The 138387-nt window shown below is 53.7% G+C and overlaps 5 protein-coding genes across 7 annotated transcripts; 2 read left to right on the forward strand and 3 right to left on the reverse strand.

Annotated features, from left to right (window-relative positions):
* Nucleotides 1-2963: 2963 nt before the first annotated feature.
* On the reverse strand, nt 2964-34035 carry C3 (complement C3). Its single transcript, XM_081285335.1, has 41 exons — nt 33887-34035; nt 32882-33074; nt 30809-30971; nt 30650-30720; nt 29150-29244; nt 28974-29056; nt 28807-28897; nt 27767-27869; nt 27549-27675; nt 27220-27335; nt 26946-27092; nt 25746-25955; nt 25423-25629; nt 25141-25299; nt 24305-24434; nt 24027-24098; nt 23632-23832; nt 22018-22126; nt 21658-21743; nt 20518-20660; nt 20220-20432; nt 16860-16926; nt 16674-16760; nt 15789-15992; nt 15235-15310; nt 14751-14910; nt 12917-13015; nt 12052-12208; nt 11571-11734; nt 9798-9956; nt 9602-9661; nt 9313-9403; nt 9107-9158; nt 7231-7318; nt 7050-7139; nt 5233-5338; nt 4678-4767; nt 4426-4506; nt 3457-3540; nt 3233-3368; nt 2964-3146 (listed from the first exon to the last, which is right to left on the reverse strand). Exons 1-41 carry the CDS (start codon nt 33958-33960, stop codon nt 3005-3007), a joined length of 4986 nt encoding a protein of 1661 aa, XP_081141461.1. The 5' UTR covers nt 33961-34035; the 3' UTR covers nt 2964-3004.
* Nucleotides 34036-37934: 3899 nt separating this feature from the next.
* On the reverse strand, nt 37935-45071 carry GPR108 (G protein-coupled receptor 108). Of its 2 annotated transcripts, XM_081285569.1 has the most exons (18): nt 44914-45071; nt 44054-44173; nt 43004-43054; nt 42728-42810; nt 41917-42041; nt 41759-41805; nt 41581-41649; nt 41397-41501; nt 40725-40858; nt 40551-40626; nt 40075-40148; nt 39876-39993; nt 39599-39729; nt 39469-39512; nt 39102-39151; nt 38883-38966; nt 38669-38793; nt 37935-38343 (listed from the first exon to the last, which is right to left on the reverse strand). In XM_081285569.1, the coding sequence occupies exons 1-18, from the start codon at nt 45031-45033 to the stop codon at nt 38271-38273; spliced, it is 1629 nt and encodes a 542-aa protein (XP_081141695.1). In that variant the 5' UTR covers nt 45034-45071; the 3' UTR covers nt 37935-38270. The 2 variants fall into 2 exon arrangements, with proteins under 2 accessions (XP_081141695.1, XP_081141696.1); XM_081285570.1 differs by lacking the exon at nt 43004-43054.
* A 1983-nt stretch (nt 45072-47054) lies between these two features.
* On the forward strand, nt 47055-55372 carry TRIP10 (thyroid hormone receptor interactor 10). 2 transcript variants are annotated; one of them, XM_081285567.1, is made up of 15 exons: nt 47055-47219; nt 48405-48520; nt 48605-48661; nt 49407-49554; nt 49633-49695; nt 49918-50022; nt 50109-50237; nt 50785-50931; nt 51033-51227; nt 52161-52328; nt 52567-52676; nt 54220-54352; nt 54544-54680; nt 54761-54879; nt 54989-55372. In XM_081285567.1, the coding sequence occupies exons 1-15, from the start codon at nt 47196-47198 to the stop codon at nt 55135-55137; spliced, it is 1800 nt and encodes a 599-aa protein (XP_081141693.1). In that variant the 5' UTR covers nt 47055-47195; the 3' UTR covers nt 55138-55372. The 2 variants fall into 2 exon arrangements, with proteins under 2 accessions (XP_081141693.1, XP_081141694.1); XM_081285568.1 differs by lacking the exon at nt 52161-52328.
* Nucleotides 55373-55633: 261 nt separating this feature from the next.
* On the reverse strand, nt 55634-66811 carry SH2D3A (SH2 domain containing 3A). Its single transcript, XM_081288291.1, has 10 exons — nt 66754-66811; nt 62697-62833; nt 61043-61392; nt 60635-60711; nt 58576-59054; nt 58349-58464; nt 57957-58131; nt 57762-57873; nt 57053-57238; nt 55634-56311 (listed from the first exon to the last, which is right to left on the reverse strand). Exons 2-10 carry the CDS (start codon nt 62769-62771, stop codon nt 56151-56153), a joined length of 1731 nt encoding a protein of 576 aa, XP_081144417.1. The 5' UTR covers nt 62772-62833; nt 66754-66811; the 3' UTR covers nt 55634-56150.
* Nucleotides 66812-69104: 2293 nt separating this feature from the next.
* On the forward strand, nt 69105-118162 carry VAV1 (vav guanine nucleotide exchange factor 1). Its single transcript, XM_081283115.1, has 27 exons — nt 69105-69372; nt 95242-95358; nt 95479-95537; nt 95623-95691; nt 95932-96040; nt 96126-96221; nt 96961-97029; nt 97159-97262; nt 97720-97819; nt 98454-98549; nt 98784-98852; nt 99009-99095; nt 99195-99280; nt 99760-99892; nt 100707-100816; nt 101450-101551; nt 101731-101828; nt 101911-101933; nt 102107-102152; nt 103720-103856; nt 104172-104237; nt 107178-107209; nt 109863-109979; nt 111611-111698; nt 113444-113558; nt 115569-115720; nt 117856-118162. Exons 1-27 carry the CDS (start codon nt 69169-69171, stop codon nt 117907-117909), a joined length of 2538 nt encoding a protein of 845 aa, XP_081139241.1. The 5' UTR covers nt 69105-69168; the 3' UTR covers nt 117910-118162.
* The last annotated feature ends 20225 nt before the right edge of the window (nt 118163-138387 follow it).

Consider the following 138387-nt stretch of genomic DNA (forward strand, 5'->3'; position numbering starts at 1 on the left):
ATGTTTCTACATAATTTAATATATGTGTTTAAATCTTCATGTTTCCATGGTCTAATGACCTCTCTGCACCAACAATTTGCTTGCTCATACGCCAGTTGTTTTATTAATGGCATTGCTTGTTCTGTATTCCCAAAAACTCTGGTAGCTGTTTTAATGAGCCTATCTACAAATTCAGTGTAAGGTTCATTAGCTCCTTGTATTACCTTAGATAATTGACCTTGTAAACCTCCATGTCCTTGTAAAGTCTTCCATGCCCTAAACGCATCTGCAGCAATTTGTGAGTATATGGCAGGATCATATGCAATTTGTTGCTGCTGACCCTCATAAGGTCCCTTTCCTAACAACATATCTAGATTTCTCTGAGGATAACCAGCTGCTGCATTTCGCCTAGCCGTCTCCTTGCAAAATTCCTCATTGGCAACCTTCCATAACAGGTATTGTCCTCCATTTAGCACAGCTTTACACATACTAGTCCAATCTGCTGGTGTCATGTTCAAGTTGGTAATGGATTCCACCGTGCTTACAGTGAAGGGTGCTTGAGGACCATAGGTTGTTACAGCCTCTTTTAGCTGCTTTACTGTTTTGAAATCTAAAGCATGGTGAATTCGCTGCCCTCCGGCCTGCTCAAATACAGGGCATGCTAATATTTGAGGTCCTGTCTCAGGATCCCATCTATCAACTACAGGGGTTGGAGGCCTCCCAGCATACACTTACGCCCTCTGGTAATAGAAAGGTGTTAGTAGCAGTCTCCTATTGTAACTTTTCCCCTGATGGCTTTTTCTGCTCTAAACTTTCTTCCTCTGTCTGACTAGCTCAAGAGAGACCTTCTCTTTTACTTGAATCTTTTCCTCTTTCTGACTAACTTGAGAGACCTTCTCTTTTACTTGAATCAGTATGTCTTCTCCTTCCTCTACCTTTGTCTGAACTGAAGCCTTTGGACTAAGCAACCAAGATACCAATGCCCACAATGGCAATGTGCCAACTGGCAGAGTCCCTGGGTTGTTCTTTTCCTTTTCCCTTAAGTCTTCACCATGATGGTCCCACTGTGATATATTTAACAACTCCTCCTTAAAAAGCCATGGGCTACATTGTTGTATTGTATCAACATATGCCCTGACTGATCTTGATTTTACTGAGATGCTTCCTTCCTCTAACAATTTACTTAACAGTCTTTCGGTTTGTTTTTTTAATAATTTCTGATTCCATATTTCTACTATAATACAACCCAACAAGCTGATGCCAAATAAAACCAAAACAGAATGAAACAAAAATGGAACAACAAAAAATCATTATGACAGCCTTTCTATCCTCCTGAATTGTCCATCCATCCTTTCTCCCTATCTGTTCCTCAGAAGCAAATAGTTTTTCCTCAGATGTGAGTGGTTTTTCTTCTGTCTCACTCATCTCCAGGGACAGGCAACTTAAAACAAAAATGAAGCAAAAGGAAAGAAGAATCTTAAAATGGCTACCCATCCTCTCACCCTGCCCTCAGGGGCGAGCAGTTTACCTTCTCACTTACCCTCAGTCCTTCCAGTGCGGGCCACCAAATGACTCATTCTGGCTGGGTACAATTCAGAGCCACTTATCAAACAGAAGCGAACTTTATTTTTAGAACATACCGGCACCACTCGAGCTCTATACCTCAGAGCCCAACTGCCACCACAGGCTTCCCACCAGCCTCTCAACCTCCCGCTCCTTCTGCTCTTGAGGCCGATTGGCTGGGTCGTGTGGGCAGAGCCAAAAGAGTCCGCCAATGAGCAGCTCTGTGGACTGAAAGGGCGGGGAAACAGCCCAATGAGCATCAGGGCAGAAGAGCCAATCAACTGGCATCTGGAAGTTTTCTGGGGCCACTGAGAGCCAATCAGCTGGAAGTTTGCTGGGGCCCCTTCAGCTGTGGCTCTCACCAGCTGTACACCCTTCTTCCCAGAGCAAAGGGACTTCCCCAGATGACCTCAACCCTGGCTGGATGCCAGGATCCCACCCATGCACAGGCCCTTCCCAGAATTCAGATTTCAAGGGACTAGATGTGCACTTTGAAGAGGCACTTGCCATAGAAACACCCCCGCCCCCACCCCTACCCTGCCCCACTGTGGCTGCTGCTCCCAACAGCACTGGTGAGGCTGTGACCTCAGCGGGCCCAAGGTCCCTCCCCCTTGCTGACTCATGTCTTCCCCTCTCCAGTCAGTAATACCTCCAAGTCCACCCACCAGCCAGCAGCCCCTGACCGCCCCCTCTGGGCACAACCGCCTGCGCATCTACACTTGGAGCAGTCACTAGTCAGTTCTGGCCCTTGACTAAGTGGGGACCAAGGGGGGGGGGGTGAGCCTGGAGCAGGGCCAATGGCAGGCCTGTGAGACCTGCAGATGAAGGGCAGACACAAAGGAGACAGGTGAGCACGAGGGCAAGGTGCAGGTGGGGATGAGGGGACAGGCAAAGCAGGCCTGTGGTGCTGGGAAGAACAGGTGAAGCTCAGGGGAAAGGGCTCCTAAAAGGTAAATGTGACCGAGAATGTGGGTGAGGACGTTGGAAAGAGCCCAGAGAAGAGATCCAGAGACGCTGAGGGTGAGGACCCAGAGGGCCATGCACAGCACAGACACCTGCAAAGGTGATGCAGGTGAAGATGTTCAGGCCTGGCCAGGTGAGGACAAGCAAAGTGCAGGTAGATGTGGCTGAGGGTGCAGAGGAGAGCACAGGTGGGGGTTCAGCAGGGAGCACTGGTCAGATTCAGTGAGGACACAGGTAAGCAAGCAGGTGAGAACTGGGTGCAGAGGCGGGGACTGCTGGCGGGAAGGGGGTGAGCATTCAGGTGAGGACGCAGCTGGAGGGCAGGTGAGTTAGGGCGCACTTCAGACGAGGTGCAGGGCAGGCTGCGGGGTGGCAGGTGAAGGAGGGAAGGAGGTGGGGACAGGGGAGACGGCAGGTGCCCCTTTCCTCTAACAAAAGACTCCAGATTTGGGGAGACGTGGAGTACAACCGAAGCTTTATTGGAGGGGTGCGGTGGTGGTCAGTTGGGGCAGCCAAAGACCACCATGCTCTCGGCGAAGGCGCCCAGGTCCTGGCACTGTTTCTGGTTCTCCTCGTCCTGGCATTCTTCTGCCTCTGGCCAAATCTCCACCCAGGTGTCCTTGCCAATGATGTAACGGATGCTGGGGGTGGGGGCAGCAGGTCAGGCGGGGGCGGGGCCGGGGCGGGCCTGGGGCGGGGCGGGCACGCACAGGCGCAGGATACCCACTTGGGTTTTTCTCCCCAGAGGTCAGAGGAGAGACCCCACACGAGGTAGTGCTTGCCGTCCTGCAGCTTCAGCGCCTCTCTGCACTTGACGTGGCTGATGAACCTGCGCTCCTGCCCAGCCTGCACCTCATCGGAGCCTGGAGGGGAGCAGGCGCCAAGCTGAGCCCTGGGAAGGGGAGGGAGGAAGGAGGGGTGCAGGCAGAGAGATGGGGAGCTGTGTCTGACCTGACTTGATGGTCTGCTCCACGACCATGACGTACTCGTCGAAGTCCTCCGATAGCTCCGACCTGACCAGCCGGGTCTTGTACACTGTGGAGGAGGCGGGAAAGCCTGGGTCCTGGGCACGTTGCCCGTGGGGTGGGGGACACCCTCACCTGCATGGGCACCTGGACGTATGTGGCTCCCTCCCCACCCCACGCAGAGCCCGAGGGGTCTCAGCCAGGCAAGCTGCAGTGCACCCTCCTAGGAACACACACAACCACACGTGGTCACTTGGTCACCATCCCACAGTCATGCTCAGAGGCATGTAGGCAATTCCAGCCGCCCACAAGTAGAGTCACACCCAGAAGTTCGGCTGCGCTGATGCACGGCTGTCCACAGCACTGTCCTGTCCAACCATGGCTATGTGCGACTCCCTCTCACAACCCCCCCACACAAACACGCACGCAGCTGTAGCCACCCAAGACCCCAGCCACGCACAGAACTCCAGCTTCTCCAGTTACTGTCATTCACAACCAAAGCCTCATACAACACAAACTTAAGTCACCCACAACTAGTCACATACACAATGACCAATGACTCCCTTCCAAGTCATCCATGGACACTGTCCCAGGCAGCCACACAGAGTGCAGCCACCTGCAACTACAGGTACATGTGCCCCTAAAGCTGCTCCCATCCACAGCCCTCTCCAACCACAGCCTCACACACCACCTGATGCAGGGCAGCCCCGCAGACACGCCCCGCAGACACGCCCCCCACAGCAGTATCCACTCAGGCTCAGCTTCCTCCCAACTCCACCATGGTAACCATGGTTCCCCTCAAGGCTTGCCCTTCGCAACACATACTCACACACTAGTCACCACAGTCTACTGGCACAGGGCCTGACATGCACACCACCATCCTCGTGCACCCTCACGTGCACCCTCACGTGTGTACACACACACACACACACACACACACCCCACCCCCACTCACCATAGTCCACCCCGGGCTCGCAGGCCTTGTCCAGCCGGTCATCCAGCGTGACCTCCTCCTCCTGCTGCATGAAGCACTTCTCTGCAGGGTAGGGGTGGAGACCCTGTGTGAGCCCCACTCCTCACCCAGGGCTCACTGCCCATGGGTGTGGCTGGCCCAGGGCCTATCCTTCTTGGTGTCCCCAGGGCATGGCTTCAGGGCTCCCAGGGTCCCCCTACGGGGTGGGTGTCTCAGGGTAGCTCAGGTGCCCACCCTCAGCACAGCGGCACAGGTCCTTGTGGCACAGCTTGCTCAGCATTCCGTCCTCCTTGTCTGGGTGGTAGAACTGGGTGCATGTCTCCTCTGTGGGCAGAGTGATGGGGAGGGCTCAGAGGCCTGGCCCTACCCCCCAGAGACCAAGCCTGGCAGACTCAGATTCCCAGTGCCCAAGTGCCCGGGGCCTGCACATGCCAGGTCCCCAACCCTCTGTTCCTGAGACGCTTCTGATCCTTGGGACCCTTGGCCCTGGGAACTTCAAATCTCCAAACCCCAAATCCTTGGGATCCTCATTTTTCCAACCCTCAGATCCCTAAGTCTCAGATTCTTGGGACTCTCAGAATCTTGACTCCTGGGTTGTTGGGACCCTCCTCTCCCCGACAGCTCATGCATCTATGGGAACCTCAGACCTACATCTTTCTGTTGGAGGACTTTGAGCCTCTTAGAACCCCAACTCACAGGTCCCGAGGACCCTAAGACCCCTGGAGCCCTCAGTCTCCAGACCCTCAGGTCCCTGGAACCTGAGAGCCCAGGCCCAGCTTGGCTGCTCACCCAGGTTGTAATAGGAGTAGACCTTGACAGAGCCCGGCTGGATGAGCCCCACATTGAAGTACTGGTGAATTTTGAAGGACAGACATTCTTCCTCGCTGTGTGAGATCTGAGGGGAAGGAGGTGAGGATGGTCAGTGTGAGGGGAAGGAGTTATGTGATGGGTCACTGATCCCCCAGGGATGGGGGCCTCCGATTCCCACCCAGCATCATGGGAACTTGTTGAATTGTAGGAAACACTTCCCCAAGAGCAAGAAAGGAACTGTGTGATGGTCAAGGTCATGAAGATCTCAGATTCTGCATGGGTTCATGCAGAGTGCCCTGGAGGGGGTGCAGGCAGAGCCGAGGTGGAGTAATGGAGGCATCATAAGGAGTATGGGCAGTGGGGAGGAGGAGGAGGAGGCTGGGCCGAGCAGCAGGCCCATTCTCTTTTCTCTCACTGCCCACTTGCAGTCAGGTCTGGACAGGTGTCAGAGCTCTGCTGATTGGTTGCTGACAGGCCTGCTGTGATTGGGAAGTGGCTTTCCCCCTCCCAAACTCATGTGGGGACACAGTTCCCCAGTGTAAGGGCATTGAGGAGCGAGGGCCTTTAAGGGAGATAATTAGGTCACAGGGCAGGACCTTTGGACGGGATCAGTGCTCATCTTGCAGGAGTGGGCCAGGTCTCCTGGGCTTGGATTGGTCACCAGGACAGTGGGGTGTGATCCAGGGAGTGTGGTTTTCGGGACTTGCTCTCTAGGCTCCATTCCCACCATGTAACCTTTCTCCTGTACCTGCTCCCAGCATGACAGCTGAGGGCCCTTATCCGGCGCTGAACAGTTGAGGCCACCCAATCCTGGATTTTCAGCCTCTGACACTGTGAGCTCAGTAAGTTCTTTTCTTCATAAATCACCAGGTATTTTGTTACATCATGAAATGAATTAAGAAAGAACCCACAAAAGCATCCCATATATCATTGTCTTTTCTAGAAAAAAAAATGGATTCTGCAAAGGATTCCAATACCCTAGGAATTAATGGCCAAAAGGTAGATCGTGCTTGGATCCCTGAGTGACTGTGTGGAGCAGAGGACCCCTTCCTTGCCGCCCATACCAATTGGGCTTTATTATTTATTTATGTATTTATTTAGAAATGCTATGTTGCCTATGTTGGACTTCAACTGCTGGGCTCAAGGGACTCTTCTGCCTCCATCTACTGAATATATGGGACTACAGGTACACACCACCATGCCTGGTGCCAAATGGACTTAATAAGAGTGAGAAATACAACTCTCTTGTGTACTCTTAAGGGTTTTGTTGTAGCTACTAATTTTCCTTAAGAAGCTGAATGTGGGGTTGGGGAGCTCTGGGGATACTGGGAGTTAGCAGGTAGGATATGGAGACAGGAGAATGGGAATACACAGGAAGGGGAGAGGGAAAAGCCAAAAACATGGCAGTGATGATGAGAGCAAAAGAATTTTAGCTGCAAGGAACATAAAAGACAGATGCAGAGGAACAAACATGGGCATCTCTCAACCAAGCTCTTAAAACAACAATAACAAGTTCTTCTTTGGTGGCTGTTAACACTGTCATCAGAGGTGGCAGGATGCAGTGGAAAATGAGATATCACATCTGGGGTCATAGGGCGAGAGGGCGCAGAAGGCCATCCTGGGTTGGCCACCTTGTTTTATAAGCTCTCTCTCCTGCCTTCCAACAGCAATGGGCCCTGTCTCCCCCAGCCTGGTGCCAGCCTGACCTGAGCACAAGGGTCAAGACACAAGAAAAGGGCAGCCAGATAGGGGTCCAGGTGCCTGTGGAAGCCTCCCAGGGGAGCTAGCAGGCTGACCTTGTCCAGGTAGATGATGAGCGTGTTCTTGTTGGAGAAGGCTTTGCTCAGCTCGTACTTGGAGATGTATCTGTCCACTCCGGTGCTCAGCTGGGGAAGGGCGGGGCTTATGAAGACTCCCTCCTGGACCCCTGCTCTCCCTGCAGCCTCTTCCCCATCCCCATCCCCGAGCCCTTCATACCAGCTCAAGGTCATTTGTGTCAGGAACGAAGCCTGTCATCATGGCTATATCCAGGATGGACATTGTGGCATCCTCTTTTCCCAGGTACCTGGACAGGGCAGAGGGAAATTTGTTGGAGCCCAGGGCTCTGCTCCTGGATGAGAAGGGTCTGTCTGACCACGGATCGAGGCCTCCGATTCCCACCCAGCATCATGGGAACTTGTTCAATTTTAGGAAACACTTCCCCAAGAGCAAAACTGAACTGTGATGGTCAAGGTCATGAAGATCTCAGGTTCTGCATGGGTTCAGATCTTGGTGCTGTGTGAATTTGATCAGTTCTTTGACCCTTTTGTGCCTCAGTTCTTCTAGAAAATGACAGGAATATGGGCAGCCCTGACTTTGCATGACTCAGCTACCCTGGTTCAGTGAACAAGCATCCAATGACATGGTTCAAACCACAGCACCTCGGGATAGTAGTCATCCTTGCCTACAGTACAGACCTTTTGCTAGCTCATCAACCCACAGAGTGCTCTGTAAAGCAAGATGAGCTCTGAGATCAATGACCAATCACATGACCCCTCTGAAAGCCTGCCCGCAAAGGTCCCGGAGCATGCATTTATTCACGTAACACACAGACAGCAAAGCACGAAGCTGTGTCGCCTCTGTCCTCCTGATGGACCCACATGACGCTTTACCCAGGAGGGTCCTGAAGAGAGGAAACTGGACAACAAAATGACCTTGCAGCAGAGAAGTGAAGAGATGATGCTGGAAGTGAGTGTCCCCTAGGGGTGCCAGGCGCTGAGGACACTGCCCCTGCCGCCATGTGAGTCAGCCTGAGTGACGAGGGGTAGTGACAAAAAGGAGGACAATGTCCCAGAGGAGGACAGGATTGGGGGATCCGCTCCTCGGGAAAGGGACTCCTGAGAAACCTCATGACTTGGAAAGCTCTAAGGATAAAATGGAGCGGATCTGAACTCAGACAGGAGCCCGGCAAGGCAGGATGGGAAAGGAGAGCTTACTGCAGAAACCAGCCCAGAGAACAGGGTTCACAGGGGAGAGCTGAGCAGGTGTGTGGGAAACGCACAAGCCCAGCTTCCCCGGAGGCTGAGGCAGGAGGATCACAAGGCTGAGGCCAGCCTTGGCCACTTAGCCAGTCTCTGTCTCAAAATAAACATTTTTTAAAAAAGGGATGGGGGTGTAGTTCAGTAGTACAGCATCCGGGGTCCAACCATGAGTACCCCAAAGTAAGCAAAAAATCATAAGGGAAAACACCTTTATTTTCAATGTTCTAATGTTTTAAATTACAGAACAATAAAAACAAACAAACAAAAACCTTGCCTGACTATATTTTTCATTTCTTACACCATTTTGGGGAGTGCTGGGGATGAAATCCATGGCCTCCTGCGTGTGGGGCAAGGGCTCTCCTGGCAAGCTCCACCCCAACCCTCCCTATGTCATTTCTTTTGTCTTTGTGGTGCTTAGGATTGAACCCAGGGAGGGCTTTGTGCATGCCAGGCATGCACTCTACCCACTGAGCTCTGTCCCCAGCCCCCTCCCTACCTCATTTTAACTGAGAGTAGAACAGTTTTTAGGATTCTGATAGAAAATTTAAAAGTCATGCAACAATTGTGACATCCCCATTGCTGCGGTTGACCATCAGACTCTCCCACATGGCAGATACTTAAGATGGTACCAGATGCACGGGACACTCAGAACTCTTGGGTCCCATGGATCCTGTTGGCTGGGGCTTAGCCCAGTGGTGGAGCTGTGGCCTCGCATGTGTGAGGCCCTGGGGTCACCGCAGCCCACCAAAAATAGCAATAAAAAATAAGTAGGAGGAAATCTTGCTAAAGACAGAGGGTTGACCAAGAGGAAACCCAAGGACCCAGCTTGTTACCTGGTACAGATGGCAAGGACCATGCTGCTCTTGGCATCCTGGGGCTTTTTGGCTAGAAACACAGAAGGGGGTGAGATGGGGAGGGCGTTCCTGGGTTCTGATGCAGGAGCCCAGAAGAAGAGGGAGCTGCCCAGCCACGCCCTCCGCCCTCTCCTCTTTGAACAGAAACTGGGAAAGGGAATGCCAAGGGCCTTCATTCCCTGTACCTGTTTCAGGGGCTGGCTTTATGGTGACCCTGAGGTCAAAATTCTTGCATTTGACCTTGCCTTTGACTTTGGCATGGTACATTGTCACCACCTGTGAGATGGGAGGAGACAATGTCTCAAGGGACTTGAGATGGCTGAGGACAGCAGGAGAGGGTCACTGTGGGGCAGAGGTAAAGGGCATGGCATATGGAGGGCTCTGGGCAGGTGGAGGGCCATGGGCGGTGAAGGGCCCTGGATAGGTGGAGGGCCTGGGTTGGTGGCTCAGCAGCTGTGGGGCCTCAGTCCTCACCGACAGTGTGCCTTGGCCTTTGCCCTTAGCTGTTAAACTGAAACCCTCGTTTTGCTTGGTCTGCAGGGGAGAGAGAAGAGAGGGTGTTAGGAACCAAGCCTTCCCTGGCTCTGAGGACTCCCATAGCCATGTGCCTCCCTCCTGCTTCCCAGAAACCGTGGTGGGAAGGCCCAGAGTAAAGAGGGCTTGGCTGTACCTCCTCTGATCGCAGGAGGCTACCGGATTCCCAGAGGAGGCGATGCTTGATCTGGGAGCTGCGGCTGGGCAGGTGGAGGGCCACCTCCATGTTCAAGTCCTTGTGGTCAGGTACATCTGTCTGATATTGCGCCAAGGCTTGGAACACCATGAAGGTGGCCTGGAACCCATGACAGAAGGGAGGTGAACTGAGAGCCCAGGGAAGTGCTCAGCACCCACTGGGGATAAAGAGGTTTGGGTCAGAGTTAGGGCATTAAAGCTAGGCCCAGAGACCACCAGAGAGCAGGGTGAGACTGCGGAGTGCTGGGCACCGAACACACGGCTCACGGCCCTCTCACTGACACAGGCTCCGACCTAGAGCCCACCAGCGTGTGTCGTTAAGATTGGAAGCCAGACATGGAGGTATCCGCCTGTTATCCCAGTGACCTGGGAGACTGAGGCAGGAGGATCACAAGTCAAGGCCGGCCTCAGCAACTTCGTGAGACTCTAAGCAACTAGTGAGACCCTGTCGCTACATAAAATGTAAGAAAGGGCTGGGGGTATTGCTCAGTGGTTAGGCACCCTTAGTTGAATCCCCAGTACCAAAAAATATAAAGACTGGAGTTCATCAGATATTGAGGACATGTCCCATTTTCCGGAACTCCCCAGGATGCAGAGGCTTAGACCAGGACTTGAAGACCCTGCAGACGTGTCTAAGAGCCAACAGAAAGCCCAGCTGTGCTCTGACTGGATGTGAAGGGTTGAAGGTTGGTCCCCATGCAGCCTGGTGAGTCTTGGGGCGTGTGAGGAGCACCTGAGGGCTCTGAGCTCATCAGCACATGGACCCTTGGAGGGACTCACAGCTGGGCGGGCTGTTGACAGCTGGTGGAAACTGCAGGGGGGCACCGAGGTGGAGGCAGTGGGTCCTTGGGGAGTGATCTGGTCCCTTCCTCTGTCTGCCTTCCAGCCAGTGAGGTGAGCGGCTCTACTCTGCCCCATGCTCACCACCATGGTGTGGGCCTCACCAGGCCCAAAGTGATGGTCCCAAACAACTATGGATTGACACCAAGAGCCAAATAAATCCTTCTCCTCTAAGTTGATCTTCGCAGGCATTTTGTCACAGCAATGAAGAGCTAAACACCACATAAGACACAAGGTCTAGAAACCCTGAGAATGGGGCCTCGGCCTATCCAGAGGAGACAGCCTCATTTCAGGACTTAGGGACCCTGAAATGTGTCTAGAACCCAGTCGTGGAAGAAAAGGACCTCCTCGGAGCCTGAGGACGCTGAATCCGAGTGTGACACTGTGAAGCAACACTGGGATTTTAATGGAGAGCCCACCAGAAAGAAAGAGGCTCAAGCTGGAGCCTGGGCTGCTGGACCCTGCAGACACTGAAACCGTGGTGTAGAAGGCTCTGGACGTGGTGTAGGAGGGAGAGGGCCTGGACGGTGCCCTGGAGTAAGGGAGAGCCCGCTTTAGAACGGGAGCCTGGTGGAAGTGGCAACGTGGACCAGGAGCCACCAAGGGAAGTGGGGGCTCACTCCTGAGCTGGAGCCCCGAGGACACGGAATGGACAGCAGAGAGAGCAGAGGCTCAGATCAAAGCCTGGAGCTTCTGGAATGAAGTCTGGACCCCAGGTGGGGGTGTAACCAAGAGAAGTGGGGTTCTCTGCTCCTCTCCAGCCCCCTTGCTCGTGGGACAGAAGAGCCTCCCGCCTGGGTCTCAGAGACCTGTCTGGGAGCGGGTGGCAGGCTACAGGAGGTAGGGTGCAGGAGCCCAGGGGTGGGGTGCTTGCCTGGGTGGAGCCATAGCCACCTCCATAGTATCTCTGCTCATTGAGCCAGCGCACCACGGGGGGCACGGTGTCGAAGTCCCTCAGCAGGAGCAGGGCCAACAGGGCATAGGACGTGGCCTCCACGTTGTAGAGATGCTTGTCTGGCTCCTCCCAGCGGTTCTTATCTGCAAAGTGGACACCCTGAGCCCCCAGGCTCACTGTCCTTGCAGCCTGGGGATGGTCCAGGGAAAGCTCAGAAAGAGATCCTCCCTGCGATGCACTGAGGTCTTATATGCAGGCCAACATTCAAGCCCTGCTCTGCTCTGTGGGCTCTGACTCCACCCTTCAACCCAGTGCTCCCTACCCCTCCCTGAGTGAGCCAGGCAAGGGCCTTCTTCTGTGATCTGCAGTGACGATGGATGTATAGCCACACATCACAGCTCAAGGTATTCTCCCTTCAACCCAGTCTTGCATCCCTCCCCCGCCTTATGGCTACCCTCACCTGTAGATGAGTTGAGGAATTTTTCAAAGAGGGGTCCTTTCAGCCTGCCCATCTGGGCCAGGGCATAGCCAGCAATGGCCACGGTGTAGGGCCTCTGCAGGTTCAGGTATCTGGATTCCAGGAAGTCTCCTGCCTTGGAGATGCTGTCTCCCAGGAGCTATGGGACAGAGGGGCGGGCACTCTGGTAGGTGGTCGCCACCACAGCCATGGTCAGCATCCTGCATGTGCCACTCCCGGGGCGTCAGGATGGTGTCTGTCCTGGGACCTTTGTCTTGGATCTGTGCTTTCAGTGTTTCCCAGACCTCCTGGCCACCTGTGAGCGCCTTGTGACTGAACAGCTGCCATGTACCTGAGCGTCTCATGTCAGTGGTGTGCTGGGAGGTTATCAAGGAGCCCTCTCCTGCAAAGGCTGGGGGAGCCCTGGTTTGTACGGATTGGCGGTGCAAATCTGCCCCCCAGGGTCGATGTCAAGCTGCCAATGTAACGTCACTGAATCAAGTGCTGGGAAAAGATGCTCTGAACAGGCAGGAGACATGAGGAGGAGTCCGACTCAGCAGGCAGCCTGGACGAGCCCCCCCGCCCCGCTGTCCTCCCCCCTTCCTCCTTCTCCTTGCCATCACCCTCACTTCCTGCGTGCCTGCTGTGTATCCACTTGCTGACCTCCCGAAACCCTGAGAGATGACAACAGGGATGCCCAAGGGTCGTGGCAATCTGGCCAAGACCTCCACGGAGTAAGTACAGGGTGATTTACTAGGTAGCAGGTGCAGGGCTCTGGCGACCCCCCCCCCCCCCGCCCAAGGCAGTGCCTCCCCTCCCAGGTGGACATTCCCCAGCTGGGACAGGCGGTGCTGAGGAGGGCACTTACGTTGACCTGCCCCTCGCAAATGTCCTTAGCCTCCTGCAGGGCGATGAGAACAAAGGCTGTGAGGGCCACATCACCTTCCACGCTGTTCTGGTAGCCTCCCTGGGACGGGAGCAGAGCAGAGACAAGGTCACCATGTGTCTCTGGACAGGGTTGGGGCTCCTCCTAGGGCTCCCTTCCCTCAGGGTCAGCCAGACTCTCTCATATGAATCAGTGCAATCATTTGTTCATTCTGCAATGTCACCAGAGGACCCCTGACCTGGCGCTGTGCCTACACAGGGGTAAATGAACACCAGGCCCAGCTCCAGCCTCCTGAGCCTCTTGTCTAACAGGGACAGGAGGCTGGATCCAGAGGCTCCTCCGTGGGTACAGAGGTTCCTCGGCTTCCGAGGGACTCACTTGCCAACAAACCATGGCAAAAGGAAAATATCGTGTAAAATTCATTCGGTGCCCTGACTTTCCACGCATCCTAGCTTAGCCTGATCTGTGCTCAGGACACTCACATTAACACCCCTCCCAGGAGGCTATTATACCAAGTGCTGAATTTCTCCTTCTTGTATTCAACCTGTGCTGAAAGTGAAGAATGGAACGTGGTGTGGGATATGGTTTCCCAGCATTGTGAAGTGTAAGATCCTAAGTGGCACCATGGTAAGTCGGGGAGCACCTGTATTAATTTCTGACTTATGAAGGCTCTGCAGAATAGGACACAGCAGTGAATGAACTATGGGGCAGTGACCCTGTGAGGTCAGGACAGCTATCCTGGAGAGAGCGCAGCTGGCACCCTGATCTTTAGAGGTGTCAGCTCTGAGTGCAGGGTTAGCATGCTGGGCAGCAGTGGGAGCTTGTGCAAAGCCCCTGTGGCAGGACTGAACAAGCTTCCCCCAGTGTGGGTAGGGTGTAGAAGGAGAGGGCAGGCTGTGAGGCTGGGAGCCTGGAGGTCAGACTAGGGCATTGATTCTCTCTCTTGGGCATACCTCAGCATCACCTGGGGAGATGGGATTATTAGAACTCATATTCCAGGGCCCCATCCCTAGAATTTCTGGTTCAACAGATGTGGGATGCTATCCCAGAATGTTCATTTCCAACAACTTTGTGGGTGGATGCTCTTGCAGGTCGGAATATCACACTTTGAGAACCACTCCCCTGTGGAATTTAAGAGTCAGAGGAAGGGCTGGGGCTGGGGCTGGGGCTGGGGCTGGGGCTCAGCGGTAAAGTGCTCACCTAGCATGTGCCAGGCACTGGACTGATCCTGAGCATCACATAAAAATAAATAAATAAAATAAAGATATTGTGTCCAACTACAACTAAAAATTAAAAAAAAAAAAAAAAACGATGAGCCTCAGGACTTTCTTTGGAGACATCCAATCAGATTTGAAAAGCATCGGTGGTGAACACCTGAGAGCTAACAAGAGTGAAGCCTGCAGGGCAATGACCAGGAGCAGCATTTCCAAGGTCTCAGGGTGAAGGAGGGAGATGTGTGGACGAGCTCTGAGCCTGGGGATGGAAGGGGCCAGTTTTGAGCATCATCCGGGTAGTGGAATGGGCAGGAGTGGAGCTGGGTTGAACGGGATGTGATAGGAGATTCCCAGGTTCTCCAGTAGGCCCTCTGCCTTTGCTTTAATGAAGTTCTTATTTATTTCGCCACAAGATGTCATGCACTTTCATTTTGCACTTCTGGATTTTACAGCGATGGAGTGACAATTATTTCCCTGTCCCTCACTTTGACCCACGCAAAGTGAATTGGGCGCCAATGGAATGAGGGAGCCTTTCTCCTGTGCCTCCCGCGCCTCCCAGGCGCCTCTCTCCCCCACTCTTGCCGTGAATCCCAATCGCTTACTGTCATTTGTTGTGCTATCACGGGCCCATCCTCCTGGAAGAGTCCATCTGGCTTCTGCTTCTCCAAGATCAGCCATTTAACAGCTCCACAGAGGACCTGGGAGTCGATGGCAATGAGGTTGACAGCCAGAGAGAAGACCTTCACCACGTAAGCTGTCAGCCTGGGGGAGGACACAGAGTGAACCAATCGGCTCTGGGCTTGCAGACTGCCATCCCAGTTACCCAATGAGAAGAGAGGGGTGGGGCCTGGCTCGGTTGCTGGGTTACCCCCAGGACTCCAGAGTTTCAGGAAGTCAGTGTTTAATGAAGCTCTACCTGCGCAGGTCACTTGGTTGACTAAAGGCTGCTGCGTCCATGGAAGCGCCCTGGAAGCGCTGCACAGGGCTGTTTGTGTCCTGCTGGCCTAGACCACCCCTGGCTGAAACCCAGGCCCTACTCAGCCAGGTGCAGTGCGGAGGCTGGGGAAGCGGACCACCCTGACTCACCAGGTGCTGGGCGCCCGGTTAGTGAAGGCGGCATAGGCGGAGTTGGGCTGTCTGTAGGCCAACTGCTGGGTGTACCCTGAGGGAAGAGAGTGGTCACCACAGGAACGGGGTTTGCTGCTTGTGGTTACCCCAAAAAGGTGTGTGGCGAGGATGTCATTCGGGATGTGGCAAGGGTTCCTTGAGAGCAGGAGGACTCAGGGTGGGATAGGGGGATGTCGGGGAGGGAGGAGAGGGAAGCTTAAGGAGGATGGGGTTCTGAGGGAGTAAGAGAATAAGAGACAGGTGTGTCCAGGGAGCTGAGGAGGTCTGGTGGAAGTGGGGACTCACTGGAGAGGGACTCTGAAAGGGCAGGGTGCCCTCTGGGCTGGGACAGGCATTCAGGGGAAGGGCGCAGGTGGGGCAGGATGCTGGTGCCAAGGGCTCTGAAGGGTTGGGGGATCTGAGAGAGGAGGGGAGGGGCTCTGGGGAGAGGCGTAGCAGGGAGAGCGGAGTCTCAAGGGAGGGGCGCGGTCAGGAGGGGAGGGTCCTCCCAGGAGCCTGCGCCTTGGGCGCACCCTTCTTAATGAGCTCCAAGGCATTCTGCCGCTTCTCCAGGCCGAACTTCTCCCACTGTTCAGTCTGGTCCAGGTAGTGCACGGTGATGACCGTGGGCGTCATGCCGATCATGTTCTGTTCCCCGCAGCCAGAGGGGGTCACGATGAGGTGCTTCAGCCGCTCGGCGTCCACGGCGTCCTCTGCCATCTGGGCCACTGGGGTCCCTGCAGCAGGGCATTAGGGGGATCTAGTACAGGGGCCCACTGTGCAGCGGGTGTGGGAGGTCCAGGCTGTCCCCAGCGTTCCCAGCCTCCCACCAGACAGGGCCAAGGGCTCAGGACAGGGAGGGGTAGGAGGGCGTGACGGGAGTGAGGAGGCTGCCTGGCTGAGGGGCTGGTCGGGGCTTCTTCATGGGAGTCAGGGGAGCTCCTACTTCACAGGGGACCCTGGTTCCCAGATCTCTCCTTTCGCCCACAGTAAAGTATTCTAGGCATGAATGCTTGTATGGTGCGTCATGCCCTTTGCCAGGCTCAGTTCTGAGAGAACAGCGCACAGCATCCCTTTTAATAGTCACAAGAACCTGGGAGGCCAATCTGCTCTTTCACTCCCCATCACAGATGAGGGAGCCAAGGCTCCTGGCCCCCAGCCCTTCAGCTCCCAGGTTGGGAGGCCCCTTCCTGCCCTTCCTCGCCCTGGTCTTCCATCCCAGCAATTCTTGGCAGAATTTCTGCTCTCCTCCAAATGTACTTAGCAGCAAAAGCTCTCTGTGAAGTCAGTAGTGCCAGAGGGCTCCTCTAAACAGATCCAAGGGGCGCTGCCCCAGCTGATGTGGAGGCAGGTGTGTGGCTAACAGAGCCTGGCGCCCAGACACCTTCCTGGTTCCTACAGGGTTGGGAATGGCTCACCTTGCAGGAGGATCCTGGTCTCCGAATCAGTGTCTGGGACTTGGTCACTGAGGTCTGCGGCTGGCACCTCCTCTCTCTGCACGCCAGCTACAGGGGAGAGATGTGACGGCACCAGCCCCTCTCTCCCCTGCCCGGCACCACCATGCCCAGGCTGTAGCCCCACACCCTCTCCGGCTGATGGCTCACCTTGCCCAAGGCGTTCTGGGTCCAGTGTGCGAATGGCCACGGTTTTGTTGACTCTAATTCCTTCGGGCTATGGGGTGTTGGAAGAGGGAGGAAGTCCAGTGAAGAAAAGGACAGACACAGATGGTCAGCAAGCCACTGTCATGAGGATGACCCTAGCAGAGGGGTCATACCTTACATAGTTCTTGTGCAAATTCATCAAACAATTCTACATCAATGATGAAAACGTTTGAAATCTTCACATGTGCTGAGAAACTACTTGGGCTAGCTCACTGGATCCTCACAATCCAATGGGGTGGGTGCTGCTTTCACTATGGTTTGGATATTGAATGTCCCCTAAAGGGCCGTGCAATGCAGGCTGAGTCTCAGGGTGGTGCTATTGGGAGGAGATGCAGCCTGTTAGAGGTGGGGTCTTCGAGAGCTCTTGAGGTCACCGGGTTGTGCCTGTGAAGGGGATAATGGGATTGCAGACCCTCCTTGCTCTGTGTGCTTCCTGACCAGGGGGTGAAGGATTTTGCCTCACTGCAACTCCACAGCAATGAGCCACCCCACCCCCACCGAGGCCTGAAAGCACTGGATCTGCCTGATCATGGACTGGAACCTCCAACATCCTGAGTCTGAATCAACCTCTTCTCTTCAAAAGTTAGTTTCCACAGGTATTCCATTATAGTGACAGAAAGCTGACCAGCACAGCTATCATCACTCACGTTCTCTTTAGTTTAAAAAACTTGTAGACTTAAGTAGAGATACTTAAGGTGGTCATGGTTGGGCACAGTGGTGTGTCTATAGGCCCAACTACTCAGGAGGCTGAGGTGGGAGGATTCCATGAGGCCAGAAGTTTGAGGACACAGAGGGAGTGGAGGAGGGAGGTGCTTTGGCTAAGCACCCCCAGAATTAGGGACAACACAAGAGAGGATTTCTCAAAAATGTTTTTTAAATGTTCATTTGGGCAACTTTTATTCACTAAGGTATTATCACAAGAGAAGCATTTTAGAATGTGAAGCCTCAACTAGATCAAAAACTGCTGTAGGGCCGGGGTGCAGCTCAGTGATGGAGAGCTTGCCTGGCAGGCACCAAGCCCCGGGCTCCATCTTTCAATGAAAAAGAAAACAAACAAACAAAACAACAACAACAACAACAAAAACCTGCCTAAGCTTAGCTGCGAAGTCCCTCTGTTCAGCAGCAAGGAATAGCATGTTTATCCTACAGCAGCTTCCCATGAAGCCGCATCCTGAACACGCTGGTCCTCGGGATTCCTGCTGGGACTAGATGACTCCTATTTACAAAATGAGGAAACTGGGATGCCAGAGGGGTGAAGTGACTGGCTCAAGGTCACACAGCTAGGAGGACAGAACTGAGGTTTAAATCTGGTCACCTGGCCACAGAGTCTGGGTGTTAAACCCATTGCCATCTAAGCATCTCTTAAATAAAAGAATATGCACCAAGTAAGCAGCACAGGGCCTGAAACACAGCGAGGGCTCATGAAACAGGGCCTATTTTAGCTAGTACTAAAAGTCCAACCCAGGCCCCCATCTGTGTGTCCACAAAAGGCTTCCATGTGGACAGCAGTTTCTCTCCCAGGACCCCGTCTCCCCTCACTGGTAATAAAAGCAGATTTTGTCTGGAGATTGACTTTCCCCAGGGAGCTGCTGACACATGTGCAAGGAAGGCAAAGCCCCTATTGGTAGGCTGTGAGTTCCCGTGGGGTAAGTATCCTGCCATGATCCATTTCAGGCCGCCAACATGAGGGCATATGGAACGGGGGAGACTGGTGCGCTTTGCTCTCAGGAGCTGGACAGAAGGGCTCCCGCCAGGCCTGGCGTTTCTCCCCACTCACAGCCATCCAGTGTGGGGGCAGAAGGAACGCGAGACCCTCACTATGAGTTTATGTACTTTTAAAAGATGATTCTATTGCAGAGCCTTAAAACAATTGGTAAAATTGTAAGTCTGCTTCCAGAAAATCTTGAAAATATGAATGATACTTGAGTCTGGCTGGGGCAGAAATCCATTTCATGTAAAATTACTTTGTCTGCTTGAATGCAGCAGCTTTTCAATATTTTAATAGTTTTCCAAACTTCTTTGACATTTTGGAAGAAATTAACCACTAGAGGGAAAATACAAACGTAAAGAGGGCACTAATTTTTCCTTTTGTGTCAGTGTGTGTCACGTGCCTAGGCTTGACAATGTGGGATCTGGTCTGCTTTAAATTAAATTTTGATATTTCATTTACTGTCCCTTTTTTTGTCATTGATTTGGATTTCTTTCTTTCTCTCTTTTTTAGTAATGAGGATTGAACCTAGGCACACTTAAGCACTGAGCATATTTGCATCACCCCAACTTTTAAAAACTTTTTGAGACCTTGTATTGCTAAGTTGCAGAGGCTAGCCTTGAACTTGTGATCCTCCTGCCTCAGCCTCCTGAGTTGCTGGGGTGAGAGGTGTCACGCCTGGCTGGGATTTCTTTTTCTCCCCCAGTTCTGGGAACAGAACCCGGGCTTTGTGCATACACTCTCCACCTTCAGCCTGCACCTCCAGCCCTCATTTTGATTTCTTCCATAAAATATCACATGGAAAACAATATAGAGTTCTGGTTTTATAATCGGAAAGGATTCAGCAGGTGGATATGGTGTTGGTTGCACCACAATATAAATGCTCTTAATGTCACAGAACTGTACACTTAAACATGCTTCAAGTGGCAACTGTTATGCCTACTTTACCACCATAAAATTGAAATTAAAAATGAATAAGAGGAGGGCTAGTGTTGTGGCTCAGTGCTCAGCGGTACAGTGCAAACTAGTACAAGCAACACCCTGGGTTCAATCCCCAGCACCACAGAAGAATAAATAAAAAAATAAAGGTATTATGACCAACTAAAAAAATAATGAATAAGAGGAAACATCATTTAACATAATAACAGTCATCATAGTAAAATTATTGCATGAAGATACTATTAATCTTAATGACTGACATTTTGGCATCCTTAAGAATTCTGTGCCTGATTTATCTCAGTCACATTATACTAATCTTGGATCTGCCTCCAAATATCTGAGACTTCTAAATTTCTAAGCTGGATACTGCCATGATTCCTTTTTTTGGCGGGGATGGGGGGTATACTGGGTACTCCACCCCTAGCACCCCCCCTTTTTTTGATACAGGTTCTCACTAAGTTACTAAGGCAGGCCTTGGACTTGGGTTCCTCCTGCCTCAGCCTCCTGAGTCGCTGAGATCTCGGGAGCAGCCACTAAGCCTGGCTTGTGATGATTCTTAGGGTCTCAGAGCCTGAGTCACCCAGCGGGGGTCAGCAGTATGGAGCCCAGGCACCTTCCCTGAAGGACAAGGGACAGCGGATGCGCGAAGGACTCACCACGACCTTCAGGGTCTTCTTGACACCGTCGCTGATGAAGTGGTTGTACACAGCAGCCTTGACCTCCACCTCCTGCAGCCCTATGGTCAAGGGCACGATGACATAGGGCACTGGCACCGAGGACTTGGGCGGGATCGTTACAGTCTGGTAGTAGCGCTTCTTGGCGGTGGCCAGGCTGCAGAACGCTGGGTTGTGGATCAGTTCCACCCTCACCTGCCAGGGAAGGAGGTGTCCGCGCAGGTGCGCAACAGGGCGTCCCCTCACACCCCCAGGCCTCCGCCCCCTCCCCAGGGCGCACCTTGAGACTCTCCTTCTCGCGGTAGTTGAAGAGGACAGCTCGGATCTCCACCTGCTCATTGCGCACCACAGAGTAGGGCAACCGCAGGTCGATGAAGAAGTCCTGCATCACCGTGACCTCGTAGGGGTCTGCCACGCAGATCCCTGTCCGCACAGAGACAGCACCAATGTCAAGGGCACGGGAAGGGCAGGGCGGGCTAACCCAAAGGGAACTGTAGCTTGAACTCAAGTTGCTGCCTCTTCCATAGTCCTGGCTCTCACCCTCAACCAGGGGAGCTGGCCCAAGCTGCACCTGACTCTGCAGAAGCCCACAGACTAAACACTGGCCAAGGCATGGGTTCCAGATGGTGGAGGGGCAGGAAGTGGCCTTATCATTGATGATTTCCTTTCTCTTTGCAGTTTGACTTTTAGATGCATGTGTAGGAAGACAGCCAGCCTAACTAACTGGCGGGTCTCCAAAATATATCTGTTCTCCAACCAGGTACCCTAAAGCCGCCTGGGATCACCCAGAGCTGCGGATGTGGCTGGCTGGAGTGGGGCTGTTTCTTACTTTCATTTAATTAACTTTTATTTACACTTATTCCATCTCAACCAGATTTAAACTAAAAAGCTAATAGTTGAGGATAGATGTTGTGAATAGAGAAAAGCTTATAAGCTGCACAGTTTATAAGGGGGATTTTTATGAGTGAGTTAAATCTCAATTCACAAAAAAAGCAATACTAGATTCAGTGACTGGGAAATGTTTAAGTATGTTTGCAACAACTTGGGCTTGAAAATTTGCCTATTCAACTGTGAACATCATGAAACCCAGATACAGATCGAAATATTCCCAGTGAAAATCTAGTTCTGAGCTGCTCAAGGGAAATGCACAATGGATTGTGAAGACTAGTGCAAGAAAATGTAAACTGTAGCCGGGGGTGGGTAGGGAAATTCTCAGTTCTTTCTGCTGAGTTTTTCTGTGAACTTAAAATTCCCATTAAAAATTGAAATTTATTTTTTAACGCAATTTTTGGAGACTCAGTGTCCAGGTCTGGCCTTTGAAGACATGCAGTAGCCAGGACAGAGGGAAGCGGGGCCGCTCAGCCCACCGGGGGAGCCAGGTTGGGACAGGAAGGGGCCCAGGGCCCCGACTCTCCCTCACCTTTCTTGTCGGAGAGGCTCACAGCCAGGATCTCCCAAGTGGTGATGGTGTCTTTCAGAAAGATGTTCAGGACCTTCGTGGAGATTCTGGGTTGGGAGAAGTGGGGGCATTAGAAGATGTCCAGCAGGGAGGAGGGCGAGGCCTGGGGGCAGGGCACAGGCTGGAGGGGCGGGCACGTGGGGGTGACCCAGGTCTTGATTTTCCTAGGTTGGGATGTGGGTTCCACAGTGGCTCTAGAAGAGATGCGAGGTTGCAGGTGTATGCAGATGGAAGGTCACCCTGGCGAAGTGTGCCGAGCTTTGGCAGTGGGCAGGGGGTGGCAGGGGGTGGCAGGGATGGGCAGGGGCACCCTGGCCATACCCGTTTTTCTCTGGCTCTTTTAACTCTTCTATGGCCCACAACCAGCTCTCTGGAAACTGGCTTCTGGAAATGATGTCTTCTTCTGGAATTATGTCCTCATCCATGTCACCTGACGGGTGAGAGCTGGCTGAGGGCAGCCCAGCTCCCACACTGTTCCCTCTGCACTGTGGGGGCTCTTAGCCGGGAAACGCACCCAGAGGCCTGCTGTGGCTCTTCATGGGCCCAGGCACAGTTACCTTTCTGGAGTCCTTACTCCATTAAAAAAAATTAAAATTCTATTTGCAAATGTGTTGCTATCAAGATGAATATAACCTTGCCTTCCTCTTGATTTTCAACGAAAGGAAAACATTTGCATGGACCTCCGTAAGGATCAGGGCCCTGCATCCATGGATGTTAGTTCCTAATGCCACCAGCCCTTTGGAGAGCTCCCCAGACCTTGTGGGGACCACTGAAGAAGTGGTGGCCTTGAACAACCAGCTTGACCCTCAGCAAGCAAATACAGCTGGACAGGACTAGGTTCCACCCTGGCTGGGCTTTCCTCAAACGTGATGGACAGATCTTAGTTTGGCTCTGCACTCCATCACAGTATGCAGATGGAATCCCATAGATGCCTGGGCCCACCTGCATTCTGAACTACTCCTTCCAAGGGCACAAAAAAAAAAAAAAAAAAAAAACAAAAACAAACAAAAAAAAAAAACGAAAGAAAGAACCTAAACCTAAACCCAACCCCAAACCAAATGATTTGCATGTGTGTAACCTGTGGACACAGAGCTGACTACACATTTTGTCTCATTAAAAACTAAATGAATGCCAGGGGCGGTGGAGCACGCCTGTAATTCCAGAGGATGGCAGACTGAGTCCAACCTCAGCAAAAGCAAGGTGCTAAGCATCTCAGTGAGACTCTTTTTGTAAATAAAATAAAAAATAAGGCTGGGGATGCGGCTAAGTGATCGATGCCCCTGTCTTCAATCCCTCCTCCCCCCAAAGAAAACTGACTGAAGGTCAGATGAATGGATCAAAGTTGCTTGTTAATCCATCAGGTGGCCTGACTTGGCGCCAGGCTTTGGGTCACAGCACAGACCAGTTTCCCTGCGTGAAGGAAACTTCGCACCCCTCTGAGCCTTCCCACTGGCACCCGGTGCGGACAGCCCCACCACCTGGGACCTTCTCTCCTACCACTGAGGTCCTGGGCACAGTGTGTGACTTCAGACTGACTCCGCAGGACTGGGACAGTCTTCCTAGGCCAGAACCTCTTCCCTCACCCCAGGTGGCTCCACCACTAGATGAGGTGCTGCTTCTCCCTCACACCTGAGAGCCTGGCCCTCGTGGAAGGGCCTCCTTCCTCTCCCCTCACAAGGGACCCCTCTGCCCTTAGGTGGGGAGCTGGTCCTTTTCAGACTCCAGAATAGGGATTTTCTGCACCTCATGGGGAGGTGTATCTCCCTCCTTAAAGACCTCCCCCTCCCCCTCAGGCAGGCCCTCCCCTTCCCCCTCAGACTGGCCCTCCCACTCCCCCAGACAGAACCTCCCCTCCCCCAGACAGGCCCTCCCCCTCCCCCTCAGACTGGCCCTCCCCCTCCCTCAGGCAGGCAGGCTCCTGTCCCAGGGACTCACTCCTGGCCAGGCCCAGGAGGCCCTCGCGGCGGTGCTGCTGCCGCAGCTGGGTGATGTAGCTGCAGCAGTCCAGGAAGGCCTGCACGCAGGAGGCGCCCAGGGAGATGAAGCGGGCCCTGCGCTGGCAGGGGAAGCCCATGGGGTTCTCCCGCATCCCGTCCTCGCAGCACCTGCGCAGCTCCTTGGTCTTGTACTGACCCGCTGTGGGAGCACACACCTGCTCAGGCAGAGCCCTGGCCAGGTGCCCCCACCCAGGAGAGCCCAGGGCAGACCCAGGAAGAAGTGCCCGGGGCCAGCCCTCCCCTCTTCCTTCTTTGGCTCCTGGGAGGTCACCTTGGGGCCCAGATGGCCAGGCCCAGGGCGGGTGGTGGGGAAGGGCAGGCAGAGGGCCCCACCTTTGTCCATCCTCTTTTCCATGAGCTGCACGGAGCGACGCCGGCGGGCAGCGGGTTTGGAGCACTCCAATTCTGAGGGGCAGGTGGACCAAGAACAGGTTGGGTAAAGCACCTACTGTGCGCCCTGGGATCACCCCTCACAACAGCCTCAAGTTGGCGTGTGGCTGTTTCCATTGGACGGATGAAGAAACTGAGGCCCAGGAGAAGCCTGCTGGTGGGGCCGGTGGAGGCGGGACTTGAACCAGGTGCCCCATTCCAGAGCCCCTCGCTGCCCCTACCTGTCCTCTGGGCTGTCTGCAGGTCTTTGTTGGTCTTAAAGGCCAGCCCTGCGTCCATGAAGACTCCAGCATAGTCCTGCCCACTGCCCGGGGTGCAGCCAATGTCTGCCTTCTCCACCACGTCCCAGATCTGCAGGGGGTGGGTGGCCAGGTAGGGACAGGCAGGACAGCATCCCCTGTTCCAGCTCCCTATGGTCCACGCAGCCCCTCCCACCCACTCCACCCCACTCCAGCCCACCCGCAGCTCCATCCCCACCTATTCCTAGCCCCACTCCTCACCCCACCCCTTCACCTCCAACCCCACTTGCATTTACCTCTTCATGCCAAGCCCTGAGCAGCTCACTCCTTCCTCACTCTCTAGCCTCACCCCATGCCCCAGGCTTCCACATCAGATGGCCCCAGAGTACACAGGGCCATGCCAAACTGGATCTTACTGTGACCTTCCCCAAGCTGGACCTTGACCATGACCTTCCCCAAGGTGGACCTTGACCATGACCTTCCCCAAGCTGGACCTTGACCATGACCTTCCCCAAGCTGGACCTTGACCATGACCTTCCCCAAGGTGGACCTTGACCATGACCTTCCCCAAGCTGGACCTTGACCATGACCTTCCCCAAGCTGGACCTTGACCATGACCTTCCCCAAGCTGGACCTTGACCATGACCCTCTCAAGCTGGACTTCATCTCCATCTCACCACCCCATCCTGTGTGTCCACTCTGACGTCTGTTCCACCACCCCGCCCCGTCTTTCATGCTCTCTGATCCCAGTCCTGCTCCACACCACGCCATCCCTGTGCCTCCGTGGTCTTCGGTCAGCCTCAGCCACAGCCGCCCACCTTACTCTGAGTCAGCTTGTTCTTCTTGTTGAGCACAAACACGCCCTTGTCCACAGCCACCAGCCCCACTCGGGCCCCACGGTCACCCTCTATCTTGAGGGTCATCTGCTGCCCAGGTAAAGGCTGCCGGTCGTCCTTCCCACCACCTTTGACCACCAGCTGCAGGGAGGTGGGAGAGGCAGGAAGGAGCAGTGAGCCCTGGGAGGGCTCTGCGGACGGGGAAGTCCAGGCCTGACCCAGAGGAGAAAAGGCGGAGGGTGGGGGAGGCGCGGGGATGCTCACCGTGCCCACGCACGAGTCCTTGACGTCCACCCACACAGAGTCCGCCACCACCTCCCTGTTGCCACTGGCACCCATCAGCGTGTAATAGGCCACCAGGCGGAAGGAAGGGATGAAATCCGCAGTGATGGTCAGGGGCAGCACCACCAGGTCCTGGCCGGGCTCTCGGGCCTGGCGACCTGCCTTCAACAGCTTGCCCTTGTTCAGGATCTGGGGGACAGAAGGACAGAAGGTCAGGGCGGGAGAGGAAGGAGATCTGGGCTTGGGGAGGGATGCTGGGTGCTGGAGAAGCCGTGAGCAGGGCGTGGGGGCCCAGGGCCACGGACCAGGTAGGTGTAGTAGCGGATCTTGGCATCCTGGCCAGGGTCCACTCGCAGGTGGAAGTTGACGTTGAGGGTCTCGCCTGGCTTGAGCTCCATGCGAGACACAGAGAGGTGCAGGTAGTTGTTGGAGTTGAACAGCGTGCTGTAGGGTTGGGCCTGCATGGTCCTGACGGCCTGCCGCGCCTGGGGGATGCCCTGCTTGCTGGTGCGCACCTGGGGGAGGGGGAGAGGGATGGAGGCCAGGACCAAGGATACCCTCAGCCTGATCTCAAGGCACAGGGTGTGTGACCTCTGATGGCGAGGAAGGCTTTGCAGATGGGGTGAAGCTAGGGATCCTGTGCGGAAGTTGTCCTGGACTATCTGGGTGGACCCAGGGGTGGGGTGGGGTGAGAGGGAGAGAGAGAGCCAGAGAGGGAGAGAGGGAGGGAGGGGGAGGGAGAGAGAGAGGGAGGGAGGGGGAGGGAGGGGGAGGGATAGAGAGGGAGCGAGGGAGGGAGAGGGAGGAGGAGAAGGAGGAAGAAGGAAAAGGAAGGAGGCTGAGGCAGAGGGGGGAGAGGTGATTTCTTGGACACATGCTGCTGGCTCTGAGGTGGAGGACAGGTCAGGAACAGGGCCTGGAGGTGGGCTCTAGACGCTGGCAGAGACAGGACACAGATGCTCCCTGGACCCTCAGGAGGAACCACCTGCCACACCTGGATTTGGGGACTTTGAGGTCCAGAACTGCAAATGAATAATTCTGTGTTTGGTCACTAGGCTGGGGCCTGACCACCTGCTTCAACAGCTTGCCCTCGTTCAGGATCTGGGGGACAGAAGCCACAGGCCTGACTCACATGCCGGCCCCCGAGGTCTAGAAGGCAGAGGGATGGGCACAGGAGCCCTGGAGGATGCACGTCCCTCTGCGGCCTGCGTGTGAGCCAGTGCGGGGCAGATATCAGGAGAGCAGTGACCCCGTGCCAGTAGTGGACCCCTCCAGGGACTCCACAGAGCACTCCTGGTAGGATGTGGGCTCCTCAGTGCCAGGAGGCCATGTGTTCCTCTGTGGCCCCCTAGCACAGCTGACCTCTCTGCCCCAGGAGGATCGCCCCACGCCTGCGACAGCACCCCACGTGCAAATCTTGCAAATGGCAGGGTCCTTCTGTACAAGTGCCAAGCCCTGGGGCACCCTCTCCCTGGTGGCGGGCGCCCCAGGATGGCGGGACTCACTGTGATAGTCAGTGGCTGCCGGTTGTTGGGCGTGTTGACGGTCAGCTTGGCCACGCCATCATCTTGTGTCAGAGACTGCACATCACTGTCCTGGGCCACCACGGGCACACGGCGGGCTGGAGAGCCATCAGGGTTTGTCACATACACCTGTGGACATGGGGGTGGGGTATCTGGTGACTCTGAGGTGTGCTCAGTGCTCCACGAGTGGGGCGTGGGCCCTGCCCGGGGTCTCACCATGAGGTCGAAGGGCATGGGCCCTGCCCCGGGGTCTCACCATGAGGTCGAAGGGCATGGCTGGTTTGAAGTACTTGGGCGTCTTGGTGAAGTGGATCTGGTAGGGGGAGGTCACGATCTGGATCCCACTGTGCTCTGCCTCCACCATGTCGCTGCCTGAGGAGAGGGACCATGAGGGTGGCCACTGGCTGCCCCCGGGACCAGGCCTCCTCCCCCAGACTGGGTCCCACCTCCGTACGGGGCCTCCTCCCTCAGACCAGAGCTCCCTCTCAGATGCCCCCGTCTTCTCCCTGGACCTTGCTCTCGGGCTGGGCTCCTCCCCCAGGGGCTCTCCTCTCAGCCAGACTGCCTGGTGGTCCTGGGCCTCACCTGAGTGCAGGATGACAGTGACAGACACGTACAAGGACTTCCCCACCAGGGCGTCGGCTCGGGAGGGCTGCACACCATCCAGCAGCACCTGGCGGCTCAGGGTGGCCTCCCCGGTGCCATCCTCGATCTGGGGAGGGGACAAGGCTCAGCAGAGTGCCCTGGGGAGCTGCCTAAGAGGGGGCGCTGGAGGGAGGGGCGTCCAGGGGCCTCTCAGGTACCACAACGCGCTGGAGGGACTGGGGCAGTGAGATCCTCTGGTCGCCATCCTGGACCCCGAAGATGACGAAGGCGGTGCCGTCCACGTTCTTCCCATACAGGAACCTGCAGGGCCACGGCGTCAGCCGCCCACCCTCGGAAGGCCACGTTGCCCTAACTTCTCACTGTGGCCAAACACCCAGAGTCCCTGCCCTCACCTGGCCTTCACCTGGCCTCACCTGGCTCCTCACCTGGCCTCACCTGGCCCTTCACCTGGCCTCACCTGGCCCTCACCTGAACCTTTCTTCTGGCCTCACTTGTCCCCCACCTGGCCTTCACCTAGCTCCTACCTGGACCTCACCTAGCCTCATTGGCCCTTACCTGGCCTCACCTGGTCTTCACCTGGCTCCCCACATGGATCTCTCCTGGCCTCATCTGGCCCTCACCTGAACCCCTCTCCCTTCCTCACCTGGTTTTCATCTGGCCTCACCTGGACCTTACCTGGCCTCTTTCCTGGCTCCTCTTCTGGGTCCTCATCTTGTATTCACCTGGTCCCATCCCAGGCCCTCTCACCTGGCCCTCACTTTGACACTCACATGGCCACTCACCTGGCACTTGATCTGGGTCCTCACCTGGCCTCACCTGGCTCCCCACCTGGACCTCTCCTGGCCTCTTCTGACCCTCACCTGAATCCTTCTCCTGGCCTCACCTGGTTTTCAATTGCCCTCATCTGGACACTCACATGGCCTCTCACCTGGCTCCTCATCTGGGTCCTCACCTGGCCATCACCCATCCCCATCCTAGGCCACCTCACCTGGTCTTCACCTGGCTCCTCACCTGGACCTCATCTGGCCTCACCTGACCCTCACTTGGCCCCTTCAACAGGCCTCACCTGAACCTACCCTGGCCTAATCTGGCCCTCACCTGGCCTCACCTCTCCTTCACCTGAACCCTCATCTGGCTCCTCACCTGGGTCCTCATCTGGCATTCACTGATCCCATCCCAGGCCCTGGCACCTGGTTCCTCACCTAGCCCTCTCCTGGTCTCACCTCTTGGGCCTCACCTGGCTGTGATGGTGACCTCCAGGCCATTCGGGTCATCGATGTAGTAGAATTTCTCTTCAGGCTCCACCAGGACCTCGAAGCTGGGCAGCACTAGGGTGAGAGCTGGTGTTGGCGCGGCTGGCGCAGGGCCCAGCGCTCCAGGACCCCCAGGTCCTCCCCCACTCACCGTACTCCTTCACCTCGAACTCAGCTGAGAACACCTGCTGCGGCGAATTCTCATACTGGGCCCGGATCTTCCACTGCCCCATGCTGCAGAGAGGGTGGGTGAGGGCAGCCCGGCCTCAAGCCCTGCTCCCCCTCAGGGGACTGGGGACCCCAGAACCCCCACAGAGCCCGACGTACTTGACCAGCTCTGGGATGTTCCAAGACAAGGGCACGATGCCAAACTGGTTTTGAGAAGACAAAGTGTCCCTCTTGATGGGGATGCCATCTGGGGTCTGTAAGCAGACAGGAAGGGCTGTGGCTCAAAGTGGCTCTTCTGAGGCCAGGCTCTGCCCCCAGCCTCTTTGCAGCTCATCTACAGGTGCAGGGGTTAAGGATGTGGACCCGGGTCCATCAGCCTAGGTTCAAACCCTACCATGCCATTTACAAATTGTGTGACCTCGGGCAAGTTACTTAACCTCTCTGTGCTCCATGAGTACATGTAACAAAGGGAGATCATAAAGGCTCCCAGCTCGCTGGCTTGGGTTGTCCTTCACATAAGCAGGGCATTGATAAGGATCAGTGCCTCTCTGAATGCAGCTAACACTAGCATCTTCTGCCCACTCGTATGCCAGACCGGCACTGAGCCTTGTCTGTGAACACATAAGAACAGCAAGTTCAATGGGTTCCGCTGCCAGCAGCTAACCTTCAGGAGACAGACCTCGAAGCCTGCTTTTCTGGGTTTGGAATGCGGGCGATTCTGTGGATGAGGTTCTCTGTTGGATGGGAGCTGAGGCACCAGCACTTAGAGGAGGAGACGCGTGGACTCTGCCCCTGGCTGACCGTCTTGATCCTCTACCCAGTCACGGGGCCTTTGTACTTGCCACCACCTTGCATGATTTATGTCCCTCCTCATGACAATCGCTGAGGGCAAGACCCCCTTCCTCACCCTGCTCTCCTTCCTGACTCCCTCTTTCTTCCGGTATGTTTTTATTCCACCCAGGTAGATGCCAAGGACTGAGCTGAGTTCAGGTGTTGAGACCCTGAACACTCAGAGAAAAGTCCCTTCCCCTGTGAACTTGGATTCAATGGAGGGTGGAGGGGCTTAAGAAAGGAACAGACCATACCACGCATGGGATCTGAGTGTGTGTATGTGTGTGTGTGTGTGTGTGTGTGTGTGTGTGTGTGTGTTGGTGCCTGCAGTGGGGACTTGCAACTCTATGGGGTGCCCAGGGAAGCCTCAGTATAAAATCGGGGCAAGGGTGACAATTGAGCAGAAAATTTAAACAGGCAAGGGAGTGAGCTCCATGTGTTTTCAAAGAAAAGGTCTGTATATACTTATGTTTTAAAGCAGGAACTGTCTGTGCAAAGACCCTGGAGCAGGACTGAGCACAGCAAGGATGGCAGGGGAGAGGGGAGGAGGGGAGGCACGGAGGGAATGGAGAAAGCTGTGTGGGCTGCAGGGAGGACCTAGACTTTTATCCCAAGGGAGGTGGGAGCCACGGAAGGCTGTGGGCAGAGGAGGAAGAGACCCTCACTGGGGTCTCAGAATGTTTGGGAGCATGTGCTGCCTTGTGGGTGCCCCTGGACCTCTGCCATCTCAAGACGTCTCTCTGCATTGATGTCTCTGCATGTCTCTTTGTCTCTGGGACCCCCGTCCATGGTCTCTGTCCTGTGTGACTGGCGCCTGGCTTTCTGTACCTCAATGCTGACGACGATGGTCCGGCCCACTGGCAGCAGCTTGTGGTCCACAGTGAAGATCCGGTAGAGGACTGGAAGGCCGTGGGAGAGACAGAGGAGCCCATGAGCCCTGGCCCCACACCCTGGGGCCTGGCCCTCCCCAGCCAGCCCAGCCCGTACCCGTGGAGCCGGGAGTGTAGATGGTCTTGTCTGTCTGGATGAAGAGGTACCCGCTCTGAAGGCTGACCAGCACCACCTTCTCCACCATCGTGGCCCCGAAGTTCGCCAGGACAGTCACAAACTTGTGGCCCTTTTCCGACCTGAACTCCTTGCTGGCTGGGATCTAGGCATGTGCCAGGGGATTGTTAGGGGTCTGCTCCAGGGTCCCAGGCCCTGTGTCCAGATTCGAGGCCCTTGGCGGGGCTGTCACCTGCTCCTCTTCCCCAGGGAACCTGCCCATCATCTTACTTTGCCTGTGTTGTCCGGGTTGGGAGAGGGCAGAGGCACCAGGAGCAGGAGCCAAGGGGGATCAGAGAGTGGACTGAGGGTGGGCTCAGAAGAATGACAGGGCGGGACTCAAAGGGAAAGGGACTCAGAAAATGGGCTTCGACTCAGGAGAGGAAATTAAAAGGGACTGAAACCTAGGAAAAGGACTTAGAATAGGGAGGAGACTCTCAGGAGGAGACTCAGAGAAGTTCCAAAGGGGAGGAGACTCAGAGATGGGCGGGGCTCAGAAAGGGAGGAGACTCAGAGAGGGGGGGCCCAGGGGGAAGGAGACTCAGACATTGGCGGGGCTCAGAAAGGGAGGAGACTCAGAGAGGGGAGGGGCTCAGAGGGGAGGAGACTCAAAGAAGGGTGGGGACCAGAGGGGAGGAGACTCAGAGAAGGTTGGGGCTCAGGGGGGAGGAGACTCAGAGAGGGGAGGGGCTCAGAGGGGAGGAGACTCAGAGAGGGGAGGGGCTCAGAGGGGAGGAGACTCCGAGATGGGAGGGGCTCAGAGGGAGGAGACTCAGAGATGGGTGGGGCTCAGAGGGGAGGAGACTCAGAGATGGGAGGGGCTCAGAGGGAGGAGACTCAGAGATGGGAGTGGCTCAGGGGGAGGGGCTCAGAGTGGAGGAGACTCAGAGAGGGGAGGGGCTCAGAGGGGAGGAGACTCAGAGAAGGGGGGCTCAGAGGGAGGAGACTCAGAGATGGGTGGGGCTCAGAGGGGAGGAGACTCAGAGATGAGAGCGGCTCAGAGGGAGGAGACTCAGAGAAGGTTGGGGCTCAGGGGGGAGGAGACTCAGAGAGGGTCGGGGCTCAGGGGGGAGGAGACTCAGAAAAGGGAGGGGCTCAGAGGGGAGGAGACTCAGAGATGGGAGGGGCTCAGGGGGGAGGAGACTCAGAGAAGGGAGGGGCTCAGGGGGGAGGAGACTCAGAGAAGGTTGGGGCTCAGGGGGGAGGAGACTCAGAAAAGGGAGGGGCTCAGAGGGGAGGAGACTCCGAGAGGGGAGGGGCTCAGAGGGGAGGAGACTCAGAGAGGGGCGGGACTCAGGGGGGAGGAGACTCAGAGAAGGGAGGGGTTCAGAGGGGAGGAGACTCAGAGAGGGGAGGGGCTCAGAGGGGAGGAGACTCAGAGAGGGGCGGGACTCAGGGGGGAGGAGACTCAGAGAAGGGAGGGGTTCAGAGGGGAGGAGACTCAGAGAAGGGAGGGGCTCAGAGGGGAGGAGACTCAGAGAGGGGCGGGACTCAGGGGGGAGGAGACTCAGAGAAGGGAAGGGTTCAGAGGGGAGGAGACTCAGAGAAGTGTGGGGTTCAGGGGGGAGGAGACTCCGAGAAGTGTGGGGCTCAGGGGGGAGGAGACTCAGAAAAGGGAGGGGCTCAGAGGGGAGGAGACTCAGAGAGGGGAGGGGCTCAGAGGGGAGGAGACTCAGAGAGGGGAGGGGCTCAGAGGGAGGAGACTCAGAGATGGGAGGGGCTCACAGGGGAGGAGACTCAGATGGTGGAGGCTGGAAGGGGAGTAGATTCAAGAGGGTAGGGGCTCTCAAGTGGAGGGGATAGAGAGGGAGGGGCTCAGTAGGGGAGCAGCAGACTCACATGGTGGAGTTTAGAGGGGGAGTACACCCAAAGGAGGGGCGGCACTCAGAAGGGGGCAAACTCAGAAGAGGCAGGGCCTGAGAAGGAAGACACCCAAGGACATGGTTCAGAGGGACAGACCACAAAGAGTGGGAGGGGCTGTGGAGGTCTGCAGGGCTGGTTCCAGTCTGCGCCCACCTTGATGGTGACGTTGCCCAGGTGTCCGGTGGCGCCACTCAGCACCGTCTTCTCACTGGACAGCACTTGCTTCTTGGCTGGAAAGTCGTGGACCGTGACTGTGACAGGAACGTCCCCTTGAACCTCGTGGGCCTCCAGCACTATGTTTTCCTCATTCTCCAGCCGCAGGATGTTGGGGGTGATCATGGAGTACCTGTCCAGTGGCGCACAGAGCTGTATTCCCAGGGACAGGAGACTCTAGCCCTAACCTGGTCAGTGCCTGGATGCTCCTCTCTTCCCTAGCACTTTGCCTCAGACCCTGAAGGGGATCCAATGACAGCCTGGGACACCTGCCAGCCTCAGGTCCTGGCTATGCCTTCCTCTCTGGCACCGTCACCTCCCTATCCCCATGGGCAGGACGGCAGTCACCATGACCTCCCACCCCCTCAGCCAGGTGTACCTGGATTTGAAAGCTTGAACATCTAGGGCTGCAGTTTCCCACCAACCCCTGATCCTCAGAAACAAACCCAGCAACCCTCTTAAGTCTCTAGACTTCCAAACCACAATTGCCTAAACCCATATACCCCCAACCTCTAAACCTCAAGTCCTAGAATACTCCAAACCCAAACTTAAGCCTCTGACACCGCGGACTTATTAATACAACCAGATCCACACACTCCCAACCCTGCATAAACCCAAAGTACCAAATCACTAAGCCTCCAAATGCTGAAACTCATGATTTCTGAACTGTTTGGACTTGTTAGCCTCCAGTTTACTCCAACTCACAATCGCTAAACACACAGCCCCTCCATCCTAAACCTCCAGACACTCAGTTCCATAAATGTGCAAACTCCAATTCCCCTGTGCCTGGATTCCACGGGAACCCAGCCCACAAACACCCCAGCCAGGCAGCCCAAATTCTCATGTCCTACCACCAACCTGAAATCCACAGACACCCATGTGCATCTGGATTCTACAAGGACCTGAAGCCCAAATGCCTGCTCCCACCTGGGCCTGGCTACTCACATGGGGTCCCCCAGGGCCAGGGGGAGGCTGGTCAGCAGCAGCAACAGCAGACTGGGACCAGAGGCAGGTCCCATGGTGCAGGGAGAGTGGAGGCAGAGGGACAGAGGAGAGGGAGAGGACGGGGAGGAGTGAGCAGAGCCGCTGGGGGCTCCTTTTATCCACTGGGCCTCTCCCCCACTCAGCCCTTCCTTCCCCTGTGGATTGTCCCTCCCAGGGGCTTCCCCAGATTGCTCAATACATTTCCTGAGGGTTTCAAGCCCTGTTGCCAGCAAGTCCAGGGGTTAGTAACTTGAGGACATGGCCCCCAACCCCCCTTAACAGAAAGTCCCTGTCCGTTGACATGGCAAATCTCAGGGTCAAGGTCAGCTGGCATGCAGGATTGTTCCCCACTCGCAGTCTGTGATGGAGAGCACTGGGGTCTGGGGGCTATGGACACATTCTGCATACCATTCTTCTCTCCTCCCGGGTCGCCTTGCTTTTTCATGAACACTATACCCTAGAGATCATTTCACACTGGTACTCAGAGAGCTTCCTCATTCTTACAGGGAACTACTTCCTATCACACTGTGTGGAAGAATCCAGGGTCCTCTTGAGGGGCACACAGACTTCTGTGGTTGCAGATCACACTCTTGCAGTGAACGGTCTTGACCTGCTCCCTTTCCTAGCTTTGAGCTTCCTAGCTGTGGTCTTTGGGCCAGCTCCTGATAAGCATTCTGAGCCTCAGCCTCCTCCTGCAGAATGAGTTGTTTTGCAACTACAGGAGAAGGTGCTGGGTCCACATGTACATGCCCCGCTGACATTGCTAGATACCGCCAAGTTCCCCTTCCTGGGAGCTGTAGAGATTTACCCACTCCTCAGCTTGCATGAAATGCATTGCCAGTTTCCCCAGGGCCTGGTCCCCAGAGCATGTGGGCAGGCTTTTGGATTCTTGCAACCTGGGTACAAACTGGAAGCTCAGTGTCATTGACATTTGCATACCTCTGATGCTCAGAGGTGTTGTCCCCTGATCACAGGAGGTAAAGGGTTAATGGGAATGGTGTGAGGGTGGGGGGTCTTGGTCCCTGGAAAGGTGGTTTCCAAACCCCACTGAAAAGGTTAAAGGGGAGTTTGCTCTGATTTCCTGTAAACTACACCCTGTCCCTGGCTGTGCCAGGGTGGGGGAGGCCTGGAGAATTAGAGCAAACCTGGCTTCTGTCCCTTTGATTGCAAAACCCTCTCGGGGGAGACAGAAGATGAAAACACTTGCTCAAACTGACCCCCAGTGGCCCCCATGACTTCCCCACTCCTTCCCCCCATCAGCCACCCTATTTCCTGGTTTCGTGATGGCCCTAAACACGGGGACTGGGGCACTGGCAATGCTGACGAGGGACTCCTGTCCTGCTGCAAGGATTGGTTCCTTCTTCTGGAGCCTCAGTTAAGCCATCTGAACAGTGGCCCACAGGACAGTGCTGCTATGTGCCCTTGGGAGGGGCCCAATGCCTAGAAGTCTCCTGGCTGGGAGGGGAGGATCAATACAGGGTCTCCACCCTTCAGGCTCATGGTGCTGGGGATCTGGACGGGCTCCAGACCTGGTGACCACAGGCAAGGGGGCTGGAAAGGGAGCCAGAGGCCTGGAGAGGACCAGGCCCACTGGGAGGAAGGGGAATTCCTGGGCCTCGGGGCCTTTCTCGGGATGTGTACACAGTGTGTCCAGAGGCTTGGGAGGGGAATGGTGGACAAGATGAGCCAGCAAGGGAGGGGCGGGGGTTCCCAGTGGAGGCCCAGGCAGCCCAGCATTCTGTATCTGGGCGGGGCCAGGCTGCTGGCTGACAGGTGATGGGGCATCTGAATGGCCTTACTCTGAGCAGGTGCGCCAGGCCCGTACCTTTATGTCCCACATGCAGGCATTCAAGCAACCTGCAAGTATTTGGGGAAGAAATGGCATCTTTTCTGAACATGCACAGAATTTTTTTCTGGACATTGTTCCGACTTGGTCCAGTGTAGTGCTGTGGCCACCAAGTTGCACTATGTTGGTGTCACCCGTCTGTGAAGTCTACAGGAGGCTGTGAATACTGCAGCATTTGACGTAGGGGACTTGGCCATACTCTGATTTGGCACCCCTGGGTGTCCCATAGGAACCAGGCCCCTGAGACTGCTTATTATTTTCCTGATGTTGAGATTTAACTGGAAGTCCTGTGTTTGATCTAGCACCCCCGGATGGGGTGCAAGGAGGGGGAGTAAGGATTTAAGGGTGGGTCCCAGGTGCCCCACTGCAAACCTGCCTGGATTGGCTGCTGCCTTTTACACCCTGCCCCCATTCTTTCCTCCCTGAGGACTGGCCTGCTAGTCCTCCAGTTAATGTTTTTCTAGAAACATTCACACACCTTTTATTATAGTACAGTTATTATTTTTCTCAGCTATTGTTAATCTCTTCCTGTGCCTGATTTATCAATTAAATCTTATTGTATGTATGTATAGGAAAAAATCATGGCAGGCACAGCAGCAGCTAAGAACTGGGATTAGAACTCCGGCTCCAGTTCGTGTTCCAAAGACGTCTGAGTGTCTGATTCTTGCTGTCACAAATGACTGTGAACTTACTGGGTTAAAACAACACACTTTCGGTACCCTACAGTGCTGGAGGTCAGAGGTCTGAAATTGAGATGTGGACGGGCTGGTGCCTTCTGGGGAGCTTCCATTTCTTGGCCTTTCCCAGTTTCCGGAAGCTGCCTGTGTGCTTGGCTCAGGGGCCCTTCCCATCCTGCAGCCTCTGCCTCCCTCCTCACGCCTCCTGCTCTGACCCTCCTGCCTCCCCTTAGAAGAACCCCAGTAATGATGCTGGGTCCACAGGTGACCCAGGGTGACCTCTCCATCTCAGGTTCTTCACTGAATCCCATCCCAAGCCCCTTCTGCATGTCAGGAAGGTCATGCCAGGCCTTAGGGTTGGGGACTGCACACTCTGGGGTTGGGGAGATGGAGAGTCTGCAGCCTGCACACGGAGGGAAACGGCTCCACATGGCCCCGTGCCTTCTTGCTTTAGATCCTCCCTGGCTCCTCCTGCTGCCCCAGATGGCCCTCAGGCTCACCCGGGTGTCACTGCAGTGCCAGTGGAAACTCCCGGGCCTGCACGGCTCCGACTTCCTCATCTGGCAGCTCTGCCGATCTGTCTGGGCTGCAGCTGGGGCTGCTTCCCTTTACAGGAAGTCCTCCCCAGCCTGCCCCATGCCTGTGGCCTCCTCCAAGGAATGTTTCTCAGAGATCCTAGGGGTTCCCAGGAACCCATGGGAGGGGAGAGAGGACAGGGTCCTGAGAACCTGCCCTGAGTGGGTGCACAGGTGTCTCCAACCTGCAGTTACTCAGGGTTCCGTGAAGGCGCTGAGATCAGGGTTGCTGTCCCTGGGCACAGCCACTCATACCCACTGTTGCATAGGAAACTCAATCAACTCCAAGGTCCCATTTGATGGGACAGAGAGGTTAAGACAGTGGTCCAGGATCACACAGCAAATGGCACATTAGAGAGGTTGGTCCCAGAGTCCAGCTGTTGGTGGGCAGTGTGTGCAGTGGTGAAAGACAGCTCCTCAGAGGAGCCAATGGTCTGGCTTTCAGCCTTTAGTCTCCACTCACTCACTCGTGGTGTGACCTTGAGTGAGTTACTTAGCCTCTCTATGCCTCAGTCTTCCTGATGAGTTAAGGTCCACTTATGTGGGGCGGAGCACAGGCAGCCACCACTATGCCAGCTACTCATCATTTTGCCCTTGGTGGGGGCCACCTCTGGGCCCTCCCATCCCTATCCCCCTCTCCCCAAGTTCTGCACATGCCATCCCTCACCTGGGCATCTCTTCACTTTCCCTGGCCTTCCTGGCTGAGTCAGGGCCTGTGTGCATAGGAAACTATGCACTTAGTGGCTCATCCCAGGTCTGATGGCCCAGTGATGGAACTGCCTGGTGACATGTCCCTCTCATGGACCCCCCACCCACCCTGAGGAAACATGAGCCCTTGAGGGCTGGGGAGGGGTGGGGGCCTTGGCCACTGCTTTGTCCTTAGCACTGACATGGGGCCCAGAACACGGTAGTTGCTCAATTAATATTTATTGACCATGTAAAGCAAATACAGGTTGAAAACACAACTTCCACCGAGACCTCAACCCCCAGAAAGGCAAGAAACCAGGGTAGCAGAAACGGAGTGGTCCTTATTGTACAGCTGGAAGTGGGTGGTGGTCCCCTGGTGAGGACAGGGCTGCCCACCAGTTGCTGGGAGGAAGGGGCAGTCGAACTTGTAGATGGGCTCCTCTGGGGACAGTATCCCGGGAGCAGGGTGCCTTATCTGCAGGTCCCCCAGCTCCCACAGGCTTTGAGTGTCAGACTGAGAAGCGGGCGGGAGGAGGCCGCTGGCTGGGGGTGCAGAGACTTCACAAGAGCTCTCGCCTGCTGGCTGTTTTGTTGACTTTGGACAGGCCTTCCCGGAACCCAGAATCCGTCATTCTGGGGGCAGACAGCAGAAAAGGCCGTCGGGAGCTGAAGGGCGGCAGGCCTGCTCAGAGCTGCCCCAGGCCTGACCACTCTGCTTCGGCCACTCAGGCCCTGCTCCAAGAGCAGTCCTGGCCCGCTACTCCACGCCCAGGCCCACCCTGGCTGACCCTCCAGTGGGCGTAACGCAGCCCGGGTCAGCCGTGGCCCCCCACCCCATCCCAAATGATCTTCACCCTTTCAGCTGCCGGAGAGCTGGAAGCCGAGAGCTGAGCGGAGCCCCACCCCTCGCCTGGCCCCGCCCCCAGACGCCCTGGCCACACCCACTCAGCCAGCCTACACTTGCTCCATCTGAACATCCTCCTCATCCTCCTGGGGCAGCTGCAGGTACGGGTTGTCCCCAGCTGGCTGGAATTTGTAGCCCGTGAGCACAAAGAAGGCAAGGGTGGAGCCCTCCACCAAGAGCTGGGGACAAGGGGCAGAGCGGAGGAGTCAGGCATCCCCCCCCACTGTAGGGCCCACCCTCCCTCGAACGAAGCTTCCCCAGGGCTCACCTGGTACAGCCACTGCCACTGGAAGGGCACTGCCACCCGCAGGAGAATGGCAATGATGCGAGTGAAGTAGACGTAACAGATGACCTACGGGGGCGTGGCAGGCATGGGACAGAACAGACTAAGGCCAGTGGGGTGGACAGAGGGTGGGGTGGGTGCCCAGAGGCTGGTGGTTCCTGGCCCCTCCCCAGGGCCTCCCCATGATGAGGGCAGACCTCTTACCATGACATAGTAATGTCGGAACAGCTTCAGCTTGGCCAGGTTCACTGCCACTGGGAGGTGCGCACAGACAGGGGGGTCAGGGGCCACGGAGGGCAGGACCAGGGGGAGAGGGGAGGGGGCAAGAAGGACACCTGGGGGAGTGTCCCAGGGCCAGAAAGTCTGGAGAGGAGGCTGGGGGTCAGGAGGTGGGAGGTGGCAAGCAGAGAGAAAGGAGGCGCCAGGCGAGGGGAAGAGAGGCCCACGGGGTGTCCAGGGTGCAGAGGCCAGGAGTGGGCAGAGTCAGGAGGGGCGTCCAGGGGCAGAAAGAAGGGCTTGCAGCAGGAAGATGGCTGGGGGCCGGGGGCTCAGTCCCGGGAGCAGGCCTCACCCTTCCCGTCGGTGTCAGACGCGTCCTGGAGATGCCGGATGGACCTGGGACGGGGCAGGGGACAGAGGGCAGTCAGCTCTGACAAGCCCACTCCTGTAGGGAGCAGGATCTCGGCAGTCGGGGTCCTCACCAGACAACTGGGAAGAGGATGGCGCCACAGCAGATGAGGTCCACTAGAAACAGGATCTCCTTCCAGAGCCCGTAGTCGCTGGCGCCCTCCTCGCGGGACTCGATGACAATGTACGCCACGTTGGCCAGGACCTGCATGGCCAGGCCGGTAGGTAGTCACCTCTTGACATACCCTTGACTCCTGTGGGATGGGAGCTCCCACCTCACCACCAGGATATGCCCCCTGCCCTCCTCTGATGGCCACGGCACCCCACCCGCCGGGAGCCGTCCCTACGCACCTGCAGGGGGATCACAACCCCAAACACCTTCTTCTCCTTGTCAGACAGGATGTACTTAATGAAGGCCCAGCCCGAGCCGATCAGAGCGATGGTGATGAACAGGAGCGCTCCCTTCAGCCTGGGGCACGGGCATTTGATGAGGGGGGCCTCCCCTGCCTACTTCCCCCTGCCTGCCCCGCCCGGCAGAGGGGGCACTCACAGGTGTGTGATGTAGTGCACGACAGCGAGGCCTTCGATGGGGTGGCCCTGGCTGTTGATGAAGTAGTAGTTGATCTGGAGGTGGACGGACAGGTGGACAGTCAGACCGGGGGATGCCTGGGTGGGTGGCTGGTGGGGGTGTTGGGGAAATGGGCGATCCCATGGGATGGGTGTAAAAACTTGAACGGTTATAATCAGGATGGGGGGGGACTCAAAATGGACAGCCATCACCCACAAAAGCAAAGGGACAGGCAGAGTTGGGTGGGTAGATGGCCAGGCAATCGGTGATGTGGACAATCATAGTTGGACCAGGGGACATTCAGACTGCAGAGTGGACAGTGGGAGCTGGACAGGACAGGCAGACAAATGAGATGGGGAGACAGCTGCAGAGTTGGACACCCAGGCCTGCAGAGCTGGGGGGAGCCTGGAGCGTCCCACCTTCCCGGCCCCCCCTCGCTGCCTGGCCTGGGCGCTCACACTGTGGAAGAGGAGGGAGATGCTCTTGGTGAACGCCAAGGCCGCCATGAGCCAGTGGATCTTGAAGACATTGTACCTGGCAGAGGGTTGGGGAGAAAGGGCCGGGAGAGTGTCAGTAGAGGGTAGGGATGGGCTGTGGCGGGAAGTGGTGGTGGGTGTGGACAAGGGCATTACGTGTTCCTGCAGAGCACGGACACCCAGAAGACGCCAGCCGCCAGGAAGCAGGCAGACATGATCAGGTACAGCTTGAAGAGGGGAATTTCAGCAGCAGACAGGAAGCCGTCGGGGTTCTTCTCCCGGATCATCACCTAGGGAGGGGGCAGGTGGTCGCAGGGCCTAGCTCTGGACTTGAGGAGCCAGTACGGCAAGTCTCCAGCTCTCCTACTTCTGGCTGGGAAACTGGCCTCTGAGCCTCAGTCTTCCCCCATCTCTCCAGGGGGTACATAGCCATCCCTTGGTATTCCTTGAGGGTTTGGTTCCAGGACCCTGATGGACACCAAAGACTGAGATGCTCCAGTCCCTTATGTAAAATGGTGTAGCATCTGCATAGAGCCTCCCACAGACTCTCGGTCATCTCTAGATGACGCAGTACCTGGAGCAACATGCGGCTGTGCCGTATTGCTTAGGGGTTAAGAACAGGGAAAGTCTATATACTTGGCACAGATGCAACGTTTTCCCCTAACGCTTTCAATCTGCGGTTGGTGAATCCTCTGACAGGACATGGAGGGCCGACCATACGGGTGCTATTTCCTACCACTGCCACCAGGAGGATTTTAAGAAGTGACACTGGGGTGGTGCTCCTGGCCTGTGGCAACCACAGCAGCCAGCTGCTACCCCTCTGCTCACAGTCATGTCAAATGGACGCTCCCGGCCGGGCATGGAGTTGTAGCAGTTGTGGAAATTGAGGTTGTACTGGCCTTCCTCTGCCCTGGAGCCGATCACCACGTGGAACTGGGCAGGGGAGAGACGAGCTCAGCCTGGGTCCCCAGCTGTCGGGGGAGGCCAGGCTGCAGGCACCACACACACTTACGCTGAAGTTGTAGGAGTTGTTGAGGTGGCTCAGGCCCAACACCAGCTCCTTGTCCTTCCCATTGGGGTCCTGAAGGGACAGAGTCCCTTCATCAGCTGGCCTTTCCAGATGGCCCAGGCTCGGGTCCCCATGCACCCCTGGGCTAGGCCTCTCTCCCTCCCACCCTGGCTCACCGAACCTGAGACACTGAGAGTTTTGCCTTGGCTTTGTTGACCGTGGAGGTTCCTGTAGGAGACAGGTGAGTGATTTCAAGAGCAGTCAGAGGGACAGCAGAAAGTAGAGGGATCCACAGTGTGACCCTGCCCATCTTCCTCCCTGGCAGGCAGCCTAACTCACCACTGTCTGCTTCGGGGGTGACTGTGGGCTCTGGCTTCGGAAGCGCTGGTTTGGAAGTCTTTTCAGGGAGAAGCCCAGGAGAAATGAACAATTTCTTCTGCTCCCCATATTTTCGTACCTGGACCCTGGGGTGAGAAGCAGGGGCCTGAAGCCTGGGGTCAGGCACACACCTGCACTGAAGGACGAGAGCCCCTCAGGCGCTCTGCATCTCCTCCCCGGGGACAGCACCTGGCTGAGCCTGGGGTCACCAGGTTGACCCCAGCATGAACCATCACCCATCAGGGCAAACCCCTCACTGCTCTGCTGGCTGCACTAGCCACTACCCGTCCCTCCACACCGACTCCTGCATTCCACGTTAGCACCTTATTATGTACCCACAGTGAGGCAACATGGTGTTGAGAGTCCCTGGCACCAGGCTGCCTAGGTCTGAATCCCAGTTCTTGAGACTCAAGTTTTCTCCTCTGAAGAATGGGCATAAGCACAATGGAAGGATCAATGAATTCACACATGTTAAAGCCCCCGGGGCACCTCTTAGAGCGCAGGAGGCATTCAGCAAGGACGATGGCCTGTAATGCTGCCAGTCTCCCAAGCTGCACCTGGTCTTCTGCTGAGCCCCCAACATTCCCTGAGCACCTCCCTCTCCTTCCTCCCAATCATCAGAGGCTTGAAGCAGACACTGGACAGTAGCGGCTTCTCCCAGGAGACTCCAGGGTCTTTTGAGCTCCGGTTCCTCCTGATCAGCTCGGCACATGTGGGTATCACACTCAGGAAACCCCGACTTGGATCTTTAGCCAGTCGTGCCCCAACTCACTGCAGACCCTTGGTGTCGATGAGGAACAGGACCAGGAAGCTGCTACTGTTTCTTTGTAGAGGACAGTCATGGTAATCCCGGGTCTGGTGAGCAGGCAAGAGGGAGCAGGGGTTACCCCTTCCTAGGGGTTGGTGCAGCCCCACCCTGTTTACCTCCCCCGGGTCTCTTCTTGTCCCCACCTCTGGGGAACAACCAGGGACTATGGGTTCTAGAGGCAGGAGACAAACATCCTCCAGTCCCCAGAGTCCCTCCTTCCCTCCCCACCCCTCCACTCACTGAGTAGGAGCGAATGCCACCAGATCGAACCCGGCTCAGGCTGAACCCCACCTGGTGGGTGTAAGCAAAACGGGAAGATGTGAGGGACTCCAGGAGGGACCCCTCAAGCCACCTCTTTCCCAGCAACAGAAATGTGGCTTCACATTTACTGAACACCTGCAGTGTGCCCAGATCCCACACTCTTTCTCGGAGTTTCCCAACAACCCATCTCTCCCCCGTCCTCTTCCTTCATCTCCAGCCATCCCATTTCTCTCAATCTGCATGGCACTTCCTCAAGGAGAACTTAAAAGCTCACCCTGTTTCCCACAAATTAAAATGTTGATGGGTTTCTGCTCTGGGCCCTGGAGTTCACACCAGGACCTGACATGAAGCTCTGTCTTTTTCAGGGTGTGTGATTCTGAGCAAGTCCTGTACCTCCCAGCTGGGGCCATCCCCTGAAACCTGGATTCAGTGAATTTCCACAGCATTCCTGAGAGATAGTTAAGAGGAAAGGAGTCCAAAGAGACTGCTGTGCAGAGGACCTGGTCCTGGTGGAATCAGTAGATGCTAGTCATTCACTCTGACTCCCGGGACCGGGGCTGTCCTCCCCTCCCATTAAGAACAGTGTCTAAATCAGGTGTGATGCCTGTAATCCCAGCTACTCGGGAAGCTGAGATAGGAGGATTAAAATTTGAGGCCAGCCTGGACAATTTAGAGAGATCCTGTTTCAAAATAAAAAATTAAAAAGGGGCTGGGGTGTGGTTCAGTGGTAGAGGGCTTGCCTAGCATGCACAAGGCCCAGGGTTCCATCCCAAGTACTGCAATCAAAAAAAAAAAAAAAAAAAAAAAAGAGAGAGAGAGAGAGAGAGAGAGAGAGATAGAGATAGATACTGCTTAGCACATATCACATGAGATATTATTATTCCCAGGTGACAAGTGAAAAACCTGAAGCTCAGAGGCCAAGGGACTTGCCCATGATCACATGAGTGAGGGGCAGAACTAGAATGGGAATCCAGAACTGGAGGGGGAGGGGTGAACCTTGTGCACCCAGCCCCCTTCCAAGCCCCTCACCAAGGGGGCCTTCTCGTCTGTCTCTTGGAGGTCCAGCCGTAGGAGCCTCAAATCCACTTCCAGGGAGCCATTGGCGTAGAACCCGAAGCTGTTGAGCTGGATATCTGCTCGCTTCTCCCCCTGCCGGACACCAAGGAGGTAGAAACAGCTCAGACTTCTTTGTACCAGCCCAGCCCCAAGGCTCTGGCTGGACGTCTCCGTGCCTCCCAGTCCTCTTTACTTAGGACAGGCCTAGAGGGTGACAAGAGAGGATGTGAAGACCTCTCCGCAGGGTGTGTCCCCGAACCACTCCAGGACAGGGACAGGGTGGTCCTGGATTTTTCAACTACAGTTCTGGTAGTCCAGGAGGAGAAACGCTGGGGCAACTGGCCCTCACTGGCTGAGAACCACTCTGAAAGTCATGATTCATCTCAGTGAGCCTGGCCTTCACCTCCTAAAAACTTTCAGATTCCAACTGGAACCCCAGAGGGCTGAGATTTCGGCTAAGCCCCCAAGATCCCAGCGAATGTCCCGAAGATCCCACTCGAGAATCCTCAGGACTTCCTCTGAATGGCACCAAGGGACCCTAATGTCCCCAAAGTGAGCCCAAGGACTTAAAGGGCTTAGAGCGAAGGGTCCCGAGAGATAGAGCCCCAGCCCTGATGCGCAGGCACGACTCTAGCGTGACTGGCCAGGTGACGCGTCACCAATACGGAGAGAGATTCTGGGACGAAACCACTCCGGGCCTACAAGCGGGGGGCGTCAGACTGCTCCATCCCGCCTCAGGAGGGGGGAGGATGGACGAGACCACTCCAAGCCAGGGGCTTCTCAGGGGCAAAGTTGCGCCCCGCCACCCCAGTCCGCCGAGCGGCGGGCCTCACCGTCAGCGCCAGCCGGTGGATACGCCCGGAGCAGCCGCCCAACAGCAACAGCAGAAGGAGCCGCTGTCCCCACTCTGCGGGGCTCCACCGGCCGAGCCCCCTCCTCTCGCTCACTGCCATCTCTGGAGCTGCCGCCTCCCCTGACACCGCCTCTGACGCCCACAAGCCCGCCTACCAGCCAACCAATCGCCGCACCAGGGGGCCGAACTCTTAGGAGTTTCCAGCCCGCCCAACCAATCAGCTATCACCTCCTCGGTGGACCGCGCCTATGCGACACTAGATGGACAGCACTAGCTCCGAATAGGAGTACTAATATCCCTTAACCCCACCTCCACTTTCACCAATCACTAGAAAGATTGTCCCGGATATAATTTGATAAACAGTCCGTCTAACCAATTAACCTGGACCTGATATCCGGCCCTTAAAGCGGAATTCCTTGACCTAACTCTTAACGGTCCAGGACTACATTACCCAGAATTCAGCGGACGCAGACGCACTGGGCAAAGCGTAAAAGAACTACGTTTCCCAATATCCCCAAGGACAGACTTCCGCTTCTTACTCTGGGGATGTGGCTCCCAGCCAGAGCTTAGGCTTTGGGTAAACACACGCATCTGTTGAGGCTGTTCTGTTCTCCTAATCTTCCTGGTCCATAGAGAGGCCAAAGCCTCGCCCCAGGTTAAGTCTTGACCCTTGGATGACCCGTGACCCCAGGCTGAGTCTCCAATCTTAGACTAAGCTACGGTCCCAGAGTGAAGTAATTGGAGGTCCACCTGCAGAATTCAGGCTTAACCCCTTGTTGCTGCTGAAACTCAGCTTTAGCCTGAAACCTTGACCCTCTCTCACACCCTACCAAACCCGAACGTCCCGCTCCCCGTGCACATTGAGCCTTAATCTCCGGCTGAGCCCCTGGTCTGTATAAACCAGCCCTGACTCCAGATTATTCCTTCTCCTGGACCGTAGTTTCAGTTCCTGATCCCTAACTGCATTGCTGACACCTCTGGTAAGCTTCCTACTCCAGTCTGAGATCCCATCCCAACCATGGGGCTAATCTGGGCTGAATCCCAAATCCAGTTTAAGTCTCTGACCAGATTTGAGCCCAGAATTTTGCTGGGCTGGGCCCCAGTCCCTGACTGAGCCACTGAATCCCACCTTGCAATCAAAGGGTTTCTAGCCCAGAAGCCACCAGAAGCTGGGGCCCAGTCCCAGCGGAGCCAACAACTCCAGTGTAGGTTGGGAGCCTTGACAAGGGAGGAGATGGGGGGGGGGCAGATTCCTCCTGCAGCCCCATCTGGGCGTCTGTTATCTGTGTGGCCAAAGGGAGAGTGCCAAATGGGTGGCACCACTGGCACTTCTTCCCTTTCATCCCAGCGCCTCAAGGGGATTTACAAGGTGTGAACCGACTTTTATGGGAGTAGGATACAGACTTCCAAGCCCCAGGGCTCCAGTATCTAGGGGAGGGGCCGCGTTAGGATCCTAGGATCAGTAATGTTAATGAAACCTGATTGGGCTCATGGATGAGACCAGAAAATGGGGTGGTGCAAGCATGAACTGCACTGGAGCGGGGGAGAGGCCTGGGACAGGCGCCCCAAGGACAGTTCGTCCTCAGTTTCCCAGTGGAGACTCTGGAGGAGAGAATGCAGGATGCGGTGGGGGCGCTAATGGACCCGGCCTTGGCGGAGGCACGTCCTGGGTAGGATCGAAGTCCTCCCATCCGTCCTGTGGCCGGAGGAACCAGACCATTAGTGGGACAAACGTAGACGCCTGGAGCCGGGTCGTCCCGCAAGAGCCGAGTGACCTCAGGTTCTCCCTTCAACTCAATGGGGGAGGGACTTGGCTTTGGGGGTTTTAGTGCCTTGGCCCTTTAAGGAACGATTGAGGAAAAAGGGGGAAGGGAAGAACCATCTGCGGCGGGGGAGGAGGTGGGAGGAGGAGAGGGGCCCCAGAGATTTAGAAAATGGGTGGGGGTCCTTTAAGGGGTCGGTCCAGTGGCTGCGGGCCGCAACGTTTCTTTTAGTGGGGCGGAGCGTCCGTTGGACCCGCCTTCTCGTAGCCCCGCCCCTGGGGCTCCGAGCGGGGATCCGCGCGGGGCAGGAGGCGTGGCAAATCGTGAAGGGGCGTGGCATGACATAGAGTGGGCGTGGCAGAGCGAATCGGGGCGGGGCCGGGCGCACCGCCTGGGGCAGAGTCTCCCCGCGGAGGGCGGCGGGAGGCGGGAGGCGGGAGGCGGGCGGCGGGCAGTGGGGACCGGGCGCGGCGGCGGCGGCTTCGGCGGCGGGAGCAGCATGGATTGGGGCACCGAGTTGTGGGTGAGTCCGGTCGATCCGACTCCAAGTTCTCCCTTGTTGGAGTGCAGACTTTCCCCCTTTGTCCCCACTGTACCTTAGCACTTTCACTTCCACTGACCCCTGGGTCCCCACCCTCTTACCCCGCGTCCCCTCTCAGAGTTTTCATCGAGTCTCTGGACGCCCAGAGACTAAGGGAGAGTTTGCAGGACTGGCGTAGGGAAACTGAGGCACGGGTTGGTTGAGAGTGAGGCGGAAAGAAGTTCTAGGACCAGGCCGGGGCAGCCCGGCGAGGTCACCTATTTTGAGCGCCCTGGTCAGGCCGGCGGCTTATCTTACGGCCCCTGGGTCCCTGCCCGCCGCCCGCCTGTCCGACTGGGAGGGGGAGGGGACCCTCTGGCCATCCTCTTCCCCACGTGGGACCTACTAGTACTGAGCGCCTTTCAGTCGCCTTTAACCTACACCTAGGGGCTTGGAACGCTTCTGGAGGGGGAGGGGGCTGCGAGGCTCGGCCCCTGACCCCTCTCGGCCCTTCCCCAGATCATACTCGAGGGCGGGGCTGCCCCTCGACTGCCACTTATCTCACCCAGGAAGCCCCAGAAATTTCCCCCTCTCCAAGCTGGACCTCAGAGCCCTCCCTTTTCTGGGGGCGGCGGAATCCCTAGGTTCCTGGGTGCAGCAGGGTAGCTAGATCGCCACCTCCTCTCCCACTGTGGGATTATTTTTGGAGGCGTAGTGGAGTTCATGGGGAAACTGAGTCACTCATCCGAGGACTCCGAATCAGAGAACTTGGTGTCTGCCTGCCCCCTGGCTATTCCGAAGTTCCCCCCCCTCCATTAGCTGCTGCAAACCCTGCCCCTCTGGCCCTGACTCACGCCAGGCCGGCCGGATTTTCCGGTATCTGGGGGGATTAGGGGAGTCCGGGCAGTGGGAGGAGCCTTTCCAAATTTTACACCCCTCTAGGCTGTCGGGAGACCAAGACCCTGTTGTCCTGCAGGGGCCCCAGCCCTGTTCTCTGGCCCTTCCCGGGAAGGGGAGGGGGTTCCCGCCAGCTTCCTGCCTCCTCCTGCGCCACGCCGGGGCGGCGCTGGGAAGCCACTCCTCCTTGGAGCGCAGGGCTTTGAGGCTGCCAGTGCATCTGGTCGGTGGGCCCGACGTGGGGTCCCGAGGTCGTGACCCTGGCCCTCCCCATTCCATGCTCGCCATCAGGATCAGTTTGAGGTGCTCGAGCGCCACACGCAGTGGGGGCTGGACCTGTTGGACAGATACGTGAAGTTCGTGAAAGAACGCACAGAGGTGGAGCAAGCTTATGCTAAGCAGCTGCGGTGAGACCCTGGGCCGGTTTGGCGCGGAACTAGGGGTGGCCTGAGGCTGGGTGGCTCAGCCTTCCTGCCTCTGTCTTCCTTTAGGAACCTCGTGAAGAAATATCTGCCCAAGAGACCTGCCAAAGATGACCCTGAATCCAAGTAAGGATGGAGAGGGGGATGACCCCCGCTGTCCCAAATCTGCTCCTCCTAGCCAGCCACCTTGGGTGTGGGGTTCAAGTTCTCTGCTTCTCCTTCTCTCATCTGCTAAGTAGGATGCTCTGGTTCTTGCAAAATGAGTGCCTTTGGGAAAATGACTTCTCTATGCCTCTGTTTTCCTCATCTGGGAAATGGGACCAGTGACCATGGCCTTGTGTGAAGACAGCTGGGTTAAAGTGTTAAAAGGGTCCAGCCCACAGTGACTGTCAGAACGTGTCTCTTCATTCTGAGTCTCCCATTCCAAAATCTAAAAAACTCTAGAAATCAAACAAGTGTTTTTTTTGTTGTTGTTCTGTGGTAACTTGACAGCAATCTCCAACAAAACTGACTTGATGTTGATTCTAGTCTTTTTATCCTACTTAGTGTGAATATTGTTGTTCTTTATATCCAAGGATTGAAAATGTTCTAGTAGTAAAAATTGTCCTTGTACTGAACTTACACAGACAGTACAGTGAACAACTGTGCCATGGCATCTACATTGAATAAGAGTTATACCCCTTTACCCAAGTCCCCAGGATTCTGAGTTCTAAATCACATCTGAATCAAGGGCTGAGGATAAGGACTATGGATCAGAACTTATCATTGCTTTGGGGATGAATGTTCGGGGCGTGTCCCTTCTCACCTGGAGACAGGTCCTAGGGCATCCTGCTCCTGGAGAACCTGAATCCCAGCCTCTCCCCGGTCCCAGGTTTAGCCAGCAGCAGTCCTTTGTGCAGATTCTCCAGGAGGTGAATGACTTCGCAGGCCAGCGGGAACTGGTGGCTGAGAACCTCAGCGTGCGTGTGTGTCTTGAGTTGGTCAAGTACTCGCAGGAGATGAAGCAGGAGAGGAAGATGGTGAGGGCCCCACTCCCTGGGTCTTGCCGAGGGCACCTGCCGGAACCCTGGTGAGCCTTCTCGCCCTCCTTTCCACAGCACTTCCAGGAAGGACGGCGGGCTCAGCAGCAGCTGGAGAGTGGCTTCAAACAGCTTGAAAATGTGAGTTCCCTGGGTCGTGGGTAGCTCTGGCCTGGGGAGCAGGGCGAGGGTGGCCCATCCCCAGAGCTGCCCCCTCTTCTGGCCAGGACGCCCCTCTCCCAAGAGTTCCCAGCATACCCGTGGCCCCCCATCTGCTGGGTGACTTCCCACCAGTCCCTAATGACCTTGGTTTCCCACCTCCCCTACTGGGGATGGCTTCACGCGCTTCTGTCTCCTCTGCAGAGTAAACGTAAGTTTGAGCGAGATTGCCGGGAAGCAGAGAAAGCAGCCCAGACCGCTGAGCGCCTAGACCAGGATATCAATGCCACCAAGGCTGATGTGGAGAAGGTGCATGTGGGGCCTGTGACAGGCTGGACGGGTCAGAGTGGGACATGGCCAGAACCTGGCAGTAACCTCTGCCTTGTATCCCTCAGGCCAAACAGCAAGCCCACCTCCGGAGTCATATGGCAGAAGAAAGCAAGAATGAATATGCGGCCCAGTTACAGCGCTTTAACCGAGACCAGGCCCACTTCTATTTTTCACAGATGCCCCAGATATTTGATGTGAGCACTCCTCAGCTTTCAGCCTAACTCTTACACATGTGGCAACACCCCAGTTGCCACGTCCCCGTCCTGGGCTGAAATAGAATTAGAATCCTGTAGTGACAAGGAGCTGTGCATTTACTCAAGCTTTCTTCCCGGGATGCCTTTCTCTCCTTCTGGAACTCTTACTCGCTCTTCTAAGGCCCCAGCTCTAACAACCTCTAGGTCTCATCTGTCTTCTCTTTCAGCCTCCTTTTCCAGTCTCTGTTCCATCCTGGGTGCTGGGATCATCTGTGCTGCTTCTATTTTTTTTTTTCAAAGCCCTGTTCCATTGTCTCCTCTTTTGAGAAGGCTTTTCTGAGTCCCTAGGCAAGGGTCACCTTTGAGACCTGCGGCCCTGTGTTTCAGCCCCAGCCCCACTGGGCTGGAGTCTCCATATTGGACTGTCTTCCCCACCACACTGGGCAGGGGCTGGTGCTGATGGCCTGAGCGCCATCATGTTTGCAGAGCCCGTCGCATCTGAGCTGCCCCCACCCATGCTTCTCATGCCTTTGCCCCGGCCCCACAGAAGCTGCAGGACATGGATGAGCGCAGAGCCACCCGCCTAGGGGCTGGGTATGGGCTGCTATCGGAGGCGGAACTGCAGGTGGTACCCATCATCGCCAAGTGCTTGGAGGGCATGAAGGTGGCTGCCGACGCCGTGGATGCCAAGAATGTGGGTGTCTGTTTGGGCTGAGGAGTGGGCCTGGGGAGGGTCCCCCCCAACTAGGCACTTGGCCTTGCCCCTGACTGTTCATCCACTGCCCCTTCCCCCAGGACTCCCAGGTCCTCATAGAGCTGCATAAGTCAGGTTTCGCCCGCCCTGGCGACGTGGAATTCGAAGACTTCAGCCAGCCCATGAACCGTGTACCCTCTGACAGCAGCCTGGGCACCCCCTCAGATGGACGGCCTGAGCTCCGGGGCCCTGGCCGCAGTCGTGCCAAGCGCTGGCCCTTCGGCAAAAAGAACAAGGTGGGGGCCCGGAATCTTGTGGGAGAGGGCAGTGATGGGGACAGTCGAGGCCCCACTGAGTTGGGCCCAGCCACTGGAACGCTGAGTCCGGGGCAGGAATTTTCCTCTTGGCTGCAGGCCCGGGCTGGAGGGAAGGAAGGCGGGCGGGCGGCCCATTGGCTTGGGAGTCCCCCGAGGCTGAGGGGGGCAGGGTGGGGTCCTGTGGAGTCTGTCTGCTGCTTCTTGGGATGCTGAGAAAAGACCTGCTAATGCAATTCGTGTGGCCTGATGGCTTGTGAGCCTGTCCTTCAGGAGTGCCCCCACCTTAGTCCCTCCGTCTGGCTCATGGGTCCCTGGTCCACCACTCCTTATGCCACTTTCTTTGGGGACTTTTTGGTTTTCAGTGTCAGACGAATACCTTAACACCCGTTTCCACCTCGGACAGCCCCGGCTCCCCAGTGTGCCTTAGACCCCTCCCACTGACACCTGCCATCTTGGCCTTCGGCCCTCTCCTCCCCTGACCTTTCCTGCCTTCCACACCCCTCTCTGAGTGGCGTGCCCCTTTGGCCTGTGTCTGAGCCCTTGATTCCTGCATGTGCCTCCCACACCTTCTAGACTGTGAGTCCAGAAAGCCCCTGGACAGCCACGGGTCTGCGCTAGCCCCTGGTCCTAAGGGCCAACAGATGCGGGAGATGGGGTGGGGGGGCATGACCTCCAGGCCGCAGTCTGACGTCCTCCCTGCCACCTCCTGGATTTTGTGTTGCCCTTGCACGTGTGTTCTGTGTGGTTTTACATCTCAAGTTGTGATTTTCTTACCGTTATGATTTTTTTTTTCTTTCTTTCTCCCTTTTGTTTTTCCTTCTCTGCGTCCATCTTTACGTTCATCCGTCCATCCATCCTCGTTCTCTACTCCCACCTCCTCTTGGCTCATCCCCTCCTGGCCCCTGCTGGTAGCCACGCCCCTCACCCCTCTCCCCCCTGGGGGGCCCCCTGCCCTCGGCCTTGCCTAATGGACCCCCGTCCCCCCGGTCCGGCCGCGACCCCTTGGCCATACTGAGTGAGATCAGTAAGTCGGTCAAACCGCGGCTAGCATCCTTCCGCAGCCTTCGAGGTGGCCGTGGGGTAAGTGAAGGCTGGGGGAGGAGGGACGGCCCTGGCCTGGCCCACCCAGCGGCAGGGTGGCAGACCCCGGGCTCGCTTCCCGCGGCCAGCTGGGCCCCTCTCCTGCTTCGCTCTGTGCATGGCCTTGCTCCCAAGAACCTTGGAAGGGGAGGAAGGCAGACTTGAATCCTCAGGAGTGTGCAGCGCCTGGAGGCTTCGACTTCAGAATCCCAGACTCAGGCCTTTCTCCGTCTTGCAGACTGTGGCGTCGGAGGATTTCAGCCACCTGCCCCCAGAGCAGCAGAGAAAGCGGCTCCAGCAGCAGTTGGAAGAACGCAACAGGGAGCTGCAGAAGGAGGTGGATCAGAGGTACAGCCTGGCAGAGCCCGCAGGCAGGGGACAGAACCGTGCCAGGGGGTTACATTTAAAGGAATGGTAGAGTGCTTGCCTAGTACAGGGGAAAAACAACCAGAAAATAATTACACTCAGATGCACCCAAAAATCTCCCAGAGACACCAGCCAGTGGGGTGGTTTTACAGGTCATTCTTCACGCACTGGGAGGAAACTGCTTTCCTTCTCCTGCAAGCCTTTCTAGCAAACAGAAAGAGTGAGAGCTGCCAGCTTATTTAGGAGGCCGAGGAAACCTGGGTCCCTAAATCAGTGAGCAAGAACTCAAGCCAATAAAATGACGGGCTCCTTTTACCTCACTTCTGATTTTAGACACAAAATCCTAGCCAAGCAAATCTAATGACATATCACAAAATAATACACCATGTGTGGTGATACTTGGGTATAGGTACCTAATGCCACAGAACTGTACGCCTCAAGGGGTCCACAGGAGGAAATTTTATGTTGTCTCCTTTACTATGTAACCAGGAAAAAAAAAAATTTTAAAGAAAAAAAAAATACACAAAATCAGTTGGGCATTATCTCAATAATGCAAAGATGGTTCAATATCAAGAAATCTAGCAGTCTAATCACCACAAAAGGGGAGAAAAGGATATGGCTGTCTACTTAATAATTGAAACCCTTTAAATATTAACAATAAAAATTTGCCAGATGAAAAAGAAAATCTTTACTCACTCTTTCCAAGCAGCAAAATCCTCTTCCCAGTCCTGTTACATAACAGGAATAACGTTTGCCACTTGCCAGGAGGCGGCCAAATTCTAGTTTGCTGTCTGCGAGTAACCTCTCTGACAGATGGCTTTTCCGGAGGTGAAGTTTCATCTGGCACTAGGTGGTTTCAGGGTTTCTATGGTGGAGGGGCAGGTAAAGGGTGCGTGCCTAGAGTCAAGGGAGGCTGCTCGTGAATTCTAGCTGTCCCAGAGGGCTCAGGCAGCTTGCTTCACCTTCTTGCCTCAGTTTCCTCATCTGTGACATGGGTCAGGTAATGACTAGAAGGAAGTTGAGCTGAGACTGCCATATTCCATGAGTGCTCCCACTACCCGGATGTACCCGGAGGTGGGAATGGGAGACTATGATAGTTTCACAGCTAGCAATCACGAACACCTACTGGGCTCCAGGCACTATTCTGCAACCTCCACATGAACTCCCTGATCTTGACTCTATGTTTCTTTTCTTTCCTGTCCCATCCCGGTGCTGGCAACAAAACCCAGGGCCTCCCACTGGCCAGGGAAGTGCTCTGACATTGAGCTACAGCCCAGTCCCCTAGAGCTAGGATAATGCCTAATATATACCAGGTACCCAATGTACATAGGAGTAATTGAATTACTGTGGGGAACTTACTGTGTACCAAGTACTGCTCCAGTCCTCACACCAGCCCACACATGCTGTTATTCCCATTTTCAAGGTTAAGATCTGCAGGCAAGGCTCTGTTCTAACCAATCTCGCCTTGCTCCTGGCTTCGAGCCCCGGTTCACCTGCAACTCTTTCCTCCTCTGTCTTGCCCCAGGGAGGCTCTGAAGAAAATGAAGGATGTGTATGAGAAGACACCTCAAATGGGTGACCCTTCCAGCTTGGAGCCCCGGATCACAGAAACCCTGAGCAACATTGAGCGGCTGAAATTGGAAGTGCAAAAGTACGAGGTAAGGGGAAGGCCCTGGGGAGGGGTGGAGTGGCGGCCAGCCTGGCTGAGTCATGGCCGGGTGGGGGACAGGGATCCAGCTGTTTCTCATCATGGCCTTGGGTGTGCATGGGTGATCTCAGGAAATCTCCGGGTGCAGGATGGGCCGACCTCGGAGCCCTGCCCCGAGCTGATGTGATCTTGTCCTCCCAGGCTTGGCTGGCAGAAGCTGAGAGCCGGGTCCTAAGCAATCGAGGGGACAGCCTGGGCCGGCACACCCGGCCCCCCGACCCCCCATCCAGTGCCCCCCCAGACAGCAGCAGCAATGGGTCACAGGACAACAAGGAGAGGTGAGCTGGGAGGCCAGACAGGTGTGGCCCAAGAGCCCACCCGGAGGGCCTGCTTCCATCTGCCTTCTTCTCCCACCCAGCTCTGAAGAGCCCCCCTCAGAAGAGGGCCAGGACACCCCCATCTACACAGAGTTCGATGAGGATTTTGAGGAGCCCACATCTCCCATAGGCCAGTGTGTGGCCATTTACCACTTTGAAGGTGAGAATGGCAGGGGGGCGGGGGTGGGGGCACATCAGTTGCTCTGGGCATCTCTGGCTAGGATGTTGAAGTTCGCCTAAAGCAGAGACCCGGGCCCACCCCACGACAGGGTCCAGCGAGGGCACCATTTCCATGACCGAGGGTGAGGACCTTAGTCTGATGGAAGAGGACAAAGGCGACGGCTGGACACGGGTCAGGCGGAAACAGGGAGGTGAGGGCTATGTGCCCACCTCCTACCTCCGAGTCTCGCTCAACTGAACTTGCCAGAGGCGGGAAGAGGGGGCCTGTCGGCTGCTGCTTCTGGGCCACGGGGAGCCCTAGGACCTATGCACTTTATTTCTGCCCCCGTGGCTTTGGCTGAGACCTGTGTAACCTGCTGCCCCCCATCCCACCTGTCATCCCAACAGATCCGCTGTGCCTTCCAGCGTCGATGTACATACTCATGTTCAAGTCTTCCCGCCACTCGGCTTGGGCCATTTCGTTTTATATAAAAAAAAAATTATGTAACGTTTCTGGAGTCTGTGCCTTGTTAGAGGATTAGATATGGGGCCCAGATCCTCCAGTGCCACCCTCCTGGCCACACAAGGAATGAGGAAGGGGAGGTAAACTTGAGCACACCTTTGACAAACCCTGCCCCTTAATGGGAGTTGGTTTTAAGTCAGTGGGTGCTTGTCACTCCAGTAGAGGAAGAAAGATACCAAACTTCATTCCTTCCTGTGCATTGTAGCTTACTGAGAATGGGTAGGGTTTATTGAGTACCTGCTGTGTGCCAGGCATTCTCCACCATGATCTGACTTGAACATTAAGCTTTCATCTCAGCCACAAACCCTAGAAAGCACACAGTTTCACTTTTGAATTGAAGGTCAGCACAGAGAAGTGAAATGATCTGCTGAAAGTCACACAGCTTTTCAGAAGTACAGTCGAATTTGAACTCCTGATACTAGATCTGCAAGTACTCTTACCAAGAAAAGCCAAATGTTCACCACCGGGCACTGCTTTCTGGGTGTTCCCAGCTGTGGGGTGTGTATGTGTGTGGCAGGAGCGTGGCCTCCAGTTTACCTAGGTCAGTCTTCTAGGGTGAGGCAGGAGGCTGCTGCACCCCCACCCCAGGATCCTTGTGCATTTTTGCAAACTTTGATTGCCGCCTTTTTGTGAGGCCTGGAGCCAGTTTCCACTGCTCAAGGCTGTGAGGCGCCTGAGGCAACTTCCTTGGTCTCCTTGGAGGTCCCTGGAAGTTTGGGGTCCTGGTGTAAAGAAGGGTGTCCCTTGTCTTAGTGGTCAGGCTCTAGACGCTGCGACAGGATGCTAAGCACATGTTGGAACTTCTCCAGGCGTTCTGATAGGGGCGCACTGGCGCCCCGGCTCCCCCAGAGCAGCCTCCGCATGAAACCAGTGGTCAGGGCCTCCCTCAGTTCCGGGTTAGGCTGGAATCCTGGAAAGTGGGTCAGGTGGGCTGGGGGTGGGGCCCGGAAGGCCGCCTTGCCTCGCCCTTCCCGCACCCCGCATCGGTATTTTTTTCAACTTGAGACTTCGACCAAGCAAAAGGACTCTGCTCCAGTATGTAGAGCAACTGGGCAGGGTTAGTACTTTGCCGGACCGAGGGGTGGCTTTTCAGAGGCTCTTTCAGCCAGGGCGCCTGGGGATGGCCTATTTCAAATACAAGATTCAGGGAGCCCTACCTTGGGGCCAACCCTGAGGCAATTTGAGGTCAGAGCCATCTTGCATTGCAAGCTTGAGGGTAGGTTGGCCACCTTAAGAGAGGGAAGGGCGAAGATCACCCTTGAAGGCGGGAATGGTCCGGATGAGGAACGCAGGATAGCAGGGAGTGGTGGCTCTGAGCGCCGTGAGAGTGTTCTACCAGGTGGAAGAACTGAGTCCTTTGGAAGGAAGCTGGGCGTTCTTGGGGGTCGAGAGTCCCCGGAGGCCTGGTAGTCCCAGGTGGGAGACTGGGAATAGGACCCCGTGGGTGTGGCTCGGAGAGGCGGGGCCGCCCCTTTCGGAGCCGAGGCCATACTTGGCGTTCCTGTCAATACTGTTAATTGGTGTGCGAGCTTGGGGTGCAAACTCCCGCTCCTGTCCTGGGACAGGTGAGATTGGAGGCATCCAACTGAGACTCTGAGGGGTGTCCCTGATGTCGGGACCCCTGGCGGCCAGGCGCGGAGCGAGCACTCACCTCGCAGGCGCTGGGCAGCCGCCTTGCGGAACTTGGGCGCGTCGCCGGCCATCTGACGCGCACCGTGCAGGGTCCGCAGCAGCCGCTCGCAGCCCTCCTCCAGCGGCCCCGCAAGCTCCTCGCCCTCCAGCAGGCGCACCGCGGGCGTCCAGTGCGGCAGCGCCACCTCGCCTGGGTCGCAGGGTCCTATGGAGGGGTAGGGTCTGATCTGGGTTTGGGCGGTGTGTGGGTTTAGGGTTGGGTGGAGCCTAGGACCGAAGCAAGAGCGAGGCTTTACGGGGCTTTACCGAGAGGACTGGGTCAAGGGCGTGGTCGAGGGCAAGGCGGGGCTTAGGACAGGGCCGAGGCTAAGGGCCCTGGACCGAGCCTAGTCTAGTGTGGAAGGCGGGGCCGATGGTGAGGGGGACCGGGTCTAGGACCGAAATAGAATGCCACACGGACCAAGATGGGACCTAATGCAGGACAAGGCTTGGGGACAGACACATAGAATTGAGCCTAGCACTCCACGCTTAGGGCAGGGGCGGGGCTTAGGGCTGAAGCCCCAATGAGGCGGGGCCTAAGATAAGGCTAGGACCCAGTCTCGCCCAGGGGGCGGGGCTAGAGCAGGGGGAGGAGTCTAGGGTAGGGGCGGGGCCTAGGGCTCAGCTGAGATTCCAGTTAAAGTTGGTCTCCAGCTCCGCGCGATGTCTAATCCTAGACAGTCACTTACCTGCTCCCTCATCCAGCGCCCGCATCAGCGGCTTCAGCTCCTGCTCGAAGGCCAGCGCAACCTCTGTGTGGCTCCGTCGGAGGTGGCGCCACGTGTGTTCCAGCCGGGACACCTAAGCAAAGAGACCCGAGCCTGCCTCCTCTCCCGTTTCCATTACCTGCGCTACAGCTACCTCCCCATCCGTTTCCCACACACCTGTGGCATGAGAAGGGCTCCCATGACCGCAGCCAGCCCGGGCAGGTCCCCTGCTGCCCCTGGCCGCAACGCCAAAGCCAGCTCCACCAGGCCTCTCAGTGCGGCTGCGCGCTCCTCCAGTGGTCCAGAGCAGCCCAGCACCGCCAGCGCCCCGGCCAGTGCCAGTGTGTCTAGCCTACGGAGGCAGAGAACAAGGGTCTGGGGGCAGTAGGGAGGTTTGTAATGCGTGGGTGAGTGGGATTGGAGGTGGCACTGCCCATCTCTTCCCCCCTGGGAGGCCATGAATAGGGAAATGTTTGGAGAGCCTGGGAATCGCTCCCCTCAGCAAGTGCAGGGCACCTCCCCCGTACCCACTTCCCCTCCAGGACCAAGGTTCCAGGTCGATGAATCACCTCTCCAGCAGTTCCAGCCTCAAGCGATGCCCATGGGGAAGCGTGAGCAGTTCCAGGCCCGAAGCGACGCCCATGGCAGTTCGCTGAATTTTGGTCACTCCTAGGAGGCCTGCAGCCTTTGGGAGGGAATTGGGAGGTCAGTTCCATGAAGCTAGTATAGGTTCCATTGGGCCCTGCCTGGCTTCAGCCCGCCCCGGCGGTGGGGGGCGGGGGTGCAGGTGATTCACCTGGCAGTCCACCAATAGCAAGTGGAGGGCGGTGCTCCCAGGATGGTGGTCCAGGAACAAACCACGGAGAATACACAAGACTTTGGGGTCCAGGGGCCGATTCTGGGGACCCAGCAGGCAAGATCGGGTATGAGGGGGGCAAAAGGAGACCTCGTCCTGTGGCCTTGCAAAACATCTGTCCTCCTTCACCATTTCCTCCTCCTCCTCCTCCCACCATGGTGACTCTGGCTCCAAACAGCTTTGGCCAGGAGGTATTCTCTGGGCACTGGGCACGTGGGGCACCAGCTCACAGTAGGTCGGGGGTCTTCCAGTAAGCGCCAGTGAGGGTGTCCGGAGGGGCTTGGTTGGTGCCTTAGCATGAAGTTGGCCATCGGAGGCTCTGAGATTGTCAGCAATAGTCCCCAGGGGAGCGGGGGCCTTGGGCAACACGGGGTCACTGCCTGTCCGGGGCAGGGCAGATATCGGCATAGTAGAGGTTCCTGGGGATCATACAAGAGGGGATGATGGGAGTACACTGAGAAGATAGCTGGTAAGGTGGGGGCAGGTGGGAGATTCATGATTTCCTTCTGATTCATCTGCTCATTCAGTGGATAACACAGTATCCCAGCCTGTCTTGGGGTGCAGTTTTGTACCTTAACAACTTCTCCAGTATAAAGGCCACCCACACTTACCAATAGTTTGAAAACTACATTTAACTTTTTCATTTCTTTTTTTTTTTTTTGGGGGGGGGCCTGGGAATGGAACCCAGAGCCTCATGCGTACTGGGCAAATGTCTACCACTGAACCACACCCAAGCCCCCACATTTTAAATCTGAGTTTTTCATTTTTGCCCTTGTGATTGAAGATGGTAAGCATGGACTGAACAAAATGAAAAATAAAAATACATTATATAAAATTCAAAAAACTACACAAGTGTCAAAAACTGAACTTATTAAACTTCCAAATGATGCCTTGTGAGTTTGTGGCATGTTGACCTCTGGGGTTATTAGTACTTAAAATGATACCAAGAATTTTAGGAGACTGCATTTTCGAAGCATTTTAAAATGCTTTGTTCTAGGGGCTCCAAGCCTCCCCAAGGGTCCCAGCTCACTCCAGGAGTCAAAGTTCTGACACAGTGGCTGAGGAAGTCTTCATTCATCTCAACCCCAGGATCTCTCTGACCTTTCCCTATTCCTACTGTTCAGGTCACTCATCTCCTTTGTTTGAAGGAACAGTTCAAGCTCTTGTTCTGACCTCAGGGCCTTTGCATTGCCTATTTCTCTGTCTGGGTCACTTTCAACCCCAGTCATCCACACTTTTCTTTCCTTCCTGTCCCTAAAATCTTTCTCAGTGGAGCCTTTCCTGACAACTATTTAAAGGTGCAAAATCTACCTCCACCCCTACACATCCAATCACCCTTACTACTTTTAATTTTTATCCCAAAGCATACACAGTGGACTTATCTTTGTGGTTCATGGTCATTGTTCTCTAATAGAACATGGACCCTCTTGGATGGTAATCTTGGGCTTTTTTACTCATTGATGTACCTTAGCACTCAGGGCAGAGTCTGGCATATGGTGAGGGCTCATGTTGAATATGGGGGGAGGAAACAGGACAAACAAGAAATGAGGGGTCATGAGGGCAAGTCTTCCTTTAGATAAGATGGTCATGGTCAGCCACTTTGAGGCACTGGGGTTGAATGAGAAGGGGCCAGTCAAGAAAAGGTTAGGGAAATACGAATGATCCTGTCAATGGTGAGAACAGCAAGTACAAAGGTCCTGAAGCTGTAACTAGCCTGGGAGGTTCCAGGAAGTGAAAGGAGGATCATCTCCGCTGAAGAGGGTATTTGACAAGAATGGTCAGAAGGGTCAGCCATGGAAAGAACATGTAGTTTCTTGGCATAATCACAAATACATATTTTTAAGCACCTACAAAGTAGGTGACAACACTGGGAGCATTATTGTCTCCATTTACCAGAACAAGAAGTTGAGGCTCCAAGAGATGAAATCACATCCTAGATCACACAGATGGTGAATGGCAGAGCCAATGTGAGCCATGTGCTGCCCTGGATGACACTCACCTGGTCCAGAGTGGTCTTCTTTTGACTCCCCTGTGAGCTCCAAGTCTGCAGGCTGACTGTTGCTCCACTTCCTGTCCCTGGGGGACAGAGATAGGAGAGAACTATAGTCCCAGCCTAGGCAGGGCAGCCACCGCCAATGCCTGGAAAAGCTGCATCCAGTCACTCTGTAACTAAGCTTCTGGACCAGCAAGGTGACCTACCTCCAGAGGACACAGGCAACGGTGAAGACATCTTAGTTATTATATTTAGCAAGGGAGAGAGGGCAGGGTTTCTACTGGCCTCCAGGAGAGAGAAGACAGGGATGCTGCCCAACTTCCCACAATGCTCAGGACAGACCCCCACAAAAGTGAGAGGGAGAAACCTGGAGGATGTTGGGGGCTGTCAAAGAAGCCGAGAGACTGCGAGTACCTGAAATGTTCTGTGCGGACTGGGCAGTCCATAAGTGTATCCTCGCTAAAGCTGCGCCGCAGAGGCCCCTGCCGAATCACAGGCCTGGAGGCCACAGCCCCTGTGGCCCGGGACAGCGGGCGGCAGCCGGTCACGTAACTGAGAACCAGGGCAGGCATGCTGGGGAACCTCTCGTCCTCCAACTGAAAGAGAGCTGCTGGTCGGCCTGGCCGGGGGCGCATGACCACACGAAACACCTCGAAATGTAGAACGGAGCCCCGCCAGCGGCAGGAGATCACAGGGTGGCCCCCACGGGACCCAGAGGCACGGACTAGGAAGTCGCCATCTTGCAGAAGAAGAGCTTCGGCCTTCTGAGGATGGAGGGCAGATGGCAGGGTTTTAGGAATGAGTCCAGACCAGTCGTCAACAGTGACGCCTTCCCTTCACTTCTCCACCCACAGAAAGCCACCCCCGTGAAATTTCTGTGCCAGGCAGAGATTGGGTAGTTTCACATCAAACCATTTCCCCTTTTATGGTGGGCACACAACTGAACTACATTTCCCAGGCTCCCCTGCGCCCAGCATCATGTGGCAAGAGCGGGCCAATGGGACGTGGGCAGAAGTTCTGTGGGGAATGTTCAGACCTGACTGGTAAAACCTTGCTAGAGGAAGGTGAAGCCAAGGGATGGGTTTGGGTCCTGACCATGGAGCTCCATGTACCCCCTCTTCAACAACCAACATGAACAAGTTCACAGTGTTGATTGTTCTTAACTGATGACATCTTGAGACTCTGGTGTAGCCAGCTGACCCATGCAACTTCAAACTTGGTGAATGCCCTGGGCTTGCCATGCAAATATGGCTTCAAGAAAAACCGTTCGCTGGATCCTTACAGATCACCGTCCCCCTAAACCTCTCCTTTATACATTTCCGAGCAATCTTATGCTAACGGTGGTGGCTGGTGTCAAAATAAGGTGGGAGGGCCAGGACCCCTGGGAGATGCAAAGTGGAGCTGGAGAGGGAAGCTGAAGACAGAGGAATAAATACATGACACACGTACAACCCTTCCTCTGGGTCTGGCACTGCTTTTGGTGTAAATGGTATTAACTCACCAAGTCCTTGTAACAAGGCTAAGTGGGACGTTTTATTATGTCCATGCTCAAGATGGAGAAACTCAGGCCCTGGAAGGTCAAATAACTTGCCCAAGATCACATAGAATGTATACGTCAGAGTACTGGGATTTGAACCCAGGATGTCTGGCTCCAGGACGGGGGTTTAAAAACCAAAAATCTCCCAGAATCTCATTGGACATTCAGAGTCCCAGGCCTCCTGGGGATGTGACACCGAGTTGGAGGTGCGAGCCTTGCACTGAAAGGGAGATGCCAGGAGAGAGACAGGGCTCCAAGGGAGAGAGAGAGAACTGATGGGGTAGTTTGGAGGGCATTAAGACCCTCTTCAGTCTTCATCACCATCCTCAACATGATCCCAAGATGGTGAAAACTGAAATAAAGAAAGTGATAGTGCACAGCCAGCCAAGCTTCATGACAGATAACAGTGCCCCTGCCACCAGTCCCAACAGACCTGGGCACTAAGTCCCTTAGGCAGGATCCAGGCAACCCTGAGTGGAGGGTAAGAGAGATTCCCCATCAGATAGTGCCGAGACCCTGCAGAAGTGGTACCTGGCGGGATAGGAGTCCATGGTACCAGGGTTGGTGGTTGAGGTCCTCTCCATTCAGTGGCCCCTGCATAGACATCTTGAGGGCAGAGGGTGCCAGGGTTGAGCTCTGTACTTTCAACAAGGCTTGGTCTTCCACATCTGCAGAATGAAAATAATGAGCCCTGCTTTTGGAGATGACAGCCCACATTCTATCACATCTTGAAGTACAACTGTGTAATGAGATATACGTGTGTGTGTGTGTGTGTATAATGTAAATACCTATGATATATATATCATATATCTATTCTGTTCTAAATTAAACAAACTACTTATAGCTGGATTTTACACACACACACACACAAACACACAATTTTTGCTGGGCATTGAATCCAGGGCCTTATGCATGCAAAATACATGCTATACTACTGAGCCATATCCCTGGTCCAAGATTATATAAATAAATTTATGTTTAGTATTTACTACATAAAAATAAACTAATATACATATGTTGTATATAAAAATCTGATTTGAGTAACTTATGTATTCTATTTATAAATAAACATTACATAAATTTACTTCTAAATGTTTACATATTATGTAAAAATAGAATTACATAAAATATATTTCTAGGGCTGGGGATGTGGCTCAAGCAATAGCGCGCTTGCCTGGCATGCGCACAGCCCTGGGTTCGATCCTCAGCACCACGTACAAATAAAGATGTTGTGTCTTTGTCTCTCTCTCTCTAAAAAAAAAAAAAAATACATATATATATTTCTGAATATGTATTGTATCTATTATATATTTATGTATTATATAATACATTGTATTATTGTAATATATAACATCTGTATATTAGGCATAATATTATATCATATGTTATATTTTATATTTACATATTATATACAATTAATTATATATAACATATTTAAAATGTATATATAAAATTTATATATATATAAGTTCTGTCTACTAATAACTTTGTATGATATAATGTCTGCCTCAAGTAACTTCTTTTTTTTTTTTAAAGGGAGAGAGAGAGAGAGAGTTTTTAATATTTATTTTTTTTTTTAGTTCTCGGCGGACACAACATCTTTGTTGGTATGTGGTGCTGAGGATCGAACCCGGGCCACACGCATGCCAGGCGAGCGCGCTACCCCTTGAGCCACATCCCCAGCCCCTCAAGTAACTTCTTTAATTTGGAGTTCTGTAGCTCCAGGGAAGTAGTCATGCATCTATGGAATTCTTGCAAAGAGAGAAGATGTAACATAAGCATTACTCTCAAATAGAACATAACATTTTTTTCAGTACTGGGGATTGAACCTAGGTACATTCTGCCACTGAGCTACATTCCCAGCCCTTTTATTTTTGTTTTGAGAGGGTCTTGCTAAGTTGTTCAGGCTGGCCTCAGACTTGAGATCCTCCTGCTTTGGCCTCCCAAACAGCTGGGATCAGGCGTAGCCCCCACACTTGGTGGAAAATAATCTTTCTGAAGTGAAAAAGATGAAGCTGTTGTATACCACCACATTTCATAGAAACTTGATTCACGGGGCTGGGCGTGCAGCTCAGTGATGGCATGCACAAGTCTCCAGGCTCCATCCCCACCCAGCATGGGGAAAATTTTTTTTTTAATTCACCGAGTCACTGAACTTGTGTTTGTGGGTAGTGACCTGTGTGTCAGTGCCAAGTGCTGTTCCAGGAACTGGACCCCCAAAGTGGACAAAAGAGATGGGAACCCCTGTCCTTGGTGGAGGATGTCACGGAGTACCTGGTGGAAAGACAAACCCAGGTGGGATGTGATGCAGGTTCGGAAGGCAGGATGAAGTTTCCACAGGTAGACAGGGAGGGCTCATTCAGTAAGGACTGGGAGAATTTTGAGGGTATCGACCAGGTGGCTCTCTGGGTGGAAAAACCCTGAAGGGGGGATGAATTTACAAACATGCACTGTTTTGGGGCAGCGGTCCTGGGGTTTCTCAGGATGTGAGAAGATCTAACTCATCCCTTTAGCATGTGATGCTATTTTTCTCTTTTTAGCATTTTTTTTCCCCAATGCTGGGGATGGAAGTCAGGGCCTTGCACCTGCCAGGCAAGCGTTCTACTACTGATCTACACCCCATGCACTTTTTAAATGCGAGGACACATTTGGAGAAATATCAGTGAGTAGCAATTTTGTGTTTGCAGCTTCTTCTTGTGTTTTGGAGCCCATCCATTCCTTCGTTCTAAGGCATTCTGGGAGCTTCAAAATCATTCCACAGGCCCCTGGGCAAGTGTGTCTCAAATGTTGGGAGGTAAAATTGCCTTGGGTGGGAGGGAAGGGCGTCTATTTCTTAATCCCCCCACCCCTCAACATCATGTGAATGCCTCAGAGGGGTCTGATTCCTGCTTCCTGAGTCAGAGGTCTGTGGGCCAGGAAGGGGCAGGAAGTTTCCAGATCAGTCTTGGCCAGCTTTAGGGGAGGGCAGCTGGGCTGGGAGCTGGCTCCAGGCACTGCATACCTGAAGCCAGGTGTGTTCTGAATACCTGCCCACTTCCTGTTTGTCAGATGGACTAGGCTCTGTGGCCTTGGTCTTCTCCTCTCCCAACTCCAAACTCCCAAACTCCTCTGCCTCAGGCCCCCCTTAGTGGGAGTGGAGGTGGATCACGCAAGTCAAGGTTACTTTGGGGATTTCAAGGTGGGCACAGGTCAGTCAAAGTCCAACTAAATCATCCTCCTGCCTTTCAGAAAATTTATTTGGGTGGTGGGGGAGAGAGAAAGGGGGTAGAACGGGGAAAGGGGCTGAGCTCAGGAGTGCCACCACATATAGGAGACAGCCACAAGCACACACAACACCCACACAGGGGGGCCAAGGGCTCTGGGGTCTTACATTTGAATTGAGCACTTAGTGTGCGCTTTGCCCTCTCTAGACCCTGGAGATGCTGAGATCAAATCCCAGCCTTCCCCTCCAGAGTACAAAGACGGATAGGTAAGACACAGCAGGAAAACAATGAATGAAGATAATTTCTAAGAGAATTCAATGTGGGTGATAAAACAGGAAGATGTGATAAAGAAGGCTGGAGGGGGCCGGTTGCTTTAAGCAGCAAAGTCAGGAGTTGATGACATAGGAGCTGAGACCACAGGACAGAGGGAGGCAGCACTGCAAAGATATGGAGTCGTCCGGGTGGCAGGTACAGCAAGTGCAAAGACCTGGCAGTGAGATGAATCTTTATTTTTACACTTCACACCCTGGAGGAGCTGATGTGGCTGCAGTGCATCGAGCAAGGAACCGAGTGGAAGTCGAGGAGGTCAGGGAGAGACCGGCGGAGAGAGCCCGCACAGGGGCCGGTGCGACCCGGATTTTAATCTCAGTGCGATGAAATGGGAGCCTTGGAAGGGTTTTAAACCAGGAAGTGGAGCGACCCGATCTGGGATCGCTCCAGCGAAAGTGGAATCAGAGGATTCCTGGGTTGCACAGGAAACACAGAAGAGCGCATGCAGGTACACCCAGCTACACCGACACGTGGGACGCCCAGCGACCCACTCGCTTGCTCACTGGATGCCCTCTCTAGTCCATGCAGACGCGCATGGACAGGCCCCCAGATCCCCCCTGCAAGCCGGTACCTGGAATGAGAAGATTCTCCACCTCCAAAATTCCCTAGTCCTGGATCTGTCCAGGGCCTCCGGCTTACCTAGGCCCGATCCATGAAGGTCTAAGGAGGATCAGCCGCTCCAGGTCCCTCCCTGCGCACTGCAACTAGGCTTAGCCTCCCCAGACCGCACCTAATGGGAACCTAGCCAGGCCACCTGGCCACGCCCTCTCTAGACCCCGCCCCACTGGACCACGCCCCGCCTCCAAACGTAACCTCCCAGGCTCCCACCCCGCCCCTCGTCCCTGCCCCGCCCCTAGATCGGTTCTTTGCTAACCACGCCCCTTTTCAAAGGTATTTCTTTCCGGTAGACCCCGCCTCCTTGGGAACTCCGCTAATCCCTTCTCCAAATGGCCCCGCCCCCTCAAATGTAGCCCCTCCTTCTTCCGACTGACCACGCCCACTCAGCGCGCACACACCGTTCTCAGGCCACTAGAATGATTTTCAAATGCACAGACCTTAGACCCGCCGCTGCCAACAGGCTCTCCCTGAGCACCCGTGCACCCGGTGACCTGCGCGACCAAGGGAGGTGCTTCTTTCCCCGCCCCCAGGGTTCCGGGTAGGGGCGGGGCGCCCGGTCTGGGTCTGATCCGAGGCCGGGGGTGGCCGCGGCTGTGACATAGAGAGGCGTGCACTTCCTCCAGACTGCCCCCTTGGGGTTCCCGAAAGGACCCCGCGTGGGTGACAGGTTTTGTGGAGAGACTTCCGGGAAAACACAGCACGCGTGGAATCGGGCCGGACTGTGGGGCAAAACGAGGGGAAGCGCCCAGGTGGTGGGACGAGTGGAGAAAGTGAGGGGTGGGCAAGAGAGGCCGCTCTGCCCACGCCTATTAAAGGCTCAAAGTGTGAGTTTTCAACGGTTCATAATAAGTCTTGAAAGCAGTAGCCACCACGACTTTTACTGAGCACTTACTGTATACCGAGACTTCTGCTGGCCTGTCCTACCTCATAAGTTTCAGTAGGTCACTCGATGGGGGAGGTAGGTTCCCAAATTTTTGATGCAGACACTGAGGCACAGGGGAGCTAAGACATTTGTCCAGATTGTCCTGTCGTGTGAGTGGTCGAGACGGAATTCAAATCCGGAGGCGTGGAAGGCTTTCATCTTTGCAGCCCCACTATCTCTGATCTCCACGATAATTGAGAGTGCAGGGAAAGTAAATGGTGACCCATTTTACAGAGGAGAAAACGGACGCATAGAAAGCCAAGCATTCTTGGGGATGAAAGTTTTGATGTCTGTAGGATCACAAAATTGGGAATTTCCAGGTAGAGTTCCCCTCCTCTGCCTTCCACCCCCACCAATAACAGGAAAGTCTCCAGGTTCCGCAGCGGTTTGGGTAGTGAGAGGGTCAGGGGGCCCCTGCAGGGAAGGAGTCTAGCGCCTCCTAGTGGTTGTAAGAATTAGAACCCGGCAGCTCCCTTTCAACCCAGGTTGGCCCAAAGTACCCATGCCCCCTGGGGACCCGCGTGGAGTGGGGGAGCCGAGTCATATGGAGAGGGCAGGGGGGTGCTACTTATAGCCTGGTGGGGTGAATGGGGTGAGATAGTTCTCTCACTGAAGATGATTTCAGCTGGTGACAAGAGAAGGGCTAAACGAATGGATTAATGAATGGCACTCTCCAAGTCCCTAAGGACAGGATGATAGTAGCTTCCATTTGGGTGGTGGCCATGGCCGTGGTGAGAAAGAATTTGGAATAAACGCGAGGCGGAGACAAGAGAGCTTTCGATCATTTATTAATACAGCCAACGGGTATTTATGGAGCTCGTGTTTCTGCTGAGTGCTAGATGGGGGAGGGGTCAGCAAGCAAAGAGTCACATATTCTCAAGTAGACAATGAAGAAATAAGCACAGTCATCTCTCAGTACTGCGGGGAGTGTTTCAAGGCCCCCTGAGGATTCGCAAATCTGCAGGTGACCCAGTCCCTTCTATAAAAGGTGTAGCATGCAGTATGCTTTAATTCATATCTGCACGACTTACTATACCGATTACCATGTCAATTCTGTGTACATAGTTGTTACACTTGTCTTTTAAAGAGAATAATGACAAGTAAAAAGCCTGCTCATGGTCAGTAGAGACATTTTCAGTCTGTGGTTGGTTGAATCCAAGGATATGTAACCCACAGACACAGGAGAAAACTGTATAATAAATAGCAGGTTTGTTGGGTAGTGATCCGAGCTTAATGTAGGGTGATATGGGATGGAGGGAAGGCTGTGATTTGAAATGGGGAGGTTTGGGAAGACCCCCAGAGCCTTCTGGGCTTCAAAGAGGACTTGAGCTTTTGCCCAGAGGAAAGTGGGAGCCATAGAGGGTAGAGGAGGGACAGTGCCCTGGATCAGGTGCTCATGGTCGCCCCCTGGCTGTTGCAGGGAAGACAGTCTCTGAGAGTTCAAGGCTGGAGTCAGAGTCCAGGCAAAGGTGACTGCACTGATCCAGGCTGGGTAGATAGGAGCCGACCCGGGGTGGAGGCAGAGGAAGAGGTGACAAGTGGGTGGATTTCGGATTCATGTTAGAGGTGGCACTGCTTAATTGCAAGGGGGTGGGATGAGGAGGAAGCAGTGACCTCACAGTCCAGCCGGATTGTTGCCCTGCAGCGCTACCTGCTCCCGGGTGCCCAGGCCTGTGTTGAGAGGGAGGTGGACAGGGAGGCCAATCCCGCGTGGACCGGGTGGGGAGGGGCTGAGCTGCAGGTGCTCCCTCTCCGCCCTACAGCTCCTCCTCCTCCACCTCCTCCTCCACCCCCTCCGGGGTGACAGTTAGAGGCACAGAAGAGGAAGTGGTAGCCCTAGTTGTCGCTCCACAGGCGGGAGGGCGGGCGGGTGGGTGGTGGAGGCCGCGAGCGAGCGTGCACGGGCAGCCGGGCCCAGGCCTCGGCCGCCATGGAGCTGTGGCGCCAGTGCACCCACTGGCTCATCCAGTGCCGGGTGCTGCCACCCAGCCACCGCGTGACCTGGGAGGGGGCCCAGGTGTGCGAGCTGGCGCAGGCCCTCCGGGATGGCGTCCTCCTATGCCAGCTGCTCAACAACCTGCTGCCCCAGGCCATCAACCTGCGAGAGGTCAACCTGCGCCCCCAGATGTCTCAGGTGAGGCCGCCTGGCTTTGGCCGGGATAGGGGGACCTGGGCTGATCAGGAGGGGCTAAGCACTCTGCATCAGGGCCAGCAAAGTGGGGGGGTTCTGGTTCCAGGCCAGGGCCGGCCCAGCAGGTGGCCCATCTGAGGGTAGCAGGTCCCCTGCGTGGGTGGCCTGAGTCGAGCTGAGAATGGCCAATCGGGGCTTAACCCTCCAGCCCCCACCTGACTCTCCTGGGACCATCGGGTGGGTCCTGGGTGGGGGGGCTTGGGAACTCTCTGGGTAGCCACCAGGGTGCCTGAGGTTCCGCCTGTGTTGACCCCCAGATCCTGGCTGTGGGGGAGGGGCCCCCACTGACTTCTCCCCCACATGTGCCTCCTCCTCCCTGGCCCGGGCCCCTTCCTTCCCCTCACATCTTCCTTCCCCTTGGCTTCCTGCCTGGGCCTGGGACAGTGAGGTCTAGTGGGGGGCTGCAGCCCCGGGGCCCTGGACTTCCTCTCTGTACCCATCCCGTGGGGACATGGAGGCAGGCCTTGGTCCTGACCGCTGGGACCAGTTCCTGGGGTTGGGGGCCTAGAAGGACGGGGTATTTTCTCTGCTGGGGTTTGAGCAGGGGCCCAGGCTCCAGGACGTAGGCTGACTGCATTGCCCCCCGTGGGCTCAGGAAATACATTCAAATCGCCATTTGAATGTGGTTGGGGTGGGGGTGGTGGCAGGACTGTCCTGTCTCTTTGGTACCTTCTCTGCTTCCCCATGGTTGCTGAGTGGATGCTGCTGCCTGGGAGAGGGGACAGTGCAGGGCTGAGGAGCCCAGCCTTCCTGGGGCCTGGGGGCACATGGGTTCTGTTCAGGGAGCTGAGGGTACATATCTCTGGCCCGGGGTCTCAGAGGACATGACTCTGCCATGGATCAGGGGGACCTGGTCCTGTCCTGAGCCTTAGGGACATGGTCCTGTCCCTAGTCTGGGAGACATGGCCTTGCCCTAGGTCTGAGCATCGTGACCCTGCTCTGGGGTTCGGGGGAGAGCTGCTGCCTGGCCCTCAGCCCTCACTGCAGGGTAAGAGTCTTATCCCCAGCAGCTGGGCTGGTGGGCTGTGGCCAGCGGGGGCATGGCCTCCTGGTTGTCTGAGGACCATGTAACTGGAAGAGGGGGGAGTGATTGTCCAGGCAGTGGGGTTCACTGGGGACTCCTGGGGGGTTTCCTAGGGACAGGGCCATGGGCCTTCTCCTCTGTGTCCTTGGTGCCAGGGCATTGCCCTTCCCCACTGGGCAGGCCTTCCTGAAAGGGAGAGGGAACTCAGAGCCCTCTCCTGCCAGTCCCTCCGGCCAAAGGCCGCCCAAATTTGCCTATATTTCCCAAACCTCCCCCACCCCCCAGCTTCCAGGGCATGAGAAAGTAGCCCTAGATCTGTCAGGCCCAGCCCTGGCAGGGAGTCAAGGTGCCCTGTAGTGCTTTAATAATGGTGACCGGGAAAGCAGGTAGATTTAAGGACGAACTTCCCCTCATGTGTGTCTTAACCGAAGCCGATTTTCTGAAGGGCAAGCAATCATGGCACTAATCCCTAGGGAAGCAGCTGCCCTCCAATGGCAGCCCCAGTCCTCCATACCAGGCCGAGTTGGGAAACCAGCTCTGGCCCTCAAAATGCACTTGAACTCAAAGGGCCAGGAAAAGGTGCCCCCAGCCCTGTGATCTGGGCTGAGGGCCCTGGGTTGGCCTTGCCTGGCAGAGTCAGGCTTGATGTCAGAGGGGCTTGCGCTGGGCTTTGTCTGGCTTCCTGTGCCCAGCTGTGCAGCCCCAGGCTGGGCAGGGGGTACCCTGACCCTCCCAGTCTGGGGGCTCTGTGCCTTCCTGTCCCTGCTGTGCCTGGTACCCAGTGGGGATGTGTGCGGGGAGCTGGGAGGTCCCCCCTACGGCCCTTGAGGAACAACCGCTTGGTTTCTGGGTGCCTGTCAACAAGTTTAAGCAGAGCCATGCCTGGCCCACAGGATGTGGGAAATGGGAAGGTGAGCCTCAGGGGTAATGGCACAAATAAAGGTGTGGAGGCTGGGCTGAGGTGCCTCCCCATTCCTCCGGCTTCTCATTCCTGGCCCTTCTCCTTCGCACAGTTGTTTCCAAGGAGGAGGAAAGAAATCGCATTCATCACCCATCCCCCCCAACCAGCCGTCCATCCGTCCACCCAACCAGACAACCATCCATCCATCCATTCACCCGACCAGCTACTTGATTTCCATCCACCCATCCATCGATTCAATTACCCATCCATTTTTCCATCCTAACAACATTCATTCATTCATTCATTCATTTTGGTACTGGGGATTGAGCCCAGGGGCTCACCAGGCTACACCCCCATCCCCTGTTAGCTTTCATTTTGAGATAAGATCTTGCTAAGATGCCCAGGCTGGAATCGAACTTGCCATCCTCCTCCTCAGTCTCCTGAGTGACGGGGATAACAGCTGTGCACCACCAAGCCCGGCTCCTCAGTCAACTAGTCAGCCATCCGTCCAGTAATCACTGTGTATGCCCGGCCCTGTTCTTGGTGCTGGGGACAGGGGGACTTAGACATGCAAACCCCTGTTATGGAGGCACCTGCCTTCTAGCAGGGACATGCCTGGATCGTCAGGAGGTGGTAGTGTTCTGAAGAAAGGAAAGCAGGGAGGGGGCTTGGGAGTGTGGGGTGAAGGAACGGGCCACACGGACAGGGAGCTGCAGACAGACACACAGGCCCCCAGGCAGGGCGGGCAGGGATGGCCCAGCTAGGGGGAGTGGTGAGGTGGGTCAGGTGGGAGTGAGGCTGCAGAAGGGGGTGGGACACTCTGAGATCCAGTGATGTGGCTATGACGGGTAGCACAGAGACCTGGACATCACAGTTGCTCCTCTTCTGTCCTGGAGGCTGAGTCTGCAGAGATGGATTTGAAGGCTGAGGACGTGCGGAGGAAGGGATGGACTGGGGGATGGCACCACCAGGATGTGGGGCTCCTCAGACTCGGGTGGGGGCAGGGGCTGCCCAGGTCCCCGGCCCAGAACCCAGTGGCTCGGGGTCGGGGTGCAGCTAGGAAAGCCTGTGGTCAAGGCAGGAGGATTGCATGAGCCCAGGAGTTCAAGGCCAGCCTGGCGACAGAGTGAGACCCCATCTCAAACAACAACAGAAAATATGTTTCTCTGGGGCTGTAGCTCAGCGGTGGAATACTGGCCTAGCGTGTGAGGCCCTGGGTTCCAACCCCAGCACCGCAGAAAACCCTAAAACACAAAGTACCAGAAACCAAAACACAGTGCTACTCAGGGTGGGGGAGGGAGCTGGTGGGTCAGTAAGAGCAGAGGTCTGGGGATCAGTGGCTTGGGGAGCCACACCTGCATTCAAATCCTGCGCCACCACTTCCCGCTCCGCCTCTCCCCAGCCTCAGTTTCCCGTCTATGAATCTGAATCGTGGATGCAGATGGCCCTGGGTGCTGATCAGTGCTGGTGTTCAGAGCCGCTCCGCCTGAGCCTGGCACCCTCCAGCTGGCTGAGGTCTTCCTGGAAAGGATGTGGGGTGTGAGGCTGAGGCTGCGAGCCAGCTGGGGGTGGGGGTTCTCAGGGGGGAGGCGGGATTTCGCCCATCTCACGTGTCCCCAGAATTTGGCAAAATTTGGAGACGTATTTTCCAGTTCCTTGAACTTTTTAAAAATTTTATTTTGACTTTTGGATTGGCATGTGATCCTCGTGCTTATTTATGGGGTACAGGCACCGTATTACGGTGGGATACGATGCAGTCGATCTGCTCTGACCCCCTCAGGGTCATGAGCATTTCCATTTTTCTACCGTTACTCTTACTTTGTGTTTGGAGCATTCAAATCTGTAATTCTTCATAAAATGCAGGATAGGTGGTTTAAACTGCAGTCGCCCCTGTGCTGTAGAACAGCTGGGCTTGTTCCAGCTGAGCCCTGGGGCCTCCGTCCCAACCAGTCCCCACCCCATCCCCTTCCGTCTCTAGAAGTCACCCTCCTCTCTATTTCTACCAGATCAACTTTTTAGCTTTTTTGAGTGAGGCGTGGGCCTGGGGCAGGTCCTCTTCCTTGCAGGTTGGAAGGTGTTCAGGGGGTGGAGGTGGGAAGCTGCCCGGCCCCCAGGAGGTTCAGGATGCCCTAGGGAGGGAGCTGTCCAGCCCTGGGTGTCCACCCCGACGTGGTCCTCGGGCCTCACTTTCTGTAGATTCACCTGCCGTCTACTGGGGCTTGAAAACAGCAAATAGAAAACTTCAGAAATAAACAGGCATACTTTAAAATAAGTTTTATTAAAGTCTGCGATGCCATCGTCCCATGTCCCCATGGGTTGGTGGCTGGTCTCTTACTCTGCCTGATCGAGAAGCCCGGCTTCATGGTGGGAAGGAATGTATGAAAAGCGGTGCCCACACCCCTGGGCTCCCCAGACTGTGCCTCCTGGGCCGGTCGGAGAGACCCGGAGGATCTGGGAAGCGGTTGGCTGTCGCGTTAAATAATACATTTGTGATTCAAATATGACAACACTTAAAAAGCTGCCCAGGGACGCTTCGACTCTCAGCCCTGGCTTGAAGCTGCCTCCCCACACGGGAGCTGCCTTTAATATGTCGATTTTGTCACGCACACAGCCAGCGGCAGCCCAGGCCCTGAGTTACACACTGTGCTCCATAATGGGGCTTTGTCAACCACAGTCCTCAGCGGAGAGGAGCCTGTGTCCCCTGAGATGCTGTAAGCAGCACCTCTTATGTTTGAGGGGGGGCCGGGGGAAACCCACCTGCTGCGCTGCCATCTGTGTGAAGGTACAGCAACACGGTTGTGTGTGGCAGGTGAAACTTGGTGACAGTCAATGACAGCCTCACTGGCTTCCGTGTTTATGATGCCAGGCTGTTGATCTCTGCTTAGGAGAACACTCCTTTTACTCACACGGCAACAGCCGTCGGTTGCTAAGTGGTCTGCCGTGGGATGCAGGCAGCCACCTCGTGGGTCTCCTTGGCTGAGTCTTGATTGGAGTGTGTAAGTGGGCCCTTGATGCCCCACAGTGACAGCATGCCTGACGTCACTTGTCCCGGCCCTAAGGGACATGCGCTGCTCCCCCTTGCGCCACCTGATGCTCTATTCCTACTTTCCTCCCTGGGTAGCTGCCTCGGGATCTTTCCGGACGGACACACAGACGTCCTGGTTGAGGACGAGGCTGCACATATTAAGCCTACTTACTTTATGTTTTGCTCGCTACCCGTGGACGGTGGCCTCAGTGAGGGGCCAGCCAGCTCCAGACTGTCTGACCCGGGAACTGAAGGTGCTTGCGACCCAGACCTCTGCAGGAAAAGTGTTCAGGTGCTCGGACTAAATGCTCCCCACCCACCAGCCGTTAAACCCTCACCACAACCACTAAGGTCCGCAGTGCCATCACCCATTCTCCACAGGGACTCGGGAAGTTGATCAATGAGTGTGTCCCAGGTCACCCAACTGGAAACGGCAGAGTGGGGATTATGACCGCAGCCTGGTGCAGGTCCTTGTTTCCTGACTATGACACCTGCATTCCATTGTGTGGCCGATCCCCGTGGAACTGACCATCCCCTGGGACGGACGCTGGGTTTTGCCAGGCTTCTGTTATACCAAGTGCACAATCAGTGACCTTGTCCAGGGTTTTCAGTGTCTTCACTATGGGCACACGTACACACACACACACACACACACACACGACAGGAAGGGTAACTATGTGAGGGGATTAGATGTGTCAATTAATTTGTGACAATCACAATACAATGTGCGCATATATATCAAATCTTCACATTGTCCATCTTGAACAAATGTTTTTTTTTTTTTTTTGGGGGGGGTATTTACCGGGGATTGAACCCAGGGGCCCTCTACCACTGAGCCCCATCCCCAGTCCTATTTTGTATTTTATTTAGAGACAGGGTCTCTCTGAGTTGCTTAACGCCTTGCAGTTGCTGAGGCTGGCTTTGAACTTATGATCCTCCCACCTCATCCTACCAAGCTGCTGGGATTACAGGTGTGTGCCACCGTGCCCAGCTTGGACAAATTTGTCAATTATAAGACCAGGGGGAAACAATTTCCTTATTCTACAATTACAGCTTCTAAAAAAAAAAAAAAAAAGACCTTGTCCATGAACCATTTTTCAATTTTTCATCTTCCTCACTGTGCGATCATGGACATGTTATTTAACCTCTCTGTGCCTCAATTTCCTCATCTATAAAATTGGAATAATAAAACTCTATCATAAAGCATGGTCATCAGAGAGACATTTACTATAAAGAACCTAGGGCCAGGGCTGCGGCTCAGTGGTAGATGCTTGCCTCACACGGGTGAGGCACTGGGTTTGATCCTCAGCACCACATAAAATAAATAAATGAAAGCAAGCTATTGTGTCCATCAACTAAATATATGTTTTAAAAAAACTGGAAAGGTACCTGGTCGCATGTAACTGTTATTATCACTGCCATGTTTATTATCACATGAGCAGAAATAGCCGTGGGATAAATTTGCAGAAGTGGGATTTCTGGGTCAAAGTGCATGATCCTGTGTGTTTTTTGGTAGATATTGCCAATTTGTTCTGTGGGTGGGACTTGCTACATGGGTCCTTCCAGTGACACCTCAGAGAGCTTGTTTCTCTACCACCTCCCCAGAAGACTGTTCTTTGTCAGCTCTTGAAGTTTTGCCAACGGGGTGGGTGATAAATGGAACCCTTGATGGCCAAAGTCGCACTCTCCTATTCCAAGTGAGGCTGTCTCTTTTCCTGTGTTTTAGAGAAATTTGTATTTTTTTTCTGTGAGATAATATCTGATCATATCACTTGCCTTCTAAATTTTCCTTCTAAGGCTGCTGGCCTTTGTTCATATTGATTTTTAGAAGCTCTTTATATATTAGGCTGGTTTCAATTTCAAGTAAAGTATTGATCAGCCTTGTGATCTTGGCACAGAAAAAAACTTCTAGCTTATATGAGCCCTGATTGTCTTCTCTATAAAAATGAGGATCTTAATAGCATCTTATCTCAGAGCCGTGTGAAGGTTAAACATGGTAAGACAAGTTCTAAATTCACAGCGATCAACGTGATCACGGTGATTCAACGTATTGGAAGTACTGAATTAATGGGAGTCGTTTTTGTTAATTTGATTTCATGAAGCTTGAGTTGCTTGTAGGCAACTCGAATATATAAGCCTGTGTTATATTAGCTGCTGTAACAAACCGCACCACTTCAATGATAATGCAAGTTCATTTCTTGCTCCCATTGCAGTTCAGTCTGGGTCACCTAGGAGGTAGCAAGGGGGTGGCCCTGCTTTATAGAATCCCTCCAGGGTTCAGGCTCCTTTTACCTCCTGGACCTGGCCTCTCTCCAGCCAGAGGGGGAGGAAAGAGGGCCGGGGAGGCTTCATGGGCCGAGGTTGGAAGAGGTGTCATTAGCCCCGCTGTTGTTCTGTTGCCTAGAACCTGGGCTCGGCCTGTCCAGCTCAAGGAAGATGGGGATGGGGCTAAGCTGGGCGCTGGGGAGTGGAAGGGCCTGGCTTGGGGGACATGGAGTAGCCAGGGCCACAGAGTGTCACAGCGGGGCCTGGCTGGCTCTGAGGAAGGCCCCCACAAGGTGAGGGAAGACTTCAGCTGGGTACAGGGCCCTGGTGGGAGCCGTGGAGCAGGCTGCGGAGGAGGCCTGTGAGGGCCAGTGGGAGGGAGGCCGGGGCCAGCGCTCGGCCCTAGCCTTCCTTTACGTTCTATTTTGTTTACTGACCTTCTCTCTCTCAAAAACAAGGGTCGAGTAATGAGATCGCGGGACCCCACGGCCCCTAAGGCTGAGAAGAATTCCCGGATTTGTGCCGGGCGAGTCCAGGCTGCCGGGACCCACCTGCCTCGGCCCACCCCTAGCTACGCGGGTTGGGCCAGTGTCCACGCCTTCTCACCCTCGGGTTCTTTGAGAGATGGGATGATGATGGTGATGATAGAGGTGACCCCGCCATGGCCACCACCCACCTCAGGCTTTTCTCTGTCTGGGGCCCTGGGGTGGGTCATGGAGAATCCCCTGATGAAGGAGGACACAGGTGACCAGGAAATAGGCGGTGGCAGCGCGGTAGACCATGCTCACTGGGAGGAAGGCGGAGCTCAGGGAGCAGAGCGCACCAGCGTCCTGGGAGCAATCAGGGTAGGCTTCCCGGAGGAGCTGACGTGCCAGCTGGAGGTGGTAGTTGGGGAGGGGACATGTTTGAGGGCTGAAAGGAGCTGCTTGTCCCTCTCCTGAACACTACGGGTATGAGGAAGCGGGCAGGGCTGGGAGGTTTTGGATGGGCGTAGCTGGGTTTCTAGAAATCTTACCACATAGAGGGATGGACTGTCCTCTTGTGAGACCAGGGACGGAGTTCTGAAACCTGACGTCAGGAGGAACTTGGACGTTGGGTCACTTGGGGGACAGTGGGAGACATGAAGGATGTTTAGGTGGAGAAATCTAAAGACTGAGGACTTTCTGATCTCAGTCTGCAGAAATTTCACTCGGGAACTTCTGATCTTGTGACCTAAAAACCCGATGAACCTGACTTTGTCAGAAATGCTCATGGCCTCCCGTGGTAACTGCGCCCTCGGGTTTGGCTGGGTCGGGGCTCAGATGGCGGCTCAGGACCTGCCTTGCCCCTCCTCTCTGTCCTCATCCTGCTTTCACGGGATTCTCCTCCTGTTTCTAGCCATTCTCCCCCTCACAGAGTCAGGCAAGGGCCCCCCAGCTGCCCCACACTGATTTTTTTCATAGCTTTGAGTTCAGTGGAAATCACAAGGGTCAATTTTCTGGGGACTCAAGCCCAAACCCTAGGATTGACTTCCACTGGGCATGATATTTTGGGGGTGCATTTCCAGGGATGGAACCCAGGGTCCCCTGCATGCTGCATAAGCACTCAACCACTGAGCCACCCCACCCCCCAGTCTGTGACAGATGTTTGTCTGGAGAGGTCCCACATCCACGCCTCGGCCAATTGCTGAGCACACCTTGTCCTGATTGTCAGCCCGGGACCCCCCCATTCTTGAGCCAACCCTTTCAACTAGGAGAAGAGCCGGCGCTGGCTGCCCACCTCCCTGTTCCGTGGGTTGGGGAGGAGTGGGAGAAGATGCCAGGGGACAGCAGGGTGCACCTGGCATCAAGCACCAGCTGAGGCTCGGGTTCCCAGCCTCTGCATCTGACATCCGGGGCTGGCCCTGTCCTGGGAGCTGCTCTGTTTATCACAGCATGATTGGCAGGCCCTTGGCCTCTGCTCCCTTGGCTCCTGTGACACCTCTCCCCTGCAGCTGTGACCTCGGAATGTCTCCAGATGTTGCCAAGTGTCCCCTGGGGGAGGGTCACGCTGGGCGAGGACCACTCTTTTGGTGGAGCGGTCTCCCTATCTTGGGGAGTACCCGAGTGGGACTGGAGCGTGACGGGGAGAGCCAGTAGCTTCTTGGAGTTAGCGCAGCCATTGGTTTTAGCCAGTGGCAGGGGTGGCGCTGACTGCTGGGGTCCTGCGTCCACGCCTGTGGGGGAGGCTGGCGGTGTGTCCGTCTCCCCGGGAGCTGCAGCACAGCCCCACACGCTGGCCTGGATCCAGGGGTGCGGGTCCCCCCGCGGTTCTAGAGGCCGGGAGTCTGAAACCCAGGAACCCGCAGCCTGGGATCCTGGAGGCCGCCGGGGACAGTCCTTCCCTGCCTCTTCCCACTCCTGCCCACCGTGGGTGTTCCTTGATGGCCATCTCCCAGGGCCTTCCCCTCTGTGTCTCTTCAAGACCCGCCGCTGACTTCGGGGGCCACCTGGGCAGCCAGGACCGTCTCCTCAGGTCAAGAGCCTCTGGGACCTACATCTTGCAAAATGTTTTTGTTAAATAGTGTCACACTCGGGCTGGGGATGTGGCTCAAGTGGTAGCGCGCTGGCCTGGCATGCGTGCGGCCCGGGTTCGATCCTCAGCACCACATACCAACAAAGATGTTGTGTCCGCCGAGAACTAAAAAATAAATATTGAAAATTCTCTCTCTCTCTCTCTCTCTCTCTCTCTCTCTCTCTCACTCTCTCTCCTCTCTCACTCTCTCTTTAAAAAATAAGATAGTGTCACACTCACAGGTTCCAAGCACTCGATGTGGTCACCTCTTTAATTAGGAGGGGAGGCACCACACCACCTGTGACAGAGAGTCCACAGGGGGCCAGTCAAGGAAGCGTTGGCAGATGGTAATAAATGGTGCAGAAGAAACAGACGGAAGCCCCAGGGGGAGAAGAGAGGCGTGCTTCCTGGAGGGTGGTCAAGGAGAAGAGCGGGAGGAGGAGGAGCTAGGTCTGCACAGAGCAGGGAGGGCTGAGGCTGTGCAAAGGCCCTGTGGTGGGGTGTTGGGAGTGGCAGCAGGTGTCCTGGGAGAAGGAGGTTGGTGAAGGTGGACACCGAGTGACAAGGGATGGTGGTTCAGATCAGGAGTCCACAAATTCCAGATCCAACTCAGATTTTGGTGAGACTTGCTGAGGGATTGGATGAAAAGAGGAGGAGTCTGTAGCTTCAGGCTGTGTGAATGAGGTTCACTGAGATGGGGAGATGGGAGGACCGCGCCCCGGGGAGTTCCGACTGGACCGTGCGGGTCAGGCTGGTCAGGGCAGCACAGCATGGTGGCCAGTACCAGTTCCTATGTGGGGCTGGCAGGGTGGCAGCAGCTCTGTCCTCCGATGGGACATTTGGCGATGCCTGGATGCACTTGTCACCAGAGCCGACAGCGTGGTGAGCTACGGGTGCCTGGCGGTGGAGCCCCAGGAGGCTCTACAGCACCCAGGGCAGGACCCGTCTCCCAAGTGTCCATCGTGCTGAGACTGACCAGCTCCTGTCGGGGTGGGCTCCAGGGCCCAGGGGTCTCAGCTCCAGTCCAGCTGTGAGGTCTGGGGAAGGGTACCAACCTCTCCGTGACTCAGGCTCCCCATTTCCCACGTGGGGTGGGAGGGTCCCTGCCTTTCACACTGTAGTAAGGATTAAAAGTGAGGTAGCAGGGCTGGGCTGGGGCCCCGGGGTGGAGCGCTCGCCTGACACGTGGGAGGCACTGGGTTCGATTCTCAGCACCACCCGTCAATCAAGGAATAAGATAAAGGTCTGTCAACAACTAAAAGAAAAAAAATTAAGAAAATGAGGTGACAGCTGTAAAATGGCGAAGGGCTTCAAGCCGTCCCTGTGAATGACTGGTCAATAAACCCAGGGGAGCAGGGGAGGTCCTTTGGGAGAGTAGAGAGTAACTGAGGCTGGCTCTAGAGGGCAACAGAGAGGTTGGGAAGAGGAATTAAGAACCGAAGTTGTCACACAGGAGAATCCTGTGACCTGGGAGGATCGCCAGACAGGGTAGTGTCACGAGGCTAAAAGAAGAAAATGTGTCAACATCCCATCCGGGTCTTGTTACTTTGACAAGAACAGTTTCCATGGAGTGGAATAAATGCTTTTTCTAGCATTTATTTCAAAACCACCCCAGCTCTCACCCTTTACCCAGTTCCAAAGCTGCTTCTGCATTTTCAGTGTTGTTAGAGCAACAACCCCTTGTCGGTCCCAATTTTCCATCTTAGTTCATTTTCTGTTGCTGTAACAGAATACCCGAGACTGGGTCATGTATAAAGGAAAGAGGGTTACTTGGGATCATGTTCTGGAGGGTGGGAGGGCCAAGATCAGAAGTTGCAGGTGGTAGGAGCCTTGCTCTTTCAACTCATGGTGGAGGCAGAAAGGCAAGGGGCTGAGCTTCTGCCACAGCCAGTAAACTCCCACATACAGGCACGGATCCATTCGTGAGGGATTCTGCCCCACGATCCCAGCACTTCCCACCAAGACCCCAACACTGCCCCATTGAGGAATTAAGCCTCAACGTGAGTTTCAGAGCAGACAACCCATGTCAAACTACAGCAGTAAATTCACAAAATATAACAAAGGGCAACCAACCAACCCACAGTTCATTTATTGAGCATGTGCTATGTGTGTGGTTGTTCTCAGGACTTTGTGCTTATAAACCCTTTTGGTTTTCACAAAAAACCTCTGGTGTGGGCACCTGTCATGCTTAGCTTCTCTGTTGCTCTGAAACAAACCACCCCAAGCTTATGGATGTCACATACAACTACTTATAATTCTCCGACTCTGTGACTCAGGAATTCAGACAGGGCATAATAACTGCAGCTTCTTAGCTCTGTGGTGAGAAGACCTGGTGGGGCCTGGAATTGCTGGCAGGATTATTTCTCTACCACTGAGCGACTCCCTCTGCTCAGAGGAGGCTCCTTTGTGTAATGTAATAGAGGACAGAGGCCAATTCCCCTTGTGGTTCCGAGGATGGGAAGCCCCAGAGCACGGGCCGCATCTGGGGAGGGCCTCCTGCTGCAGAGAGAAGGCACCGGAGGCAGAAAGAGGAGGCCGAGCTCGTCCCTTTACCAGAGGCCACCCCTGCAAGAACCCACCCATCCACCCAGGAGGCAGAGCCTCACGCCTCGCCACCTCTCCCAGGGCCACCTCTCAACACCGCGTACCCGGGTCGACTTCCAACACGTGGGCATCGAGGGGTACATTCAACTGGGGCAGCTGCAGAGCATCCCAAGGGACATGGGACTGCCACCCTCAGACCGACCTGCCTCCGGCCAGCATGAGGCTGAGGCTGCGGAGTTGGGAGAAACACTCCAAGAGGCATCAATCTTTCCTGGCTTCCTCCTCAGGGACTCGGGAGATCTGGCAGGCAGCTGGGCGCTGGGAGTGACATCCAGTTGCTCCCTTTCCATGGCACAGCTCCAGTTTTGAAAGAGCTGACCTTTGGTCCCTTGCCTCCCCTGTCCCTGGTTCTGCCTCCAGGGTGCCGCCCCCAGCAGGCGTTCGTAGTCACTGTGCCCTCCGTCTGGAGTCCCACCACCAGACGCCCTCCAAGCCTCTAGTCCCAGGTCCCTCTCTGCACCCCAGCTTCCCGGACGACCTGTTTAAACTGGCACCTCTCCTGGCACGGCCCCCACCTTCCCCTACTTACCTGAGCACCCTCAGGTCTGTGGGACCCACGAGGGAAACCCAGATTCGTGGATGCTCCCGTCCCTCGTGGGGAACGGCACAGGATTTGCCTAGACCAGCTGTCAGCCTCGGTGGACAGCTGCCCTGCGGGGTCACCAGGGGATAATGGCAAGAAAAGGCGTCTGAACAAGTTCAGGACTGATGCAAATTTTTCTCTGAATGTCCCCGTCGTGGTTGGTGGGATCCGCAGATGTGGACCACGCAGCGGTGGGGACTGACAAGGGTGCGTGTCACTCCTGGGTGGCTTCCCTCTAGTAGGAGCTCAACCTGGGGGCGGGGGGCGGGGCACGAGGTTAACAGGTGCACCTCCCAGGGCCTGGACCAGGACGTGGCTGTCCCAGATCCTCCATAGCATTTGTCACCTCAGGGAGGGGGAAGCTGAATGACCCAGAGCCCGCCGAGCTCTTCTCCTCCCGGCTCTGAGTGGGACTGATGGGTACAAGGGGCACATATTTGCCTTTGTTCCTTCTCTTTATCAAGTGTGACCGGAGAGTATATTTTGCATTATCGACCAACGGTGGTTTAAATTATTTCCTTCTTTTCCACTCAGCCTCCAAGTCTCCTGTGCTCCTAGTTTTAGGGGAGGGACTCCGCAGAGAACCCCCATAGCTGTTAGTATCTGCAGGGGGTCGGTTCCAGGACCCCTGGGGATAGCAAAATAAACAGATGTAAGGTCCCTCATATCCAGTGAGGCAGTCTTCGCATAGAACCTACAAAGTCCTCCCGTGCACTTTAGACCAGCCCTGGGTGAATCAGAATACCTAAGCTGATGTAAATGCTATGAAAATAGTTGCTCCACTGTTCTGTTTAGGGAGTGACCACAAGCCAAAAAAAAGGTGTATCCGGGGTCAGCACAGAGACAGATTTTTAATTTTTCCTGAATATTTCAATCCGAGATGTGTGGTTTACTCCGCTGGTGCTGAGCCTGCGATACAGAGTGCTGACTCTGTGCTAACAGACAAATGATATTTAAAGCAGGAATTGATAAATTTTAGCCTATTTATAGACCTGAGCCATCAGCCCAACAATAAAAGACTGGACACAACCACTTCCGCCCAAGCTTCTCCCCTCCTGCCCTCCCTGGGCCCTGCCTGCGCCTGCGCCCGCTGGTCTGCTTTGGCTGATTGGTTTGCATCTCCCAGTGTTCTGTGGGCGTGGGGCTGGAGTCTGTGTGTTTGGGGCTGCAGTTCTCCAGGGCATGCTGTTTGGGGTTTTGCCCTGGGGTTGTGGGTAGCAGCGCTTGGCCCCGGTTAGTGCTGGGTGGTGTACAAATGGAGCATCCCTACTCTAAAAACCTGTAATCCGAACTCAGGAGCTTTTTCAGCCGACGAAGCCTCAGTGCACACAAGCTTTTGTTTCATGGACAAAATTATCCAAAACATTGTATATAATTTTCTTTCTGCCGTGTGTCTAATGTGTATGTGAAACAAAAAAAATTTGTGTTTAGACTTGGGGTCATCCCCAAGATCACTCACTGTGCATGTGCAGATATTTCCAAATCTGCAAAATCCAAAATCTAAAAAAAAAAAAAAAAAAAAAAAAAAATCCCTCCCAGTTTTAAGTTCAGACAGGGACCCTGGCAAGTCATTATACCTGTGGTGGCTCCCTTTACCTAGTCTGCACTTCAGCGATGAAAATACCAGCTAAATACCCCGCTCAGAACCTGCGGCAAAGCCCAACCCACTGAGCCCCATCAGGCATTGATGCAGCAAGCATATATTGAGTGCCTACTGTATGCCAGGCACTGGGGCCCAGGGGTAGCCACGGCAAACAGGGTCTTGTTCCCACAGGGTCTTAGGCTGGAGGGAGACAGACCTCAAAGTCTAAAAATCAATCACAGTTTGTTGGGTGACCAACAGTCCCTGGCCACAGTGGCCCTAGTGATCTAGACGGAGCATGGATGCTTGGCTTTTGAAATCTCAGTGACACAGAGCCCGGAGATAAACGCAAGAACAGCCGTCCAGTCTGTTGTCGTTTTAGGGATTCCCAGCCTACACACCTGCTTCTCCATGCTCCTGTCCATGAACATTTGGGTGGATCCCCCCTTCCGTCTGTTACCAGTAAACTGCTGTGATCCTTCCGGCCCAGGCCTGTGTGTGGACACACGCCTCACGCTCCCGAGACAGTGCCTGGGCAAGGCCTGGAGCGTCTTTCTACTTAAGAAACGGACACTCGTGCAAGGCAGAAGCACGCTGGACCCTGGGCTTCGCAGACCTCTCCTCCTGGCTCCCCAGCTCTGTGTCCCAGAGGGGCAGCCTGCCTTGCCCTCCTGCCCCCTCCAGCACCCCAGAGCCTTACCCGAGCCTCCCCATGTCCCCACAAGCACGGGTCTAGCACCCCTGCTCACCATCACCGTCACTGAGCACTGATGCCCACTGCTACCTGCTGGGGCCTGGCTCCCTGCCAGCCTGTAAGCCCTGTGGGAACAAGGCCCTGTTTGCTGTGGCTGCCCCTGGGCCCCAGGGCCTGGCATTCAGTAGACACTCCATATATGCTTGCAGCATTAGTGCATGCTGGGTCTTGGAGGGTCGGGCTTCGGAACAGGTGCTGAGTGGGGATGTGGCTGGTATTTCCATTGCCGATGTGCAGACTAAGTAAACGGAGCCACCAGAGGCCCAGTGACTGGCCCAAGATCCCTGAGACGGCACTGGGAGTCACCAGATTCACGGGTGGCCTCTCCGCGCAGCCCATCCTGAGTGTGGGCTGGGTGGAAGGGGGGGAGGAGAAGAGGCTGGTTTACAGGGTGCTTTGCAAGCAGGGCTAAGTCTGTAGAGTCTGCCCCTCCCCTTCCAAGCTTTGAAAAGGCTGCACAGCATGCCCACCTTCTCTGGGCAGCATGTGGGTCCCTCGGGTACCTGAGCCTGCAAGATTAAGGGTCTGAGGGGCTGGTGCAGGGGCCCCTCCACCCTCTCACTATCTCCCCCAGCCAAGCCCTGGTGACAGGCATTTCCTGTTTCCGGCCATCTCCCTGGGGCTGGTGTGGGTGGGGGAGCCAACAGCAGTGTGGTGCTCAGCTCTGGGTCCCCTCCGCCCAGCCCCCAGCAGAGGCCTCCCCCTCCCCCTGCTTCCCTGAAGGAAGGCCTGAGACCTGCTGCCCTTCCTGCTCTCTGTCTTGGGCAGGGCTGGGCTGAGGGGGAACACAGTGGCAAAGGGGGAAGAGGGCGCCTTGGCTTCACCGCAATGCCTGCTGCTGATTTGCATAGGAGCACAATGCTGGCCCAACCCAGGGACCATCTCTGAGGTTCTGGAGGAAGGAGGAGGGGAGCTGAGAGTTTTGTCCCCCCAAAGAGAGGAATCGTTCTCACATAACTGCTACATTTAAGGGCCTCCAGTCCTTTGTCATTTTCTTGCATGCCTGAGGCTACCGGGAAGTCCTTCTGGTGGTCTAACCACAGTCATTGCTGCTGTCTGAGGGAGCCCCCTTTTGTAGCTGGCCTCACCCCAGCCTGGAGGGGTGATGAATCATACCCCCTTTCCCCCTTTGTGGTATCACATGACTGAAGGGAAGCAGTCTTAAAGCTCAGCTGATACCCCTGAGGTCAGAAGGGAATTTCCTCTCTTGGGCCAGACACAGCCATCTGCTTAGTCGCCTCTGATGACCTGCTGGTCCGCTGTGGGGCCAGCCCACAGCCCACAAAGGGACTTCGTGTGGTTCAAAGAGGCAAGGTGGCGCACCGGTTAGGGGCATGGCATCTGGGTTCTGTGTGCTGGGATCTGGTTCCCCATTCCTACCTCTGTGGCCCGGGCAGGTGATATCCCCTTCAGAAGCCTCAGTTATCCCATCTGTCAAATGGGAATTCATCCCTCCAACAACTCTTCCTGAGCATCTACCAGGTGCCAGACAGGTAGCAGGTGTGAGGCTGCAGCAAGGAACAAAACGCAAGGAGAATTCTGCTTCCATGGAGCCCATGTTGCTGTGTGTGTGTGTGTGTGTGTGTGTGTGTGTGTGTGCGCGCGCGCGCACGCTCATGTGTACACACGTGCCTGTGTGTGTTTGAGGATTTGTCTCCAGACAGCTTTGGGAAAACGAGTCTGTAGTGAGGCAGGGAAGGCAAGATGTGGAACAGGGTGCAGCGTGTGCTGCTTGTAGGCCCAAGCATGCGCAGTGACAGCCCATGCCTGTCATCCCAGCTATTCATGAGGCTGAGGCAGGAGGCTCTCAAGTTCAAAGCCAGCTGGCCTCCAGCTAGAGGCTCTGTCTCAAAATAGGGTTGTAGCTCAGTGGTAGAGCATCCCTGCATTCAATCTCTAGCACTGAAAAAAGAAAAAAATATTTATCCTAATGAAAGGAGTTGAAATTTATGCCCCCACAAAAACCTGTGCACATAGACATTTGCAGCGGATTTCATATACTAGGATTCCAGTGCTTGTCATTCAGGAAGGGCAGAACTATGGAGACGGTAACCAGATCTTGCTCCAGAGAGAGGTTGCTGGGAAGAGAGGGAGCACAGAGGAAACTCTTCTGCTGGAGTCTGTGATGCTGGAGACACGGCCTTACATGTTTGTCCAAATCCACAGAACTGACAACCCCAGGAAAGAGCCCTAATGTGTAATGTGACTGTCCTGGGTCAGTGTGGGTTCATTGATTGTAACAAAGGAACTCGTCTGTGGGGGACCTGACCCTGGGAAGGCTGTGCCTGGTAGGGCAGGGGTACCTGGCGGCCCTCTGTACTTTCTGCTCAACTTTGCTGTAACTTAGAGCTCCTCCAAAAATATAGTATATTATTTTAAAAACAGAAAAGAAAAAAAAAAAAAAAAAAAAAAGGAAGCAAGAGCCGGCTGCAGCCTGCAGACCGGGCGGATGGAGACGGTAGGGCCTGTGGGGGTCGCTCTGCCTCCCTCCAGCTCGACAGGGTCTAGCATTTCAGGAGTAGCCCGCTCCTCAGCCATGTGCAAAGACAGAAGACCCCCTTCAGGGCTCAGCAACCCTGACCCGTGGACCTGACCCAGCCAGGGTTCCCGAGGGAACCGTGGGGGCTGCCATGGCAAGAGCTGAGGAACTGTAACCACCACCATGGTCCTGCAAAGCCAAGGACTTTGTTATCTGGCCTTTTGCAGAAAAAAAACTTAATGAGGTCCTAACTCCCGGGGTCTTACACCATATAAAGAAAGTTTGACTCAGGCAACAGAAATCATATGTGGGTTTTAGGCTTCGCTTGGTTCAATAATTTCAACGATGTCATGGACGACTGGATATTTCTCTGCAGTAGGTCCTTCTTCAGGCTTCAGGCCACTCCAAGATCTCCCCCTTGGGGCATCCAGTGGCTGCAACTGCTTCAAACCTCTCACCTCACCTCCATCACTAAGGGTTTGTAGAAGTCCCAGGCCTGGAAGAGGAAGCCTAGGTCTGGGGTCCCTACTCTCATTGGTTTAAACTGGGCCACGTGGTGATCTCTGAACCAATAGCTGTGGGCAGGGGAGGGGATATGCAAATTAACAAGAACCGGGGGTGGAGTCTTTCTTATCCCTTGTGACCACAAAAGGAAGGGGAAGAAACTATTTTGCGCAAAGGTAAATCAGGGCTCTGATTTCTGTGCAGATGCTCCTTTTGATTGCGTCTGGTTGCTTCTCGTTGGTGGCTTCCTCGGAACTGGAGATTTGATGGCTGATGAGATGGTGCCTGCCCTCAGGATGGTGGTCTCCTGGGGCTCTTGGTCTGCTCAGTGACCACCTGGTGCCACCACGGGGCTGCTGTGAATTCGCTAGGACAGCAGGTCTGCCCTGGAACAGCGGGTGGAGATGAACCTACCCCTGACCTCGAGAGGGCGAAAGAGAGACGTAGTTATTCCAGGAGCAGGTGGAGCCGCTGGAATCCTACAATCCTGGGGGAGAGGCAGTGGGTCCCGCCACTTTGAACCGCTGCTGGGCTGCCTGTGCTAAAGCCAAACGTGTTGCCCAGAATGCAGAAGTTCCCCTCCTGGGAGGCACCCCAATAAATGAATCCATCAAAAGAAATGGCGGGGAGTGTTCAAGGCAGGGTTATTCCTGGAACGGCGATGATGGAAACAACCCAAATGTCTATCAACAGAAAGGCGGATAAAGGAAGGACAGCACATACTGTACAGTACAGTAGCTGTGTGTGGAGATGTCATTACGTCGGTGTTGCCCTGTTCCTTCCTAGCAGCCTTCGAGACTGTGGGAAATAAATCTCTTTTCTGTAGTATGCAAGAGAAAGCACGACTTTGGCAGATCACTGTGGCTTCTGCCACAAAGAGGCAGTAGGAGAAGAGTTAAGGGCTAGGGGGCAGGAGCGAGCCTTCTTCCTCTCTGGGTGTCTCCCTCTCTCTGGGAGCTGAAGGTTGAACACTGGTGGGCATCTGGGGTCTTTCCAGTTTAAAAACATGCGGGTCAATGAATGCTCCTGGGCCTCCTAGCCTGAGCTGAGATGATGATGATGGTGAAGATGGTGATGGTGGTGATGGTGATGATGGTGGTGATAAAGATGGTGATGGTGGTGATGATGATGATGGTGAAGATGGTGATGGTGGTGATGGTGATGATGGTGGTGATAAAGATGGTGATGGTGGTGATGGTGATGATGGTGAAGATGGTGATGGTGGTGATGATGATGATGATGGTGAAGATGGTGATGGTGGTGATGATGATGATGATGGTGAAGATGGTGATGGTGGTGATGGTGATGATGGTGGTGATAAAGATGGTGATGATGATGATGATGATGGTGAAGATGGTGATGGTGGTGATGATGATGGTGATGGTGAAGATGGTGATGGTGGTGATGGTGATGATGGTGGTGATAAAGATGGTGATGGTGGTGATGATGATGATGGTGAAGATGGTGATGGTGGTGATGATGATGATGATGGTGAAGATGGTGATGGTGGTGATGGTGATGATGGTGGTGATAAAGATGGTGATGGTGGTGATGATGATGATGGTGAAGATGGTGATGGTGGTGATGATGATGATGATGGTGAAGATGGTGATGGTGGTGATGGTGATGATGGTGGTGATAAAGATGGTGATGGTGGTGATGATGATGATGGTGAAGATGGTGATGGTGGTGATGATGATGATGATGGTGAAGATGGTGATGGTGGTGATGGTGATGATGGTGGTGATAAAGATGGTGATGATGATGATGATGATGGTGAAGATGGTGATGGTGGTGATGATGATGATGATGGTGAAGATGGTGATGGTGGTGATGATGATGATGATGGTGAAGATGGTGATGGTGGTGATGATGATGATGATGGTGAAGATGGTGATGGTGGTGATGATGATGATGATGGTGAAGATGGTGATGGTGGTGATGATGATGATGATGGTGAAGATGGTGATGGTGGTGATGGTGATGATGGTGGAGATGATGGTAGTGGTGAAGGTGATGGTGGTGGTGGTGCTGATGCTGATGACAGCGATGTTGATATAGTGATGATGATAGTGATAATGACAATGATAATTTCCAGACGTTAAGGGCTCACATATTAAGTCCTTTACACACTTAGTTCCTGAATTATGACGTGGTTCAGTAGGCATAAGTTCTCTATACCAGTTTATTGTCTTTATCCCCATATCACCTTGTTAGTACTGTGCAACACAATTTTCAAAAATTGAGAGTGTAAAAAAAAGCATTTATTATGCTCATGTGCTATCTGGATCAGGAATTCTGAAGTGGCTCAGCTGGGCAACTCCCCCTTGGGGTTTCCTATGAGGCTGAAGCCAGATAGCAGGAGGGGCTGCTCTGGTGTGAGGGCTTGAGTGGAGTCAGAGGAGCTGCTTCTCAGGTGGCCCAGCCACATGGGCCTCTCCACAGGACTGATTGAGCAGCCTCACAGTATGGCGGCTGGTGAGTAACCCAAGAGGCCAGAGTGGGAACCACAGGGACGTTTAGGACCTAGTCTTGAAGAGTCACTTATTGTTACTTTCCCTGTATTCTGTTCATCACACGAGGTCAGTCTTGGTTCACTGTGGGAGGGGATTACAAAAGTGCGTCCTATATTCTCATGCACAAGGGGAGCCAAGGACTCTGGGGCTCTCTTGGAAGCTGGCTACCATCATCACATTAATGGTTGTCCTTGATTGTCCTAGGACAGGACTGTCTTGGCTATTCATGATTCTGTATTTTCCCACATAAATATGATTAAAGCATCAAATTCAATAAAAAATCCTTTTGGGATTTTAACTGAAATTCCACTGATTCTAGAGCTTAATCTTGGAGTTAAAAATTTTAAACAATTGAATCTTTCTTGATAAGAATTGGTGTACATTCTACTCTATTTATGTAGTTTTTTCCCATGTCCTTCAATACAAGGACACTTTTCTTCATACAGGATCTACACTTCTTTTTGTTAGCTTTATAAGCCGTTCTGTGTGTGGCTTGTCTTACATCTTTAGGCAAATGCTAAATGGCTTCCTTTTTAAATCAAAGCCCGATTTTCCCGGTGACTTGCTAAGTTCCTGGGTTTGCCTTGCAATCAGTTCCAGCGCCACACACGTGTGTAACCCACACCCTTATCAAGATGCAGAACCTCTCCGTTGTCGTTTGTGGCCTTCTTGAGTCAACCTCGCCACCCTCCCCTTGCTCCTGCGGCAACCACGGCTTGGCTCTGATTTCTATCACCATAGGTTAGTTGTGCTGACTCTAGGATTTTGAAAAATATCATATTTTAGGCAACATTTTCTGTTTGCTGTGAATGTACCGACATGCAGCGGACTTTGCCTATTGGTTTTACATTCAGAAACCTTGTATTAGTGGTAGGGATGTATCCATATATTTTGGGGAGTTTCTGAGTTGCCGGGAGTAGTTTCCATGAAGGTTGCTAATGTGCCTCTCTCCTTCTTCCGTTTGGCTTCTCTGTTGGGTACAAGTGTGGCAGAATTTGATGCACAGCCAGACCCCTCTCCAGCCCTCTGCACCTTTACCTCAGTTCCCATGTCAAAGGGAATTGTTCCAGCATTTCACTATTGGGTGCAACATTTTTCTCTAGAGCTTTTGAAGGTGGCCTTCACCTGGTTACAGAAGTTCCCTTCTAACCGGCTCTGTCACAAGATATTTTTTCCCTCTTTTTTTTTTTTTTTTTTTTTTTTAAATCACAAATGGCTGTGGAATTGCTACTGTGTCTTTTAAGTTTCTCTCACAGTTGCTAATCTCTTTTGACAGAGAACAGGCCTGGGGTCAGAGCCTTAGGCAAGAAACAAGATCTGTTTGAGTTTAATAACATTGTATAACAGAGATTTTAAGGCAATTCTGTTTACAGGTAATGGTCTTGCTTTTCCTTTTACAGTAGGATGCAGAGGATCTCTTTCTCTGTCCCTGCTCTCTCCCTCTCTCTTGCAGTACTGAGGATTGAACCTAGGATGTTCTGCCATTGAATTGCATACCCAATCCCTTTTTATTTTTCAGACAGGCTCTTGATAAGTTTCCCAGGTTGGCCTTGAACTTGTGATCCTCCTCCCTCAACCTCCCAAGTAGCTGGGGTTTCAGACATGCCACCAACCTTGGCAGATATCTCTTCTGAGATACACTTAATTTATGTTAAACCAAATTTAGAGTCCAGTTCCAAATGTAGTGCTTCAGATGAACGTGGCTACAATTAAGAAGATACCATCTGAAGGTGGAAATGTGAGAGATGGTGATACCTGTGGGTGCTGCCTCCTCTGATTCAACCAACCTCGGATTTTAAAAATATGTGGACAAAATTGGGTCTGCACTGAGCATGTATAGATGTTTCTCTTGTCATCGTTCCCTAAACAATGCAACACAACAACTGTTTTTAAATGACATTTACATTGTTAGGTATCCTACTTCATCTAGGGATGATTTAAAGTCTACGGGAAGATATGCAGAGGTCCTGTGCAAACACCATGCCATTTTACATTAGGGACTCAAGCATCCTTGATTTTAGCGTCTGTGGGGGTCCTGGATACCAAGAAGCCACTACACAATGGAGACTGTATGGAATCTGTTCGCGTGCGCAGTGGAGGCGTCCAGGTTGAGCACGGGCTGAGTTGTGTCCCCGCTGAGTCCCTGCCTCAGTTTCATTACTTGAGAAATGAGAAGAAGAAGAATGCCTTTCAGGGTTGGGAGGTTCTGCCTTACTTTTGCAGAGTGCAGGAAACGGAGCCACGCGGGTGCTTACGGGTGGCTCCGGCTGCACGGGTGGCAAGGAGAGGCAGCTGGGGTCGAGAGGTGGGCTCCAGAGTCCACCGGCTTGGCACTGCCCTGTGGCTCCCTACAGACTCATTCTCACTGTCAACAGCTGTGGGCACGCCCCTCCCCATCTGAGCTTGCTTCCTGTCGGTGGAAAGGGCTGCGAACTCAGCTAGCCGTGCCCAGCTCTCCCCCCGGGGATGCTTCCAAGAAACATTATCATGCGGTCGGGCTGCAGGGGAGGCTCAGGACGGCAGGCGCTTGCAGGTTAGGTTCCAGACCCCAGCGAGGAAGGGAGTTACAGGAAGCTTTTGGTTTCTCAGTCACATAAGATGTGTTTACACATCCTGTAGCCTATCGAGTGTGCAGGAGCATTATGTCCAAAATAACATTGCTGTCCCTTAATTAAAAAAAAATTACTGGTAAAAACGGCAGCGATGACCTGAGCTTTCCAAGTTGCAGTGTGTTTGCTGGTGCAAGGTCCTGTTGGTGGCTGCAGACTGGAGTTGCTGAATGTCGCGGGCTGTGGCAGTTTCTTAAAGCAAGACCCGGTGGTGGCCTGGGCTGTGTGGACGGGCTCCTCCTTTCCTGGAACCTCTCCCTGGGGTGCGGGATACCGCCTGGGAATGTTTTATGTGCAGTAGAAGCTTTTTCGAAATTAGAATCAGTCTCTCGAATCCGTATGCTGCTTTATCACCTGAGTTAAGGAGAGGGACAGGCGGGGACCTGGGGCCTGTGGTGCAGTCAGATTGTGTGGATTGCCTGCCGCCTTGTCTGGGTGCAGTTATGGGCACCCCAGAATGTCTACATGGCTAATGCCACCAGTCACTGCTTGGACATCCCCACAACAGATAGAAAAATCATGACGAAATCTGCAGTGTCATGAGAATTGTTGGAAGAGGGGTCTTTATAAACTTGTTCCTGGGGCGGGGGGGGGGGGCGTGCTGTTCCTGGGGCGGCCACATTGAGGCGCCATGGTCAGCCTTCCAGCCCTGGGAGACCTGGGATGACCACCTGGGAGGGGGAAGGTTCACGGTGGCTCACTGTCTCTGAGGTTGTCGTCTGTGGCGAGGTGAACAAGCCTGTAGCCTAAGGGCCTTTGGGGACACTTAAGGTCCAATGATAACCGACACGGAGGTTTAAATGACAGTTAATTCTTTAATAACAAACGCTCCACCCCCTCCTCCTATGTTCCCGCCACTTGGGCTCTGCGCTGCTGCACCAACACCCTAGGCTTGGTCTGCCTCAGGGCCTTTGCCTAGCTGTGCCCTCTGTTTAGAATGCAGTTCCCCCAGTGCGGTGGATTGGATTGAAATTCATACACTGAAGTCCTCAGGCCTGGACTTTGGAACACATTTGGAGCTAGGATCTTTACAGAGCAATGAAGTAAAAATGAAGTCATTAAAGTGGCCCAGAGAGGGAGAAGCACTGCAGACCCAGGGAAATGTGTCCACAAACCCAGGACAAAGGCCCAGAAGAAAATGACCAGTCAGATTTTTTTCATTGCTGTGGCCAAAAGACCTGACAAGAGCAACATGGAGGAGGAACAGTTAACACTGGCTCAGAGGCTCAGAAGCTCAGAGGCTCAGTCCAAGGCTGGCCAACCCCTCAGCCTGGGCCCAAGGCGAGAAGCAGCTCAGGACATGGCAGCCAGGAGCAGAGACAGCTCCAGTCACCAGGGCAAAATTCAACCTCAACGGCACACCCCCAGGGACTACTTCCTCTACCGCACCCCGACTGTCTACAGTGACATCCAGTTAATCCACTGAAGTGGATTAACCCACCGATTAGGTCGCAGCTCTCATGATCTAACCATTCTACCCCTGAACATTCTTGCATTCTCATTGTTTCACGTGAGCTCTGGGGGACACCACGCCTCCAGAACATCACAGAAACCACGCCTGCCTGCACCTTGTTCTTTCATACCCAGTCTCCAGAACTGTTCCGGACGTTTCCTCTGAATGGAATCACACAGGGCGGGGTATTTTGTGACTGGCTTCTTTTCCTGAGCTGTTTTCAAGATCCACCCGGGTGGTAGCGGGAAACGGGACTTCATTCCTTTGTGTGGCCAAATAATATTCCCTGGCATGGACTTGCCTTCTCTGGACACTTCCTGTTACTGGATCACATACTGTATGGTTTTGGTTCACACTGGCTTGGGGACAGTATTGGGGGCTGAGAGAGAGAACCAGTCTGCATGCCAGGGAGGGTGGTGGGCAGGTTGGGTACAGTGCTTTAGAATCTAAGGACCTCAAGAGAACTTTCTTTTCTTTTTTCATCAGAGCCAGGTTGGGGAAACCAGGGCCATGTCTATGTGCTTGACTTCTGCGTTAGTTAATATTCTTCAGACTCGAGCCTCAGTAACCTGACCCAAACTGGCTTTGAAAAGGCAAAGAGTGTGTTGACTCATCGTTCAGGGGGATTCCGCACCTGTGGAATGCATCGGCCCATACATGACCTGGGGCTTTTGGTCTAACAGAGGGTCCCCAGGTCCGCCCACGCTTTAGCATGCCAACGTGTCATTTCTTTTTGTGGACAAACAGTCCTGTTACTGCCTACACTACACTTTGCTCATGTGTTAGTGATTAATTTCATGTTCTGTAAATTGTACTGGAGGGGCCCAGGAGGGTAGATGTCTTCAGGAGGGTCTTGATCTTTCTCAGAAGGCAGCTGACCCCCCCCCCTTTCCCTCTGTGGAGGTCCCCAGGCCGGGCTGCCCAGCGGCCAGCTTCTCTCTGCCTCTCATTCCCCACGCCTCCTCGTTTCTGTCCCCGCAGTTCCTGTGCCTCAAGAACATCCGAACCTTCCTGTCCACCTGTGGAGAGAAGTTCGGCCTCAAGCGGAGTGAGCTCTTTGAGGCCTTTGACCTCTTTGATGTGCAGGATTTTGGAAAGGTGAGCTGGGTGCCTAAGGTCCCCGGAGGCTTGAGGTCCACCTCAGGGTCGGCCTCGTCCTGGAGGCTGTGCCCTGGCCTGGGTGTGGGAAGGGCTGTGAGCAGGTGGTCTTCGTCCCAGGTCATCTGCACCCTCTCTGCGCTGTCCTGGACCCCGATCGCCCAGAACAAGGGGATCATGTGAGTAACCACGGGGACACCCATCCCCCTGTGAAGCCCCTCCCTCCTGGCCCCAGGCCCCTGGCTCACACCTTCTGGCCCCCAGGCCCTTCCCCACTGAGGAGGACAGTTTGGGTGACGAAGACATCTACAGTGGCCTGTCTGACCAGATTGAGTGAGCACCAGGCCCCGGCTGTGGGGTGGGGGTGTGTGTGGGGGGGCTCTGAGGGACATGGCTCTGCCCCGGGGCTTCAGGGGACACAACCCTGCCACAGGGGTCTGAGGGACACCGTCCTGCCCTACGTTGGGCACAGCCCTGGGCTGGGGGATATGAGGGGACACAGCTTTGATACAGAGGGGTCCGAGGGGTCCCTGGCTTGGGGGCTGGTGGCCTGCCTGACTCGGAGCCCCACAGCGACACTGCGGAGGAGGATGAGGATCTGTACGACTGTGTGGAGAATGAGGAGGCCGAAGGCGACGAGATCTACGAGGACCTCATGCGCTCAGAGCCGGTGCCCATGCTGGTGCGAGGGGCGGCGGGGGCTGGTGGGGCTCACGGGTGCAGTGGGGGCCACCTGGGTCCCAACCCGCCTGTCCTCCCGCCCGCAGCCCAAGATGACCGAGTACGACAAGCGGTGCTGCTGCCTGCGGGAGATCCAGCAGACGGAGGAGAAGTACACAGACACCCTGGGCTCCATCCAGCAGGTGGCCGGGCGGCCTCTGCCTTTCCTCCTGTGACCTTTCTCTGTGTCCTCCTCTTGTCCCTGGTTCTCCTGTCCCCCCTCCTCAGCGTGGCTGTCTCCGCGGTGTCCTTTAACCCGCCTCGGGCTTCCGGCACCTGGTGGCTGCCCCTCTGTCTTTCTCTCTGTTGTCTGTCTTTCCTTTCTCTGTCCTTGGTCAAGGCCAGTGGAGATTTAATTATCGTCCCCGTGTCCAGCCCCCGCAGCACCCCAGGAGGGTGAGCTATGAGCCCAGTGCCCTGTCCCTGGGCCACCAACTGACAACACTCCCATCATCTCCCAAGAAGTCCACCCCCACCAGACCCCGGTGTCACAGTCCACGTCCTGCCCCTGTGGTCGGCTGTCCCTGATGTTCCTATGGGGAGTCGCAGGCCGTGTGGCCTTTGGCATCTAGCTTCTGTCACCGAGCACAGTGTTCCGTCACACTGTGGTGGTGGCAGAGCCTCAAGCCTGTCCTAGGGAAGTCGTGTTCCTGCCTACTTCGCCTGCCCTGTCCTGGGTGAGGGGCATGTGGCTAGGATGAGACCCTGCTCGGAACACTCAGGCGCAAGCTCCGGGGTGGACATTGGCCACCTCTGTGTCTCATCTGTCTCTTGTCTGACATTTTGCCTGCACATCTCTGTCCCCTGTCTCTGGCCGAGTCTCCCCGGGGCTGCCCGGGGGAGGGTCTCAGCCTCCCTCACTTCCTCTCTCCCGCTTCCCAGCACTTCATGAAACCCTTGCAGCGGTTCCTCATGCCCCAGGACATGGAGAACATCTTTGTCAACATCGAGGTGAGCCTGCTGATCCCCGGCCCTCTTGGGCCTCTGTCCCATGTGGGGGATAATCCATGGGTGTCACCTGACCTGCCCCGTCCCGAGCCCCAGGCTCTGATCCCAGTCCTCGCCCCTTCCTCCAAGTAGGACCTGCTTCGTGTGCACACCCTCTTCCTAAAGGAGATGAAGGAGGCCCTGGCCACCCCTGGATCACCTACCCTGTACCAAGTCTTCATAAAATACAAGGAGAGGTGAGACCCAGCTGGCCAGATCAGAGCCCTGGGAGTCCCTGCCCTGCCTGGGTGGGGCTTGGGGAGAGCTTGCCATCAGACCAGGCAGGGGCTTCCCATCTCTGGTTCAGTTCCCAGCTTTGCTGTGTGATACTGGGATGCTACTAACCTTTCTGTGCATCTGCTTCTTCCTTGTCTGTAAATCAGAGTTTACTTGGTTGTAGGGACGGTTGAATAAATAAAGGTATAAAACACTTAGCACAGGGCCCAGCACACAGTAGGCACTCAATAAGTGTTTGCTAAATAAATGAACATTGGGCAGAGACTAAAGTCAGGCTCTCTGCTAAAAGCTGCATGTGCATTATCTCATTTAATGTGACGCTAACTCTGTGTAGGTGCTGTGTTAGGGCCACTTTATAGACGGGGAAACTGAGGCTCGGGGATCTACCCTTAGCCTTTGGCCTGCCTCTTCCTGTAGGTTCCTTGTCTACGGCCGCTACTGCAGCCAGGTGGAGTCTGCCAGTAAGCACCTGGACCAAGTGGCCACGGCCCGGGAGGACGTGCAGATGAAGCTGGAGGTGGGGGCTGGGCTGCCTCTGGGGGCTTCTTCTCTTTGAGCTGGAAATGGCTCCACTTTCCAACTGGGGATCTATCAAGGTTCCAGGGAGGGATGTTCTGGGCAGCCAAGGGGAGGAGATGAAGCAGGGCAGACATGGACCAGCTCACGGAACCCAGCCTCAGCTGAAATCCTGACCCTGGACCAAATGTTGACCCCAAGCTGACTGTCAGCCCGGAGTGAGCCCTAGCTCCATGTCCCACGTGGGGCTGAACTTCCCACTGAGCCCTGTCCTGAGCTGAACCCCTGAGGGGACCTGTGTGTCTAGTGTCTAGAGGGTGGGATGATGAGGCTGGGGACCCTCTAGGCAGGCCCCCTCCCCTTCGGCCCATTCAGCTGGCAGAGTGCCCGGCCTCTGGCCCAGCAGCACTGGCCACCCTTGAGATGCTCTTCAGCTGCTCATGGCCGGCCCCTTCATTTCCCCGTGGGGATCGATGATGACCCCTTCTGGTGGTCCCTTGCTAGAAACTCGCCCAGCTCTGGGTGGAGAGGTGCCGAGTGTTCATTCACGTCTGTCCGCTGCAGTCCCCTGCGTTGGGCTCATCCTGGCCCCCAGGGTCCCCCTCTCCCTCACACCTTTGTTTTCTGTCCCCCAGGAATGTTCTCAGCGCGCCAACAACGGCAGGTTCACCCTGCGGGACCTGCTCATGGTGCCCATGCAGCGGGTGCTCAAGTACCACCTCCTTCTCCAGGTGCCAGCACCAGCCGGTCCTCGAGCCTGGCTTTGCCTACCTGAGCCTGTCCGTGGGGCTCTGGGGCTGGCTTCCCGGGCTTGGGGCACTAGGGCCCTCTGGGGTGGGTCATTTGGGTACATCCCAGCCTCCAGGGAGAGCAGGATGGAGGAGGACCTCATGGGCCAGCCAGTTTGAAAGCCCCCCCCCCAGCAGTGGGCAGGCCCAGGTGAAGCCTGACTCTGGTTCCCACAGGAGCTGGTGAAGCATACGCAGGACACGGTGGAGAAGGAGAACCTGCGGCTGGCCCTGGACGCCATGAGGGTGAGTGGGGTGTGGGCCTGACCGTGGGCATGCTGCGGAGACTCTCTGTGAGCCTCTTACTGGGGGCTGACCCAGGTAAAGGACCAGGCCGTGTGTGTGTGTGTGTGTGTGTGTGTGTGTGTGTGTGAAGCCACACTCTTTGCTGCCCCACCCCAGGACCTGGCGCAGTGCGTGAACGAGGTCAAAAGGGACAACGAGACCCTGCGGCAGATCACCCACTTCCAGCTGTCCATTGAGAACCTGGTGAGGGCGTGGAGAAGGGTGGGCCAGGGGTGTGGTCACATGGAAGGGGTCTGTCCCCTTCTTGGTCGTCACTTGCTAGACCCTCTGTGTGCTGCATAGGGCCAGTCTCTGGCCAACTATGGCCGGCCCAAGATCGATGGGGAGCTCAAGATCACTTCTGTGGAAAGGCGCACCAAGACGGACAGGTGAGTGGGGTCAGCTTGGGTCTGGGGTGGAGCCCGGATGGGGAGGGGCCAGGTTCCTAGGTGGGCGGAGTCAGCTTGGATGGGGTGGAACTGGGGCAGGGGACAGGAAAGGTCGGGGGAACCAGCTTAGAACCGAGGAGCCCGGATTCCTAGATAGATTGGAGGTTGGCCTCGTCATGGATTTGGGGAGGAGCCTGGGTAGGGATGGGGGTGGAGTCTGATTTCTAGAAAGATGGATGGGGTCCCCCAACCAGCGCGTGGAGCCAGGACGGGTGGGTGGGTAGAGCCAAGACTGACAGGTGGCTGGGCCAATGCGGATCAAGTGAGTGAGGTCAGGGTGACAGTGGCCCTGGCCAAACAGGCCAAGGAGGAGGAGGAGGGACGTCAGTCAGAGTGCTAGAGGGACAGGAGGTTGGGGCTAGGAAGGAGGTGCCAATGGTTGGGAGGGGTCAGACCGTGGGGCTGCCCGTGACCCGCAGGTATGCGTTCCTGCTGGACAAAGCTCTGCTCATCTGCAAGCGCCGGGGGGACTCCTACGACCTCAAGGTCTTTGTGAACCTGCACAGCTTCCAGATCCGGGATGACTCCTCCGGAGACCGAGAAAACAAGAAGGTGGGGCTCTGACGCCTGCTTGTCCCGGGTTGCAAGGGGCCGCTGGGGTCTGGGCACTGGCCTTGGGACGGCTCGGCGCATGCGCACACGGGTTTGCTAGACCGCGCGGAACCTTGTTCATTAGCCCACTGAGCGCCCAGGGCCCATCCTGCAGGGTTAAAACCTGGCTCTGGGGCTCTGGGGCTAAAACCGAAACAAAGCAGCTACCATCCTTCTCCTGTGGTGCTTCCATTCTTGTAGGAAGCAAGAAAAAGCGATGCTTTCCACAAAGAATGGGGCGGGGTGGAGGGGCTGTCTTCCCAGAGCCAGCTGGCCAGGGTGCTGTCTGTGGCCGCTGATCCTCTTGCTGCTGGCCCTCTTTCTTCCCTTTCCTTTCTCCCTCCTCCTGGAAGCTCCCCCTCCCTGGCTGCTCCTCTGTTTCGGGGTTCCCCACATCTCCCTGTCTCCCTCCTGGTGCTAATTGCTCTCTTGAACCTGCCAACCTGTGGGTCTGTCTCTCCTTCCAGGCTGGAGTCCAGGGGCAGGTCCTGCTCAGTGCTCTGTCCCCAGGTCCCTAGCAGGTGTCTCATCTCCCAGCAAATGCTCTGGAGTAACTGACGGATGAATGACATCTATGTGATGTGTGTGTGTGTGTGTGTGTGTGTGGCTTGTGGTTGTGCGCCTGTATTCGGACATCCCAGGCAGCCCTTGACAAGGGTAGGAGGGCAGGGTTCGAGGGCAGAGACAGTCCTTTGTCCCTGTGGGGGAGGGGATCATGGGCGCAGGGCCCCGCCTTCTGCAGGGAGGTGCCTTCAGTCCCAGCTCTTCTCTGCAGTGGAGCCACATGTTCCTCCTAATCGAGGACCAAGGTGCCCAGGGCTATGAGCTGTTCTTCAAGACTCGAGAGCTGAAGAAGAAGTGGATGGAGCAGTTTGAGATGGCCATGTGAGTCCCCCTTCCCCTCCCTCATTCTGTCCTCAGAGAACTCCATCTTGCATGTGTGGGGCTGGGCTCTCATCCCTGGTCTGTCCTGACATGCCATGAGACCACTCTGAACTGCAGTTTCTTCATCTGGAAAATGGGAAGAAGGGTCTCCACGTTCATTCAACCTCAGCATGTGAAGGTTCTGTGAAGCTCCAGCTTGGAAATCTCTTCTACTTCCTCTCCCTCCTCCCTCCTCCTCCTCTCCCTTTTCCTTTCCTCCTCCTCTTCCCTCTTCTCCTCCTTTCGTTCTTCTCCTCCATCATCGTCATCTTCTTCCTCCGACAGAGATAATAATTCACGTAACCACTGCCCCATTTCAGAGTGTAAGTTCTGTGACATTTAGTGCATTCACAGCGCTGTGCGGCATCACTTCTCAACTTTTCCCACCCCCAGTGGCGACCCCATGCCCCTGGCCACTACTGCTCTTCTCCCCGTCTCTGCGCACGTTCCCAGCCCCATTGGTCAGCACAGGCAGAGGTGGAGATCCACCTGCGGATGACCCGACAAACCCGGTGGGCCATCTTCACGGGGACACTGTCCAGCCTGCAGAGGGATGAAGCGTCCGTCCTCTCTGCTCTTATCTTCTCCCTTCAGCTCCAACATCTACCCAGAGAACGCCACCGCCAACGGGCATGACTTCCAGATGTTCTCCTTTGAGGAGACCACCTCCTGCAAAGCCTGCCAGATGCTGCTCAGGTGGGCGCTGGGGGGCCCAGGGCTCAGGCTGGCCAGCCCTTCCCCTCTAGAGCCCCCCGTCCTGGGGGGCCCTGCCTTGACCTGTCCCTCTGCCTCTGGCGAGGATGAGCGCTGTGGGCAGCATGGTCAGCGTGCCCGTCCACAGTGCCGACTCTCCCCCGCCTCCCCCTGCATTCCAGAGGCACCTTCTACCAGGGTTACCGTTGCAGTCGGTGCCGGGCACCTGCTCACAAGGAGTGTCTGGGGAGGGTCCCTCCGTGTGGCCGACACGGGCCAGGTACCAGTGGGAGGAGCAGGGGGTGGTGGGCTCACTTCTCCGTGGGGGTTCCCCACCCTAACTCTTTCCTTTCCTCCCGTAGACTGTGCCGGAACTATGAGGAAGGTGAGACCCCCCCACACACACACCTGCTTCCTTCTGGCACTGGGAAACCACAGGGGGCAGCACCCAGGAGACCCCAGCCGTGGGCACTGTCCTCTGCTGGGGAGACAGCGATGGGCTGAGGGCCCCGGCTGGGCACTAAGAGCCATGCTGGCCTTCTCCTTCTCTCCTTGCAGGATAAGCTGCATCGAAGGGCTCAGGACAGAAAAAGGAGTGAACTCGGTGAGTGGGCAGGGGGCGCCGGGGGAGGGCAGGAAAGCTGGTCTCTGCTCCAGGGGTGTGGACCCAGGTACTGATCTTGATAATCACGCAATGCTCACGTCATGCCTGGCTTATAACTGTGACCCCGAGTTCCAGTCCCAAGGAACTGACACCCAGGGCCATTCAGAAATAGCAATGTGATTTCTTTACTGGCTTTGCTCAGCTGCTGTGAAGGACCATGGCAGAGTTGATTAAGATCCTCTTTCTAGCGAGGTGTGGTGGCACACCCTGTAATCCCTGCAGCTCAGGAGGCTGAGGCAGGAGGATCTCAAGTTCAAGGCCTGCCTAAGCAAGGCTCTAAGCAACACAGCGAGACCCTGTCTCTAAATAAAATACAAAAAAGGGCTGGGGATGTGGCTCAGCGGTAAAGCGCCTGGGTTGAATCCCAGTACAACAACAACAAAATCTTCTTTCTCTTTGACGCTCTTTTCTTATTGATTTTCCCCGCCACGCCCCACACCGTAGTCTCAGCTGGCTGGGCCACCTCTGATCCTTTACCCCTACAAGAGGGTGAGGAATTCTTTTCTTTTTCTTTTTCTTCCTGTCCTGGGGATGGAACCCGGGCTCTGGCGTTCCAGGCAAGCGCTCACCACTGAGCCATACCTCAGCACCTATATGCTTTGCACCAAGACAGAAGACACATGCTGTAAGGGGCGAAGAGGGAATCAGTCTGGAGTGTTTGGCTCAGCAAACTTATGACCATGAAGTCAGCAATCAGATCAAGGTTTAGAACATTTTCATCATTTCAAAACGGGACTGTCCAATATAAAATAAAATGAATTGCCCTTAAATAGCGTTAACCTTTGTTCACTCAGACTAGCACTTCAGGTGCCAACTGTCACCTGTGGCTGGTGGCTACCCTGTCTGATGTGCACAAGTTTGAACATTTCATCACCACAGAACACTTTATCAGACAGCATTGCTAGTCAGCACCATGTCTCCCAGAGAGGGCCACTGTTTACCCCTCGTGGTAGAGTAGCTTTGCCTGCCTTTGGATTTCCTACCAATGAAGCCCTGGGTGGTTTCATGTATGTTCTTTTTGCATCTGGTTCTTCTGTTCAACACAAAGTCACTGAGATTCATTGATGTAGTTACTTGCAGCAGTAGCTCATGCTTTTCCATTGCTGTGTAATATTCCATCGTATGACCATATCACAATCTGTTTATCCATCCTATTTATTAAAGACACGGGGTTCGTTGCCACTTTGAGGCCATTGCAAATAAATGCTCTGAACATTCTTGCTCCTGACTTCCAAGGGACATGCTTTCATTTCTCTTGGGTGTGTGTGAGAGTGGAACTGCTGGGCCCCAGGTGGACGTGGGTTAGCTTTTGGCCTAGCTGTTGACATCCTGCCCAACCATTCTCTGAAGTGAAGCTCATCCCAATTCACAGATGTTCCAGTTTCTCACATCCTTGCCACCCCTGGGCGCTGCTGGTCCTTTTACTCTCAACTACTTTGGTAGGTGGTGAGACAGCTTTGGAAGTTCCTGCATGCCACTCACCTGTGCCCCACCTTCCTGTCCCCAGGCCTGCCTAAGATGGAGGTGTTTCAGGAGTACTACGGGCTCCCCCCGCCTCCCGGAGCCTTCGGGCCTTTTCTCCGCCTCAGCCCCGGTGACATCGTGGAGCTGACCAAGGCCGAGGCTGAGCAGAACTGGTGGGAGGTACCGGCTTGGGCCCTGGGGTGACGGGGGACCCTGTGGGAGGCCATGGGTGCAGGTGACCTCGGGGAGTAGGGTCCTGTCTCCCAGGACTCTGGAGATGGTGCCTGGGAGGGGGACGGGGACGGGTTTCCAGGGGTACTCCTTCTGAGTCGGCCAGGAAGCTGATACTGGTTGGCGCCTTTCTGGGCCATCTAGAGGTAGATGGGCAAGCAGAGTGGCCCCTGGGCAGAGGGGTGGACACACACACACACACACACACACATGCACACACACAGAGCAATGAGCTCTGTCCATGTTTCTGTCTCTGGGTTTTAGGGCAGGAATACAGCTACCAACGAAGTCGGCTGGTTTCCCTGCAACAGGGTGAAGCCCTATGTCCATGTGAGTGCCTCGGCCTGGATGGAATGAGGGCGGGGGACCCCAGGGGGGCCACAGAGGGTCCTGGGGGTGGCAGACATGGGAGGACGCCCCTGAGGACCATCAGGGTGGGTCATTCCTCACTGCTCTGCTGCCCACCAGGTGACCTCAGAGTGGAGCCTGGAGGGAGATAAGCCCCTCCTCCCAGATTCTTTATGTGGGGGGGGCTCCTTCATAAGGTGCGCGGGAAGGAGGAGGGGTCCAGAAGGTGGCCCAGTCCTGGCTTCCCTTGGAGAGCTGAATCGAGTCCTGATGGACAGACCTGTCCCCCGTCCTCGCGGCTCTTCCCTGCTCACTCTTTACAATTGCTGTGCACCTTTGCCGTTCTCCCCAGACCTCGGACACCCCTTCCTCCCTCAGTCCCAGAAATGACCCCACTTTCCACTTCCCAGTCCAAATAGCAGTCTGCAGCGGGACCCCCGTCCAGCCTTACCCCCCCCCCCAACACTTGCTCACGTGTGACCTCAGGGGCTCCTGGGTGACCTCAGGGGCTCCTGGGTGCGAATCAACACATGTATTATTTGTTTTTCCTGAAACAGTTAAAAGTAAGTTTGTGGATTTATTTTCCATTTACCTAATACTTGGTAAGAGCAGGAACCTTCTTGTATGGAACCATAGTGTGATTTTAAAAAGAATGAAGGATGTACATTATAATCTGATTTAGTTCATTGCCTGTTTAGATTTTGTCAGTTTCCCTAAAAATGTCATAGAGAGATTGGGGTCCTGTGATCTCTCCACTGTCAAATTACACTGTGAGCTTCCAACTTCATCAATCTTTTCCAAATTTATCGGTGGGTCGTCTGCTGTAAGGAAGCTTGTCTCTACCCCATTTACCTGACTATCCTTCTGTTACCTCCCTGCCTGCCTGTCTGTCTGTCTGTCTGTTATCTGTCTCATCTATTGTCTGCCTACCTCTCTGTCATCCATCTGGTCTATTCTCTCTCATCATCATCAATTACCCACTTATTATCTACCCATTCATACCTATCATCCATCTATCTGTTATCTACCCGTCTATCCATCAACTTGTCCTTTATCTATGATCTATTAATCACCTATCTATCCATCATTCATCTCTATCTTTCCATTAGTTATCCATCCATCCACCATTTATCTGTCTCCTATTATCTATTACCTACCTGTCAATCATCTAGTCAATCTTCTATCTACCTACTATCCATTACCTGTCAATCAGCAAATCACTCCATCCATCAATCATCTATGAGGAATAGCTGTGGATTCTTACTTTTAAATTTTCCCAGCAGGAGCCCTGTCAGGCTGGTCCCTCTGTCCTTTTGACATGTCCCCATCACTTTTTGAGCATGTCCTTATTTTCTGACACAGTACCAGGTCCATCTGGAAGTTTCCCGGTCCCAGTCTTGGAGTTAACCATTTCTCCAAGGTGCTTTGTCATGGGGCCTGGTATTCAGAAACCAAATCTGGGCACCTCTCCAATTTCTGCCTCCAAATGAGACTGCCTGTGGCCTCCTCTCCTGTTACACCGAAGGCTCTGAAAATAGATACAGCAAATTACCACTGTCCATTCCACCCAGGTCCCCAGCCTCCGCTGCTACCCACCTCACTACACGAGGTTTCTTATTGCAAATACCAGTAGGTCTGCATGTGCATTCCTGCTTCACTGCAGTTCCCCCAGAGGCTCAGTACTCGCTGTTCTGCCACCCGACCCCCCACCTTAACCTACCTCTCCTTGTCACTGGACTGGAACATCTCATCTTCCTTATTCAACATTTGAAGTGAACTTTGCACAACATAAAGTTGACTGTTTCCCAATGAAGAGTCCAGTGAAGTTTAGTTCACTTGTGGTTATTAGGTTCCAGCTTTCTGGAACAGGTAAGGGTGCAGACACACAAAGTGACTTGGCAGTCACCTGGAGCCCCAGGGGGCTGACTGCGGAGGAGGTGACAGGCCTGGGGTTTCTTTAGGGGTGATAAAAAGCATTTAAAACTCAACAGAGGTGGTGGGTCCTCCTTTTTTATTATTTTTAAATGTGGTAAAACACACATCACAGCACATTTACCAACTCAATCATCTTTCAGTTACCACTGCCAATGATCCAGTGGCACTGAGCATGTCACATGTCACAAAGCTCCAGAACTTTCTCGTCCCAGTCAACACTAACCCGTCCCCTCCCTGCCCCCGGCACCCGCCCTTCTATTTTCTGTCTCTCTGGATCTGATGACTTTTGGGACCTCCTGGGAGTGGACCCTGCAGTAGCTGTTCCTTGGGGTCTGCCTGTCCCAGTGAACACAGGTCACCCATGTTGTGGGTGTCAGAACTTCCTCCCTTTTGACGGCTGAGTAACAGCCCAGGGTGTGGACGATTGCATCTTCCACCCTGGACACCTGGTTGTGCCATCCTTCGGCCATTGTGGGCAATGCTGTTGTGACTCTGGGTGTGCAGATATCTCTTGGAGACCTTGCAATTATGGCTTTTGATTTTTTGAGGAGCCACCCAACGGTTTTCCACGGAGGCTGCTCCAGTTAATATTGCTGCCAACAGTGCGCTGGGTACAGTTGCCACGTCCTCACCAGCATTTGCTGTTTTACGGTTTTTCTTTTTTCTGGTGGTGGGTGTGAGGTGTGCACTTTCACACTTATCTAGATCGAGGGCTGGCACGGGCTTTCTGTAAAGAGCCGGGTGCTCAGTATTTCCACTGTGCTTGGTTTGAGGGCCCTGATAAAACAGGTGGGAGGAGGACCCCTCCCCTGCCTGTGCCGGGGCAGCACCCCTTGCTCCGCTGCAGGCCTGATCCCGGTGAATGGCACCGTGGCTGGCACATGATTGTCGGAACGCGTGCTGGTGGCGTGAGTGAGGGAGTGGACCAAGGTTGGCAGCAGGTGCCCGGCGGCCTTGGCCCTGAGTTGGTGTCTGTCTCTGTTCTAGGGCCCTCCTCAGGACCTGTCTGTCCATCTCTGGTAAGTAGGACCCCATCCTTACTTTCAACTAGGGGTTTCGGGGGCAGGGCCCCAGGCTGGGCATGGGAGGGGCCCCCAGGCCAATCAGCTCCTTATCTGGTGAACCCTGATTGCTGACCTGAGAGTCCAGCCCTGGGCTGAGGGCTGCTGGGGCGGGGGCAGACAGGGCAAGCTCCCGACCTGGAGTTTATGGAAGGAAAACAGTCACAGTGAGAGCGAGGACGAAGACGATGAGATGACGATGATGGCAATGGCAGTTTCCTTTCCATTGATTTCATTTTTATTTTGCCCACCTATTGGATGTTGAGCAGGTGTGGCTCCTGGATCCTGCTATCCTGGGTTCAAATCCCGTGCCCAGCTGTAAAGCTGACCTGAGCCTCAGTTTCCCTCTTTGGGAAGCAGCTTCGTAACGGGATCTGCTCCACCGTGTTAAACTCCTTCTACTCCTGTCCAGGCGCTTCTCCAAGCGTTAGCTGGGTTGTTGCCCTCCGAGGCGAACATCCTCCCCCAGCATTTGAACACCTCTGATTGGGGGAGGCCTTGGACGCCGTGGTCTGGGACTTCTGCCTAACTTTGTGGGCAGCACGTGAAGGGATGGGCGTTTTACCATCATTCCCAGGCAGGCTTGCCGCAGTGTGGGGTTATTTTTATGACCCTGTGTCAGCACTTTAATGAGCTCACTTAATTCCCACAATAACCCCTTGAAATACAGGCAATTCTCACTCCCCTGTTGGCGGAGGAGAAATCCTTTGTTGCAGAGGGAGCTCAGGTGGGAAGTGATTTATCCCGTGTTGCATGTGGAAGAAGCGAGGGGGGTGGGTTCGAACCCAAGGCTGCAGGATGTTGGCTCTGGGGGTCCCAGCCCTCTCCCTCTCCTGAGTCTCTGACGTGCAGCAGTCTTGTGCATTATTACTGCCACTTGTCATAAACATCCCTCTGTGGAATGCCCCTCTTTTCCAAAAAGGAAGTTCAGGTCTAGCATGGCACAGCCCTTCCCCCAGTGCTTACAGCAAGCACCCGAGTCTGGATTCCAACCGGGTCTGGAGTTGCGCTGGCCGGTGGGGACTAGGGCCAGTCGATGACCCAGGCTGACCTGGGCTGCAAAAGTCAAGGGTGGAACCCAAAGTTTATGAGATGAAGATACCTAATATGCTAATGCAACATTTTAGAAAATCAAAAACAAGGCAGAAAATTTGCAATGAGCAAAATATGAAAATTGAAAACACAGGATTCAAGATCACTAGGACAGAACTCCAAGCAACAGCTGTCCCCTACAATCTGTTTTAGTCATCATGGACTTTTTTGCACTCATTTAAAAAAAATAACCAAGATGAAATTCAGAAAATTAGCTAAATTCATAAAATTAGCTATTTAAATATTACCTACTTACATTGTCATATATTACATATAATTACATATTTTATGTAATTGACATGTATTATTTATATTGCATATTTACCTTTATCTCATATCATTATACATCTTATATTACCTTTATAATGTTTAAATCATCATATATTATATATAATTACATATTATATAATTAATATTTTTACATATGTGGTGGTTTTACATTCATTTAATTTTATGATATATTTATCATCTATTACAATATTTATTTACATTTGTATTCCACATTTACATTGTTATATTATAAACAATTAATATTTATTATTTATATTGCACATTTACATCTGTAGCATATTGCAGACCATGTATTTTAATACACATCAAATTTATTTGATAGTATATTTATATTTTGTCTAAAGTAATGAACACTTATTATTTATAGTGCACATTTACATTTAAATACTGTTATTTTATATTGCGTGTATATTTAAGTTCGTGGTGTATGTTATACCTGGTTGCGTGTTGCACATAACTAGCATATTACCATATTACGTGTTCACATTGATGTCATGAACAGGTCCACATGTGCACGTCTTTTCAGTGTTTCCCACACACAGTGGTGCGCTTCCACCACTTCTGTCTGGTTGCAAAGCATTTTCTGGCCCCGAGAAGGACGTGTGCCTGCTGACGGTCACTCCCATTCTCCAGCTCCCCGGCACCCAGGAGCCACTTCCTTTCCTGAGGCTTCCCTGCTCTGGACATTTCCTGTCCGTGGAGTCCCACGCGTGATACTGAGCGGGACGTCTCCGGTGCACCTGCTACAGAGCACCTGTCTGCACTTCATTACTTTTTATGGCTGATTTTTCTTTCTTTTTTTTTTTTTTGATTTTTAAAATGTTGCATTAAAATACTATTTTATTACTATGTATCTGTGACTGGGATTTTTCGCACCCAAGGTGGGTGCCTCAGTCTCTCTACCCTACTTCCATCCTGGTCACCACAGAGATGGACATCCAGTGGGCACTCAGCAAAATACCAGTAATGGCCAAATTCCAGAGACCAGCCAGACCCCAAAGGCTGAGCTGTCCCCTGTAACCCGTGTGTCAAACCTTGGGTGATTTGCACAGCCTGATGGCCAGTGCCCACCCCAGGGCTTCAGCATGACCCCCGTGGGGCTTGGTGTGGGTTTTGAGGCCTGCTGGACTCACCAGCCCTCTCAACACAGCATGGTGGGTGGGGGAAGCAGCCTCAAGAGCTAACAGGTGGCCGCCCCGTGGCCCCTGTCCCTGGTGTGTCTCCGCAGGTACGCTGGCCCCATGGAGCGCGCGGGCGCAGAGAACATCCTCACCAACCGCTCCGACGGGACCTTCTTGGTGCGGCAGAGGGTGAAAGACACAGCGGAATTTGCCATCAGCATTAAGTAATTCCTCTCTCCCTGCCCATGTCCCTGTGACCTGGGAAGAACACCTGGTCTTTATAAAAGTGTCCAGTAAGGACGGCCACCTTGACTGAGCTCCTGCGGGATCCTGGGTACTTCTCTCTTTCTCCTTCCTTCTAATTGATGGGCGACTCACAAGAAAGAGAAGTGATTCCCGTGGAGGCTCGAGAGGCTATGGGTTGTCAACGGTGTCCGCCCTACGGTGCGGTGGAGCATCAGCACTTACTCCCTCCGCCCGGCCCCGCGGGGAACCGCATCCAGCTCCTCCGGCCCCTGCCCGGCCTCCAGTCATCACCGTTCTATTCTCTTCTTTGAGACCATCATTTTCTGTTTCCACATATGGATAAGAACATGTGGCATCTGCCTTTCTGTCTGGCTCATTTCACTTACCGTGAGGTCCTCCAGTTTATCCACATTTATCTGTTCTTGGGAGTGGTCGAATCCAGTCCATGTGTGCGTGTCCACTCCAGTCCTTGGCTGATGTGAACAGTGCTGCCGTAAAGCTGGGTGCCGGTGTCTCCGATGGGCTGGTTTCATTTCCTTAGGATAGAGAGCCAGTAGTGGGACAGCTGGGTCATGGGGTCGTTCTGTTTTTACTCTTTTAAGCCACCTTCTTACCATTCTCCATGATGACTGTGCTGATCTACATTTCCACCAGTGTGTTATGATCTGATCCATGGGACTCTTAACTCTGTCTGGGTCTCCGGAGATTTTGTATTTGCTTTTGTTGGGACCGACAACAGGTAGATTTCTTTTCTTAGGTTGACGCGTGGGTCAAACCACCTGGGTGGCCTCCCAGCCCTCACAGGTGGTTTAGATTCAAGCCCCAGATGCACACGAGAATTCTTTTCCACTTTGGGCCTGAGATGGCTAAGCCTTCTCTCCACCTGCTCTCTGTTGATGTGAGGAGTTTCTCTCCTTGGACAGTCCAGTTGTGGAGTGTAAGCAGGCCACGGTAGCAGCTCTCCACCTCACATGGGCCCAGTAGCTCATTTTCCATTTCCGCCCAGTCGCCAAGACAAGCTCTTGGTTACCAAGATCAGCAAACCTGCTAGGGTAGCTCTCATTCTCCTGGCTGGGATTTTAGTTTCATCTTTATTTTGGTCTCTGGGGGTTTCCCTTACCTTTGTGAGAGCCCAGCGTCCCCACCCCCTAGGAATTTCTAGGGCTTTTGTGGTAGGCCGCCATATCGGCGGAAGCCGGAGTCTCCTCCCTGTTCTTCTCTTCTGTGGTCTGCCTTACTGGCAGAAACGGTTCTCTTCTCCCATATCCTTTGTATTTTCTGGTCCCCATACTGGTGGAAGTGGGGTTTCTTCCCATACGTTCGGGAACACTGCTTTCTTTCTGAGGTCTCTCAATGGTTCTGAGTCAGGGAAGATGGTTCCTCTTGAATATGAGGAGGAGTTGAAGGCTTGGAGCCATCCCCAGGGGTGGGATTCCTTGGGGGCAGCTCTGGTTTGGGGGGACAAGGTTCACCCTTCCCTGAAGGAGCCAGACTATTCCGAGGTCTATTCCGAGGTTGGGGGGACACCCTGGGGCTGAGGCTCGGCGGGGGACAGGCCTGGCTCCAGATTCAGGGCCTCTCGTCTGGTCCTCTCTCTCCGTGGTTCCAGGTATAATGTCGAGGTCAAGCACATCAAAATCATGACGTCAGAAGGACTGTACCGGATCACGGAGAAGAAGGCTTTCCGGGGCCTTGTGGTAAGGGCAAATCCACCCCTGCCCCGGCCTCCCGGAACGTGGTCAGCACCCTCCCTGCCCCTCCGTCTTCCATGTCCACCAGGGCCCTTCCAGGGAAGCCAAGGCCTCAAACTTATCCTGTTAGTGGCCAGTGATGATGATGATGATGATGGCCATGTAGAGGGCATCTACTAAGGTCCAGTGTGTCATAGGTAGGACTCCGGGGAGTCCTGGAACTCACCCTGGAGTTCCCGCTTCACCGATGGGCGAAGCTGAAGCTTACTCTTCATCTCGTGTCACAAACCAGCAGCGGCCACCTCTGCCTGGCATCCAAGTTAGCTCTGCCTCATCTGCTGAGTGACCATTTTGCTGAGGGTTCAGATGCTTTGAGCGTTTTTTTGCGTCTGTTCAGTGCCCTGTAATTTTGATAACTTCTTTTAGGCATTTTGAACCTATGATGTGAGGCATGTGGTTCTGACCCGTGGTCTGTGGGTCCCTGAGGAGCCTGGTCCCCTGAAGGAAAATCCAGGGGACTTTTTTTTTTTTTAAAGGGGATGTCTTGGATTTTACCTGATTCTCAGAGGAATCCTTGACTCCCAGAGGTTAATTCATTCCACACATTTTTTTTTCTCCCCTAAACTTTTGGGAGACTTCCCCTCGATTTTTTTTTTTATTTCTCAAAGATTTCAGGAAAGACGTTGGAGTCGTGTAATGAACATCTGTGACCCTTTCACGTGCATTCACTCAGGATTCCATTTTGCCTCACACTTACTTTGCACTATTTGAGTGCGGGTTGCAACAGGCTCCTTCACCCAGGGTGACGCTGGCATGAGAGCCCCCAGAGCCGAGGTGTCACCACATCTCTCCGCGCACCCTATCACCCCTCAGAAGTGGGACGTGCATGAGGAATCGCGCTCTCATATTCGCCCACATTCCCAGTTCCCACCGCCCTGGCTGTGTTTTCAAGCTGCCCCCGGATCTGATCGGGCACCACCCGTGGCATTTAGTTCTGCTCTCTTTAATCTTTAGTTTGCAATCGTTCCTTGGACTTTTGTTTGTTGGTTTGCTTACTCTTTCGTGGAGTTGGCATTTTTTGAACCCAGAACTCCAGAGCACGGGCAGCATTTCCTGCAGAGCGTCCTTCAGTCCTGACCTGAGTGTTTCCTGGTGATCAGATTCAGCCCGCACATTCTGGCAGAGGTGCAAGAGCGGCACCGCTGGGACTTGAACTCAGATTTGAGGTCTTATCTCAGAGGCTGGCTCTGGGCTCCCACCCTCTCCTGCCTCCGCCCCCCCCCCCCCCCAAGGGCCTTCTCTCCCAGGCGGAAGGCAAGAGAACTTGCCTGCTCAGTCTCTGTGACTGAGTTCTCCATGTACAACATGGAAGGGTCACGAGCCGTCCACCACCAGGGTTCTCAGGAGGACCTGCTGAGGCGTGGTGTGCACCCTGGCTGGCACATGGGAGCCACACCACAGCGGTTAGTGTTACCGTTAATTGTAAGGATAAGGGCACCACAGGAGAGCCTGAATCTGGTGAGCTGGAGATTCGGTGTCTTTACCAGGAAGTGGAGCCATTGGCCGTAAGGAGAACTAGTCTTAGGCCAGGTGGTCTCTTCCCCATACCGTGGCCCTGGCTGCCCAGCCGAGCTTCGCACCATGGGGCGAATCCAAGGAGTTGCCTACCAGGGAGTCCAGGAGGGGACCCCAGACCAGCCTCCTGGGGGCTGGCCAGCTGTGGCAGCATCTTCACGCCCTTCCCGTTGCAGGAGCTGGTGGAATTTTACCAGCAGAACTCCCTGAAGGATTGCTTCAAGTCCCTGGACACCACCTTGCAGTTCCCCTACAAGGAGCCCGAGAGGAGAGCCATCAGCAAGCCAGCAGGTAGGCGCCTCGGGTGGGGCCCTGAAGCTCCAGCCCTTCCCATGGTGGAGGGCAAGAGTAGGAACGCACGCACCTCCCTTCCCAGGGCACTCAGGGGGCAGACCTGTGGGACAGCAGAACTCCTTCCTGCCTGCCTGTCCACTCTGAGTGATTTGCATGTTCCTTTGCTGGAATGGAAGGTGAAGTGGGGTTACTTTTGTCTGGGAAGACAAGGATAGTAGGAGCCAGAAGGGGATTCACCTGCACCTTTCAAGGCCATCTTTAAAACACTCAATATCAAGGAAGAATTAGTGTCTATAATCTCCTCCCCCATAAGACAAGACTGATGGCGCCGCTTAACTTCCTCTTCCTTTGCATCTCACCTACCAGATTTGTTGAAATTAGGAGGAATTGTTGGATACAGTTTGTTTCATGTTAAGATAAGTAGGATCTATACTTTAGGAGTCTATTCTTAGTAACTGCATTTAACTTCACAGACACAGCACCAAGAGTGATGTAGATCCCATCTGTGTTTGTTTTCCATGTTTTTCTTTATTTTTGAAATTTTAATTCAGATTCACATTTCATCTTGCTGGAGTGCATCCTGCAGTATATATATATTTTTTTCAGAAAAATATACGTGGGTAGAATAGTCTCTGAATTCTTACATGTCCAAACAGTTTTAAAGGATGGATTTATAAATCCATTATTGTTAAAATCTTGTAGTCTTGAAAAAGCAATATCAACATAACACCAGTACTTCAAGACAAAAATTGCATCTATGTTCATCACCCAATTAAATAAACGTTTCTGTCAGCATGTTATTTGTCCTAGTAATACCTATGTATCTGTACCTTTGTCTATATTTACATCCACAAATATACCATGTTACATATTGGTCTTGGTCTGTGTATGTGTATAAATATCTATTTTCAATCTTTGGAATTCTACAAATTGGGCCAGGGATGTAGCTCAGTAGTAGAGCTCAAAGCCCCAGGTTCAATCCCCAGCACTGAAAAAAAAAAAAAAGAATATTACAGATTAATTGTATATTTTAAGTTTCACTTTTATAATGTGAAAAGTTTACCATGAGCAACCTTAAGCTAATTCAAATTAATAGCCTAGAATGATTTTTTTTTTTGTACTAGAGATTGAACTCAGGGGTGCTTACCACTAAGCCACATCCCCAGCCCTTTTAATTTTGAGATAGATAGAGCCAGAAGTAGGGGACTTCACCTGCACCTTTTAAGGCTATCTTAAAAAAAATAAATATCAAGGAAGAATTAGTGTCTATAATCTCCTAGATTATAGATAGATAGATATTTTTATTTCTTGCTAAATTGCATAGGGTCTCACTAAGTAGCTGAGGCTGGCCTCAAATGTGTGATCCCCCTGCCTCAGCTTCCCGAGCCGCTGGGATTACAGGTGTGTGCACTGTGCCTGACTCTAGAATAAAATTTTTATCATTTTTCCTGGTCCATTTTCCTACAGTACAGTCACCCTTGGTCCCCACAGGGGATTGTTCTAGGGCCTCCCGTGGATATTGGAATCCACGGATGCTCGAGCCCCTCATATCAAGGGGCATATTATTTGTATAAAACCTACACGTTTCTGCACACCTCGGGTCATCTCTAGATGACTTAGAGTTCCTAATACGAGGTACATCCTACGTAAATGCTCACTACGCCACACCGGTTGGGGGACAATGGCAAGAGGGACGTCTGCCATTCTTTCTTCTTGAGTATTTTCAGTGTGTGTTTGGTCCACAGATGTGGGACCTGCAGACACAGAGGGCTGACGGTCTATAAAACTCATCGTAAATTCTCAGTCAACGGTTTTCCTTGCTAACCTGGCTGTGCTGGGGCCAGGGCGTGGTGCTGGGGTGCTGGAGTCCTGCAGAGTAGAGGACATCCCGCACCCTGCACAGAGGAGTGTGGAGTTTGCCTCCTGAGAGCATCTCCTTGCTCCTCTGCCCCCGCGGTGGTGGGTACCTCTGCCCAGCCCTCACCCACCTCTGTTCTCTACCCACAGCAGGGAGCGCCAAGTACTTTGGCACAGCCAAAGCCCGCTATGACTTCTGTGCCCGGGACCGATCGGAGCTGTCCCTTAAGGAGGGCGACATCATCAAGATCCTCAACAAAAGGGGGCAGCAAGGCTGGTGGAGAGGGGAGATCTACGGCCGGGTGAGGGATATGTGGGTGTGGGTAACTGGTGGGGGGTGACCTGGCCCCAGGGCATGGTATTGGAGCTGAGGAGAGGAGGACGTGGGCTGAGGATCACATGGAGGTCTTTCCTGGCTGGAAGGGACACAGATTCAATTCATTTATGCAAGCTACATTTATTTACTGAGCACCTACTATGTGCCTGGCATTCTTCTGGGTGCTAAGGAGACAAAAAACAAGCCTGGTAAAACCACTGTCCCCATGAAACCCACAGTCTAGAGGGAGGTTACAACCTAAATTTATGGGCCTGTGACCAGCAATGACCACTGAGTGTTTGGGTTTGAGATGAGGCCACACAGGTTGGGACACAAATCCAGAGAGAACCCTGTCCTGCAGATCAGGTGGCCTCTCAGAGGCTGACTGGTGAGGAATAAATGAAGGCAGCTAAGTGAAAAGGTCACCAGTGAGGTTGCACAAAGTGTCGCAGGCAAAGGAACGGCACATACAAAGGCCCTGGGGTGAGAGAGTGAGTCGCATGCGGGAGACGCAAAGGGAAGGATTGCGTCTGTCCTGTTCAGTGCAGTATCACAGGTGCCTGGAGCAGTGCTTAGCTAGCACACGCTAGTGTTCAATACAGGAGGCATGAAGAGGCACAGTGGTCCCTGGGCTCTCTTGCTTGCTTGAATTCAGACCATCAGGAGTAGGATGGACCTCAAGGCTCTTCAATCCAGCCTGCTTCTGCCAAGTTCTAGTCTTTGTTCCACATAAGCACAGAACCTTCGGGTTTCATTCACTGATGGATCCCCAGGCCCCAGCGTTCTTCCTTGTTTGAATAGTTCCTCAAAAGTGTTTGCTGGATGAGGACAGGGATAGGAAACTTATTCGCCGCCCGGGAAACACACTTGAGGAAAAGAGCTGATTGGATAATTGCTCAATAGAACAGATTGGTTAAGAACGTCGGAGAATGAACAGGGAGCAGTGGAGGAAATGGGATTTGGAAGAGCCTGTCAGAGTGTTTAGGAAGGTCTAGGACGTACAGGATTCACCTGTGAATCTCCATCTTTTCATGCATCCATCCATTTCTATTTATGCCTCTGTCCATCCATTCATCCATCCACCCATCCATCCATCCACCCATCCATCCATCCATCCACCCATCTACCCATCCATCCACCCATCCATCCATCCACCCATCCATCTACCCATCTATCCATCCACCCACCCACCCATCCATCCATCATCCATCTACCCATCTACCCACCCATTCATCCATCCACCCATCCACCCATCCACCCACCCATCCATCCACCCATCCACCCATCCATCCACCCACCCACCCATCCACCCATCCATCTACCCATCTATCCATCCATCCATCCATCCATCCATCCACCCATCTACCCATCCATTCATCCATCCACCCATCCACCCATCCACCCACCCACCCATCCACCCATCCACCCATCCACCCATCCTCCCATCCATCCATCCATCCATCCATCCACCCATCCATTTACCCACCCATTTAACATCATCCATCCATCCATCCATCCATCCACCAATCCACCCATCCATTCATCCATCCATTTACCCACCCATTTAGCACCCATCCATCCATCTCCACACATCCACACATCTGCACACATCCATTCATCCATCTCTACCCAAGCATTTATCCACCCACCCCATGCTTCCACTGTCCATCCATCCAACAAATATTTAACAAATATGAATTGTGTGCCAGGAGCCATTACAGATTCTTGGGATTCAGACACAATCCCCTGCCCTGGTAGAGCTTGTGTACTGGGAGAGTGGGGTCAAGAGCAAGCCCATAAATAAGTAAAATATGTAATCAGTTGGAAGGTGATAAGTGAGTGGGCGACTGGAAAGCAGGGGAAGAGAGAATTGGGGGGCTGTAGAGATTTCACATTTGAATAGGGCGACCAGGAAGAAGGCTTTACTGATAGAGTGGCATGAGCAGGGACTTCTAGAAGGTAAGGGGGGGTCACCCCTGTGTATATTTGGATGATGTATTTTCTGGGGTAGAAGTAAGAGCAGGTGCCATGGTCCTGAGGCAGGAGGGAGCCTGCCTAGTGTGTTGAAGGGCAGGAGGAAAATGCAGAGGCTGCTCTGACGGATTCCTTGTCTCTTTCCAGGTCGGCTGGTTCCCTTCCAACTATGTAGAGGAAGATTACTCTGAATACTGCTGAGCCCGGTGCACTGGCAGAGAGAGGGGAGACACTCCAGGCTCTGAGCCCAGGATGAGCCGGAAGCAGGACCACGGGCTGTGACAGGTCCCAGTGGGCGGAGAGTCTAGATGGACTGTCCAGGGCCAGCATCCAGTTGGCAGGACTCCCGGGATGGTGCCCTGCTATGGTTAATTTATAACTCGCCGATTGCCTCTTGGGTCCCCCCTGAAAGGCGGGGCTCGAGGCAACTGCTTTTAATAAAATGATAAATGCAGAGCTGGTGTGTGCCGGGGGGGCTGGACGGGGAGATGGGAGGGAGCGCGTGCCCTCCCTCTCAGGGATGGCTGCTGTTCACAACAGACTTGAAGGAGGAGACGATTCCTGTTACCTTGAGTCGGGATCACAGGATGTACCATTCCTTTCTACAAAAGGACTTAAGGACTATGTTCTCCCTCCCCCACCTTCTAACTTTGCTGAGCAGGAGAAATGTCAGTTCTCCATCAGATCATGTTTACATTCCCAGGGTTTGGCCCTGGGATGCTGGGGACACTGCTGGCTTTCTTCTGTCCCCTGTCACCTGCCGGACATCTTCCACAGCTCTCTCGGCCCACGCAAGACACCTGGTCGTTTTCCTTTCATGTGGGGTTGGGACGGTGGTACAGCCTGGTTTTCCTGGGGGCCGGGATCCTGGTGCAGTTATGAATCACGATGCTTTTGATTTTCCAAGGTGTCCTGGTTTGGATGATAGTTACATGGTTACTGCCTTAGGGTGCCCCCTTCCAGAGGCAGACCCCAAGATAAGGATTTGAGGGCACACAGTTTTATCTGGCAGATGATCCCAGCAAGGAGCTGGAAAGGAGTAAAGAATAAAGATGGGAAAGGGACGGAACCAAGATAGGGGACATCCCAGGGCCACTGGACCTGTTCCTGATGGGAGATGGGGTTGGAGTTTAAGAGTGAGGAAGCTGAGGTACTGATCCACCAACTCCATCCACCTGGCTTCAGGCTGCTCTGGTGGCCAGAGAATTCCAGGAGCTTTGGAAACCATCAGTCTCTAGGGATACGGGAAGTTTGGGTGGGTGGTGGGTTGTTGCAATGAAGAGATCTGCTGCACTCCAGTTAGTACCCGGGCTCTGACTGCGCACTCCCTGCTTCCATTCAATGCAGCTGCCATATGCAATGTGGGGGAGAACTTGGTAGAACTTGCTGCACCTGGACTCCGGGCGGCATAAGGAATCCTGTTTTCTTATATTGCCTTGAAGCTCTCCGGGTTGTGGGTGGGCTAGTAAGGTGTAGGGATCCATCTCCAGACCACCCGAGTATGACTCTATTCTCTCCCTTTCAACCGTTTTCCTCCACATTGAATAGGCCTGTTTACTTTTGTTGCAAAAATGTGAACTGATGGATGTTCTTGCACATCCATTATTTACGATCAGACTTCTTTTTTTCTAAAAATTTAATAGGCTTTACTTTTAAAACTGCAGGGACATACACACAACATGCAATTTACCATCTCTCCATTTGTAAGAGCTCGGTTCAGATGCGTTCGGTGTATGGGCAGGTTCAGTTGTGCAGCGACTCACTCTGCAGAACTGAAACTCGACCTGCTGATTGGCTCCGGTCCCCCCGCCCCCCCCCCATCATTATCCCTATGCTGGATTTTTAGTGAAGTCCTTCAGGGTTTAAGTTTTTTATGCTCATTGAGTCAAGATTCAGAATCTCAAAATAGACTTGAAGTTCAAGATCCAGAAAGTTGCTTTTTTTTGGGGGGGGGGTAAATCTCCTTCAGGCTTCTGGAATAACCCTGACCAAGCAGAAGAGAAGGACTGACCAGGGCAGCCAGGGCTGGGGGACCATGGACTGTGAGTGGATTTAGAGAAAAATAGTAAATAATTCCAAATATGGCCCATTAATAAAATTAATAAAATTAATAAAATTTTATTAATAAAATTAATAAAATTCGGATCCATTTTTTCATGAGCGCTCCTCATATAAGAAATATGGACATACACACATACAGACATACAACACAAAACAGAAGTGTGCACACAACATACAACACATAAGACAATAGTAAATAAAGGCCTTGTAACTATACCTAGGTGAAATCTCCATTGCAATGTTTAAAAACTCCACAGTCAAAAAATAAAACTGATCAGAAAAACATTAACCTAGGTTTGTATGAGCTCAAAATTAAAATAGAACTTTATGATGTGGGAAAAATGCAATAATAAAATAGATATTGAAAAAAAAACACCTTGGTTAATCACTGTCACAGATGTAAGAATAGCCAAGCTGGAGCTCTGGATGTCAGCTGTTATGGATTTGAGTCAAATCATCTTCTTTTTCTGTAGAAATTGTTTTAGTTAATCTCTCTGGAATCCAAATCGGTTGCTGTTCATCCTGTGGGAAAACACAGACAGCGCCCCGATTCCAGACTATCACTGGATCCGGGCCTTTCCATTTTCCTGTTAGAATACCTTTCCAAAGTACCTTAGGCTTATGTACATTTTTTGGGTACAAATGTCTTTCCGCAGCACTGAGTCCCGATGAATCCAAATTTAAAAAGTTTAGAGTAAAAAGGGTTATTTTAAGTTTATCTTTGGGGGATATATACCCCTTTCCAATTCCCTCCTTTTGTTTTAATAAGTACATTTTAATAGTTTGATGAGCTCTTTCAACTATGCCTTGTCCTTGTGGATTGTATGGAATTCCTGTTATGTGAGTAATGCCAAATGATGAGCAAAATTGTTTAAAAGAGGTGGAAGTATAACCAGGACCATTGTCCGTTTTTAACTGTTTTGGAACGCCCACAGTGGCAAAATTTTGTAAGCAATGAGCTATAACATCTTTAGTTTTTTCTCCGGCATGAAGGGAGCCCATCAAAAATCCGGAAGAGGTATCAACTGTAACATGTAAATATTTTAATTTTCCAAATTCTGGCAAGTGTGTGACATCCATCTGCCAAATATGGTTAGGTATCAGTCCTCTAGGATTGACTCCAAGATTAACTTGTGGTAAAAATGTCACACAATTTTGACATTGTTTTATTATATGTCTGGCTTGTTCTTTAGTTATTTTAAAACGTTTTTGTAAAGTATTAGCATTGACATGGAACCTTTTATGAAAATTTATAGTTTCTTCTATTGTGGAGAAAATATGTATGTCATGTGTAGATTTATCTGCTAGTTCATTGCCCATACTAAGGGCTCCAGGCAATCCTGTATGTGCCCTGATATGACCTATAAAGAATGGATCTTTTCGGTCCCAGATTAGACTTTGTATAGTGGAAAACAAAGAGAAAACAGTAGAAGAAGGTGAAATCCTACCAGCATCTTCAAGGGATACTATAGCATTAACTACATATTGACTATCAGAAAATAAATTAAATACAGAATCTTTAAACATCATAAAAGCTTGTAATACTGCATTAAGCTCTACCTTTTGAGCTGATTGCTTGGGTACTAAAAATGTAAAAGTTTGATCAGGAGTAACTACTGCTGCTGTACCATTGTTTGACCCATCAGTGAATATATTTGGAGCATTTATGATAGGGGTTTTTCTTGTCATTTTTGGAAAAACTACAGGATGCTTAGACCAAAAAGACAACAAAGGATTAGATGGTAAGTGATTATCAAATTAAACACTAGTTTTACACATGATTATTGCCCAAGTATTTAACTCATTAGCTAACTCATCAATTTGATCCATAGTATATGCAGTAATAATTTTATTGGGAGAAATCCCAAATACTCCCTTAGCTGCTTTTATTCCTTTGAGTATCAATTGTCCTACAGCCTCAGGATATCTAGTAAGAATAGTGTTAGGAGAATAAGATAAATGTATCCACAATAATGGACCTTCCTGCCAAAATACTCCTGTAGGAATATTTTTTGTTGGTAGTACAATAAATAATAAAGGCAAACTTATATCAATTCTATCCAAATGCATATTTTCCATATATGTTTCAATGATTTTTAATGTTTTTCTTGCTTCAGGCGTTAACATGCGGGGTGAATTTGGATCTGATGGACCTTTTAGAATATCAAATAAAGGTCCTAACTCTCCTGTTGGTATGCCTAGATAAGGCCTTATCCAATTTATGTCTCCCAATAACTTTGGAAAGTCATTAAGTGATCTGAGTTGATCTACTCGTATTTGAATTTTTGGTGGATGGACCATGGTTGAGGATAATAGAACTCCTAAATAATTAATTGGAAGATTTAATTGTACTTTATCTATTGCTATCTCTAGATTATATTTTTTCAATAAGTTTGTAAGTGTGGCATAACATTCTAGTAATGTGTTTTTATCTTTATGTGCCAATAACACATCATCCATATAGTGAAATATTTGTAGTTCAGGATTTTGATTTCTAAGTGGCTGGATTGCTTTATTAACATAAATTTGACACATAGTTGGGCTGTTAGCCATCCCTTGAGGGAGTACTTTCCATTCATATCTCTGATCAGGACCTTCATGATTCAGTGCAGGGATAGTAAATGCAAAATGTGGACTATCCTCGGGATGAATTGGAATTGAAAAGAAACAATCTTTAATATCTATAGCTAAAACATGCCAGGTTTTTGGTAAAGCAGACAATTGAGGAATCCCTGATTGAGCAGGTCCCATAATAACCATCTCATTATTAATGGCTCTTAAATCTTGTAATAATCTCCATTTACCAGATTTCTTTTTAATGACAAAAATGGGAGTATTATGGGGGGATACAGAAGGTTGTATATGTCCTTCCGCTAATTGTTGTCTGACCAAGTCATGGGCTACTTGTATCTTTTCTTTAGTCAGGGGCCACTGAGGAACCCACACTGGTCTTTCTGATTTCCAAGTAATTTTGATTGTCTCAGTGGCCCTTTCTGAAAACCCAATTCATGTCTATTTATTTCTTGATCTATTTGAATAGGTGCTGTCATACCTTGTTCTTGTTCTCTTAATCTTTTTTCTTTCCTAAAGCCTTGTTTAGCCCTAGTAGTGGGCGCGTTAGGATTGATGTTATTTGTTAATGTCAATCCTAATTGATCTAGGACATCTCGTCCCCATAAATTTACAGGAAGATGATCCAATACATAGGGCTGTATAGTTCCTTCACATCCTTCAGGATCCCTCCAATCTAATACCATTGCGCTTCTATCGGGATTAGTCGCCACTCCTAGGCCTCGAAGCGTTTGAGTGGCTTGTTGTAATGGCCAATGTTTTGGCCATTCTTGACGAGAGATGACACTAAGGTCAGCTCCTGTGTCCAGCAGCCCATTAAAGTCATGTCCTTGAATATTTAATTTTAGCATTGGGCGAGAATCTAAATTTAAAGACAGCATAGCCCAATCTACACCTGTGGAGCCTAATCCCTTGGAACCTCTTTCTACATTACAACTGGAAAATTTATCATGCAGGCTGGGTATTATTAATAACTATGCTATTCTATCTCCTGGTGAAATTACTGATATACCTCTTGGAGAACTAGCTATAATTTTTATTTCACCCTCATAATCGGGATCAATTACCCCAGGACTTATCATAAGTCCTTTTAGTGTAGAAGAACTGCGTCCCAATAATAAGCCTACTGTTCCCTGGGGAAGAGGTCCTTTTACTCCTGTGGGAATGATTTGAACTCCCATCTCTGGAGTTAGTACTGCTCTGGCAGAGGCGCAGATGTCCAGCCCTGCGCTCCCTCTAGTTTGTCTGATGAGGGATTTAATGGATAATGCGTCCTGGGCACTACCTTGATGGTGCTGTTGGGTTCCTCCATTGCCCCATATATTTGTGGTTTTGGGCCCCGGGGCATTGGGCCCTCTAGTCCGTTTTTTGGCAATGGAGCCTGATACCTTTCTCCACGATATCGTGGGTAAACACTTGGTCCTTGTCCGTTTTTTGATAATGGAATACCCTCTATGGTGGTTTGAGAACGGCATTCATTAGCCCAATGTTTCCCTCTATGGCATCGTGGGCAAATACCCGGTATTCTATTCCTTTGATACCCAGCTTTGTTAAACCCTCCTCTTATGGGGCAACTCCTTTTAAAATGTCCTGTTTGATTACAATTATAGCATGTTTTTGGCCTGGCATCTAAAGCCTGTTGTACTGCTGCTAAGACTTGCCCTTGTTCATTAATGTCTCTACATAATTTAATATATGTGTTTAAATTTCATGTCTCCATGGTCTAATGACCTCTCTGCAGCAACGATTTGCTTGGTCATAAGCCAGTTGTTTTATAAATGGCATTACCTGTTCTGTATTACCAAATATCCTAGAGGCTGACTGAATAAGTCTATCTACAAATTCAGCGTAAGGTTCATTAGTTCCTTGTATTACCTTAGATAATTGACCTTGTAAGTCTCCATGCCCCTGTAAAGTTTTCCATGCCCTAACTGCATCTACAGCAATTTGTGCGTATACGCCAGGGTCATATTCAATTTGCTGTCTTTGACCCTCATAAGGTCCCTTTCCTAATAACATATCTAGGTTTCTTTGAGGGTAACCGGCTTCTGCATTTCGCCTAGCTGTCTCCATGCAAAATTCCTCATTGGCAACCTTCCATAACAAATATTGTCCTCCGTTTAGCACAGATCGACACATGTTAGCCCAATCTGCTGGTGTCATGTCCAAGTTGGTAACAGATTCGACCATGCTTACCGTGAAGGGAGCTTGCGGCCCATAGGTTGTTACAGCCTCCTTTAATTGCTTTATTGTTTTGAAATCTAAAGTACGGTGAATTCGTTGCCCTCCTGCCTGCTCAAGTACAGGGCATGCTAATCTTTGGGGTTCTGTCTCAGAATTCCGTCCATCAACTACGGGAGTTGAGGGCCGCTCAGCGGTAGATGGAGCTGTTGGTTGAATTACGCCCTCTGGTGATAGAACGGAGTTGGTAGCAACCTCCTGTTGTAATTCTCCACCTGATGGCTGCTTTTCCTCTAAGCTTGCTTTCTTTAAATTTTCCTCTGTCTGACTAGCTTGAGAGACCTTCTCTTTTGCTTGACCTAGCGTTTTTTCTACCATAGTCTGGACCTCTAACAATTTACTTAACAGTTTTTCGGTTTGTTTTTTACTGGATTCTAATCTACTATAAAGGTAGCGTAACCCAATAAGATAGGATAAAACAAAGCCGAAACAGAATGAAACAAAAACGGAGCAGAGAATGGTTGTATCGATTTTCTCTTTCTCAGGGCCGAATAACTTCAAACCTTGAGCCAACCATTTTTCCCAGTTCGCCTGAGAAAATTCTAGGGCTAGGGAGCTCGAAATAAAAACAAAATAAATCAAAACAAGAACACACTGTTTTTTGAGATGGTCACCCATCCTGTCGCCTTCCCTCAGGGGCGAGCAATTTTACTCACCTCTAAGCTTCAGGCGTTCCCCGCACGGGCCGCCAAATGCCGCAGTCTTGGCTGGGCACAGAATCATGAGCCACTCAAGCAGGAACAAAACTTTATTTTGAAAAAGCCACCAATACTCTGTAGGCGCCGGCAAGCCAAACCCGGTCCTCCCACGCGGGCGTCTACCGGAACCTCCCGTCTCCCGGAACCAGGGGTCCCCCGGACCTCCCCCGGAATTTCCTCCTACTATCCTTCCCCAACCAATGGGAACTCTCCATGAGTCCCGTAACATGACTCCGGTAGCAGTCCAGGGTGAACAGCGGGAGTCCAATTTCCATATGAATATAAATCTTAACATAATCATATCTCAGTGGCTAGCTGGTGTCACTTTACAACCAAAGGTGCCATACATCGTATATTTGCTTGTGGCTCCTAGCAGAGGCAGCCCCCCCCCTCCCCGTGTCACCTGTCTGTGTCGCCTGACCTGGTTCCATGACAGTCAGCACGGTGGGCACACTGTCCTCTTTGATCTTCTTTGATCAGCTTTCAGGTCACCGTAACCAAGACCCCAGGAAGTTCTAGGGCCACCCCTGCCCCTGTAAAATGAGCTGTAACATTCTGAGCCTGACGGCACCTCTGAGCCAGAAAGAGATGGAATCACCTTTCCAAGGGCGCAGAGCAAAGAGGTGCCTACGTGCAAGGCCACCCTGGGAACCGTCACTCTGGTGACTGGGGAGAGCCTGGCATAGCCTGGCTTCTCTCCACAATTGCAGGGAAGCCAGTGTCCACACAGCACCTGTGCACACCTGGCCAGGTGCAGGCTACACTACAGGAGCCTGGTGTCACGAGTTCTCTTGTGTGAGGGACCATGAAGCTGGGAAGGGGCTGGGGAAGCAATGGGGCCACCATGAGGGGGGCTTCTGCCCTTCCCCCTGGCTCTCCCATGAGAGGGAGGACGGGGTAGTGGAGTGTTGGTGAAGCTGAGGTCCTGGACTTGTTCTTGGAGTTCCTGGGTGCTGTGTCCTTTAGCCCCAGGCTGAACCTTGGCCCCAGCCATGCACTGAGCGCTCACCCTGGTCTTGGGCTGGGCCTTTAAGCCTTGGCTCAGCAGAAGCTTATATTGGTCACCTTGGGCTAAGTTTTGCTGCAGTAACAAATGATGCCACATCTCAGCACCTTTCTTTTGGTGGGGGAGGGGAGTACCAGGGAATGAACTCAGGCCATCAGCCACGGAGCCACATCCCCAGCCTTATTTTGTATTTTATTTAGAGACAGGGTCTCACTGAGTGGCTAAGTGCCTCACTTTTGCTGAGGCTGGCTTTGAACTCCAGATCCTCCTGCTTCAGCCTCCGCAGCCACTGGGATTATAGGCGTGCGCCAGGTTTCCTCTCAGCACCTTACACACAATTCTTTCATGCGTTGGCTTCAACTGTGAAGTGAAGTTTCTGGAAAGAGGAGATGCTGAAAAACTGGAACTATTTGCGACAACTGAGCTGCGGGTATGCCAGGCTCACAGGAGAAGCGATGCTCGGCTGCCCAGAGGTCCTAACACTCAGCTGGAGGGCGGAGGCTCCAGTTCCTCCTCATCTCATTGACCAGAGCAAGTCACCTGACCAAGAGGTGTGGCAACAGGGCACAGGCGGGGACTCCTCACACAGGAAGGGGCAGAGAATTCTTGGAACAGTAACAGTCTGCCAGGCATCCAGGAATATGGATGCTCCCTGGGTTCATGTGCATTTGCAGTTAACGCTGACACCCACTGCTCTGGGCTGAATTATGTCCTTCCAAAAGTACGCATCAGAGTCCTGACCCCCAGCACCACCTGGGAATGTGACTGCACTTGGAGGAAAGGTCTTTAAAGAGGTCTTTAAGGGAAAATGAGGCTGCAGGGTGGGCCACAATGCAGCCTGACTGAGGACACAGGGACAAGCAGCATCTGCAAGACAAGCAGAGTGGCCTCAGGAGGAGCCAGCCCTGCCACACCTTCACCCGGGACTTCTAGCCTCCAGAACCGCGGGTCAATGCATGTCTGTCCCTCGGTCTGTGCAGCTCTAGGAAACCCACATCAGCTGCCTGCCAGTCACAGAGCTGGCTGCACAGTGCATGGGAGCCAATGGGGAGCGGTGCTCAGCCAGGGGAGGCAATGGGGAGGCCCTGGGAGCAAATGCACCCCGCCCCCCAGCACTGGGTGGGAGAGGATGGCCAGGGAAGGCTTCCTGGAGGAGGAAGCATTTCAGGTGGCACCTGAAGGAAGGAAGAGGGAGACATTTGCCTGGGGGAACCTGGGGGAGGAATCTTACAGGGGAAGGTGCAGATGAGGGCGATCCTGGCAGGTCCTGGGAACTGCAAAGGGCTCCTCTGGCTTGGAGGGCAAGGGAAGGGGGAGAAGCCAGAGAAGTTCTTGCGATTTGGACTGATCCCCAGCAAGACCCGACAGGGCCCTCTCTTGTGTGTCCCCCCGAGGAGCAGGAGGAGAGGGGTAACCGGCTTCCTGATGACACCTCCCAGAGGGACACGGCAGAGGTGATGAGGGTCTTTGGTCAGCCCTGCAGGCCGGCTGGTGTTTGGGAATCGGCTTGCTGGAAACTGACCTTGCTATGCCACATGGAGAGGTCCAAAGACCACACTGCAGGCTCCGAAGACCCCAGCCTGGAAGTCCTCTGGTGCTGCCTGAGGATACCACACATACACACGTCCTCACACCCACCCACACACGGGCGTACATGTGCACACACATCCACATACACATGTGCTCACACCCACCCACACACGGACGTACATGTGCACGCACACACACGCGCAGCCCCAGTTCTCCAGGGCTGCCATAACACAGTACCACGACTGCATGACTCCAACAGCAGAAGTTCATTGCCTCACGGTTCTGGAGGCCGATGTCCAAGACCAAGGGGCTGGTGGGCCAAGCTCCCTCCTGCCTCTGCGGGATTCCAGGGGTGACCAGGGGTGACCAGCAGTACACCATGTTCCTTGCCTAGAGGTGCATGGCTCCAGGCCCACCTCTGCCTTGAGTGGCCTCTGTACCACAGGCTCCCTCTCCTTTCTCTTAGAAAGACACCTGTCATTGGATTTGGAGCCTTCCTAAAATCCAAGGTGATCTCATCTCCAGATCCCTAACTATCGACATCTGCAAAAACCCTATTTCCAAAGAAGGTCACATTCCCAGGTCCTGCAGGTTAGGATTTCAACATGTGAACGAGGGGGGATGTAATTCAACCCATCACACGTGCAGAGTATACCAAGACCCCCATAAAAACACAACTGGCCACAAACAGACACACAGATGGTCATAAAAAATTAAAAAATAAGATAATGATATTAAAAAACAGCCCCAAAGATACATGCAAACAGGCGCATATGGCTAATAGACTCACAGGCCTGGGTTCCCCCACCCACACACCTGCAGTCAGAGGCACAGGTGGGCGGAGACCCAGAGGGGCGAAAATAGTTGCCCACGTAGAGCAGACAGACAGCAGACAGAAATAGACACGCAGGGCAGTACCGCCCCCTCCCAACAGGCCCCAGACCCGGCTTCCCTCCCTCCTCCACCAAAGTATCCCAAACGGGCTTTGAAACACGCAGAGACGCAAAACGGCACACCGTGTTCAAGGGCCGCCGCACACGCGCACACACGCACGTAACGCTGCTTCTGTGGACACGGAGACACCGCGGGACCAGACCCGCTAAACAATGTCACTTGCGCTCACAGCAGGTCCCCGACATAGACACACAGACCCACTCCTGCACCCTGCCCTGGGCATAGGACAGTGAGAAGACAGGTGGGATGGGGCGCAGGCCGTGCTCAGGTGCAGGCGGACAGATGCCCCCTGGATCAGACGGGACCCTCGATGTCGCCCAGACCCAGGGCAGACGTCCTTACCACCGACAGCCGAGGTAAAGCACGCGTGCCCCCTGCTGGTCAGCAGCAGTAGTGCCCCAACCTTGGCACCTAAGGGGACCCGCGGGAGGGGAAGGGAAGGGGTGTGTGTGCGCGCGCGTGCACGTACCTGTGCTTCTTCACTGGCCTGTCCTTCTGAGCCAAACTGGTCACCAGAAAGGGATCCGGATTCTCCCGGCCCCGCAGCACACCAGCATAATCCCACCGCCCAATGGCATGCCTCCATCCTGCTTCCGACAAGCCAGGGGGAAGGTCCTCCCAGGGGCACCACGCAGAGGTCCCCTCCTGTGGTTAGGAAAGCAGAGGAGGCGGTGAGGTTGGAGGGGGCTCTACCCAGGGCCCTTCGCTGTGGCCTGACGGGTCTTCTTCCTTGGACAATTTTTTGTTGTTACTGTTTTTAAAGAAAAGAATTGCTTTTATCCAGAGGAATGACTCCCTAGTGTGGACTGCCAGGCGATGAAGTCAGGCACGGGGCGGATTTTCATGTAAGGACCAGTCGCATCTCGCGGGACCCTGCATCCCACTGAAGCCTGTCCCCAGCGGTCCCGCACGCTGGGTCTCCCTGGACCGTGGTCTTGGAGAGCTTTTCCGCGGAGTGACCCCCGCAGCGCCCATCTGAAGGTGTGTGCTGCCCTCTAGCGGCCGAGCCACGTGGCATCAGCCTCCCGCCGACAGCATCTGGAATTTGCATTTTCCTGGGACCCAGGACACTCTGGCCACAAGGAGCAGCCAGGGGCGGAGGAGGCCGCTGGGCAAGGACGTGGCCTCAGGGGGAGTTCACTTAGAGACAAGCTCCACGGAGAGAAATGAAACAGTAACAGAATGTGAGGTCCCCAGGCCAAAGTAACTCCATTTCGAAAATCGGCACCACCCCACCTTCCCCTTAGGCCCACCCTGAAAAAGTCCCTGACTACCGAAACCACAGCAAAGACATTGGGTAGCAACCACAGGACCAGACAGGTTATTTTTTAAGTACTCCATTGCACTTGACTCTATAGTTAAGAAGTGCCCCCCCCCCCTTGCAGGCTGCTGCACCTGGAAGAAGGGCAGCCTAGCCGATATTCTCTGTCAATAAACCTTTGCTTGACTCAGAGCTGGGTCTCTCCTGGACATTTGCACCAGCTACCCTAACACAGACCAGGAGGTGTCTGTCTAATTGTCCATGTTTTAAAATTGACAAGCAAAAACTGCATACACAGTGAGCCCTCTTTATCCACGGTCCCGCCTCTGTGGGTCAGCCGACACAGATGGGAAAGAGTCCCCCCAGATTGCCTCTGAACTGGATGTGTACTGGCCTCACTTTCTGGTCCTGAGCTTAGTGGCTCTAGAGTCCAGAGGGGAGCGAGATCCTGTGGTGCTGTCCATTCTGTGACTGGGCTTGCTTCACAACATCCTTCAAACTCATCACTTGGTCATGGTGATAAGACTAATTTTTTTTTTAATTTTTTGTGTACCAGGGTTTGAACTCCGGGGCACTGGAGCCACATCCCCTGCCCTATTTTGTATTTTATTTAGAGACAGAGACTCACTGAGTTGCTTAGCACCTCACTTTTGCTGAGGCTGGCTTTGAACTCACGATCCTCCTGCCTCAGCCTCCTGAGCAGCTGGGATTACAGGCGTGCATGACCAAGACTTTATTTTTGAAGAGGCTGAATGGCATTTTATTGTGTGTATACAATGGCCCTCCTTTGCCGGCAGTTCTACTTTCTGAAGTTCTAATTATGGTCAGCTGTGATCCAAAAACATGTATGCAATATTTTGAAAGAGAGAGAGAGAGAGATCATATTCATATAACTTTATTACACTATATGTGACAGTTGTATTTTATTATTAGCTATGGTTACTAATCTCTTACTTCATCTGATTCACAAGTTAATCTTCATCAGAGTTTGCATCTATGGGAAAAGCAGAGTCCAACAGAGTTCAATGTTTTCCAAGGTTTTGGATACCACTGGGGGTCTTGGAATATACCCCCACATGTGCGAGAGATTGCTGAATCCATATTTTAAAAATGCAATCTAGAGGGTGACTTGGTGGTGTTGAGTGGCTATTGTTGGTCAGGTGACCAGAGAGGGCTTTTCTGGTATTTGAGTTCATATCCAGGTGAATCCTAGAAATGAACCACGGGAGAACAATGTGTTTCAGGCAGAGGGAGCAGCAGGAGAAGAGGATGTGGGGAGGGAAGGCGCTTGGTAATTCTGGGTCTGTGATTTATTAAAGATGGTTGAATTTTCTTTCTGACTCTTCTTTCTAGGAGGTTGAGACTCATTCCCCCACCTTTGAGTTTTGACTGGTCTTTATGGCTTGCTTGATTGACAGAGTTTGGGGTAAGTTCCAGGCTTGAACTGTCAGAGGAGGTAACAACCAACGGGCTTCTTGCCCGCCGCTGGCATCCTCAAGTCTCTTTGGAAGAAGACTGATACTTTGGGATGCCATACTGTGAGGAAGCCCAAGCCACATGGAGAGGCGCTGTGCAGGCGTTCAGCACCTCAGTCTGTGCAGCTTGAATAACAAAGATGTATCTTGTCATGGTTCTGGAGGCTGGAAGACTGAGACCAACATGATCGATTTCTTCTGGGCCTTTCTCTTTGGGTTTTAGATGGTCTTCTCCCCCAGGTAGGTGTCCATGTCCAAATCTCCTCTACTTGTGGCACTAGTCAAGTAGATTATAGTCCATCCTAAGACCTTCTTGTCACTTAATCATCCCTTTAAAGACCCTGTCTCCAAATATAATCACGTCCCGAGGTACTGGAAGTTGCCATGTCTGGTTCTTGTTAGGACAAACAATGCACACGTGACGAAGGTGGGAGATGGGAAGCAAACCTCGGATCAGCAGGCCGTCCTTTATTCATTTACTGGGCAGAAAATGACTGCAGGCTGACGCAAGGCTCTGGATTATGTAGGCTTCATTTAGGGTCAGACAGGAGGGCAATTGCCATTGTATTGGGGTCTACTGATTCATTAGAGTGGGACAGGAATGTGAATAGGGAATTTCCTGGGGTTTATTGTATTGGCCTCAGGTGACCCATTAGGATGGGGGTCCGGTGCCAGTCAGGTACAGGTTTCTTTTGTGATCTTTCTTCTGGCGGAGGCCTGGGATATTAAATGACAAAAGCTTAGGGAAAGTGTCCTTGGACTTACTGTCCATGTTCTTCAGTCTGAGGCTTGTTCTCTGTCTTTGAACTGGGTGTGGTTTTGTCTTTTAGTATGCCTTGTAATTCTTGGCAGTCAGACTGGATTCTCTAGGTCAGGGGCATTTCTCTCAGCCGGCCTTCGGCCTTCCTGATGTGGTGTTGAGGTGTGTGGGGCCAGGAAGCTTCTCCAGTGAGCCTGCAGCCTGCTGTGGACTTCACTTCTCCCTCTCCCTCCAGGTGGGAGAAGACAGCGGGCGTGGGCTGGAGCTGGCCTTGTCCTTCTCTCTGCGGAAGGTGGAGCCGCACAGAGCTGGCATTCCCTTCCCCGGATCAGGTGGGCTCTAGTCCAGCAGGTGAGGCTCTGATGAACCAGAGGCCCTCCTGAGGCAGGTCTTGAGAAGCCAAGGCTCTGACCGAGGAGGAAAGCTAAAAACTCAATCTCACAGGAGGAGAAGGAGAGCCGTGGTCATGGGAGGCTGGACGGGGGAGGGAGAGGGAGAAAGAGGTTGGGTGGCTGGTACCAAAAGAGCTAGGTGGGAGGAACTGGCTTTGGGGTCCTACAGCCCAGCAATGTCACTGGAGTCTACGGCGATTTATAAAATAGTTCACAAAACTAGAAGAGAGGGGTTTGTGAGGGATACAGACAGTAAGTCCAAGGACATTTCCCCTGAACCTTTGCCATTTCAATCCCAGGCTTCAGCCAGAGAGAGGGACACAAAAGGGACTCCACCGGACTGGCACCTGACTCCCACCCTAATGGGTCACCTGACCCCAATACAAGAAGCCCCAGGGAATTCCCTGTTCACATTCCTGTCCCACCCGAATGGGTCAGCAGGACCCCAATATAAAGGACCCCAGGAATTGCCCTCCTGTCCGACCCTAAATGAAGCCTTTGTAAACCAGGCCCTTGCTTCAGCCGGCCGCAGGGTTCCACTAATTGACTCTGCCACTGAACACTGAATGAAGGGCAGCCTGCTGACCCCTGGTTCGCTTCCTGCCTCCTGCCTGAGTCATCGGAGTGTCCTTGTTCCTAACAATTAGCAGTTCCCCAACACGCGGAAATGACCAGGGTTTCAGGAGACAGAAATGTCGGACACCCTGCCCCGATCATGGCACATCCTGAGCATCTATCAAAGGATCACGCCATGTGCAATCAATTCTCCATCAGTTAGAAAGAAGAGCAGAGTGCCGTGACGTGTTCTAAAGGATTCCTTTCCTTCTCCTCTGCTAGAAGCAGGAGGTCATTTTTCTCTGAGAATCACTGTGAGAACCTGGAGGTGAAAGTCCAGCAGGGTGGGCACCTCCCCTGGGCCTCTCCCCACTCTCCGGCCTCCGCAGTCCATCGGGGTGGCCTTTCCTCCCAGTGGTGTGTCATTGAGGCTCACAACTCCAGTCCCTGTCAATCTACTTCTCTCTCTCTCTCTCTCTCTCCATCCGTCATCCACTGACCCGTCATCCACTGTCGGGAGGCGAGATGATGATTTTCCACTTTCTCCCTCACCCTCTCTACTTCCACATCCTCTTCTGACTTCTGGTGGCGTTGGACGTGGGTGGAAGGTAGCAGTTCCTCTCACTGCAGCTAAACTGGCTTGGAGCTGGCAGAGGTCTCGGCAGAAACTTGCGCAGTGGGAGAGGCGGGCGGAGCACCCGGCCTGCGGCAGCATCCTGGGGAGGCCTGAGAGGTGGCCAGGCTCAGACCCGCAATGCCGCAGGATTCCCCAGACCCATTTCTAATCAATCAGGATGCAGTTAGGAAACTGAAATTGCACAAGTTTGTTTTTTTTTATTGAGTTTTTAAGGAAGTCCATGGTTACATTATCGCTGAGCTTCTTAATATTATTTACCGTTGCGCAATGAGACCAACTTCATTTGAAAACAAGCTTAAGAGGCCACATTTCACTGAAGAAACACAAAGGGGTTGGTGCCTGTGGAATTATTTACCATATCCCGACCCCACAAATAGGTACACATAGTCGGTGTCAATTAAAAATAAAAAAAAATGACCTGATCTGGCCCTTTCCGACACCTGCACAATGACACACTCAGCCGTTTAAAGCAGAATGCGCACTAACACAATTTGGCAGAAGAGCGGGCGCTCTTCGTTTCGGAGCTGACCTTGTCAACGTTGTCACGGAGCAGCTTGTGCGTGATGAAACGCATCCCTTGCAGTATCGGTGTTGACGACTCTTGACAACCACAGCAACAACAAAACACAAAACACCTCGTGGTCCCCGGGTCTCTGGGTCCCCTCGTGATCCCCCTCCTCCCCGCCAGCCCAGGCAATCAGACCTGCTCCCCTCAACCGCCCACGGGGTGCATTTCCTGGAATCTCACGAACCGAGGCTGCCATGGTCCATGTGTTAGGTTGCTAAACTACAGTGAGGGATTCGTTAATTTATGTTTGAGATGGGGTGTCTCCCTATTGTTCACCCTGGTCTTGAACCCCTGGGTTCATGTGACCCCCTGTCCTCAGGCCACAGTGGGTCCAGCGAGGCTTCCTGAGTGGCTGGGACTATAGGTGTGCGCCGCGACACCCAGCTAACTCATATTTTTAAAAAAATATTCTTATTTAGTTGTAGATGAACACAATATCTTTATTTAATTAATCAATTGATTTATTTTTATGTGGTGCTGAGGATTGAACCCAGGGCCTTACGCATGCAAGGCAAGCGCTCTACCACTGAGCTACAACCCCAGCCCCGGCTAATGCATTTTTAACACGTGAGAAGCATTTATAGTCAGTTTAAGTAAAGTAGATGATCTTCCATAGTGTGGGCGAGCCTCGCCTGATCAGTTGAAGGCCTTAAAAGCAAAGGCTGAACATTTGCTCTAGATGGAAGCTGGTCATGGCCAAGTCCACCACATGTCCGACCTTTGTCCCACGACCTCTCACAGTCCTGCCACTAAGGGGTTGGTGCCCTCAGCACCACAGCGGGTGCCTGTTCTGATTGGTCATGCTCCACCTGGATCGAGTATCACACCACAGCGGGCTCCTGGTGGCATCTGGGAGTTTGGGTTTGGGGTGGCTGGCACCAGCACTCCCGAGGATGCTCCTGGTGACGGTGCTGAGGCAGTTAGGGCTAACACCGGCTTCCTTCTGGGAAGAGCCTAGAGCACCGAGCCTCTGCCGAGCTTATGCCCCTTTCCCTGAGTCCTGGGGACTGGCTGTGCCCTGTGAGCTCTGCCGGGAGAGGGCCCTGGACGCTCCTGGCTCCCTCCTGCCGCTCTGCTGTCCACAGCTGTGTGGTCCCTTTTGCCGCAGCAACTCACAGCTGTGGGCAGGACGGCAGCCGGGTCTTCCCAGAGTCGCTGAACCCAAGTGTCCCTGGGGCCACTGACCGACACCTGACGCCTTCCAAGAGGCTTAGGAGCCACGGACACCATGAGCCCTTCGGGAAACTGTGGCTTTGTCCCCCCAGGGCCACTTCCCTCTGGCGACCTCGGTCCCTTCCTGCCAGCTGCTGCTCCTCTCCCACCGGCTCCGGGTCCTGGTTTCCTCGGGGTGGCTGAGGGCCGGGATGGGGTCAGGGGAGCCCCCTGCTGCTTTCTGTCTTCTCCTCAGACTCTCATCTTCTAGGAGAGGATGGTGAAGGACGTTCTTCAGCGCCCGGAGGAAGCTGCAGTCTTTGGGGGGATACGGACTTGCAGAAGGCACAGGTGACTGGTGCTCTGGGACGGGAGGGGCAGGGGACCCTCGGGCCGCGGTGGGTCCAGCCAGGCTTCCTGTGGGGGTGGGACTCACACAGAGGGGGCCCAGGGGTGGGACGAGGGCTCATTTCAGAGGTGGGACCACGTGCCTCCTGCTCCCAGGGTCTTCACACAGGGGCCACTGGGGGAGGCCTCGGCAGGAGAGGAGCAGGGACAGGCCAGCGCAGGACGAGGACAGAGCTAGGGGAGGAGCTGCTCTCAGCGGGAGCCATGACCCACCCTGACTCCACGGGGACACGGGTGGCACCTTGGGGGCGAGGGGCTGGCCTGGGCACCTCCGTGGTCACCCGCTATCGGCTGTGAGCTGGGCTGAGGGTTTGTGCAGCTGTTGAGCTGAGGTCAGCTCTGGACGAGGGGGAGCCGTGGGCTACAGCAGGCACCGGCACAGCAGCTGGAGATGGTGCACCAGAGGGACACCTTCCGCTGCCTGGGGGTGACTACATTAAGGGGAGGGGGCAGCGAGTGAAGGTGGGAAACCCGTGAGCCCAGTGAGGGCCTGTGTCCACATTCATGAGGCGGCCCACCGTCCTGGAGGTCATGGAAGTCCTGGGAGAGTGTAGAGTACAGGAGGGACGTGGCGAGGCCCCCGAGTTCCCTGACCCGTCCCGTAGTCAGCGTGGCAGAGAGTGACATCTCCACCCCGAGTGTCCTGTGCTCTCCCTTCCCTGGGAAAGTTACGGGGTTAGGTTCTGCCTGCTCCGTGGCTAGGACGGTTCATTTCCTCTTCCCTGTCCTTCGGTCCTTCCCCTTCTCGGCTCTGATCCCTCCAGCAGGGCTGCCATCCGGGCTTCACAGCCTTTCTGACCTCTTTTGGGTTTGAAAGGTCTCTGGAGTTTCCTGTCCTCCGTTATTCATCATCCAAGAACCCCCTGCACACCCCCCCCCCCCCCCGCTCCCGCGTCCCCAGGAGGGAGAATCACATACCCCTCCCCCTCCACACCTTGTCCCCAGAACCTGAGGGTATGTTCCTTTCCACGGCAAGAGGGACGTTGGAGGCTGGACTCATTGCAGATCTTGAGACGGGATATCATCCTGGATCATATGGGGCTTGAATGTCATCACCAGGTTTTATTAGAAGGAGGTAGGAGAGTTGGGGACAGGAGGGATTGGAAGAGGCTCTGCTGGTTCTGGAGGAGCTGTGAGCCAAGGAGCCCCCAAGAACTAGAAAAGACAGGAATGGATTCTCCCAAACGGCTTCCAGAGGACGCAGCCTATGGACACCTTGATTTCAGCTCTATGGGACTCACTTAGGTCTCTGACTTCCAAATCAGCAAAATGATACATTTATACTTCCTTACATCGCCCAGTTTGGGGCAATTCATTACAGCCACTGTAGGAAGCTCATCCATGGTTTCATCCCATCTCCATCCCCAGAAGGAACGTGGGATTGATGACAAAAACTGCTATTTTTTTTTAAGTACTTGAACCCAGGGGCCCTTCACAATGGAGCCACATCCCCAGCCTGTTTTATATTTTATTTAGAGACATGGTCTCGCTGAGTGACTTAGGGTCTCCGTAAGTTTCTGAGGCTGGCTTTGAACTTGGGATCCTCCTGCCTCAGCCTCCCTCCAAAGATGCTGGCACTGGCTAGAAAACCTTGCTGTTCTTTGTTCACCTTTTCATTTCAATTCCTCCTCTGTCTCAGAGTCTCCGCCCTGAATCCAGGCAACCCTCCCATTCCATGGTTTCCACCCCCTACACTCCTCCTTCCGTCCTGTCTCCCCAGTCATTATCCCATCCTGTCCCGTGTCCACCCTACATGACACCAGAGTCGTCGTAAGATACCAGCCTGAGCCTGCGACTCCCTAACTCAGCCCCTTTTATTGTCCTGAAGATGAAATCGAAAGCCTCCGGGCCGTGTTACAAGGTCCTGGGTGAAGTGGACTTTGCTGACTTCTGCAATTCAATTTTTGGCAGGATTGCTTCCTCGCAGAGCGGTCACCACTTGGCACAATGATTCTGTCTAACAGACATGACAGTAATGGCCACCATGACACAGCACCCAATCTGTGACAACCAGGGGTTTACGACTGCCTTGCACCCAGCCTCACCCTGTGAAGCAGACACAATGTCATCCTGATTCTACCAGGAGAAACCTTGGGTAGGTATGTCAGCCAGCTCTTGCTGGGTCACACATTGCCCCCAAACTTAGCAGTCTACAACAGAGGCCCAGGGGCTCTTGGACACGGGGGTCCAGCTGCCCCATCATGGCTCTTGGTTGGAGGCCTCCGTTCCTCCTCACCTGGGTGTGGTCTGAGCATCTCCAAAGGTTCACGTGTTGGAGGCTGGGTCCCCTGGGCCAACGTGGAGGTGGTGTTACCAATCGGCTGAGGTTTTTTTTTTTTTTAATTGGGATAGAAATTACGAACAGGCCAAGTGCATCTGCCTTAGTGACAGCAGCCCTGAGCCCTGAAGG

This window comes from Spermophilus citellus (assembly GCF_964194105.1).
Source record: "Spermophilus citellus genome assembly, chromosome: 3".
Lineage (NCBI taxonomy): Eukaryota > Metazoa > Chordata > Mammalia > Rodentia > Sciuridae > Spermophilus > Spermophilus citellus.

Excerpts from the sequence above, each read along its gene's own strand:
- C3 (XM_081285335.1), bottom strand. The coding sequence starts at position 33,960 with ATGGGACCTGCCTCTGGTCCCAGTCTGCTGTTGCTGCTGCTGACCAGC. Across the intron at positions 25,630-25,745 it reads TCCGCTACTACACCTACCTG|ATCCTGAACAAGGGCAAGCT; the intron begins GTCCGTGGCCCT and ends TCTGTCCCCCAG. Across the intron at positions 5,339-7,049 it reads TCATCATCTACCTGGACAAG|ATCTCACACAGCGAGGAAGA; the intron begins GTCAGCCTGCTA and ends CCTTCCCCTCAG.
- GPR108 (XM_081285569.1), bottom strand. The coding sequence starts at position 45,033 with ATGGCAGTGAGCGAGAGGAGGGGGCTCGGCCGGTGGAGCCCCGCAGAG. Across the intron at positions 43,055-44,053 it reads CAGACGAGAAGGCCCCCTTG|GTGGGGTTCAGCCTGAGCCG; the intron begins GTGAGGGGCTTG and ends TACACCCACCAG. Across the intron at positions 40,627-40,724 it reads TCCGTGCTCTGCAGGAACAC|GTACAATGTCTTCAAGATCC; the intron begins GTAATGCCCTTG and ends ACCCTCTGCCAG.
- TRIP10 (XM_081285567.1), top strand. The coding sequence starts at position 47,196 with ATGGATTGGGGCACCGAGTTGTGG. Across the intron at positions 48,521-48,604 it reads GCTTATGCTAAGCAGCTGCG|GAACCTCGTGAAGAAATATC; the intron begins GTGAGACCCTGG and ends GTCTTCCTTTAG. Across the intron at positions 51,228-52,160 it reads CCTTCGGCAAAAAGAACAAG|CCACGCCCCTCACCCCTCTC; the intron begins GTGGGGGCCCGG and ends CCCTGCTGGTAG.
- SH2D3A (XM_081288291.1), bottom strand. The coding sequence starts at position 62,771 with ATGTCTATGCAGGGGCCACTGAATGGAGAGGACCTCAACCACCAACCC. Across the intron at positions 59,055-60,634 it reads AGAAGACCACTCTGGACCAG|GAACCTCTACTATGCCGATA; the intron begins GTGAGTGTCATC and ends TATGATCCCCAG. Across the intron at positions 57,874-57,956 it reads GAGCCCTTCTCATGCCACAG|GTGTCCCGGCTGGAACACAC; the intron begins GTGTGTGGGAAA and ends CTCTTTGCTTAG.
- VAV1 (XM_081283115.1), top strand. The coding sequence starts at position 69,169 with ATGGAGCTGTGGCGCCAGTGCACCCACTGGCTCATCCAGTGCCGGGTG. Across the intron at positions 95,692-95,931 it reads GGCCTGTCTGACCAGATTGA|CGACACTGCGGAGGAGGATG; the intron begins GTGAGCACCAGG and ends GGAGCCCCACAG. Across the intron at positions 101,829-101,910 it reads GTGTGGCCGACACGGGCCAG|ACTGTGCCGGAACTATGAGG; the intron begins GTACCAGTGGGA and ends TTCCTCCCGTAG.